Here is a 144,179-nt window from a genome sequence, read left to right as displayed (position 1 = left end):
GTCTGCTTGCATGTGGTTGTATGAAGTCAGGGATTAAATTGACCTCTGGTCAGTTTGATAACCTAAGATATACCCCTTTTCCCTTTACAACCCTTTGAAATCATTTACCCACTCTACTTGCAAAAAAGGCCTTGTAAAAATCCACCTTTACCCCTTATCCTAAGTTTGCTGTAATGCGCACTTCAACACAAAAAACACCAAATAAACCCAATTTTCCGTTTTTATCCAAAGTTTTTTTGCAAATGCGCACTTTTACAAAAAGGCATGGAAAAACCCATAAAACCCGCCAAAATCTAAAGGTTCCGCCTGGGCGCACATTTCTAGAAAAACTATAAAATATGCCCCGCCCGCTGCCATATTGTCCTGCCATCTTATTGACCCATCGAACGTCGAATCTGGGCTTTCCCATCTGACGGCCCATATCCATATCGAATCGACCCCGGCGACCGAACGTTACCTCCCGAGAAGTTGTCAAAGGGTGATGTCAGGCCTCCGCCACGCGTCGCCCCCAAATCTTATCGGGCCACCCTCTGACAATACCGCGACCGTATCTAGAGCGGTCCGAGAAAACCACTTACTGCTTATTGTTTACTGCTTATCCCGTCACGTCCTCGTCACCGCTACGGCGCGCCCACGTCATGCTACTCAGCGCTGTATCAGCGCCCGGCCCGCCACTGCTCCGACCTGTCCGCGACCTCACCAGTCCTCGTGGACCACTCACAGGCCACCACGTCACCCTTCCGTACCCGACCCCACCTGATGACGTCATGCTGACGTCATCCAGAAAAAGCACCAGTAACCCAAAAAGTCAATATTTTTGCCAAAAATGGTAGTTTTTGTCACTTTTGGAAAAAGAACTATTGCTCCGCTCTGCATGCATATTACGACCATTTCGTCGCCAACCTGCAAATTCACCTGCATTGGTCACCATTGCCAAAGCTTTACCAGGTATTTTTCCAAGTTTCCCCTCCGCACCTGGTTTCGTGCATAATTCACCAAAGCTAGCTTAGAAAGATCGAAAAACAGTGTGTTTGCCAGCAAATCCCCGGCGACCAGCATCCATTTTCAGTTGTAAGGTCGAAATTCACCTGCATAGTCTACATTTAGCCAAGTTGTCATAAACTTACAGTCAGTCCGTGTATTCGTGGACTTGAAACCTGAGCTGCACTAATTCATTGGGAAAACAGTGGTACTAGTCCCAGCAGTTGCTCATTTACCTCTCTTTGGAGCATTTTGATTGTTCTTGCCACAATTTACCCAGTTCTTTCCTTGCAAATTGCCTCACTCTTGCAGAATACCCCTCTGTGTTGCTTTGTCCAGTAGAGAAAATCCTTATACAAATCAGAGTCCTAATTAACCATGGAAACTCCAGTAGCATTAAATGTCCCACCTCTGAATGCCCCACACAGAGAGTTAGAGTGGAAGGCCCTGGGTGATACAGATTATCAGATGACAGAGGCATTCTCAATGAATTCCAAATTTAACATTCATATGCTAAATGAGTTAAAGGCTCAACACCTCAGTGGAGCTGATATTTTAGGGATTTGGGACTCCAATTTACCCATCTTTAACCTTCCTCAAGTCAATGTCCTTCCAGACTTGATCCATAGATGCTATGAAAACTATGATCCATGTCAAAGAGTTGTTCTTAGTTCCAGAGGTTCAGTCTTGTTCCATATCACCCCTGAGGCCATAAATGAGATGCTGCACTTTCACACTGCAAAGCCACTAACTCCTCTCTCTATGATGGACTTATTAAAGAAGGGGGGCAAGTTGTCCAGTGCCCAGGTCATCAAGATCAATCAGTTATTTATTCAGCCAAGCTCTGAAGCTGTGAGAACACCTCCTATTGGAAATCCATATCTCAATGACTTGGGTAAAATGATTGTGGACTTGATCAGTTATGTCCTGGGGTACAGGGGAGTTGAGGATGTTGATGACACCATTATGGCCATGTTGTCCATATTTTCCATGGAAAATTTTAGGGGCTAATGTTCGCCCAGTGGTCTAATTTTCCATGATTTTTCCAAAAAACGATTTGCCAATTTCCAATTTTTATAAAAGATGATTCGCCCAAATTTTAGAATATAAAATTATTTTACCTTAAAAATTGCCAACATTATATAGAGACCATATATAAAATCATTATAAATTTGAATAATTTTGCAAATATATCATTAAAAAATTTATAGTTTGCATAGTAGGGATTAGTGAGATTCGCCAATGTTTTTAAACTTCAAGAAAATTTTCCCCTGGAAAACCTCCTGCTGTGAATTATGATTATGCTACATACATTGCCAATAAGATTCATGAACAACTGATGAATCTAGAGAGGGAGAAGGTGTTCAGATACACCTCAAAAATCTATCATTTGTTCTTATTTTATCAACCTGATAGTTTCCCTATTCCTCTCAAGAAACTTGATGCCCAAGGAAACCCAAGGTCAGTAGTATTTTGGACTTCAGTTTTTCATCACACCTCCTGTTCACCATACATGTACTGTGAATTCATAGACCTTTTTATCCATCCAGCTATGACCTTGTTATTTGGTGTCCCCCCTCCCAGGTTGACCGATGAGATGCAAAGAATACTCCATCTCTCAAAGGCCTACAGCATTGGTGATTGGTACTTTTACCAACACCATACAGTAATCAGAATATATGGTTGTGAGTTGGACCCTTATAGGCTGCCAAGATATGTCCCTATGAGACTCTTTGCCTTGGAGTATTTCAGGCAATTTGGAAATGCAGACCTGGTCCATTTCCACAGTAAAAACAAGAAGGTGCAACTAAAGGTAAGGAACCAGCTAGGCCCATTTCTTTACAACAAAAGGGAGGAGGGATGGAAGGAAGCAGATAGGATCCTAGAGACCCTCCAATTAGAAACCAGTTTCCGCTGGGTACCTTATGACCCTAATCATTTCATTTCTCTCAGGAGGGTAAAACATAAACTGGGTGGCTATGCTCACATCAGATTGCCTCATATTGAAAAATATGCCAATTTACTAAGTTGGAAAGAGGGCACTCTAGAAGAGGCAATCACTAGAGAGAAAATGCTACAAAGAGAGGCAAAGAACATTTAGAAAGAGGCTGACTTGGAAACTTGTGGGCAGGTTTCCTCTTCCTATCAAAGGAAACTTGGAGCAGCTGCCTCATCTTCTACAGCCCAGCAGCAAGCAGCTAGAACTGTTCATCAGGTGTCAAGCAAGGGTAAAGAAAAGCAGATGGAGGAGGAACAACCACCTCCTATAGAAGAACAGCAAAAAGAAGAGCGGCCAATGCAGCAAGAAAAAACATTTGAGGCCCCAATATCCACTGGGCAACAGGCTCAAGAAACTGTACCTCCTAGGCAGGAAACGACAGTGGAGGCCTCAGTGCTCCAAACTCCTCATAATGAAGATAGAAACCGAAAGAGGGATAGGGAGCAGGAGACTCCCTTCGCCACATCCACAACTCAAGGAGAGAAAAGGCAAAGGATAAATCCCTTTTCTGAAGAAGAGATGCCCATCGGACAATCATTGGGCATGGGCCCACCAAGCATGGAGGCATCTGCCAGTTCCTTTCAGCAGGAACAAGAAAGAATAATCAGAGGAGAGATCAGCTCCTCAAGTCAGCAAAGGAGAGCTGAAACAGGCATCAAGCAACAATTCATTGAAATAAAAAAGAGAAATGAGCCACTCAGGCTCCAGATCTATAATCAGTTGCTTAAAATGGCCCCTACAAATCAGCAGAGGCTTATGTCAGCTTATGACATAAATGAGGGGAAAATGACCATGAGTCATTTCATGCCAACCATGCTGCAGCCACAGTCAGCTGCAGATTATATAAGGACCAACCTTGAGGTTCTTGCAAAAGACATCCACTCTATGGATCAAATAGAACTTCACAAGCAAACGGGTGAGATGGTGTATTCGACACTTGCAGATAAGACCTTCTTGGCACATAGGTTGGAAAATAGCCTGAACAATACAACCGCCCAACTTGAGTTGGAGAAGGCATCCTCTCAGGCCAAAGACAACAGGATAAGGTCTTTGGAGGATATAATCATAGAGCTTGGGCATGACCCAAAGGACCCTAAAGCTATAAAGGAGCTGCTAAAGATAAGAGATTCAGACATTGCAGCTCTAAGAAAGATGATAAAGATCCCAGAAACCTTTCACCCTCAAACAGAGGAGGTTGCCCAACAAAGAAAGGACCAGGATGTATCAACATTGCTCGTAGCACTGCATAAACAACTTGTCCAGAAAGAGGGAAAATTGGTAGAAGCAGAGGCTGCATTGCAGGTAGCCCTACAACAGAAAGAAGGAGGCCAAACAGTATAGCCCCCTCCACAAGTAATCAACCTTGAGGAACCCCCTCAAATTGTCACTCCCCATACAGTGCAAACAGTTGAGACAGCTCCATCAACATCAGCACCAGCACCAACATCAGAGCAGGCTCCAAGCCTTGACATGCAGAAGCTGATGAGTGAGATTCAAGCCCTGGAAGCCCAGATGGCAGAGATAAATGAAGCCAAGGAGAATTTAGCTAAGCTGAATGAAAAATATGACAAGTCTAAGCAAAATGTAGCTAAAAAAGGAAGAGAAATAAAGGCTCTCAAGGAGAAGATAAAGGAGCTGGAGAAAGAGCTCACCCTTGACAAGGTTGTAACTGAGGTCAGGACAGTTTTATGGGCCAACATTGGCCAATCAATAACAGATCAATGGCAGTATATAGAGACTATTCATGAGCAAATGGAGCTCATAGGCAAAGCACACAGGGAAGTCCAAAGAGCAAGATCATCTCTAGACAATATGCCTGAGATAGCCAATAGAATGATCAACGTTCTCAATAACCGCACAGGTCCTCAGCTGGCAGCAATAGGGATCCCCAATAGAACTGAAACCATCCTATTGATAAAGAGGGTCCTCACATTGAGAAGCCTGGTACAAACATTGGATAGAAGAAGCCAGGACATGCAAACAGAAGTAAACAAATTCATGGATAAGTTTGTAGCATTACAAAGCAGAGGCCTTCCTGGCTTACTGAACAGCGCAGGGAGGCTACTATCACATGAGAATTATGCCAAAAGGGTGAATACTTTTGCTACCAATCAGATCACTGCAGGATCAAGTACCCTAGAGGAAACAGGGCCAGCATCTGGGCAAAGTCTCTATGACAGAGTAGAGAACTTATTTTTTATTATGAATGAGATCAAACATTTGTTTGAAGTGCCTCCAAACTTCTACAAATATACAGAGGAAGATGAAACCTTAGATGCAATTTTGAGACATCAACTGCCTACACAGGAATGGTGGACCAAAATGATACAGTTGTTACTGTAAACAAGAGGCTTTTATCAAGTTTTTTCATCAAAAAATATAAGTCATCATGTTCAGAAAAATTTGATGCATTCAGTATGTCTGGAGAAGAATGGACTGAGCCAGCTCAACAAACCAATTCGGCCACTAAAGCAATACTGACAGCTACAGATGACAGGGCTGAGAAAGCTACAGCATGACAAAGCCATAAAGACACATCATTCAGCATTAATGCAGAACGCTCAACCGACTCAGTGGCCTCCAAAGGTCAAAAAGACTTCTGACAGAATTAAAGAGTATTCATTTTGTATTTAGAGCAGCAATAACTTCCTTATCTGCTATTTTGTAAAGTTGGTGAGCGTATTTATTTATCAAGTGACTCAGCGGTTCAGATATTTTTGTATAACCGATTGTATATATTCCCCCTCGCATAAGCTTGCAGGGGGTTGATTTTCTCTTCAGGAAATACTATGCTGTAAATGTTGAGAGTTTTAATACAATAAAGCTGATGGAATTTCCAAAGTTATGTGTTGTCTGATGCGTTTTGGTGTGCTTGCTGAAGGCTACAGGATTTCTGCTTATTTCATGGAACAATAAGTTTCTTTAACCTGTTCGTTATGTTTGTTATCTCCTTCATAATCCATTCATGTTCTGTGTTTCACAGTTTAATGGCAAAGAAAAAGAATAATTTCCGGATTTATTCATAGAATACCCTGAACTCAATCTAAGCTATTATGTATGTTTTCCTTAGTTATAGTTATAAGAGTGTGATTCTTAATTGCTGCACTTCCAAACTATACCTTTCACAGTGATTATCGTTCGGGAATTCAAACCTGCTCCTGGTCAATACATCTCTTTCTCACATCACCAACTTAGTGGAAATTTCTTAATTGCCTTCCACTGGTTAAACACACCTCATCATTACAATTTCAAGTTTGTCTCATGAAATATTTAAATGGCCCTACTGTTTCAACAATCCCACTCAAACACTTCAAACAACCTGTAATCACAGACTCCATTGCCCAATGGTCTAAAACTGTCTGAAGATATCACCTTAAGTACTGAAAGACATCATCCAACCAAAATTTTTAAACCAAACTGTCACTTCATATCTAGCCTAAGATTTTTAAGAACAAAGTTAAACAGTCAAAGAGAGAGCCCTCTCTGATTACAGGTTTGCTAGAACCTGTGATCCAAAGCTTGGTTAGTGGTTACCCCGGCCATATTCGCTCAGGAGTCAAAGGGAACAACCTGGGTGTTAACACATGGAACAATCCTGGGGTGGTTTTAATGCCTCCACCCCTGAGCCCAATACCGGCCCATCCTGAGAAATGGCTACCCAAGTTCAATCCAGAAGCAGGCATGTTAGCTGAAGAGCATATTAATAATTTCATGCTTTCTGTAATCTCAACGGAGTTACCAACGAGGATGCTGTCGTTCAGCTTTTTCCCTACACAATGCAAGGGACAGCCGGGTCATGGTATTTTTCATTACCTTCCGGGTCTATCACAAGTTGGGACATTTTTCAAAGTCAATTCCTTACCAAATTTGGTGATGACAGATCAACGGCGACGTTAATAAATGACCTATCCAATCTTAAAGCCGAAGCTAGAGAACCCATCAAAGATTTTAATTTACGGTTCAATAAAATCCTCAACAAAATTCCTACTGCTTCCCAGCCCGGCGAAGAAGTGAGATGTGAATGGTATATTACGGCCTTACCATCGAACTTGGCAATCTTTGTGGATAGGGCAAATAAGACAACCTTAGTTGAAAACTTGACAGAGGCGATAGCAGTAGAGAAATGCGTAGTATCCCTGGAAAAAAGATCTGCGATAGAGGAACGCAAATCTAAGAAAGTCTCCTACAAGGAAGACCCCAAGAAGAAACAATCGAAAGATCCTTTTGATTTGGAAGGATTACAAAAAGTGTTAAAAACCATGTCCAATGAGATGATTGACATAAAAAAACAAGTAGCAGAAACTTCTTCGAGAAAGCCCTACAGAGCTTTTAAAAGAAATCCTTCAATGGACGTGAAACCGCCCAACGCTATCTCAAATGTCGAATCTGAGGAAGAAGAGGAAGAAGAGAATACCACTGAAGGGCAGACTGATGATGAAGAAGTTGTGGAACTACAAGGAATGTGGGATTTCATCCTCCCACAAGAAGAAGATCAAGAAGCATTTCCGGTTAGTACACAAAGCAAAAATCAACTTGATCCTCCCCAAACTACCCCTAAGTAGAAAGGCGCAAGCCCTGCAACAAAAGATAAAGTCACAACAAAGAAAACAACCGCTAAAGCGACTTAATCTAGCCCAGTCCAATCAGATCAAACACCTCCATCAAGAACACTGATTGTGTCGGATGAAATGGAGTACAACATTATTGATGACATGAAAAAGACTAGGGCTAATATCACTCTTTATGAGTTGAGCAAATTGAAGCATCAACAGAAAATAATGATGAAAGAATTACATGCCGTGCCTACTACATCTTTGCCTACATCTGTAGCTTCCCACAACATGGGAAGACCTCCAACCAACACGATCAATAAGGTTGACCCAAATGACATCGCCTTGATTGGAGGAAGATCAAGGTCTCACACTCCCCCTTTTCTTATCACTTATGAAATTTTCAACAAAAACGTGCACAATTGTTTGGTAGATTCTGGTGCTTCAACAAATATTTTACCCAGATCAATATGTGCCAAGTTGAATGTTCAACCACAAAAATCTGCAGTGCACATAGTTCAGCTTAATCGATCCCAGGTCGAAGTGATTGGTGAACTTAATCAAGTGACCATAAGATTGTCGTCTAACTCGAAGGTATGTCAGGTTATTGACATTCTAGTAGCTGATATCCCTGAATTCTATGGCTTAATTCTTAGCAGGGATTGGTCCGAAAAACTCCATGGATACTTCTCAATCGACTGGTCGCACATGTGGTTACCCTACAATGGTAAACCGAATCAAATAAAGGTTGAACGAGAGTTACACCAGAAGTACATAGTGACGGAATTGGAGGGAGAAAATGAAGCAATAGCATACAACAGCAGTATCATAGGAAATTACTCGGTAGATTCTTTCCTCGGAAATTTAAATGCTCATACCTCACCTTACTTAGAAAATTCAGTTTTGTCCCAAGTCAAAAAATTTTCCCAAACTAATAATTCGAAGTGTGTTAATTTTTTAGATAACCCTGTAAATAAATCTTTGTTTTGGAAATTATATTTTGATGGCTCTAAATATGAGGGAGCAGGAGTAGGATGTGTTCTGATTAGCCCAGACGGAAATAAGACCATGCTTACGTGCAGACTTGAATTCGATTGCACAAACAATACAGCAGAATACGAGGCCTTGGTGCAAGGCCTATACAAAGCAATCAGGTTGAACGTTAAGTACCTTCAAGTCTTCGGAGACTCTAAGATTGTCGTCAAGCAGGTACGTAACACCATACATTGCCTATCAGGTCATTTGAAGCACTATCAATCTTTAGTACAAGATTTGACTGCACATTTCATAGCATTTAATATTTCATCAATCCCAAGACTCCAAAATGCGAGCGCAGACCTGTTAGCTAACGTAGCCTCTAGACTTATTCCCTTCGAAGATTTTAGTCCAGATAGATTCTCAATAGAATTAATCTTTAGACCATCCATCCCTGACAACATTACAAACTGGAGAGTATTCAATGATGATCCTGACATTGTAAATTTCCTCACTTCTGAAGGATCCTACTCAAATCAAATAATTGACGAAGACCATCATGATCACCAAATACAACAAAATAGCACTGATAATGCTATACCTAAATCGGTGGTTAAGTTAGAAGACTTATATGATTTGAAAAGTCAGTTTAAAAGTTCTACCAATTCTAAACTCTACAGTTCGACTTTGAACTACGAATTAGTAAACCTAGGAACCGATGAGAAACCACAAAACGTTAATCTAGGCCACGACCTAACCCCTGAAGAAAAATTAACGTATATCCGTCTTTTGAGACAATACAAAAATGTTTTTTCCTGGAATTACGATGAGTCGAGGACATGCGACACTTATATCATTCAACATACTATCCCTATGATTGACAATGAAAAACCTGTCCAACAGAAACTCAGAAAAATCCACCCCAATTTAGAAAATCAGATAAAAACTGAGCTAAATAAATTGTTGAGAGCCAGAATAATTTTCCCTGTTAGGCATTCCAAATGGGTCTCCAATATGGTACCCGTTAGAAAGAAAAATGGGGATATTATAATTTGTATCGATTTCCGGAATCTCAACAAAGCCTGTCAAAAAGATAATTTTCCCCTCCCACCTATGGAGCAGATATTACAGGCAATAGCAGGCTCAGAATTAATGTCTTTCTTAGATGGATTTTCAGGATACAATCAAGTGCTGGTACATCTCGATGATCAGTTAAAAACCACATTCCGAACTAAATGGGGCACATACGCATATCGGAAGATGCCATTTGGTTTGATCAATGCCGGCGCTACATTTCAGAGAGCCATGGACATCGCATTTAAAGGTTTAGTCAATAAATCTGTAGTGATTTACCTGGATGATATAACAGTGTACTCCAAGAAGCAAAGCGACCATCTCAAAGACTTGAAACAGATCTTTCAATGATGTTTAAGTTATGGGATTTCACTTAACCCAAAGAAATCTTTTTTCGCATTAAGTGAAGGAAAACTTCTAGGATTCATAGTGTCAAAATCTGGTATTCACATTGAACCTGACAGAATCAAAGAAATTTCTGAAATATCCATGCCTCATAACAAAAAATCCATGCAATCTTTCCTTGGTCAAATCAATTTTGTGAAGAGATTTGTCCTAGATTTCTCACGTATTGTTTCTCCTTTGCAAAATATGATGAAAAATAATTCAAATTTTAAATGGGGTCAAGATGAGCATGAAGCATTCAACTTGATCAAACAAGCCATCATTAACGCTCCATCTTTAGCGACCCCGAATTTTTCAGAATCTTTTATCTTATACACATTTGCCTCAGAAAAATGTTATGCCGCGATTCTAACTCAAGCAAATCAAGAGAAAACGGAAGCTCCAATCACATTTTTTAGCTCGAATTTACAAGGTGTTGAACTCAACTATTCAGACGTGGAGAAACAGGCATATGTTGTTTTCAAAGCGATCAAATATTTCAGACCTTTCTTACTTAAAGCCCATACTAAGGTCATAGTACCGTTTCTAGCGGTAAGAAACCTTCTGATACAGAAGGATGTGGGCGAAAAAAGAGCAAATTGAATCACTGCTTTACAAGAATACGATCTTGAGATCAAACCAGCAAACATTGTAAGAGGTCAAGGCTTCTGCAAAATGTTGGCTGGAGCATCGCAAATTCCTGAGGATTCATCTGAAGAGGTACATACGTATGAGGTAAGCCTAAACGATACAGAATCATTATATGCTGACACCATTTATTATCTTAAGAACGGGTATGCTCCATCACACCTGGATCACACCAAGAAAAGAGCTCTGAGGTTGAAAGCTAAACAATACCAGCTCATAAATGATGTTCTGTTTAAAAGGAATTACGATTCTGTGCTTCTTAGGTGTCTTGAGAAAACTGAAGCCGAAAAGGTTTTGCAGGAACTCCACGATGGACCAGCAGGCGGACACTATGCTGGAGATGCTACTGCACATAAAATCTAACGTGCAGGATATTATTGGCCCACGCTGTTCAAAGACTCCCACAGTCACGTGAGGAAATTCCAAGTCTGCCAGACTGCTGCAGGGAAACAAAAGAAACCGTCCATGCCACTACAACTGGTCAACATCGAGCAACCATTTAGTCAGTGGGGCTTGGACATAATAGGTGAGATCGTTCCTCAATCTTCTAAGCAGCATAGGTACATCCTCATGACAACAGATTATTTTACTAAATGGGTAGAAGCAGTTCCTCTCAAGACAGCTAATTCTGAAAACATTATTGAATTCATAGATCAATTTATAATCACTAGGTTTGGATTGCCAACAGCCTTAATGTTTGATAATGCTTCATACTTTTCTGAAAATACAATGACTGAGTTTGAACTTAAAAGAGGGTTCAAACTGAAATATTCGGCCAACTACTATCCGCAAGGTAATGGATTGGCTGAATCAACAAACAAAAACCTGATTAGGATTATTAAAAGAACAGTCGACCAAAACCAAAAGAATTGGCACAAAGCGTTGGTAAATGCTTTATGGGCAGATAGAATAACGAAGAAAGCTTCAATCGGCACTTCTCCCTTTAATTTAGTTTATGGGAAAGAAGTGGTTCTTCCAACTCACTTACTCATTCCCTCTTTGTCTTTAGTACAACACATCGATGAGGTATCTACCTCCTCCATACAACTAAGACAAATGGAAATAATTAGATTAGAAGAACGACGAGAACAAGATAAGAAAACCCATGCCCATCACCAAGCGCTGATAAAATCCTCTTTTGACTCAAGCATAATGACCAGAAAAAATTTTCAGATGGAAGATTTAGTTTTGAAATGGGATAAGGCTCATGAAGAAAAGGGAAAACATACGAAATTCCAAAAACTGTGGCTTGGTCCTTTTCAGATTGTAGAAGTCATAGGCCCATCGACGTTTATGTTGCAGGATTTAGCAGGTAGAAGAGATTCTTTGTCTGTTAATAGACAGATTCTTAAAATGTATTTTCCATAGAAGATCACTCTTTTATTTTTGTAGGATAGTTTTAGTTTTTATTTATTTTTCTCTTTCTTATAAATAAAACCGGTTGTAGATGGTCACTAAAAGTGTTCATGAAAAAGACACCAATTCTCCATCAGATTTTGAGCTTTTCGCTTGTACAAGTAGCAAAAATTTTCGAAAAATCTAATTTTTATTATTGACAGGTAGAGTTAACTTTAGCCTAGACATGATACTAGTTTCGACTTCAAAAAATTTGATGAAAGCAACCTTTGGTAAGAAATTGTTTTATATCAGCACAATGAAAGGTATCAATAATAAAATAAATATTCTCTGTAAAGCTGCTTTTTTCAAACTCTATTATTGTCGTCCAGAGCTTTCTTAAGGAAAAGCAATGACTTCCTCCCTGCTAAAGGAAATCGCAGCATTCAGAGGAACAATCCGAGAAAACACTGTATCTCAAAGAATAAGAGGTCTCATCACGAGCCGGCTTATCATGATCACAAATATTATAACTTGCTGACTTTGCCAATACTGTCTACCAAAACAGGGCAACGACTCAAGATTGTTGCAATCAAAAGACAAGGGGTCTCGTCACGAGCCAGCTTGTTCAACAAAAGTGTAAATCAAGTGAATGACTATGTCATAATTTGGCCACCAAACCAAGACATTGTTCTTTAGACAATAAAAAAGGAAAAAGTGTCAAAAAGGGCTTTTCCTCTGAAAAGTTGTAAATAACCTCAAGCAGGATAAAGGATCATTGCTGGGTAACAGGTAACTCTGTCGAGGCTATGGACGCTTGCGGGCAGCAGAGGCTCTACCTATGACAACTGAGCATATTTTAAAAGTCGGCACGCAGAGAAGACCTTATTTTATCTTTAAATACCAAGTAATGTCTAGTGTGAATACAAGAACTAAGCCTGAGGAAACAAGCGATTGGAATGTGAAAAGGTTGAGACGAAGTATCAGTGCTAGGATAAGGCGTAATATACTCTATCTGTCCATAACAAAATTTAGGCATATGAAAATTTTTCTGCTTCAGAAGTTAGAATTCAATAGAAAAATAGAGATAACTGGTTCTTCACAGTGAATCGCCATTGTTGTGGTCACCAACAACCCCCCCTCTTTGATTGATATTAGCAATAACACTAGGCAAATGGGGACCCTTAACAAAAATCCAAAAAACATTTTATCAAAATTTTTGTATTTTGACTCCCTAAAGCTATATCGCATCGCGAGAAGAGAGTGAGACGTTTTCCTATGCGCGTAATAAGCTGTGAAGAAGCGACGTGAAATTCATCGCATCGCTTATATTGTGAAGTTCTCTTAAATAAAAAGCTTCAGGAATCACCGACTGCCGATATGCGACGTCACATATCACAACATCGCATAAGCAGCACACAATGATTGGAGGATTAAGTGCGATCTGCGATATTGCGATTTGCGATTTGCGATCTGCGATGAATGCGATCATCAATTCCTGCGATGACATATCTTAAACGACGCAATCCTCGACACTACAATGCGAGTCGCAGAAATCACTCATCGCAAAATTTCCTCGACACAGCATTCAAGGAAAGCTATCTGCAGACCAAAATTGGGCACGCACCTTAAAAAGAAATTAATGATTGTAAGCCAAAATATCCGAGAAGGATTGTGTTGTGTTTTTCGAAGAGTCAGTTCATTATGAGTGTCATGATTATACATTCATTAGAGCTTAAAGCTTTCATGTCAATCTTTTCGTCATTACTCTTTTCCTTTGCGTAAACTATAAGACAGCAACTAATATAAATCAATGTGTAGGAAACATCTAAGGAAAAGGGGAAAGCGTCAATACTCGGAGAACAGAGAAGAGATGCCTTCGCAAACGGATGCCGCATGCAACAGGACCACTGATTCCAGAGTATCACTCAACAGATACTGATGGAAATAGACTATCCAAGACTCAGAGTCAAAGGCGCACAAAAGCATCATGTTTACAAAAGATCCTGAAGCTTAGACTGGGTAAAGCAAAAAGAAAAACGTTAAAGAGGGAAAACGCACCAAAAAAGCCTAGAACAAAGAACGGAAGCAGTTTTCAATACAGAAAATTGTTTAGAGAGCAAAGTCCCTAACTTGTTCAGTCATTCGCCAGGCCGGAAACCAAAATAGCAACAACACAATCAGTTTGAGAGAAATTTGGGTTATTACCAAGTATACACACAGCGAATACACCAAGCCAGAGGAAAATATCTTCCAGTTTGTCAGAAAGCGGTGCCAGCGCTTGTTATTTCTATTTTTGTAACTCAAACGAAAGGAGAAGACAAACAGCCGACTCTTCCCAAGTGAATGTTGCATTGCTTACAGCACTAAGGAGCAAATACAGAAACGGTTAGAAATTAGATTCAATTTTTAGAAATAAATTTGCTTTAGTAGAAGGGCGGTCATTTGAAACCGTGTCCTAAATTTATGTAATTAAGATTAATTAGTTAGTAGTATTTAAACCCTTCTCAGCCATTTGGAGAAGGGTCTGGAAATTTGTCAAAAAACTTGTCCTCAGAACATGCACTTTTGCACCCTCAGAGGGGGTTTTTGATGAATGGATGGATCGAGATTTATCAATGTTTGCATTTAATGTCTACTGCTGATGTTGCACTTCTGTACTCTTAGTAGATGTTAGAACAAGTAGAGATAAATCGTTATTGTTTGAAGCTTATGAGTGGAACCAGTCATAAATGGTACTTTTATCTCTTGACCAATTTCTGCTTATATTCTTAAAGTGATATGCAGTTTTCAGTTGTTTATATGTTAATGCATGAATGTGTGGGTTACCATTTGGCACTTCTGTACGGTGGAGTCATTTATTTGTGTTTAATATATGAATAAACTTATTATGTGATATGTTGTTCACAACTATTTTGCTTAACGTTTTATGCAGAATGGTTTATCTTAACTGATTTCTATTCTTATGATAGCGGAATGATCTTTATTACCAGTTATTGTTCGAAATCTCTTTAGATCGCATAATAGAAGAAATACACCCCGGGTTAGCGTAGATTAGATGTGTTGTTTTTTATTAGATTACAATAGCATAGAGTTAGTTTAGAAGTTTGATTAAATTAGATTAAAATACTCCTAGATCAGCACCATCCAACTCTACACACACACACCCCTTAGATTGGGAAACTGGTCCCATTATCCCCAGTCAGACCCACTATACCAAACGGATAAGGAGCTGCCAACCAAGGTCCGGACCGGGTGGGTATCCCCCTTGTTGTCGACCCGGTTTTCGGGGCTTCAACACCTTCCTAATCTTAGAGAGATCTCTCTCTTTTTTATTTAACTTTGTTTAGTTATTTGATTTTAGGTTAGTTATTGTTGTACTTGAGTTTTTATTTGAATTTGGGTGGTGGGATCACTTATTTAGATGAACAGAGGTTTTCCTTTACCATTGGGCTATGGGGTCAAATGCCAGACAAGCAAGACTAGATCAAGTTCTAAAAACAGTGTCTATAGGGAAAGATAGAGGAGTTAGTATAGATCTCAAAGGATTGTTGGTGAAATGGTTTCTAGTCGAATCCAGGGAGCAATTAAGGGTTCCTTAGACTGGATTATGAAGAGAAATGAAAGAGTTCAACCAGGATGGGGGAGAAATTAAGGGTTCTCAAATATGGATATCAAAGGAAAACATATAAATGATTAACTATGCAAAACAGAGTGTACTTAAACAAATTAATAGTTAAATTTCCGGTTAATTCATTCAAATTTAGAGAACATTTAAGTTTATGAAACACATAAGAAAGTAACAAAATCAGACAAAGAAGATACTTCACTGTAATAGCTCATCTCATGAATCATGTAATGCAATCTTTTTATTACTTGCTCTAGTCTATTGCCTTGAAAATTGGTACAATAACCCTTAGGTTTAAGATCGAAAGTAACTCTACAAATGTATAGTAATCCACACTCAATACTTCGAATTATGAAGTATTTATACAAAAAGTAATCTACAAAATATCCCAAACTGTCTTGGGAACTAATCTAGGAGAAAGAAATATCTTCATGTAAGAAGATAGAGACAACTATTGAGTTGTTGATTGTTGTCCCTGTTATTTAGGTTCTGTTGGCTTTAATCTTTCGCCTTTTAATCTACTTAGCTGTTTGGTTTTCATGATGGATGATCTATTCACTCTGATCTTTAAACTAATACACTTTCACCTGATACACTTTGACCTGGCTGAGCTGCCAATATCCTTTTACTATGCCCTTTTACTTTTTATTGTACATTTTATATCTTTACTGTGTATTTATACATTAAATCATTTAGTTTTCCCATGTTTCAGCATCTGGTAATTGGATATTGAGCATCTTCCTGTAGATCTCATCTGCCACTGTATATTTGGAAAAAGTATGTTTATTGACAAAAATATGTTTTACCTCATGCTAGAGATAAAACAAATTCTCAAAAGTTTGATATAATACTTTGCCAGTAGGTATGCCCTTCATGGATGAAGTATTCACCTAATCTCTGGCCACTTTTCAGATTTTTCTATTATAGTCCTCCTATGTCATCAGCCTATCGTTTATAACCAAGGGATTTGGTAAACCCTTTTGCCTCAAAATTTCAAACTTCACCATGAATCTGTCAATGGCCAATTGCATGGATTGGCACTTATCCTCTAGGTTCAACATCGAATTCCTCTTGGTGAGGACTCTTTTAACATCCAAAATTGTACATGTTCTGTTAAGTATCTCTGATTCCTGCAGCTCATACTTGTTCTTGGAGTTGAGCAAGTGAGTGATCCTTGTAGATTCCTTTGGCATGTCTCCAAGTTTTTCTTTGACTCTTTGAATGGCTTCTATAGCCTGCTTTATTAAATCAATCTGTTCAAAAATAAGTTGGATAGATGGCCAAATATCATTGACGTAGTCAATGATATTGGCTCACAGTTTCTCCTTAGCTTGACCTAGAGGTTCATTCAATTTCAGTTCCTTCTCCAGGCTTTTGATTCATTCATTCATCCTTGTAGACTTCTGCTATTCTTCTTTGTGCATGATTTCGGAAAGTTTGTAATCTATTTCCAGGCTGGTCACTTTTTCTTTAAGTTTGTTCATCTTAGTGGTCTGAATGGACATTTCTTCCATTTCTTTGACCAACCTATTTGCCTCATCACTCGTAGAACATGTTGCTGATGTAGTTGGTGTAGATACTAGCAGTGTTGTGGCCATTGGAGTTGTGGGAGCCAAGGACACTGCCAAAGTAGAAGGTACAATAGTGGTAATTGTTGGGATAACAGTTGTAGGGGCATCATCAAGACTAGCTTGCTTTAGCTAAATCAAGTTATCCAATTCTTTCTCCATCTCCTTTAACTGATCATTCAGTTGTAGCACTAGGTAGATCATCTCTTCATGATTGGTTTGGCTATGTAGGACCTCCTTTATTTGTGGGTGTTCTAGATGAGGTAGCTTAAGTTGTTTCTTGAGGGCTGCTATATCCTCATTATTTTTTTATCAATCTCTCAGTAGCCTTAATGTCACTTGGATCATGACCCATTTCAATGACCAAGTCCTCCAACAACTTGATATTGTTGTCTTTGGCCTATGAAGAGGCCTTCTCCAATTTACATTGGGTTGTTACATTATCTAGTGAATCCTTCAACTGTGTGCAGCCATGGCTTTTCCTGTAAGAGTGGAGTAAATCATCTCTCCAACCTGGTTGTGGAACTCTATGTGATCAATGGGATGAACATCCCTACCTAACACCTCAAAATCAGTCTTCTTATAGTTAGCCAAGTTCTTTGGTTGTTGAACAGTGGGATGCAAAAATGATGCCTGCATATTTCCTGCTTTGATGTCAAAGGCTAACATCAACCTGCTCTAGTTGGCAAGTGTATGTTTGAAGTATTGTGTGTAGGTCTCTCCCTTCAACTTCTCATTCCTCATATTTATTTCTTTGTACATGTCTTTGATGTCCTTTTCTCTATCAGCTGGCCTAACAAAGGAAGAAACCTCAACACTTTGTTGTCTCTCAATCATTTGAGTGTGAGAGGTTGATGGCTACTGTGTTTCACCTGAAGCAGTTGTGTCTTTGATCCTCTGCCCCATTTTTTTAATGTCAGTTATTTCCACTGATTTAATGTTCTCCTCCTATTCAGACACAAGATTCAATTTGGGCCTTTTTCTGAGTTCAAACAGCTCATCTATAGTCTCCATGGCAGAACTGGATGCCTCTTCCCTATTCCTGTTTGGATTCTTCTCTTCATTGGCTAGGGTCTGTAATACAGGATGAATATTCATTGGTTCCCATAGTTCTAGAACCTGCAACAAAGAACTTTGGTCAAATTTATTTTCTAGATGAATGAGTGTGTTCTCCACATCCACAACTATGTTATCCATATCAATCAATGTATTTTCTAACCACTTAGATTGGTTGGTAAATTGTTCAATGTCAGGCCTTGGGTGATGGATGTAAGGTCCCAATTTGACCCTGAGTCTTAGCTTGAGTATGACCCCATGAGGGTCATACTGCCACATGAAGCTATTGCTGAAATTCATCTCTTGTAGTATCTTGTCAGCCTCTGGTCCAGCCTCTCTGTTATTGCAAATGAATGGGCTCAATTGGTTTTTCATCTTAAACTGGGTCTTCTTCCTAACAGATAGGAAGTGGACCTCATCAGAGTTGATTATTTGTCTAAAATACTCGTGTGAATATCCTCATAGGGAGGTATTTGGGCAACTTATAAGGGGATAATTGGCAACCATAAACCATGATTTCAGTGTGGTTATGGTACAAGTACCAGTTTCCCACCTTAATGTTCTTACCCAACTGTAACAACCTCTTGATTTCTTGGCTGATTAGAGGTTGAGTGTTACTGGTCAACATGTTCATGACTGGGTAGAGAAATGAATATATGAAGTCTTTGTATGTAAATGTTGTGGAGCATTTCTAGATCAAGGGTGTCTAGAAGACAACTAATATCTCCTTTCCCTTAGTATCCAACTTTTGGATGCTTACAGGGAACTTGTCTGCTTGGTAATATAAAAACACGCGAAACAACATTGAAGAGTACTTGAAAACTCTTTCAGTGAGCAGTCTTGTGAATTGTTCATGCATCCTGTATACAATGAACTGAACATAATTGTACATGATAGGAGGCTTGCTTGGGGTAAATGGACAAGAAGGCCAGGATGACCTCATCCACATGCTCATTTATGGTATATCCTAGGATGAAAGAGAGAATGGTGATTATATGTCTGCCAGTTTCTAAAAAAATAGTGGCAGCATAGGGTGGGGTATCTGTGAGAGTATGTCGGTCTTCAACAATGAAAGTCTAGAAGATTTTCCTTATCTTAACCAGGTCTAGGGTGATATACAGGTCCAATAGGTCTCCAATGGATAGAGGGGCATGATTAGGGTTAGGATGGACTTGAAGCATTTGGTTGATGGACTCTAGTGTAAGGGTGAATAAGAGCTGCTAGTTTGGAGCAACAATAGCTCTTTGGCTAGGGATATAGCAGGCATGACAAAAATGTATGATATTAGGGAATGGGTGGATTTATGGGAATAGATATTTGGGTAAATTGGATTCCCAAAGGTGGATTCCATCTGCATGGTTTAGGAATCTATCCTTACTCTAGCAGTGGAGCTTCAGAAGGAAGGTTGCAGTAGCAATGTCTTTTATTTGGAAATCATTGTCTACTAGTGCCAAATGGACAATGTCCAAGTGAGGGGTTGACACAAGTCTCATGTCTAAAGAGGTCTGGGAAGCCATTTTTAGTGAGGCTTTGAAAACTATAGTGCAGTGAGAGGGTAATTTGCAGTTTAAAAAGGGTATTCAGGTGGAAATACTCTTCAATTTAGGGGAAAATTAATTAAATGCAATTAATTAATTTTTGAGTTAACTATACATTTTCAAATTGAGAGGGTCGTTCTAGTTCTTTCTCAAAATACTTAGAAATTGGTGGTTCAAGCTGCAAACTGGTTTTAATGGTGACTATAGATGGTACGGTGGCCTCAGTTGTGCATTGGATGCTTGAATTGGGCGTCTAGAGCTTGTTCAGGAGATAAACAATGGTCAATTTCGGTTGCATAGGCTCAAGGTGGCACAGGAAAGCTTGGGCGGCATTCACAGTGCAAACGGGCGAAACGAGTCGAAATGGGCTTCTCCAGCGTTTTAGCGAGCAACTGTTAGAATTTGGCACAAAATTCATAAATGAACAGTGGATGGTTTTGGCTTTGGAGGGGAGGCGGTTTTATGGATGATCGCATCGCTTTTGGTAGGCAAGCAGTATTTCCTTGAGAGCACGTGAGTTCACCTGGAGCTACCACATAGTAGAATCAGACCCGGGCAAAACCATGAATCTCATGTGCTCCCGTGTTGGTAAAGGTCGAAGAGGGAATGAGAGCGATATGGATGCACGTCATTTGATCTGGGGGTGGTAGATCTAACAGCTGTTGTGTAGTCAAGATGCATGGTGGGGCATCGAGGTCAGTATTTGCGAGGCCCGAGGGGTTAATTACAATAAATTGTAATTAATTAATGAATAAGGTGGGGATTCGAAATATAATGAGCAAGTTTCATGTGGGACCAGGGGTTAATGTAGCGGGGTTTGTTTAACTACACTTGGGTTGGTGGGTTAAAAATTTTATGTCGGGGAAATATAACTCGAGAAATTAATTAAATAATGCAGGGGGGATAAAAACTTAGGATAAGGGGTTTTGTGGGTTTTTGATGTAGAAATTAATAAGGGGGAGGTGATTTTTCCATGCGGAATGGGTTTGACACTAAGGAAAGGGGTTTCTAGGGAGGGAGATGACATTTTGAGAGTAATTACTAGGAAAATATGTGAAACCAAAGGATAAGGGTCAAAATGAGGGGAAAATGGTATTTTAATAAGAAATGAGGGGATAATGGGGAAATTAGTAAATAAGTATGTGGGGGGTGAAACGAAATGAGGCGAAGTTAATCAAGTAAGCTAGTGAACATCCTTTCACTCTCATTAATGCTCCTGCACACTAAAACATAGGATTTAAGCATGATAAATGTGCTTATTATTTAACTACCTTGTACATTTGCAACCTTTCTTCTACCTACCCTTTATTTACCCTAACATTTTTTCTTCACTTTATTGGGTGCATTTGAGCTAGCAGACCCTCTATTTCCTTTTCTTTTGACAAATAAACTATCTAATTCTAACCTTATAACTTCCAATGGCTCAGATTAAGCTTATGAACACATTTTTATTCTCTACTTAACTACTAATCTACCAAAGTTAAACAGTTTGGCTAGATCTTTATTCTCTATCTATAAACATGAAATTTAAAGCATTAATTAGTCAAGATTAAGCTATTTGACTATCATGCGTTGTGGCATTTATGACAAGTTGCACACAACCATTATTTTGCACATAAAAGTAAAAGCAATGGCACTTGAATTTATACACTTCCATGATCTGTTTTTTGTTTGGGGTTCATATTTTTCACCTTTTTTTTATCTTTTCTTTTTCTTTTTTGTCCTTTGATTTTTTTTTTAGAATATACCCTTTCTACATTTTTTAATTATTAATATGGAAAATATTTTGCATAAAGCAAAAGTATGTACAATATTACAAGACTAACCATAGCCAATTCAAAATTATAAATACTTTTATTATAGGACCCTAACAAAAACTTTTTTGCTTCAATTTTCCTACATCATAATTTCTTCTATCATCCACACCTGTCACATTGGTTTAACTATAAAATCAAGACCTATTGCATACTTTCACTTGGTACTAAAATCCTCAGGAAATAAGAAAATGTGAAAGTACATTCATAGAAAATATAGCCTACAATAAATTTCTTTACATCCAAATTTTAAATTTTATTTCACTCAATTTTTATTTTAAAATTACTTTTCTTCCCTTAAAAAAAGAAAAAAATATCAAATCACACTATGCTTCTTTATAACTTGACTCACCGTTACACTTATTCGCACTAAAATATCTAGTGCAAATGCAAAAACCAATGGAAAATACCTTGATATTTTTTCTCCCAAATACACAATACTCTAAGATAGCTTCGAAAATACCTTAATATTTTTTCTCCCAAATACACAATACTCTAAGATAGCTTTCCCTTCCCTACAATTTTAAATTAAAAAGAAACTAATTTTAATTTAGATAAATATTAACCCACATCGTTATCCAAAAAAAATCAATCAAACGTAGTAAATTAAATTTGGCCATTCTAAATCGTACAAAACCTCTAAATTTTGATAGCTTTCCCTTCCCTACAATTTTAAATTAAAAAGAAACTAATTTTAATTTAAATAAATATTAACCCACATCGTTATCCAAAAAAAAATCAATCAAACGTAGTAAATTAAATTTGGCCATTCTAAATCGTACAAAACCTCTAAATTTTGAGAATCAATGGATCAACAATAGAAGAGAACAGTGGACGGCTTCAACGACGGTTTCACATGAGATGAACTTCATGGATTATGTTTGTTATATCACTCATTAAGAATGCCACTGATTAAGATTATTTTTTAAAATGCCAATCTATAATGTATGTTTCACCCAGTGAGGCACTACTTTCCATTTCACTATTTAAAGGTTCTAGAAGATCCTATGTATGGCTAGTGCAACTTAATATCTAAATACCTCATTTTTTACACGGAATATATTCTTTTATACAATTTGATCATTCCTTATGAATACGAAAGCGGTGACCATTTACCGAGATAGTGAGAGGCTTCTATTTGCCAAAAGAAATTGAAGCGTGAAGTCCTGTGTTCTTCCTGCACTTGAAGAATATGGTGATGGAAGTAATAGAGATGTCAGGTCTCGAAGAACGAGAAGAAGAAAAGAGGTAGAAATTAAAGGCAGATTTGCCTAAAGAGCATGTTATCAAGGAAAGCAACACTGATAGCACGTCTGTTCGTGAAAATGATACAAATATCTCAATATTGAAACTCTTTAAATATGTTAATTTATTTGATCTCTGCCTTGTGGCATTGGGCACTGTTGGAACTATTTCAGATGGACTGAACATGCCTATCATGATGTTTATAATAAGTAGTTTGATAGACAAAATAGGAAAATTTAGTTCTGCATTCAACAGAGATTTCAGTCATACTGTCAACACGGTAATAATCATTTCCTTTACACAGAAAAACGTGTCGCAGTTCCCATATCGCATATTGAGTAATGTCTCGGTGTTGGTTAATTGTGCAGTATTCCTTACATCTGATGTATTTATCGATTGGTGTCTTTTTTGTTGCATTTTTTGGTTGGTATCATGCCTTCCTCCTCCTTTCACACTTTGCAATGTTGATGAGAAGGATTTTTTTTATGATATTACCTATGACTAATGCTTTTCTTCCCTTTTTCTCATCAGAGGCGTTCTGTTTGGCGGCGAAAGGCAGGCGTCTCAGATGTGCTTGAAATATTTGAAAGTCGTACTGAGGCAAGAAGAGGGATTCTTTGACACCCAAGGCACCACCACATAGGAAGTGGATACAAGCATTAAAAAATTTGGGCTGCTGCATTTCACCTGAAGCAGTTGTGTCTTTGATCCTCTGCCCCATTGTTTAAGTGTTAGTTATTCCACTGATTCAATGTTCTCCTCCTGTTCAGATATAGGATTCAATTTGGGCGTTTCTTTGTGCTTGGTTTAGCTTTTGTAATATTTGGGCTTCTAGGGGAGACATTTGCCTTATGTTCTAGGCAATACCTTCCCATGCTTTTCCTGTGAGGTTCTTTTGGCTTGAAATTGCTATGGTTTCTCTCCTTCCATATGGCCCATAGGGTGAATCGAAGGCTTAGGTTCCAAGCCCTATTTACTACCGGGCTTGAATAGATATGGGTTCACCATAATAGGATTGCTCCTTTGATATCGCTTTGGTCTCTCTACATCCTCTCAAAAACTCCTTGCATTTGTCTCCATCTTTGCTCTGCAAATGGGAAGTTGTTGAGGATATGTTCCATATCTACCCTGTTTTGGTGGCATAACCAATAGGAGGGCTCCTCGAAGCCTCTTTTTTGTAAATGATTCCAGGTCAATATGTGTCCTTTGCTGACCATCTAGAGGAAGTGGGTTACCTTTGGTCAACACCCACCTTTCGAGAACTTTTTCCATATGATGTCCTGTCCTTCCTATTCTTGTCGAGCTTGGATATCATAGGCTTCACTTATGGTGAAGGTTCCTTTGGTAGTGTAGCCCCATCTCAAAATGTTCGGGTCTTGACGGATCATTATCTTCCTTGTCCTTAGTTCTTTATCTATGTTGTCCCATTGATCTGTGTTAGCCGCCTATTTGCAGTCCTTTCTTATTTTCCATATTCTCCAAGTTTAATCACCCTGCTCTTCCTTCCAATACTGTTTCACCACCTACATATTGTTATCCCAGGTCTGCTGATATATTTCCTTGATTTCCTATGTTTCCACAAGTTTCCCTCTTTGCTGCCATGATTCCATCTAGAATCAAGTTATTTTGTCATTACAGACCTCCCAAAAGGCATGTTGTTGGATAAGGTGTCTATTCCGGGCCACCAAATTCCAAATCACAGAACCCTTAGGAGGGTCTTGATATGTGAGGATATCCTCAGTTCTCATAGGCATGTTATACTTACAAGTCCATATTTGTTTCCATAAATCAACTCCCCCACCCATCCTGTTGGAAACAATACTGAGAGGGGGGGTGAATCAATATTATGAAACCAATTATTTTTCATTTCACAATCAGATTTTCATACGCTACTTCAGTTATGGGAAACTGCATATATACGCTACTAGGTCTAAGGCAACCAAGGTATATCAATAAACTTATAATTCATTGAATGTTGATCTTTAATCAGTGCATCACAACTTCATTAACCATAAGAGCAGTGAACAAGTGCAGTAAAATAGAACAGATCATCACACACATGGACACAAGATATAAGGTGGAAACCCAATGTGGGTGAAAACTGCCTGTTGCAATTCGTCTCTATCTTCTTTTAATAAGAAACTTATTTTTACAATATTTCTTTACTGGTGCAGTCTTATACCAATACGCAGGCTTTTACCTGCAGAAGGCTACAACATTCTCTCGTTCTCCAGCTTCTCCTGGAAGGGAGCTACAACCCCCTTATCTCTTGTACTAGCTGATGTACTAATACGTAGGTGCTGTCCTACAGAAGGATACAACTTTCTCTTTACTTCCAAGGACCACGTTTCACAAATTTTTAGACTGGATCCATCAATAACAATAATCAAAATACATCAACATCAACCAATCTCCTTTTCTTCAATCAAAATTGAATCAAACAATTACTTCTTTGAATGTTGTAACCAGAATACATTAACAGAAACCAGATACCAATCCTGAACCCAGAACACTGCAGCAATAAACAGAGGTAGCTAAAACATATTTCATGAGATGTACGCTACTTCAAAATGTAGAACCTGCGTGCATACACTTATGTATTAAGGCCAACCTGCATATACATTGTTTTTGACTTACTGAACCAGCGTGTATACGTGCCTATTCTATGCCAAACCTGCATACAAATCTACAAAAGATAATTTACCCTTTTCACTTATTCAGACATCAATTATACCCAGATTATCATATTTATAGATCAAGTCATGCGCCAAATATAACAGATCAAAATCACATATAGATATTACTATTCAAGCCTTAAGATCTTGACCCAGCAATAGAACTTATCCTTCTTCTAGCGCTTAGGTTTCTCCTTGGTTCAGATCTAGCTATGCACCATAACCCAATTCTAGATCCTACTCTTCATAAGATATTCAATGCTTGAGTGAATGCCTTTGCCAAATGATCTCTTCACCCTTTTATAGTCTTAGGCCTTACTCAATACCATGGTCCAAAACCATAGAGAATCAATACCATGGACCCAATTCCTGGGTTCAACACTTTGGACGAGATACGATGGTCCAAAACCATAGGTTCAAATACCAAGAACTAAATACCATGGACCAAAAATAAGTTTTCCCACATGTACACGCTTTTCCTTGCATGAAAGTGCATGCATACGTATACGTGCCTTTTGATCGTCTAACCCACATTTATACACGACTTGGTTAAGAGGAACCTGCGTATATCTCTTTTTCTTTCATTCTGAGAGCCTAAACTGTGATCTGTCATTTGAGTGAGTTGCCATCAAGGACGACACTTGTGTCATAGCACCAAACTTGTGTCATAATACCAATAATCTCCCCCTTTGGACTTGATGGCAACCCCAAGTCACTCAAAGTCATTCTCCCCCTTTGTCATCAAGTGCAAAGGGTTATGCTCCCCCTGAGTACATGCTGAAATCTCTACTCTGTTGTGCTGTCTATGGTCCCCCTGACTATAGGCAAGGTCTGCAAGAAGATGTTATACAAGAAGAAACATGACTTTATACATCATAAATGACCTTCCATCACGAAAGACTCATACATTCATCCATCTCCCAACAAAGTGAAGATATACCAATATTGACTCATCCACCCAACCAAGTGGGGATACACCAAAAGTTTAGACATGATAAAACAAGAACATTACATCATCCATCCCAGGCATAGTGGGGAAACCAAAGTAGGCCATTACATGACCTTGATAAGAAAATAAATACATGACATAGAGACGAAATATCTACAACAAGACTATGATAGTCATCAACAACTATCATCAGTAGCATCTGTCAATCATCATTCAGACCAGCAACCATGTTCTCCTTCTGCACCTATTCCACCTGAAACCAAAAACACTGTGAACTTGAACCAAGATCTTCTAAGATAATGCCAACAATTCATTATTAGAACTATATATGCTCCCCCTGAACTTGTGCCAGATGGTCTCTGCCAGACCCATATCAAACTCTTTTCATCCTAAGCCTGGTGCACTGTTTGTCTTCAAACCAACATATATGTGACTGTATCCACAAAAACCGACGTATGTACGCAGATGCTCCACATGAAACTCACGTACAACCACTTTTCTCTAAAACAGATAAGTTTCAACAGCAAGATGATGCATCAACTACTCCCAGCTTCTGTCTGAGGTATTCAAATGTCTCCCTGGGCAATGGTTTGGTGAGTATATCAGCAACCTGTTCCTTGGAGGGAACATACTCCAATTTGACCTTTTTTTCAAGAACTTGTTCTCGAAGAAAATGATATTTGATAAGTATGTGCTTGGTCTTTGAATGCATGACAGGATTCTTTGAAATACTGATTTCACTTGTATTATCACATAAAATGGAGATAGGTGGAGTACAAGTGATTTGAAAGTCTTGCAAAGTTTGCATCATCCAAAGGAGTTGTGTGCAACAAGAAGCAGTAGCCACATATTTCGCTTCAGCTGTAGATAAAGAAATTGAACTTTGTTTCTTGCTGAACCAATATACTAATCTGTAACCCATAAAGAATGCACCACCACTAGTGATTTTTCTATCATCCATGCTTCCTACCCAATCTGCATCTGTATATGCATGAAGTGTGAGATCTGTATCTCTAGGATACCATAAGCCATAGTTTTTTGTTCCTTGAAGATATTTAAAAATCCTTTTAACCGCCTAAAGGTGTGCTTCTTTTGGATTTTCTTGGAATATTCCAACTATTCCCACTGCATGCATGATGTCTGGTCGGGTACCTGTCACTTAGAGCAGACTACCAATCATGGATCTATAGGTTGGTTGATGTACTGCTACTGAATCGTCATTTGCACTAAGGTTGCATCCTGTTACCATAGGGGTACATACTGGTTTCGAATCTTCCATGCCATATTTCTTCAAGATCTGCTTGAGGTACTTGGTTTCTGATAAAAAGATACCATCTTCATTTTGTTGGATTTGTAAACCAAGAAAATATGTCAGCTCACAAAGCAAGGGCATTTCAAATTCTTTCTGCATCACCAAAGCAAAGTTTTGACTCATGGCTTCTTCATTTCTACCAAAGATGATATCATCAACATACACAAGTATTAGCAATTTATCATTATCAATTTTTATATATATATTGCTATCTATTGATCCTTTTGAAAAACCTTGTTGATGGAGGTATTTGTCCAGATGATAATACCAAGCCCTTGGAGCCTGTTTAAGACCATAGAGTGCCTTATTAAGTCTGCATACAAGTTTTGGATCATTTCCCAGGATGAATCCATCTGGTTTCGCAATATACACTTCTTCTTCTAAGTCTCCATTTAAAAAGGTAGATTTCACATCCATTTGAAATACTTTGAAGTTTTGAAAGCTAGCAAAAGCAAGGAACATTCTTATGGCTTCAAGTCTGGAAACCGGTGCAAAAGTTTCTTCAAAGTCTATACCTTCTTGTTGAGCATACCCTTTACAAACAAGTCTGGCCTTGTTTCTAATAACATCCCCATTTTCATTCAACTTATTTTTGAATATCCATTTTGTCCCTATAACATTCTTATCATTTGGTCTTGGAACCAACTCCCAAGTGTTATTATTTTCAATCTGCTCAAGTTCTTCATTCATGGCCTTCACCCACCATCCATCTTTGCATGCTTCACATACATTTCGTGGTTCAGTGGAGGAGATAAATGCTAGATAACTTGAAGCTTCTAAAATAGTTCTTCTTGTTTGTACACCTGCGTCTTTCTGCCCCAAAATTTGAGTCTCTAGATGATTCTTCTGGACATATCTGGATTGAGTCTTTTCTTCTACCCTTATCTGTTCTTCTGGTGCCTCATATGTTTCTTCTTCATCATAAATCTGTTTTGATGTTGAAGGATAGTACTCATAATATTCAAAATCTTTAGATTTTACCTGCCTAAGATTGTTTCCTTCTTCATCAACCACTACATCAATACTTTCAACAATTTTTCCAACTATTTTATTGTAACACTTATATCCTTTGCTGTGGCGAGAGTAACCAAGGAGAATGCTTTCATCTGCTCTAGATTCAAACTTGCCAAGGTTTTCATCAGTCCTTTTGATGTAACATCTGCTTCCAAAAATTTTGAAGTATTTTACCGTAGGAGTCTTACCATACCAAAGTTCATGAGGAGTCTGAGTGTTGTTCACCCGGACTTTTGTCTTGTTGAGAATAGTAACAACACCAAATGCAGCTTCACCCCAGAAAGTTGCAGGAGTTCTAGACTCATCAAGCATAGCACGAGCCATTTGTTGAATCATTCTATTCATTCTTTCCATTACTCCATTTTGCTGAGAAGTCCTTGCAGTAGAGAATTCCCTTCTTATTCCATGTTCTTCACAAAAATCGAAAAAATCATCAGAGGTAAATTCCCCTCCTCGATTAGACCTGAGGCATTTCATTCTGCGATCTGATTTGTTTTCAACCAAGGCTTTGAATGCTTTGAACTTTTCAAAAGCTTCATCTTTATGCTTCAGAAGTCCTATCCAACACATCCTGGAAAAGTCATCAATGAACAATATGAAGTATTCTTCTCCTTAAGGTGACCTTTTCCTGGATGGACCACATACATCAGTATGGACAAGTTCAAGTGGCTTACTAGCTGATCCTTCCTTCTCAGGGAAATTAGTTCTGGTTTTCTTCCCAAACTGACATGATTTGCATATTGTATTGTCTAGAATTCTGATGTCAGGGAGATCACAAACTGCCTAATATTTGCATGCTTTCCTTATCTGAGAGAAGCTTAGATACCCCAATCTTTTGTGCCATAGCTAGTGTTCATCATTTTTTCTTAGATAGCATTGTTGTTGTCCTCCCTTGAGTATGTATAAATTATTTGGAGTTCTTATTCCTTTGATCATTGTTTCTCCTATATCAAGCTCCCGAAAAATACATCCATTTGATCGAAATATTACCTCATTTCCTTGATCACACATTTGACTGACACTCAATATATTAGGCTTTAGGCCATCAACATACATAACAGTTCCAGCTTTGACCTTTTCTTTCAAAATAATAGAACCTTTACCTTTTATGGGTGCAGGGGTGTCATTTCCAAATGAGACCTTCCTTTCCTTTTCTAAGACACTATATGACTAAAGTTTTTCTTTATCACCTATCATATGTTTCGAGCATCAACAGTCGATGTACCTGTGATTTTCCTGTCCTTCCGCATATAAGGCTATACCACATCTTTCTGGTTGCGGTTCTTTCTTTCTCCATGTTTTGGGACTCAAATTTAGCTTGCTCCTTCTGAGTTGTTTGCCGAAACCTACTCTTACATTCAAAACCTTCATGACCAAAGTTACAAATAGAACATTCTATTTCATTTTCAAGAGCAAAAAAGTTATTGTAGTTCCTTTTCATGATCCCAGTCACACTCCTTTGATTTCACACTTCTCTAGTCATGATGGTCTTGTAGGCAACACATTGAGCAGCTTTGTGTCCAAAGTTATGACAAGAGAAACATTGGCCATTGAAGAAATTCCTGCAATTATTAAACGTATTGTCCAGGTGATTGTAGTTTCCATAGGAAAATTGAGAGTGATTTACCTGCAGTTGGTTGTAACTTTTGTTCATCCTTTAAGTAGATTGACCTTGATTTACTTGGTGATCTTTGTTCATCCTTGAAGTAGATTGACCCTGATTTACCTGGTGATCTGCTTTATGCCTTTGCTGCCGATTGTCAACCTGTTCACTTCTCCTTGCTACATCTAGATAACTTTTGGAGGTGGATGGCTTCTGTGCTCGAGATGCTTCTTTAGAATATCCAAGACCTTTCTTGATTAGAGGAGAATGATGCACTTTGATAATCTCATCTAAAGTTTCAGATCCTTTAGCAAATCTAAGATTAAGAGCTTTTGTTTTCTCAATATCTTTTCCAAGTGCCACAATTTCACATTCTAACTTTTCATTATGTTTTTCCCTTTTAGCAAGTTGGAATTTCAGAGTATCTATGGTCATACTCTTTTCTTCTAAACAAATTTTAAGTTTAGAAATTTCTTCATAGAGATCATCTTCATCTATAGCATCCAAGAAGTCATCATCTTCAAAAGCCATCAAAAGTCTATAATCATTACATTGTTCATCTTCATCACTAATTGAAAATCCATCACTGTCTTCATGTGTATAATATCTTTTCTTACTTACATTCTATTTTCTGTTCCAAGTAACTGGTTCCTTACCTCTGTCAAGCTTATCTTTATGAGGACACTTGGCTGCATAGTGACTAACTCTTCCACAAGCAAAACATTTGAAAGGTAGCTTACCTCTGAATCTTCCAGAACCCCATTGAAGGTTCTTAACAAAGTTTGATTCTTCCTGTCCTTCTGAAATATTTCCTAACTCATTGTAATCTCCTTTTCCTGAAGCTTTGAATGTGGCTTCTCTTCTATCTGATGGTCCCCCTTTTCTCATTTCAAAAGCAGTTATGATTCCGTGCAGCTATGACATGGTAATGCTCTGTAGATTTTACTTTTCTTCTATGGTAGAAACTTTTGATTCAAACTTAGAAGACAAAGATCTGAGAAACTTTTCAACCAAAGTAACTTATTTTATCTCTTCACCCAAGTTTTTCATACGATTAACAATCTCATCTATACGTAAGAAATAATTAGCCACACTTTCATCATTATATTTTCATATTGAATTTTGAGAAATTGTAATTTTGCATGTTTTACCTGATCATCTCCTTCATAGCTTAGAACAATATTGTCCCATATTTCTTTTGTGGTTTTGAGTTGCATAACCTTGACGAATTCTGATTGAGATAAACTCCCTAATAGAGTATTGACAGCCTTTGCATTTGTTTCATACTACTTCTTACCATCCGTATCTATAGGAGTTGCTAATGGAAATTTGTATCCTGCTTCCACGATATCCCAAACTTCTGTACCAAGAGATTGAAGATAGGCTGTAATTCTTACCTCCCAATAGATGAAGTTGCTCCCATCAAAGATTGGTGGCCTAATAGATGCCTCTTTTTCGTAGTTGTTCATGATGATAGATCTTCCTTCAGGTGATCAAGCTTCTTCTGAAGGACCTGCTCTGATACCAATTGTTGGAAATAATACTAAGAGGGGGAGGTGAATCAGTATTATGAAATCAATTATTTTTCATTTCACAATCAGATTTGCATACGCTACTTTAGTTATGGGAAACTACGTATATACGCTACTGGGTCTAAGGCAACCAACGTATATCAGTAAACTTATGATTCATTAAATGTTGATCTTTAATGAGTGCATCAGAACTTTATTAATCATAAGAGCAGTAAACAGGTGCAGTAAAATAGAACAGATCATCACACACATGGACACAAAATATAAGGTGGAAACCCAATGTGGGTGAAAACCACCTTCTGCAATTCGTCTCTATCTTATTTTAATAAGAAACTTATTTTTACAATATTTCTGTACTGATGCAGTCTTATACCAGTACGCAGGCTTCTACCTACATAAGGCTACAACCTTCTCTCGTTCTCCAGCTTTTCCTGGAAGGGATCTACAACCCCCTTAGCTCTTGTACTGGGTAATGTACTATTACGTAGGTGCTGTCCTACAGAAGGCTACAACCTTCTCTTTACTTCCAAGGGCCACGTTTCATAAATTTTCAGACTAGATCCATTAATAAAAATAATCAAAATACATTTGCATCAACCAATCTCCTTTGCTTCAATCAAAACTGAATCAAACAATTACCTCTCTGAATGTTGTAACTAGAATAGATTAACAGAAACCATAAACCAATCCTGAACCCAGAACATTGCAGCAATAAACAGAGGTAGCTAAAACATATTTCATGAGACGTACGTTACTTCAATATGTAGAACCTATGTGCATATGCTTCTATATTAAGGCCAACCCGTGTATACGTTGTTTTTGACTTACTGAACCAGCATGTATACGTGCCTATTCTCTGACGAACCTGTGCACTGATCTACAAAATATAATTTATCGTTTTCACTTATTCAGACATCAGTTATACCCAGATTATCAGATTTATAGATCAAGTCATGCGCCAAATATAACAGATCAAAATCACATATAGATATTACTATTCAAGCCTTAAGATCTTGACCCAACAATAGAACTTGTCCTTCTTCTAGTGCTCAGGTTCCTCCTTGGTTCAGATCCAGCTATGCACCATAACCCAATTCTAGATCTTGCTCTTCATAAGATATTAAATGGTTGAGTGAATGCCTTTTCCAAATGATCTCTTTCCCCTTTTATAGTCTTAGGCCTTATTCAATACCATGGTCCAAAACCATAGAGAATCAATACCATGGACCCAATACCTGGGTTCGACACTTTGGACGAGATAACATGGTCCAAAACCATAGATTCAAATACCAAGGACTAAATACCATGGACCAAAAATAATTTTTCCCACATGTACGTGCTTTTCCTTGCATGAAAGTGCATGCATACGTATACGTGCCTTTTGATCGTCTAACCTGCGTGTATAAAAAACTTGGTTAAGAGGAACATGCATATATCTCTTTTTTTTTCATTCTGAGAGCTTGAACTATGATTTGTAATTTGAATGAGTTGCCATCAAGGACAACACCTATGTCATAGCGCCAAACCTGTCTCATAATGCCAACACATCCATCGCCACCACAGTTTGGCTCTCATGGTTTGGTTCAGGAGGTATGGATCTCTAAGACCTAATCTGCCTTCCTCTTTCCTCTTAACTAGACCCTGCCACAACACCAATGGCCATTTCCTGGTATGTTGGGCTCCTCCCCATAGGATTTTTTTTAAATTTCTACCATTTTGGTGCATGCTCCTATGGGGCCACCATTCTAGATAGTTGGTATATAGGAAGAACTGGAGAACTTCTTTGAGGAGAACTGTTCTGACCATAATATTTAGAGATCTAAAGGTCTAGAACTTGCATTTTCCTTGTAACTTTTGGAGTATGTTTTGCCAGTAGTTATTTCTTAGAGGGTTATCTGAGAGTGAAATACCTAGGTATTTGGATGGAAAGTTTCCAGTTCTAAAACCAGGGATTCTAGTGAGGTAGGCCTTAACATTTCCTTGAGTCTTGAAAAAGAAAATGTAGGATTTATCATTTATTGATCTTTGTTCTCGAAGCTTCCATGAAGGTGTTAAGGCTATCTCTTATGCTTTGGGCTTCCCTCACGGTGGCTTGATAAAAGAGCATAATGTCCTCCATGAATTGCTGGTGGGCGATAGGCATGTCATTTCCCCATATTCTTAGCCCTTGAATTTAGGAGGTGTTGACCTTCTGCTTTATATACCGGCCAAGCCCGTCTGCTGCTAGGATGAACAAGGGTGAGATTAGGTCCCCCTGTCTCAACCATTGGGATGGGTTGAAGGTCATTGTGGGGGTTCCATTTTGCAAGATGGAAAAGACCAAAGAGGATATCATGGCTAAGATTGAGTTGATCCATCTTTGTGCAAAGCCATAAGCTTTGAGAGTGCTCAAAATGTAGCCCTAGCTAAGTCTGTCATAAGCTTTGGATAGATCCAGTTTTATCATCATGCCCCAGAGCTTCTGGGACTTAAGGGAGTGGACTACATCTTAGGATGAAATGAAGCCATCGAGGATTTGACGACCTTCTACAAAGCCTATTTTTTAGGAGAAATGAGACTCGAAATAAGGGGTTTCAGGTTTTTTACAATTATATTGGCGATAATATTGTAGATGACATTACACATGCAAATTGGCTAAAACCCTTGAGGATCATCAGACTTAGCAGACTTAGGAATCAAAGAAATAAAAGTACAGTTGAGGCTTGGAAATACCATTTGATTACATCTTTGTTCCTCCATGACCTCCAAGATGTCCTGTCCTATGAATGGTCAGGTGGCTTGGTAGAGCTTAGCAGTGAATCCCTCTGGGCCAGGGGATTTATTCTTATGCATTCCTTTTACTATTTCTTCTACTTCTTCTTTGGAAATAGCTCGCATTAGGGCCATATTCTAGTCATTCTTTATCTACTTGGGGATGTGCTACTTGATTCTTTAGATGTCTTTCATTTTGTTGTCGACATTCTTCGTGAGCAGGTCTTTGAAATGGTTGACCAAAAGTTCTTCCATTTCAGCATGTTGTATTTTACGTTGTCCTTCTACATCTTTAATAGAGTAAATGCAGTTATGTTGTCGGTGATGCACCATAGCTTTATGGAAGAATCTCATGTTTCGTTCTCCTTCCCTCAACCACTGAACCCGTGATTTTTGCTTCCATAGGATTTCCTCTTGTTATCTTCTTTCCTCTATCTGATTGATAAGTAATCCTTCCTCTCACACCAGGTCTTCCGACCTTCCATCTTGTATCATTTTTTGTTGGACAACCACCATACGCTTATTGAGTTCAATTTGATATTTGAGGATATGTTTGAACTCCTCCTTATTCCACTTTCTGAACCTCTTTTTTAGTTATTTTAGGTTCAGCTAGAAGGTATGCATCCTATTTCTTCCCTGTTGGACACTTTGTGTCCACCATTCCTGCATGTGTTTTAGGATATCAGGGTCCCTGAGCTATAAAGATTCGAACCTAAGGGGCATGTTCTTGGGCCGATATTTTGGATCCACTTCCAGGCAGACTGGCCAATGGTCCGACCCCAGACATGGGAGTACCGATGCTTCTACGAAGATGTCTTTTCTCATCAATTGTTTTGAGATTAGGAATATTTCTAGGAAGCATGTTATTTGGTGCACGCCTACTCTTCTATTATTCCAGGTATGAATCCCATTGATTATGTCTATATCCATTAGACACAAATTTGTAATGGTTGCACTGAAGGCTTTCATATCTACATATTCTCTTCTCATTCCTCCATTTTTTCCCCCTAGGGTGGTGATCATATTGAAGTCCCCCCCCTACTACCCATAAATCATCTGTGTATAAATTTCTCAGGTCACTCAACTTTTGAAGAAAGGCTCCTCTTTCTCCTGGGAGATGCGGTCCATACACCCTTGACAGTAGATCCCATTCACTAGATCCTAGATTCTGAAATTTTCCTGTCAGAATTTGTGGTATACTTACCCAGTCTTTGAACAGAACTTCTGTCGGATTCCAGAGGATTTCCAATTCTCCTACACTCCCATTTGCATCCTGGGCCATGACTTGGTATTCCGGCTTCAAGTGTTCCATTATTTCTTTTAGCTTTCTTTCACTGATTTTAGTTTCTTATATTATCATAATGCTTGGCTTGTCCTTTTTTAGCCTCTCCTTAAGGTACCTCGGTTTGCCTCTGTTATTGAGTCCTCTAATGTTCCAAGTTATAATAATCATTTTAATAGTTTTATCAGTTGGTGGAAAACCTCTGACAATGGCACTACTCTCCCTGAGTTCACCAGTAATTCCCCTACCATTTGTATGGATTCATTCATCATTCTCCTGCCTCTTTTTTCCCCCCTTTTCCTTGTGTTCCTGTCTCTTTTCCTTGGCTGGCTTGGGCCCCTAAATGTTCAAGTTAGCTTATGATTGCTAGGCGCTACTTGTCTCTATATCGCTGGATGGTTTCTTTGTAGAGTTGTTTCTCATCTTCAGGGATGCATATTTCATCCAAATGTTTCCATTCTTGCAATAGACGCTTCATGACTTGTTCTTCTGCACTTACGTCATCTTTCTAGTTGTCAATCTCCATTAGGGTTTCCACCATTTGCATGTTGTCCTCTGGTCCTTCCTCGACATCAATCACCATTTCCTTCTTCTTTTTCGCCCCTTGTTCCTTTATCTTCCTAAATTTCTTTTGCCTGTGAATTGTCACTCATCTCTGTCCCTAGATCTTCTTCCTGTAAGACCGAAAAATAGTTTTGCAACCTTTTCTCCTTCTCTGCTGGTTTACTTTGTGGTTCTCGGCCTATCTCAGGGTCCTTTTCCTCCTTTGCACCTCTTTATACCCATCTCCTTGTAGGTTTTAACCCCATACAAGAATTACATGCATACGAATTCTAAAACACAGAAAATAAACAATGCGAGAGCATAACACATAAAACACATATACACAGAGATTTCCCCTGGATACCAAAACCAGGACTACCAGCTTGATTTTTCATTATATTCCTTTCACTGATACAATACATATTTATACATTCCGAAGCATCTGATACCATGGACCGAAAACCATCACGTTCAAAACCATGTGCAAAAATCATGCACAAAACCATAGGTGGGTCCGCGCAACCTAACATAGGGTCCAAAACCAAAATTTCCCGAGGCGTTACCCTGGACCCCATAGAGTCAGGTTATGGGGACCCCTCAAACCCCTTGTGAGCCCCCCTCTATCCTCCGAGTTAACTACGTGGGCTAGTCATGGAAAGAATATAACACGACCCAACACTCCTTCCACTTTTGCCATCGGGTCCCCATCCCTTTCCTCCACCGAGTGATTAACAATCTGGTTAAGGGGGAAGCTCAAAACAAGTAGCCATATTCATGGAATCTGCGGCACCAGAACGGGATGTGCTCATAGTCAATCAGTTGTGGCCGTACCTCATTTTGGTACTCCAGATCTATGTAATCATGGAGTGGTTCCATTATATTCATGTAGACTCAAAGTTTGGCGTAGGAGGTGTATCGGCCTTTCCTTGTCGAGTCTGCTACCTTTACAAAAGTTTTGATGCTTGTGTCAGAAATTCCTTCTTTTTTTGCATAGAATACCCCTGTGGCGCAGTGCCAGTAGTCAAACAATAGATTATATCTTCAAAGTGGCCATCAGCAATGTGCACTGCATACAACTAGGCATCCGAGAGTCCTTCTTCTAGATTTGTGGGTTCCTCACCCATCCCAATCTGGGATAAGTGGTCTGGACCCACATTCAGATGTCCTAGCTTTACAACAACCTCAAAATCATATATCTAAAACAACAACAACCATCGACAGATGCGCCCCCCCAACACAGGCTTATTCACTAGGTATTTTAGCGCAGAGTGATCAGTATACATCTTAAAATTTCCTCCAAGAAAATAGTGACGATACTTCTGGAGTGTGTACACCATCACCAATCCCTCTCGCTCAGTAGTAGAGTAATTTTTCTCGACTTTTTACAACCTTCGACTTGCAATCACAATCAGGTAGTCAACTCCCTTCGCACCTTCCTGAGTAAGTACTGCTCCTAATGTGATACACGACGCGTCGACATGCACATGGAACTCCACATCCCATTTTGGAAAGATCAAGATAGGGGCAGATGCCATTTTTTCCTTCAGTAATTCCAGGCTTTTGTTACATTCCTCATTCCAACAATATGTGGCATCCCTTTTTAACAATTGTTCCACTGCAGCCGTGATCTGGGAGTATCCTTTTATGAACTTATGATAGTACCCCATGTGTCCCAGCATTGCATGGTGCTTGCAGACCTAATATGACAACGATCTTTGCCGAATCCACCATCAGGCCTTGCCTACAAACTACGTGACCCAACAAGTTCCCGAAAGGAACAAGGAACATACACTTCTTTAGATTGAGCGCAATCTGGTGTCGACGGCAGGTATCCAGCATTAATTGTAAGCTCTCAGTATGTTTCTTAAATAGGCCAAAGATGGTCCAATCGTCCAGATAGACTTCCAAGAATTTATGTATAAATTCCTTGAATGCAGCTACCACAATGCAAGAAAATATTGCCGGCGCATTCTTCAGCCAAAATGGCATCACTATATACTAAAAGTAACCCCATTCTGTAGTAAATGTTGTATTTCTTCGATCCTCCGGCGTGATCTTGATCTGATGGTATCTAGAGAACCCGTCCGTAAAGGAATGCGTTTCCTGCCCACCACATTTTCTAAGACTTCATCGGTAAAAGGTGTGGGAAATGGATCGTTAACACAAGGATAATTGAGTTTCCGTAGATCCACGCAGATGCAGATCTCACCCTTCTGTTTCTTCTCCCGTACCACCATCGGACTTACCCAATCGGACTCCTCAATTGGGTCAATGATCCTAGCTACCAACGTCTTATCTAGTTCTTCTCATACTTTTTCTTTATATTTTGGATTCAATCGGTAAGGTCGCTGCTTCACTGGTTTCGTGTCAGGCTTCAAAGATATCTTCATCATTCCTAGTTCACCTCGAATCCCTTTCAGCTCCATAATCTTGGTAGGGAAGAGGCCTTGATACTCCCGGAGCAGCTCGACGACCTTTTCCACTGTAGTGTCATCCCAGTAATCTCCAAGTGTAGCATACTTTGGTTCGTCTTGTGTTCCGATATTCACTTGCTTCATTTTTAATGGCGCTGTGACATCTGGATCTTCTATTTCGGAGCCGTGAACTTCTCGACTTCCTTTAGATTCTGGTATATTGATGTTGCGTGGATCATCTTCGTCACCTTCCACTTTTACATTGTAATATTCTACGGCCCGTCGTAGCTGTCACGACTAGTCAGGTTGCACGAGTTCTTCTGCTTCTAGTGGCATCATGAAAATTGTGGTCTTGACTAGCTTTAATGCATCATCCAATGTATCCATCCATTGATCTTCAAAAAGAAATTTTGATAGAAACCCTTTGCGCAAGATATCCCACTCCCCTATGCCATGTCAGAGCTCTGTTTCAGTATACTAATTCCTTGGGATGACATCTAAGGTATGATAAAATAGGTGTACCCATTCTGGTTGCCGCTCTTCGCCATAGGCTTTGGTCCATTTGCTCAGATGTATGTGTGGATTTTCTCTTCCATCATATTTCTCCATTAGTTGGAGTGTTGGCTTCCCAAATCATATCTGCATCATGCACTTACAGCTTCAGCAATCTGTGAAAGTTCCTTCATGGGTACCCCACCATCACACCAATGTTGTGTGCAAGGCCCATTTGAGCACATCAAATCGTTGGTACTCTAGTACTGCACTCTCAAACTTCTCCAGGAATTCATTTACTATTGTGAGCCCGTCATACACCGGGAGCTCGCGATCCTGAGCTTTAATGCAGTACATGGATTTTTTTCAACATATTGCAACTTAACATAGTTGCCCCATTCATTCTATTCCGCCATTTCTCATCTTCTTCCTCTTAATCATCGGTGTATGGTTCCTCGTAACCCTGTGAAATTCTTCGTTCCTCCATTACCTTACCCTTTATTGGCCCTTTTGCAGCAATTTGGTATATGGAATCCAAGGCTTCGTCCTGCTCGTCATCACGCACAGGTTCCGTGTAGCAGGGTCCCTTGGTTGGATCTAGCAGAACAACTATGCGGTGCGACTTTTTCTCAAATATCATCTTCTTGTGCTTGAAATTAATAATCCCATTCATGTCGATGGCCCAGTCTATTCCCAAAAACACGGGGTACGGGCTTTCCTCATCCACTATCTCAATAACTTCGAAATCCATTTTAGTGCTTGCACCATCCATGTCTATGATGATTCCTTGCAGCCTACCCAGGGGCAAGATCTTCTGCTAATTTGCCATCTGTAATTGGATCAGAAACCATTGGAGTCGGGGCTTGCCTATACGCTCCCACATCTGCTTGGGTAAGACGTTTGCATCTACACTGAGGTCCAAAATGACATGATCCATCTCATAGTTACCAATCCATGCTGTTAACCGCATTTCTTGTCCGATCCACAACATATGTCTCCCTATTCGTTGGACTATGTGAGGTTCTCCCCATCCTACATATTTGTTAATTACCTCCTGCAATCCTTTCACTGCCCTATTATCGCAAAGTAACTTCATGCAAGTTTCTATGAAGGTTGTTAACATTGAGGGACCATTATATGGCTTAGAATGATCTCCTTCTAAGATTGCACTGCTCCTTAGTACCATATTTACCTTATGTTTTTCATTGCATGGTTCGGCCCTTATCATCTGGACATTCTGTGTCGTCGTAGGAGGTGCTGTCCTTTTTTTGTAACTCTGTGATAACAGCATACGACAATCTAATTGTTCGCAATAGGGACATGATACTTGAGTTAGATTTGTGCAATCCCACGAGTAGTGTCATGGTCCTCCACAATTGTAACAAATTAGCTGTCCTCGATCCCTTCCTAGTCCCATTCCGCCCCATCCTCCACCCCGTCCTTGGAATCCACCACGCACAATTGTTGCAACTGGATTTTGACCTCAGCTCGCAATTTGTATTCGGTAGGCAGATGCCTGATCCACCAACATTCGGCAATCTCTGTCCTCATGACCCATCGATCTACAAAAGTTGCAAAAGGGCTGCTGGGGGGTCTGATTGTATTTCAGCAACAGATGGTAATTATCCGTGTTGTGTTTTCCTCCTACTTGACAGATTGCGCACCAGAGCGGGGTGATCATGCTCAGCCCTTCCTGTGCCTCTGGTCGCAAAGGTGCTAGTCCCCCCGTGACCACCAGGTTTACCACGACTAGACAATGGTCTTTATCATGTCCCTGATCCCTACACTTGATGCACCAAACCTCTTCCTGAAGTTCCAGTGGCTAGTCTTGTTTTAACTTTTTTATTTCCAAACAAAAATTTTGGACCTGCGCTTGGATTTGCTAAACTCCTAACCCTCGGTCCTGTATCGGGGTTTTGTGCAACCGCATTGCTGCCTCCAGCACTTCTGCTTGGGTTGAGATCTTCTGCTATGATAAAGCTAATTTCATATATGGCATTAGTGATGTGATGAACCAAGCACAGTGTTGTGCATCCATCAGGGTCATGTTGGCTTCGCGAATAGTGCATTTTAACCTCTGATCCAGATCCCACGGGGTCTCACCAAGCATCATCGTGATTTCTTTGAATCCTATGATCAACTGCGACTCTGATTTTGGCCGGCTAACTCATTTTTTAACTCTGTGTAGATGTCCGCTATCCCCGCCATTGGGTTGATGCCCGAATACTTCATATACCATGTTAGCACTCGGTCCTGCAGTGTGCTAACTAAGACGGCTTTCTTGATATCATCATTCGTGATCTGTTGCGCATTCCGTACTGAATTCAATGCAAACCAAAACTTTTCTAGATCTTCATTTCCTGCTCCCTTTAATATTGGTAACTGGATGGCGCTCGCCATTACTACCATCCTGATCCTTCGTCGCTCTTTCCTCTAGACACCTCTTAGGCAGATCCCGATCCAGGAAACGGAACCATTTGTTGCCTTATATGGGCTTAACCCAGGTTCGGAAGAATTATTTAGCCAAACAAATCCCACATCTACCGGCCCTTTTGGTAACAGCCTACGAAGAGCAGACTGAGGTCTCACCCAAGGTAGCAGGAGAGGGTGTTGGAACAAAGTTTTCACACCCTGGGGATGTCTTGGATGTGGTTTGGGGCTCGCACGCTATTCTACAGCCTTGCGCTATGCTAGATCCGCGCAGATCGGAATACCCTTATCGTGTTTATTACAAATTGAATCACTTATCACTGGTTTGATCTAGTTAAAACAGTCTTTAAGCAAACATTTATTACTTTTGGTTACTTCGCGCATCAAGATTAATCCAATTCACATGTATTCCACCGTAGCGAATGCATAAATAATAACAGTTCATTTATCATAAAAGATTAAAGTCGCAACCAACACAGAATTTAGAAGAAACTTATCTTTATTATCAATCTTCAACAATACATCCAGATCCACCCTGTGCACTCAGCTGCAGGGGTCCACACACATAGCTGCAAACTTTCCAGGCCTTTTCACACATAGCTGCAGAGCCTCTACCTTCTACCCTACTCCCTCGACTCGGACTTACAGACACTTTCAAGCTATTGCCTTTAAGAACCCATTACATTATATCTTTCCAAAGAACTACTTTCCCTCATAGTGCCCCGCTCTATTTATACTTTCCCTTGGCCCGTGATCCCTCTACGAGCCGACTCTATTACTATTTCTTTACATTATTTTTAGGCGGACCACCCTTCGACTCAACCTATTATAGTTCGTGCTCCGCACTTTCCGCAGAGTCTTTTACCCTATTATTACCGAAACTTCCAGGCTTCGCACCCCATACTCGTTCCGCAGGGCTTGCACTACCCAACAATTGCATATGGAAAGGGCTCACAACCATTCATTTTTCTCCTATGCAAGTCTACTCCCATATAAGTGATCGTGCTCCTTAAAAAAAAATCACATTTTCATCTTGTGCATAAAACAGTAGAAATTAATGTGATTTCTTAAATGTAAAAACAAGTTGATAGGAAACTTTAAAGATTGATTTTGTGTTCATGATTATATATACATATATATGTGCATGATTATCATATATTTTTCTTTGTAAAAAAAATATATTACTGCATGTAGATTAAGATTGATTAGTAATACATTTTTATTGGTAAAGAATATATATTATTGCATGTAGAAAAATATTGATTATTATATATATACTTTGGTAAAGAAAACATATTACTGCATGTAGATAAATATTGTTATTATATATTTTTCTTGGTAGAGAAAATATATTACTACATGTGGATAAAGATTGTTATTACTATATATAGAAAAAATATTGTTATTATAAATATATTTGCAGCATTAAAAGATGAGTAACCTTTCTTTTCTTTATATAACATTGAATATGCCTTTTATGTAAGAAAATATAGGATGCATGCTCTTTTCTTAGAAAGGGATTTCATAGTCCTTTTCCTCGAAGTGAATATAGATTAAAGAGGGTAATTTGTGAAAAATTATCATGGGTAAAGAGTTCTTTTGAAAAAGAATACTTAGTTATGAGAAAATATAATAACCTATCCATAGATGAAATGCACGAAGATAATATAAGTCATAGGAATCTTCTTTGGAAAGAATATGTTTTTCTTCTGCGTGAAAGATAAGTTATTTTTGTTAATTCTTTTGCAAGAGTTTGCAAAAGTTACATGTTTGGGTGAGTAAAAAGGTAACTGATTTGTGTGCTGCATATTGGATAGTTTGATTTAATCACGGGGACTTCACGAGGAGAGAAATACCATACCACGTGCATTCATATTGAGGGATATATATTGACGGAACAATGACACAATATATTGAGCATATAATAGGGGGTAAAGGGTTTTTATATTGACATGTATAAAAAATGGAGCTCAAACTAAATGAAAAAATATAAAGGGGTCTAAAAAATGGATACCTACAATATCTAGTGAAAGTAGGGGTTTTCTTATTTCGGAAGGTATATTGGGTTTGTATTGGTAGGGGGTTAAATAATTTGATTTTTAGAGGTATTTTCCAATATGTAGTCAAATTAAGGGTATTGTTTATTATGCCACGAACACACGTGATATGCTAGAGGTTTATTGGGTGAAGCCCCCGTGGATTTAATTGCATGGTTTAATGCATAAAAGGTTACCATTATTATTATTACTTTAGTTCTTATGCCCAAAAGAAAGGTTGATTATTATACTTTCTTGAAAACAAATGCATGAGAAATTTGTTATGATACTTTCTTGGAAACAAATGCATAATAACTTTGTACATAAATGATAGAGAAACTATGTTGGCTTCTTGAAAATAACTATATGAAAAGAACACATATGAAGAAGCATAAAAACAATAATTGGTTACGTGCATGAAAATAGAACCATTGTATTAGATATTTTAAAGAGAAACATGTATTAGTGTGCTCAAACAATAAGTATTCTCGAAAGTAAAACAAGTAGCTTCTTGGAATAAATGTACTAGCTTTCCTTTGTAAAATACATATATCTGCATGCAAGAAATAATGACTAACACATTAGTTTTGGTTTAAATAAATGCATGTATTTGTCCATACAATATATTTTGAAATAGCTATATCATGGAAATTATGCTTTTCAAAAAGGGACTTACATTTGCATGCATGATAATAATCTTTATCTTGTTAGCTTTCCCTTAGAAGGGAACATCTACTGTATTGGAAAGATTACTTAGTTACATGCACAAAGAAGAAGTTGAGGGGCTAGCTCTCTTCGAATAAGTTTTTATCTAATTACAAGCATGAAAAACAAAGATAAGTTTCTAGTATCATTTAAGTGAAATGGATAGTTACAGTGGTTTCCTTTAGATATGATCATGTGCTGGTACGAGAATGATCATAGTAACGGGGTAATTATTTTGACATGCTTGATAACTATTTGTTTATACATGGACAATGTTTTTAGAATAAGCATGTTGTGATATTATATTTACATGTCATGTACGCACATGAAAAGATGTCAAAAGATCGCTTTTAATGAATGATTATTTCTCTTAAATAATTATTATTGGTTGATTAATACTTTATCTAATCATGTTACCAAATATTGTTGATGACAACAATGATAGGAAAGGATGGTGATTTGTGAAAAAGACAAATTATGTTTAACATTGTGGTAGATGAGACCTATTGGTCCATGCTGACAAGTACGAGTTGCAGGATGGTCCACTAATGGAACAATCATGCCACAAGAATGTAGAGAGTGGTGGTATGTCGGTAAATGGTTTCATGATAATTGTAATAGCTTTTAGCTAGGTATGTGGTATTTTAATGATATTTCATTACAATTTTTTATAACAATGTATGAGGGATTGACTCCCTTTATTCCATTGAGTGAGGGGTGAACAGCCTCAAGATTTTTTAATAATAAAATTAAATGTTTCCTAGTTTCCACCCTACAAGGTTTACAAGGTATATCGATGTTCAATCATGTGATTTCTCATTATGTTAGTTTGGTGATGTTGATAATGTCAAGTATGTGACTAATTAATGTGGTTAAAGGAATCATGAAATGGATGCAAGGTTCATTATACAGTTTATGTTAACATATTACAACAATGGTTGTTAATGGTTACGCAACTTACTATTCCTCTACCAAAGTTACTTTATGTACTAATGAACATTTTATTTAATGGTTAATAATGAATTTGGAATAGTGATTTCGATAATTACCTGTGGTAATTTGTGTAAAAAAATTCTAACTCCCTACATTTTCGTGTGAGGTTACTGGGGTATGTTACAAGTGGTATCAAAGCTAAAGGTTGCAGCACTCGTGCTTTCGGAAATTGTTAAGAGGAAAAGAAATTGAGGTATGTCACCAATGGCCATTAGCTCAGGTATGAGTCTAACAATGTACACATTGATGTATACAGTAGACTACTTTTGACATGATATGTGTGATTCATGTTTATAACCAAATTAAGGAGTAGTAAGTAATAAATTCTACTGCAAAACTATGTTCATGAAATTTAAATCTTGATGCAGATAAAAGAAAATAAAACCTTAATAAGACTCATGAAAGATATCGATCACTCGCTAAGGATAGTGACAATCAACTACCACCTTTTTCAAATATGGAAATATAAATGATACATTTAATGAACATGACTGAAGTTACAATGCACTATGCATTAAGATGGTTGGTAGTTGTGATTGGTTAGTGTTGCATGACTACCTAATAAAACTTATATGCATAATTGAATTTGATTTAAGCTTATTACAATTCGTAAACAAGTGATTATGGTAGTTACTTCATATATCGGTTTGTTGGTAACAATATACTATGGAAAATTGCAAATGTTTGGACAGTTTACTTAACTATAATTGACATTTACACATTAATGAATATTTGCATATACTTTTATTCATGAAAATGTTGTACACATGAAACTAAAATGATTTTTGAAAATGTACTTATTTATCACTAATTGTTGATGGGATTAAGTAGGGGTAGCTTAATGACAACAACAAAAAACTATGAATGTGAAATGGAAAGTAAAGTGTTGCAATGTGAATTGAAATCGTAAATGAAAAAGTATAATGTTATATGATATGCATGATTGTGTTATTTGGAAAATCATAATGCATACAACATGTATGACAATTATGTTTCTTGTCAATCTAGATATTGTGGACCCATGTTGAGGGTTAATTGTAAATGCGTGGTGTACATGAATGTTTCTTTTGTTAATGATAATGTGAATATGTTTCATTATGTAAAATATTTTGGGAAAGAGTGCTAAAAGAGAAATTTAACATGCCAGATAGTTATGGATAGTTGTGAAAGTCCATAAGGCCTTAGGTTGATGGCAGTTCCCTGCCTAGAGGGGTTGATAGAACTTACCTACCTACATCTCCTCTCCCTAGAGATAAGTGATCTCAGTAAGGGCAAAGCGTTGGCCAAGATGGTGAAGAGGGTAAAAATCCTGAGGCAACTCTGTTAATTTGGAGCCTGTTGGAAGAGGCCCAAAATTCCTCATAAACGAGAAGGAATAGGTAAGACACTGCAAAGAGGAATCCTATATTGGACACTATGTGGTCGTTGCAATTCTTGAGATGCTTTTCCAATGGAATTCCATACTAGACCTAGTATGGTCTATGTCAAATAATTGTTCGGATGTGAAAATGATTCAATCTGGTTCTGGAAACTAGTTCCCATGGCTTGGGAGGAGCATTCCTTTGCCCCTATGCTTCTCGTAGGAGAACAAATTAATTAATTAGTTATGTGTTGTATTGAAAATTAATTTTATATGTAATTATTTAAGATATGTTATGCATATCTTAACACGAGAGGAGCTTAGTGCTCAGTAAGGAGTTATTGGAATTTTAGTTCCTTTATTGTATTACCAATCTTGTCAACGTCTTAGTAGGGGCTAAGATAATTTTCACTTAGTGCAGTTAATGATTTTTTTATTATTATTAGAGAGCTAGGTGCTCTTTGGGTACTTTTATAAGTACTTGTGTGGATGTCTTTAGCGGTAGCTAAGAGAGTGTGCATGTGGTGAAGTGATTTATCATTTTGATGATTAGAGTGTTAGTGCTCTCTAAGTACTTGTAAAATTATTGTGCTTTAAATATCACCTAATATTTCATAATTTATTCATAGTTAAAAGTATTTAATTTTGATTGAAAATGTTGTGACTAATATGATTATGTTGAATTTGTTAGCCATATATTACAGGGTGCTTTCCATGGAGTGAGGATGCGTCATCAAACCATTCTTAGAGAACTTGAAAAAATGTGACCAGGATTTGCAAGAGTAATTGGTAAGTAATGGTAAGTTGATATAGATATTTTGTCTTGTATTTGACGAATTTGAATAATGGAATTGTTCATTTTGATGGGAGAGGATCTTGCTTTGATTTGTTTGGATTGTTATATAATGAGTAGAAATTAAGTCCTAGTGAGAGAAGAACATCGTGGATGATGTTCTCTTTAAGGGGGGAGTATGTAATATCTCTAGCTAGCTTACATTGCATAACTAATTATTAACATGAAAAAAACTCTCAATTTGTGATACCATGAGGTAGTTAGGGTTCGGTATGGTGAAACTACTGGAGAGTAACCATTTCTTTTACATGAAGGGATGATCTTGAGATAAGGAGAATAGGCGTATCATTCTTTTGCCTCTAACAATGGTTGCTATCATATGCCAAATCATGAAGAAGCAATGAAACTACTTCTTGAAAATTACCCTTTTATATTTTTATCTCACAATGAAACGGGGCTCGGAGGGGGAGGAATAATCATTTTTTAGAGGTTTGGGATAATATTTTCAGTCATTGAGGACGAGTTCCAATATTGTTTCATGAAGCTTCATTTCTAGTGGATATTGTAACACAGGACAAAGGAAATTTGTTCCTCGGCTGGATTCCACAGAGATTAGTGGCACTACATGGAAGGATTGTGATCATATATTTTTCTTGGTAAAGATAAAGATTGTGATTATATATTTTTGTTCGTAGAGAAAATGTAGTAATATTACTACATGTAGATAAAGATTGTTATTACTATACATAGAAAAATATTTTTATTATAAATATATTTGCAGCATTATAAGACGAGTAACCTTTCTTGTCTTTATATAACATTGAATATGCATTTTAGGTAAGTAAAGATAGGATGCATGCTCTTTTCTTAAAAAGGGATTTAGTAGTCATTTTCCTGGAAATAAATATAGATTAAAGAGGGTAATTTGTGAAATATTCTAATGGGTAAGAGAGTTCTCTTGAAAAAGAATAATTAGTTATGAGAAAATATAATAACCTATGCATAGATGTAATGCACGAAGATAATATAAATCATAGGAATATTCTTTGGAAAGAATATGTCTTTCTTCTTCTGCGTGAAAGATAAGTTATTTGTGTTAATTCTTTTGCAAGAGTTTGCAAAAGTGTTTTGGTGAGTAAAAAGGTAAAAGATTTGTGTGTTTCATATTGGATAGTTTGATTAATTGCATGGTTTAATGAATAAAAAGTTACCATTATTTTTATGTTAGTTCTTATGCCCAAAAGAAAGGTTGATTATGATACTTTCTTGAAAACAAATGCATGAGAAATTTGTTATGATACTTTCTTGGAAACAAATGCATAATAGTTGTGTACGTAAATGAAATAGAAACTATGTTGGGTTCTTGAAAATAACTATGCGAAAAGAACACATATGAAGAAGCACAAAAACAATAGTTGGTCAAGTTATTTGTGTTAATTTTTTTGCAAGACTTTGCAAAAGTTACATGTTTTGGTGAGTAAAAACGTAAATGATTTGTTTGTTTCATACTGGATAGTTTGATCTAATTTCATGGTTTAATGAATAAAAGGTTACAATTATTATTATGTTAGTTCTTATGCCAAAAATAAAGGTTGATTATGGTACTTCCTTGAAAAAAAATGCATGAGAAATTTGTTATGATACTTTCTTGGAAACAAATGCATAATAACTTTGTACATAAATGATAGAGAAACTATGTTGGGTTTTTGAAAATAACTATGTGAAAAGAACACATATGAAGAAGCATAGAAACAATAGTTGGTTACATGCATGGAAATATTACTATTGTATTAGATATTTTAAAGAGAAACATGTATTAGTGTTCCCAAAAGAATAAGTATTCTAGAAAGTAAAACAAGTAGTTTCTTGGAATAAATGTACTAGCTTTCCTTTGTAAAATACATATATCCACATGCAAGAAATGATGACTAACACATTAGTTCTGGTTTAGAGCAATTCATGTCTTTGTGCATACAATAGATTTTGAAATAGCTCTATCATGGAAAATATGCTTTTTGAAAAGGGACTTACATTTTCATGCATGATAATAATGTTTATCTTGTTAGCTTTCCCTTAGAAGGGAACATCTACTGTATTGGAAATATTACTTAGTTACATGCACAAATAAGGGGTTAAAGGGCTAGCTCTCTTCAAATAAGTTTTTATCTAATTACATGCATGAAAAACAAAGATAAGTTTCTAGTACATGCTTTAAGTGAAATGGATGGTTACACTAGTTTCCTTTGGATATGAACATGTGCAGGTACATGAATGATCATAGTAATGGGGTAATTATGATGATCATAGTAACGGGGTAATTATTTTGACATTCTTGATAATTATTTGTTTATACATGCACAATGTTGTTAGAATAAGCATGTTGTGATATTATATTTACATCTCATGTATGCACATGAATAGATGTTAAAAGATTGTTTTTAAAGAATGATTATTTCTTTTAAAGAATTATTATTGATTGATTAATACTTTATCTAAACATGTTACCAAAGATTGTTGACGACAACAATGATAGGAAAGGATGGTGATTTGTGCAAAAGACAAATTATGTTTAACATTGTGGAAGATAAGATCTATTGGTTGATGCTAATGAGTACGAGTTGTAGGATGGTCCACTAATGGAACAATCATGCCACAAGGATGTAGAGAGTGGTGGTATGTGGGTAAATCGTGTCATGATAATTGTAATAGCTGTTAGCTAGGTATGTGGTATTTTAATGATATTTCATTGTAATTTTTTTATAAAAATGGATAAGAGATAGACTCCCTTATAAGCCATTGAGTGAGGGGTGAACACCCTCATGATCGTTTAATAATAAAATTAAATGCTTCCTAGTTTTCACCATATGAGGTTTCCAGGGTATATTGGTTTTCAATGATGTGATTTCTCATTATGTTAGTTTGGTGATGTTGATTCCTTGCATAATGTGATATTGATAATTTCATGTATGTGATTAATTAATGTGGTTAAAGGAATCATGAAATGGATGCTAGGTTCATCATACAATTTGTGTTAACATATTACAACAATGGTTTGGGTACGCAACTTACTATTCCTCTACTAAAGTTACTTTATGTAGTAAAGAACATTTTATATAATGGTTAATGATGAATTTGAAATAGTTATTTGGATAATTACCTGTAGTAATTTGTGTAAAAAAAATTCTAACTCCCTGCATTTTCATGTGAGGTTACCAGGATATGTTACACTTTGTCATTCTAAAGGTTTAGTGACTTTCATGTGAGGTTACTGGGATATGTTACACATTGTCATTCCATAGGTTTAGTGACCTTGAGAAGGCTAGATACTTGTGAATTTCCTGATTAACCCTTGTTCAAATAATCTTAGGGCCACTGAAAGAGGTTGAATGGCATGAACTTCAATCTTTGGTATTTCATCTAGTTTTTAGACGAACCTAACAATCTTGGAATGTCGAAAGTGAGGGCTGCCAACAACCAAAGGATTAAAGCCAAAAATATATGGGGCTAATGAAGTACATGGAAGAGTAGACCATATAGATCCCAAAGCCATTAGGACTCAAAGACACAAGTTTCACAACCATTAGAATTCAAAGACACAACTAAAGATTCATTGAGTTATTGCGCCGAGAGGTGCTCTACAGCCCAATATGAGGGTATATCTCACATAAACAAGTATGAGGGTATATCTCATATAAACATGTAGACGTAAACTTAACATGTAAATGTAAATGTAAATGTATCTACAGCCCAATATGAGGGTATACCTCACATAAACATGTAAACGTAAACATTTAACATTTTCAATTTAATGTCGGTCCTATTTAGAAATCAATCTAATTATTATTATGTATAAACACATTATAAATTTAAAATATAAAGAGGTTTATGCACACTCAAAAAATATCTATTGTAAATAAATAAAAATATAAATAAGATAGTGGGATGGTAAATAAATAAAACCTCTTTTATACTTTTCCGAAGGTATGCTAAACAAATATAAATATAAATAAACTAGAGGTAAATTTAACTTGAAATATAAATGAATGCATTCTTGTGTGGGGGACACAAAGACTACACCTACCCCTGCAGCTTCCTTAGAGAAAGCTCCATCAAATAACATGTCCCAAATTTGTGGACTTTCTTCCTTTGTGATCTGGCAAACCGGTTTCCTAAGCCGCATGGAGGCCAACTGGGATTATTCAATCTGAAGAATACAAGCTCCAAAATCAGTGTTAACAACATAGATGGGATGATTAGTGGGATTCCTTTCATCACTGATGATATAAGCCAACTGAGATTTTCTGTATAATCTCCTACTCTCACCTCTAAAAAGTGGGACAGTAGCATAGGACAGATCATTCTGCAATGTTCCACCTAATCTCTTTATCCAAACTCTGGAAAGCAACATGCCAAACTTGGGGGGTACATCTACTACCACAATATACATCATCATGCTCTTCATGGGTAGCTGAGACAAGGTGATGGCTAGGTCCTTGATTAATCCCAAACATTTCACTTTTCTAGAGTCACAAGAAAACAAGTCATGATAAGACTTGGTAATGTCAAGACCCAACTCATCCATGACAACCTTGGGCATTATATTATGGCTGGCTCCTGTGTTCAGAAGGTAGTTGTGAAGGATTTTGTCATGAGTAGTCAAAGAGACACAAAATGATGGGGAGCTGTCATCACAATTTTCAATCATTGGGCTGAGAACAAAAGCTGGTTTGTCGTCTTGTAGATTTACATAGTCAGTGGAAGTTTGGATGGCTTTAGGCTCGAGGACCTCGAGGATAGATCTCTTGAAGGAATCATTCTTCACTAGTTCAATCAGAGGTATAGATATGCTTATCTTCTGCATTTCTGATTCAAAACTGAAAGGAGAAGGAGACTTGTCAAGGCCTCTTACCTCATGAGCTGGAGCTTTGAGGATGATGGGATCAACTGTCGGTCATTTCTGCTTATTAGCCCATTGTATTGCAAGGACAGTAGCTCTCTGAATAGGAGTTTCCTTGGAATTATTCACCTTCGACCTCAGATCATATATGTGTTGATCATCAGTTTGCAGAACAGCTCCACCATCCCACTTTTTGTTGATCTAGTCATTGAATAATGACTTTTCATAGGCAGCTAAGGTCAAAAAGGAGGCATTACCTTTGTCTTCCAGACAATGGATCTCATAATCTTCTTCAAACTACTCTTCTTCCATGACTACATTCTAGAAAGGGGTCTTCACCCTTTGGTCTTCATTGGCATCTTTTCTTCTTTGCAGAATCTGCAACTGCTCATTAGTTCTTCTATGTGGATTTGGATTTCTAGGAGTAAAGGTATTAGGGACTCTTCCTTTACCATGGTGCTTCTCAACCTTTAATTTGGATATTTCAGAGGCTAATGACTCTATCATCTTGTTCATTTTATCTATCTTGGGATCTAAAGATAAGGAATGTTTTCCCCTCTATTTCCTTCTATCAACATTCCCCTTGAGCTTCTCTACAACCATGATGTTTGATTCTACTTCCAAGGCTACATCGTGCATATCAGCCAAGGTAGCACATCGTATCTCCCTCAACAGTAGACAGAACTCAGAATCAGAGGCACTGGAATAGGTGAGTTTAACAAAGGTAGTGGTGGGTTTTACGTTAGCTGGTATCTTGTTGTAGATGCGATTAAACCTCTTATTAAAATCAGACAACAACTCACGATTTTCCCTCTTTAAGCTCCCAAACTCAGTGTGATAGTAGAGTATAACCTTCTTATCCCCCCAATTCTTTAGGAATGCATCATCTAAAGCCTCAATATCTACTCTAGACCTTGGGGTCAGTTCTCTGAACCAAATTCTAGCCTCACCATCTAGACTTTGGACAAAGACTCTCATCCATACATCAGCTTCACTAATGTCCAGGTTATCAGCATAGCCATAGAATGATTCAAGATGTTCCTCAGCTATAATACCTTCAGTACTAGTGAACTTAGGCATATACTTCTGATATTCTCCATTTGGGATGGCATTCAAAGGAGTGGGTAGTACTAGAGGTCCATACCTAGCAGCTATGATTCTTTCGATTTTGGTAGGTGCTTGTGGTGCTGCCATAGCTGTGGTGGCTATAAGGGTACTGGAAGTTTGAATGACAGAGGGTTAAGGAGTGACTGATAGGATGAAAGGAGTATGATGGATAGGAGGAGAGGCCTCCTTTGGGCTTACAATGAAAGAAGAACCTAAAGAATAAGGAGCTTTGTGAATCTCTGAGATTTTTTCTTCACTACTAGTATTAGATGCTACACTCTCAACATGTATTTATTCTATTACAGAATTTTCTTGAAGTGATATAGAATATTTTTTAGAGCTACCTGAGCCTAATGCTCCTTTCTGCAACGCCTTTCTATCTTTGATCATTTTTTCAGGGTCATGTACTGGGTCAACTCATGGCTTCTGAGGATTTCTCTGAGTATGCCTCACAAATTGAGCCAGAACTATGGATTGGAGTCGCCAAGAGGTTTGTCCTCTAGTAGAGTCACTAGATAGATGACTACAACCCAAATAGTGTCCAGACTTTGTCTATCATCAAAGCTAGATCTGTGTCGTCTCCCAGGGAAGTTGAGCTTCAATCTCCTCTCCCTGGCAACGGCGCCAATTATGTTAGTACTCCAGGAATCTCTCCTAGGTTGTAGCTCAAAGATTCCTGGTAACATATAAATCTTCAATATCATTCTCTAATCTATTGGAATGGATTGGGGTTTGTACCAAGTCAGGTGATTGTTTCAACTCTGTTTTCACTCAAGACATGCATGAACACCCTCAGCTTGATAAGGCTTTCGACCATTAATGCTCAATATTTTATAGATTCAATGAATAGATGGAGAATCCTGACTATACCAGTAGATACATACATAAACCCATATGAATGGCTAGCTACAGAAAGAAAATGAAGCTTGCAAATCTAATTTATCGATGCAGAGATAAGATGATAGTTATCTGGCATTAGACACAGAAGAAAACATGAATAACCTATTCAAGTGCAAGCTTAGAACAGAGGAGAAGATGGTTAATGAACATGTAATAGCAAAATAAGCTTGTATTACTGGAATGAAGATGAGACGCTGGGAGGAACGAAGTATCCACAGTCTCCAAAAGTTGAACCCTTATTGCTTCGAACTTTCAACCATTTATAGGCTTTTTACAATACTCTCAAACTCTCTGAGGCTTGAGATGTCTTAATCTATCCCCTCTGTCTTCTAACTACTTGATGCCATAACTAGACAAACATGAGCTCAGAGAGCTCTGTTTCTAATAAACACGATAAGAAAATTCTCGTAATTTCGCCACACTGTCAAGTGGTTCATTCGTGCCAGCGATGTTCCATGATAATTTCTGTTGGTTCAGCTGCATCATGCTATTGGTTTTTACTGTTTCGGTCATGCATTTTGTTATTTCAGTTCACTGTCTGACTATCAAAAAGACTGACAAAGCCAACAAATCTCCTCCCTGGGTGACTCGTGGGAAGTGGGGTATAGGGGCCGTTCGATCATGAGGAATGGGTGGAGGAGATCAATCGTCGGAGGCTTAAAGTTGTGGCGGGAGCAGAATAAATTTGAACCATCAGATCTTATATTGGTAGATCAAACGGCTATCGGGCAGAGGAGGTGCTCGAAGGATAACGACCAGGAGTGGTTTACTCAAGCGGAAATGGTTTATATCGGGCAATCATCGGGCGGTAAGTGGTAAAGGTCAAAGTCTGCCCGATTCCATTCATCGGGCACCACATAGTAGTGGAGGAGAGAGAGGAAACCGCTTTATCGAGAAGATATCCCTCTCTCTTGTTTTCCTGAGCAATATGTGTGATAGCCGTTAGATTTGGCAGAAATGATCTAACGGTGGTGATTGGTCGAAGCGGGTGAGCATATAACATTGGTTGGATGAAGTGTGGACCATCAGATTAGTGGAAAGATCGACAACGGGGGACACGAAGGTATGGGAACCTCTCCACAACAGTAGAATAGACCATTTCCCTCCTTTAGTCTTCAAAATAGCAGCACTGCACCTCAAGGCTAACACTGGCTCCTTCTAGGGATGAAAGCCTCCCTATGAGGTTTCAAGAACTGTAGACTACTGCCTTTCTAGTAACAACCAAAACAAACTTATCTCCTAGTGTTCAATTGGGCATGGAGTTTATTTGCATAGAAAACAAAAACTGAAAAAACCTATTACAATATTAAGGCCTTAACGCCTCATATGAAGTAAAGTTTCAAAAACCACCCATTGACTGGGCCATCAAAAACACCTTCCCCCTCCAAATTGTGCAGAATGAAAGTATTGTTCATTTGAACTTGAGCAATGAAAAATGGTCCCATCCATAAGGCATCAAATTTAACATGGTTTCCCTTCTTTTCCTTCAATGCATCCCATTTGAGAACCCAGTCACCAACCTGAAAACTGTCCATTTTTTCCTTTCTATCAAAGGTTTCTTTGATCTTCTTCTGATGAATTCTTGACTTCTCAACGAGTTTTTCTCTAATCTACTGTAATTCAACCAAGTTACTCATTCTCCTTGCCATGTCATTCCCTTCATCATCTTCTTCTTGCAAGAATTTGGCCACAGGGAGAATCAGTTGGATAGGAAAAACAACATTAGCACCATAAACCAGCTTAAATGGAGAATTTCCTATGGACTTCTTGTTGGCAACTCTGTCAGCCCATAGTGAAAACTTCAACTTGGAATCCCGGTTCTTTTTGTTTTCCTCCAACATTTTTTTTATTATCCTTACAAGACTCTTGTTCGATGATTCTGCCGGGCCATTTCCTTGAAGAAAATATGAGGTAGAATGCACCAATTTAATGCTCATGGATTCACACATTTCCACCAATTCTTTTGCCCTGAATGTTGTTGCATTGTCAGTGATTGGTTTGGTTGGGCAACCAAATCTAGTGAAAATATTCTCATTCAAGAACTTTATGATAACCTGATGATTAGCATTTTTAGTGGGTATAGCCTCAATCCATTTGGTGAAATAATCAGTGGTTACCAAGATCCATTTGTGATGGCCATTGGAATGCGGATTGATCTCACCTATGAAGTCCAAGCCCTATTGTTGGAAGGGACCATTGGCGTGTACTGGCTTTAAAGGTAGAGATTTTAGTTGTTGTCTTCCTACAAACCTTTGACATTTGTCACAAGACTTCACAAAAGAAAACACATCAGAGAACAGAGTAGGCCAATAAAACCTAGCTCTCAGGATCTTGTGGGTTGTGGTTTTCCAATAATGATGCCCTCCACAGATGCTAGAATAGAACTAGTACATGACTTCCACAGATTTTCCTTTGTCTAGACATCTCAAGAGGATCCCTGATGGGTCTCTCCAATAAACCAAGTTTTTTATTAATGCAGAATTTGGCTGATATGAGCTTAATGGCCTGGGCTTGACTTGAGCTATGCCCTCGAGGGACTTCTAGCTTTTGCCAAAAATGAACTACACTGAAATACCATTCACAGGTGGCTAGATTTTCAGCCAAAGACTGATTCTTCTCTTGCTCTTCTGCTGCTTCCTCTGTCCACTCACCGCCTGAATTTGAACCAACACAATTGATGTCTAACAAACTGTAATTTTCCTTAGCCATAATCTTAGCCAAGCCCTGGCCTTTGACAAGCTTGGTGGGCTTCACCTCTATGTTGAACTCTATGAATTTTGCAATCCATCTAGCTCTCTTTCTGTCAATATCTAGCTGAGTTAGGACCTCTTTTACTGAGGCTAAAGGTACATACGCAACCACTTTGGAATGCAGAATATAAATTTTGAATGATTTTAAAGATTTTATGAAAGCATAAGCTTGTTTTTCAATAAGGCCATACCTTAGTTCAGCATCCCCTAGAGTTTTGCTGAAAAAGGCCACAGGGTGCTCTACACCTTCATCATTTTTCTACAATAGAACTGCTGCAAGTGTATCATAAGAGGAAAAAGAGCAGATATAAAAGTTCCTGATATAATCTTGACTGATTAGAGTGGGAGCTTCCATGATAGCTTGTTTGATGGCTTCAAAAAAGCTTCTTACACCATTTTTCCATTTTATTTCTAATCCTTTCTTCAGCATGGAAGTGATGTGCTTCACTAGCTCTGCAAAGTTTGGAATAAACCTCCTGACAAAGTTAATCTTACCCAGGAAATATTGAATGTCCCTTTTTGACCTTAGGATGGACAATGTCTGAATTGCTTGAACTCTTGTTGGATCGATCTTCACACCTTCAGTAGAAACAATATGTCCGAGAAGTTTTCCTTCTTCTAGAGAAAACTGTGACTTCTTTGCGTTCACAGAAATTCCAAACCATCTGCACTTTACAAACACCTTCTTCAAATGTTGCAAATGGTCCTTGTGACTACTAGAAAATACTATTATGTCATCAAGGTAAATAAGGAAAAACTTTTCCTTCTCTCCCACAAAGGCTTCTCTCCCACAAAGGCTATGTCCATGGCCCTCTGAAAAGTAGCCCCAGCATTCATCAGTCCAAAAGGCATCTTGGAGTACATGAAAGTTTCCCAAGGAGTAGTGAAAGCGGTCTTTTCCTGATCTTCTGGATGTACAACAATATGATTGTAACCTAAAAAGCCATCTAAGAAAGACATGACTCTAGCCACTGAAACTTTTTGCAGCAAGTGTTCCATCTTAGCTAGAGGGTAGTTGTCTTTTTTAGATAATTTGTTTAGATTCCTAAATTCAACACAAAGCCTGATTTCTCCATTATTCTTTTTTACTACCACAAGGTTAGCTATCCATTTTGAATACCTTAGGGGAACTATGATCTTGGCATCCAACAGCTTCTTTATTTCCTTTTCAATCAAAGGCAATAAGAGAGGGATGATAGGTCTTAATTTCTGCTTAAAAGGGATGGTGTTCTTCCCCAATGGAATCTTATGTTGAATGATGTTGGTGTCATAGGTCCTAAGATCACTGTACTCCCAAGAAAAAAATATCAGCAAATTCTTTCATCAGGGTGCAATACTTGGCACTTTGGGTAGAAGACAAGTGAGTGGACAAATTTATGTACTTTGGATGGGCAGGACTCCTTACATTATGTCTATGAACTACAGACTCATTTTCTTTTTTGGCAGGCTTATAAGGTACATCATTATGATCAAAGAGCTTTTCTAGGGGCACCAATCCTTTGGGTATATGGTTACTAAGTTGCTGAACAATGCTATCCTGACCAATATCGTCCTTTAGCTTGGACTGGTTGCATTCTTCAATGGTTTCATTTTCTTGGTCAATGTGCATTTCAGAAAATTCATCAATGACTTGTAAAAAACTATTAATTTCATGATCATCTTCAAAAACTTTCCAGTATTTGACATTGTCAGGTAGAGATGGTCTATATTTCACCTGAACTTCATAAGTCAATTTAGGAGGCAAAGGAGGAATAAACATGCTAGCAGACACAACAAGGGAATCAGCAAGCTGGTTCTTCATTCTAGGGATGTAGGAAATGTTGAAACTATTAAAAGTACCCTTAAGATTCCATACCTCATCTGTGTATGCTTTCAGTAATGGATGCTTTGCTTGGAAATTTTTGTTCACCCGCTAAATGATAAGGTCTGCATCTCCAAACACCTTCAGACCTTTGATGCCCATTTCTTTAGCAGCGTCTAAGCCTAATAGTAAGGCTTCGTACTCTACTATGTTATCTGTGACCTAAAAAATTAACTTGAAAGATAAATGAATGCATTCTTGTGTGGGGGATGCAAGGACTACACCTACCCCTGCATCTTCCTTAGAGCAAGCTCCATCAAAGAACATGTCCCGAATTTGTGGGCCTTCTTCCTCTGTGATCTGGCAAACCAGTTTCCTAAGCTGCATGGAGGTCAACTAGGATTCTTCAATCTGAAGAATACAGGCTCCAAAATTAGTGTCGAAAACATAGACGGGATGATTAGTGGGATTCCTTTCATCACTGATGATATAAGCCAATTGAGCTTCTTTGTATAATCTCCTACTCTCACCTCCAAAAACTGGGATAGTAGCATAGGACAGATAATTTTGCAATGTTCCACCTAATCTCTTGATCCAACCTCTGGAAAGCAACATTCCAAACCTAGGGGATACATCTGCTACCACAATTTCCATCATCATTCTCTTCATGGGCAACTGAGACAAGGTGATGGCTAGGTCCTTGATTAATCCCAAACAATTCACCTTTCTAGAGTCAAAAGAAAACAAGTCATGATAAGGCTTGGTAATGTTAAGACCCAACTCATCCATGACAGCCTTGGGCATTAGATTATGGCTAGCTCCTATGTCCAGAAGGCAGTGGTGAAGGATTTTTTCATGAATAGTCAAAGAGACATATAATCATGGGGAGTTGTCATCACAATTTTCAATCATTGGGCTGAGAACAATAGCTGGTTTGTCATCTTGCAGATTTACATAATCAGTGGAGGCTTGGATGGCTTTAGACTCAAGGGTCTCAAGGATAGATCTCTTGAAGGATGCATTCTTCACTAGTTCAACCAAAGGTATAGGAATGCTTAGCTTCTAAATTTCTGATTCAAAACTTAAAGGAGAAGGAGACTTGCCAAGGCCTCTTACCTAGTGAGCTGGAGCTTTGAGGATGACGGGATCAACTGTCGGTCATTTCTTCTTATTACTTCACTACATTGTAGGGACAAAAGCTCTCTGAACATGAGTTTCCTTGGCATTATTCACCTTTGACCTCAGATCGTATCTGTGTTGATCATCAGTTTGCAGAATAGCTCCACCATCCCACTCTTGGTTATTCTGGTATAATGACTTTTCATAGGCAGCTAAGGTCAAAAAGGAGGCATTGCCTTTGTCTTCCAGACAGTGGATCTCACATCTTCTTCAAACTGCTCTTCTTCCATGTCTACATTCTGGAAAGGGGTCTTCACCCTTTGGTCTTCATTGGCATCTTTACTTCTTTGCAGAATCTGCAACTGCTCATTAGTTCTTCTATATGGATTTGGATTTCTAGGAGCAAAGGTATTAGGAACTCTTCCTTTCCCAGGGTACTGCTCATCCTTTAATTTGGATATTTTAGAGGCTAATTACTCTATCATCTTGGTCATTTTATCTATCTTGGGATCTGAATATGAGGAAGGTTCGCCCCTCTATCTCCTTCTATAAACATTCCCCTTGAGCTTCTCTGTAGCCATGATGTTTGATTCTACTTCCAAGGCTGCATCGTGCATATCATCCAAGGTAGCACATCATCTCTCCCTCAATAGTAGACAGAAGTAAGAATCAAAGGCACTGGCATAGGTGAGTTTAGCAGAGGTAGTGGTGGGTTTTACTTCAGCTAGTATCTTACTGTACATGCGGTTAAACCTCTTATTAAAATCAAATAACAACTCACCATTTTCCCTCTTTAGGTTCCAAAACTAGATGTGGTAGTAGAGTAGATCCTTCTTATCCCCCCAATGCTTTAGAAGTGCATCATCTAAAGCCTCAATATCTGCTATAGACCTTGGGGTCAGTTCTCTGAACCATTTTCTAGCCTCTCCATCTAGACTTTGGACAAAGACTCTCATCCATACATCAACTTCACTAGTGTCTAGGTTATCAGCATAGCTATAGAATGATTCAAGATGTTCCTCAGTTATAACACCTTGAGTCCTAGTGAACTTAGGCATATACTTCTGATATTCTCCAGTAGTCATGGCATTCAAGGAGTGGGCAATAATAGAGATCCACACATAGCATTTATGATTCTTTCAGTTTTGGTAGGTGCTTGTGGTGCTGCCATAGTTGTGGTGGCTATAAGGGTACTGGAAGTCTGAATGACAGAGGGTTGAGGAGTGACTGATAGGAATAAAGGGGTATGATGGATAGGAGGAGAGGCTTCCTTTGGGCTTACAATGAAAGAAGAACCTAAAGAATAAGGAGCTCTATGAATCTCTAAGATTTTTTCTTCACTACTAGTATTAGATGATACACTCTCAACATGTATATGTTCTATTATAGAATTTTCTTGAAGAGATATAGAATATTGTTTAGAGCTACCTGAACTTGATGCTCCTTTCTGCAACACCTTTCTTTCTTTGATGATTTTTCAGGGTCAAGTACTGGGTCAGCTCGTGGCTTCTAAGGATTCTCCGAGTATACCTCATAAACTGAGCCAGAACTATGGAGTGGAGTCATCAAGACGTTCGTCCTCCAGTAGAGTCGCCAGATAGATGACTACAACCCAAATAGTGTCCATAATTTCTCCCAAGGAAGCTGAGATTCAGTCTCCTCTCACCGACAACGGTGTCGATTATGTTAGCACTCCAATAAACTCTCCTAGGTTGTAGCTCGGAGATGCCTGGTAACATATAAATCTTCAATATTGTTCTCTGAACTATTGGAATGGATTGGGGTTTGGATCAAGTTAGATGACTGCTTCAATTCCGTTTTCACTCAAGACATGCATGAACACCCTCAACTTGAAAAGGCTTTCGACCACTAATGCTCAATAGTTTATAGATTCAATGAATAGATGGAGAATCCTGACTATACCAGCAGATACATACATAAACACATATGAATGGCTAGCTACAGAAAGAAAATGAAGCTTGCAAATCTAATTTATCAATGTAGAGATAAGATGACAGTTATTTGGCATTAGACAGAGAAGAAAACATGAATAACCTATTCAAGTGCAAGTTTAGAACAGAGGAGAAGATGGCGATTGAACATGTAATAGAAAAAGAAGCTTGTATTACTGGAATGAAGATGAGATGCTGGGAGGAACAAAGTATCCACATTCTCCAAAAGTTGAACCCTTATTCCTTCGAACTTTCAACCATTTATAAGCTTTTTACAATACTCTGAAACTATCTGAGGCTCGAGATGTCTTAATCTATTCCCTTTATTCTAACTACTTGATGCCATAACTAGACAAACATGAGCTTAGAGAGATCTGTTTCTAACAAACACGGTAAGCAAATTCTTGTAATTTTCCACGCTGTCAGGTGGTTCACTCCTGCCAATAATGTTCCATGAACATTTATGTTGGTTCGGTTGAATCATGTTGTTGTTTTTTCCCTTTTCGACCATGCATTCTATTATTTTAGTTCACTATTTGAGTGTCAAAAATACTGACAAAGCCAACAAATTTCCTCCCCGGGTGACTAGTGGGAAGTGGGGTACGAGGGGCATTGGATCGGGAGGAATGGGCGGAGGAGATCAATCGCCAGAGGCTTGAAGTCGTGGTGAGAGTGGAATAAGTCTGAGCCATCAGATCTTATATGGCTAGATTGAACGGCTATCGGGCAGAGGAGGTGCCCGAAGGATAATGCCCGGGAGCGGTTTACTCAAGCAGAAATTGTTTATATCGGGTGGTCATTGGGCGGTAAGTGGTAAAGGTTGGAGCCCACCCGATTCCATTCATCAAGCGCCATGTAGCAGCGGAGGAGAGAGAGGAACAAACTTTATCGGGTGGGTATCTCTCTCTGTTGTTTTCCCGAGAGATATGTGCAATAACTATTAGATCTGGCGGAAATGATCTAACGGTGTTAATTGGTCAGAGCAGGTGAGCGTATAACGTCGTTAGGATGAAGTGTTGACCATTAGATCAGTGGGAAGATTGACAGCGAGGGACACGAAGGTATGGGAACCTCTCCACGACAGTAGAATAGACCATTTCCGTCCTTTAGTCTTCAAAATAGTGGCACTGCACCTCAAATTATTGTTAAAATCATGCAAAAAAGCATTATTAACCATAATATTAATATTAATAAAAATAAATATTGCACATGGTATTGAGAACCAATGGTATTGACTAATGGTATTCACGTGAATGTAACCTAGTTAAAGGGGAATATTAAATGAGCATAGATCCATCTTTACTTTAGATCTACTAAGCCCTGAGAGGGATCAAATATCTTGATATGCCAACTAGCATAGAGTGAAAAATGATTTGATCCCTCTCGACTCCTAGTAGATCTAGAATAAAAATAAATTTATACTAATCTACTTATAACTCAAACAATACATGATGATTTTGGAAATTAATATATATTAATATTTTATATTTATTCAATAAAATTTTGTAAAATAACAAGTTATTATTTTTTAAACATATAAAACAAAAAATAAAAAAACAACACTACACATAAAAAATATTATCATCCAAATATATATATATATATATATATATATAGATATAATTTTATATTATAATTTAAATATACAATTAAATTTTGCTAAAAAACATATAAAATATAATATTGAAAATATGTCAACAAGGTTATTTTAAATAAAATATGAAATAACAAATTGTTCTCATACCAATGATTTATAATAGCCAATTCAGATTTCAGATCTTGGATGTTTCAAATATAAAATTTTCTATTACAAAAATTGAATTTTAATTTGTTTTCAATTTTATTTTTTCAAGGTAGGAAATGAATATTAAATAAAAAATAAACGGTTTTGAAATGCATGCACTACTTATCCCATCTCCTGACAGATTATCCTATCAAAAAGTATTAGTAGATCCTTTATTTATTATGAAAGTAAAAATAAAGGAGTAGTCTAACCAGGCGGAGGAATTGCCCGAAACCTTCGCCTGTCAGAAATTTTTTTGACTACGGCCATCGACATTTTTTACCCTCAAATCTCGATGTCCATTGCTCCCTAGAGGAATGTCTGGCAATTCGATGGGAGTCTGATGTGAATATCCAGAATTGACATGACATCTTTGTAGATGGTAATACATACATATAGCATGCATAAAGGATGATTGGCTTCTTTGTCAAACTTTCTGATGACCGTCAAAACAATCCCCAATACTGTCCACCTCACCATCCACGTTCACCCCAAACCATGCACACAATTAAAACATGGATAAACTGCCATTCGAAATTTAAATTTTGAATTTTCAAAATGTTGCGCATAGCTACATGAATTTTGAATTTGAATTTATAATTTTCAAAATGTCGCGAATAGCTACATGAACACGAGAGAGGCGGGATTTTTATGGCCTGGATTTTTTCAAACATAACTGCCATGTTTTAATGACTCAGCTGTCTCAATATCCATAAGCTTGCCTTCCCTCTTCGATATCGATGGAGAGCCAAAGTTTTAGAAGTGGTTGGGAGCAGGTTGATAACACTGTGGTAGGGTGAATCTCACCTATGTTTATTCAAATATAATTCCATTTTATGCATTAAAATAATCATTTACTTCTTTTCTATGGTTGAAATGCAAACATTGCAGGTTTCTCTTAAGTTCACAGAGCTAACACTCTGGGCTTAATCCTTTTCAAAGTTTCACAAATCTGTAGAGCCGATGAAGCACCTTGAAAAGATTGCCATATAATCATGAACAGTAGGAAGAATTTTGTCATCTTAGCTCCTTGAAATACTGAAATGAGATAACGGTCAAAATCCTTCAGAATACTCACAAACCTCCATCACATTAATTATTACTATGTTGTAATGGTTGTCAAATAACCATATTTATCGATGCACCTCGATCCCACAGAGTTGCAGTCAAGTGAGGGACGTCATAATTGAGAAGAATCAACCCATATTATTCCAACAAGGTTTATAATATCAAACATGGTCAACCGTGGTTGAATGTCACATTGTGACAAGGATTGTCTCACCATGAAAATAAATCATGTTTATTTTAGACATTGTAATGTTTATATTTGGTTCTACGAATGTTGGGTTTATAATATTAGTCCTTTGGGTTTAATATTATTCCCTTGGGTTCATAATCCCTTGGGTTTATTATTCCTTTTGGTTTATAATATCAATCATTGTAAACCATTGTCAATCATAGCCAAACATGGTCAACCATGGTTGAATGTCGTATTGTGACAAGAATTGTCTCACCATCAAAATAAACCATGTTTATTTTAGTGTTTGTAGTATTTATATTTGGGTCTACCAATGTTGGCTTTATAATATTAGTCCCATGCTTGAATGTCACATTTTGACAAAGATTGTCTCACCATGAAAATGAAGCATGTTTATTTTAGTGTTTGTAATATTTATATTTGGGTTTGCGAATATTGGGTTTATAATTTTAGTCCCTTGGGCTTAATATTGTTCCCTTGGGTTCATATTCCCTTGGTGTTTTAGTATTACTCCCTTCGGTTTACTATTCATTTGGGTTTATAATATCGAAATTTAGGTTTTTTATTCCCTTAGGTTTATAACATAAATCGTAGCCAAACATGGTCAACCATGTTTGAATTTTTCATTTTGACAAGGGTTGCCTCACCATCAAAATAAACTATGTTTATTTTAGTGTTTGTAGTATTGATATTTGCCTTTACTCGATGTGACGTTTATAATATTAGTCCCATGGGTTTAATATTATTCACTTGGCTTCATAATCCCTTGGGTTTTAGTATTTGACCCTTGGGTTTATTATTCATTTGTGTTTATAATATCAATTGGTTGGGTTTATTATTCCCTTTGGTTGATAATATAAATCATGGTAAACCATTGTCAATCATAGCCAAACATCATCAACCATGGTTGAATGTCGCATTGTGACAAGAATTGTCTCACCATCAAAATAAACCATGTTTATTTTAGTATTTTTAGTATTTATATTTGGATTTACCAATGTTAGTTTTATAATATTAGTCGCTTGGTTGAATGTCGCATTTTGACAAAATCTCTTTCTAGCTATAGGGAAATTGTGCTTAAGATAGTAATAAATATTATTTACTGTCACTTATTTGTCACTTAAATATATGTTGTGTCTTTAAATGAAGGACCTGGAAACTTGGTGTTTAACGCTTAGTACATGTATGAACAGAACATCTTAGACCATCGCAATTGCAATCGCAATCAGTCGCAATCGCAATCAGCCCTTTATTCACCCTTAATAATATTGGATTTATATATAAATCCTTTGTATCTGCGCTTTTGAAAATATAATATAAAATGTGCTTTTCCTACTTTTAATACTATTAGCACAACTGTCGAGGCATACCCCTCATCGCAATCAGATATATATATATATATATATATATATATATATATATATATATATATACATTATATCATTGATATGACAGACCCACCACAGTCATGAAGTGTAATACATAGGCTTTCAGGTCCGACTTACCAATATCGCAATCAACAATCATTTCTATTATAATCTCTTTATAATTTAAATATATAAAATGCGCAATCATAAAAAGGCTTTTCGACATGCCTAACGTAATGGGACTTACAAAAATAATGAATATACCTTTTGGGTCCAGTCCACGATTGCAAATCGCAATCGCTGATCATTGAATGCACCAACATACATATTCAATATTTTACGGAGCCGTCAGGCTATTAAAACATAACGTAAATATGTTTCAAGTCTGGCTTACCCATATCGCAATCGACAATCATTGAATGCACTAACATATGTATTAAATGCCTTACGAGCTCACCGGGCTTTTAAACATAACGTAAATGTGTTTCAGTTCCACCACCATTAATCGCAATCGACAATCTTTATATATGTACATACATATAACTGCGGACCCGCCGAGACTTTACAACAAAATATAAATGTGTTTCGGGTCCTCACTGCTCATCGCAATCGAGAATCACTGATTCCTGTAGTAATAACCTGCCCACTGCATTATTGCGATTGCAATTTATTTGCATTAGTAATATATATATATATATAAGGGGACCACTCCATATAACTTCTTATATTATGAGTTGATTTAATCCTTGCCTATATCGGGGCCGATTCTTTTACACCTCTTTCTTTTGCCATTTCAATGTTTAATAAACAATATACTTCATTTCCCTTAGACTCTTTGGATGTAAAGAAAATAAGAGAGCTTCATTAAGGATGAACACCTGCAATGACTTTTAGAGCTCCGCTAGTCATATAACTGATAAATAAACTTAAAACACAATATAAGCTACAACAATTCCTTTGGGTTTCTCATATTAATCGCTTGGGTTTATTATTCCCTTAGGTTTATAATATTGATCATGGCAAACCATTTTCAATCATATCCAACCATGCTTGAATGTCACATTATGACAAGGATTGTCTCACCATGAAAATAAATAATAATCCCTTGGGTTTATTATATCAATGCCTTGGGTTTATTATTCCCTTGGGTTATATTATTAGTACCTTTTGTTTAATAGTATTCCCTCTGGTTCATAATCCCTTGGGGTTTTAGTATTAATCCCTTGGGTTTATAATATCAATCGCTCATTAAGGATGAACCCCTGCAATGATTTTTAGACCTCCGCTAGTGATATAACTGATAAATAAACTTAAAACACAATATAAGCCACAACCATTCCTTTGGGTTTCTCATATTAATCCCTTGGGTTTATTATTTCCTTAGGTTTATAATATTGATCATGGTAAACCATTGTCAATCATAGCCAACCATGCTTGAATGTCACATTGTGACAAGGATTGTCTCACCATGAAAATAAATAATAATCCCTTGGGTTTATTGTTCCTTTGGGTTTATTATATTAATGCCTTGGGTTTATTATTCCCTTGGGTTTATATTATTAGTCCCTTTTGTTTAATAGTATTCCATTTGGTTCATAATCCCTTGGGGTTTTAGTATTAATCCCTTGGGTTTATAATATCAATCGCTTGGGTTTATTATTTGTGAGTCAAACATGGTTTATTATGATATCAACCATGGTCCAATATGGAATTGTCATAAGGATTATAAGGAATAATAATAATATTGATTATATAATAATAATAATAATAATATATTATTATAATATTATAATCAATTATTATTATTATTATTATTATGATACAATATAATGGTTATTATTTTTTTATAATTTTATATTATTAGATTATTTAAATAATATAATGATAATCTAATATTATTACCAGCTATTCTTATTACTAATTAATATATATCAGGAGTTCATATAATTATTATAATATTAATATAATATTTATACAGTTATATATATATATATATATATATATATATATATATATATATAATCTAGTTTTAAGTATTTATGTTGTTATTAATAGTTTTGTATAGTTATTTATATAGGTATTAATAATCTTAAATACTGATAATAATTAACCTTATGTATACAAACCCTAAAATAAATATTAAAAATACTAAAGCCTAATAATAATAATAATAATAATAATTGTTGTTGTTTATATTATTATAATAATATTGATTATATTATTATTATGAGTTATTCTTATTATTAATTAATATAAATTAGGAGTTTATATTATTATTATAATATTTATATAATAATATATAGAAATAATCTCGTTGTTAATATTTATATAGTTATTAATAATCCTAAATACTGATAATAGTTATATAGTTATATAGTTATTTATATACATCTTGAGTGGGCCTAATGGTTAAGTCATGTGTTTCCTCCTAAGAGGTCATAGGTTCAAAACCAGAGGGGTAGATTATTTATGCCTTCATAGACTTAGCAGTCAAATCGCTACACGGAGGTGGGTCCCTTGTCCCACAAACAAGGTGGTCTCATACACTAATTTGGTGTCTCGCTTGGTTGTGACTTTAAAAATGAATATTATTATTATTAATTAACCCTGTGTATACAAACCCTAAGATAAATATTAAAAATACTAAAGCCTAAGAATAAGAATAATAATAATAATAATAATTAATAATACTACTATTATTATGAGTTTATATTATTATAATAATATTAATATAAGAACCATAAATATGTAATTATATAAGAATATAGTTGCTATTATTTGTATAGTTATTAATTATCATAAATAATAAATAATTGGTCTTTATTGTTCTTATTATAGTAATATATTATAACAATATTGATTATATTATTATTATAATAATATAATATTATTATAATATTATAATCAAATATTATTATTATTATTATTATTATTATTATTATTATTATTATGATGATGATGATGGTTAACATCCACTGAGACCAAACTTTGGTCTATCGGACCTAAAGAAACAAATTATTTAGTTTGATTTAAGATTTTATTCATATGCTCAAAAAGCTTGGAGAGAAGCCTCCTAAGCTCACTATAATTTTGACATCGTAAAAAGCTAGGAAGGTGAGTATTGTGATAAGGATTATGAAACTGAGATCTAATATGGTTGTATGCGGGGCACTCTAAGAGGAAGTGGTTTTCATCCCCAATGTTCCTATTCTCACAGAGATGGCAGATCCTTTCCATCCATGGTGTTTTAGGAACTACACAACAACCTATTTCACTATGGAGCTCATGAGAGTTCGTTTTAATCTTCGCTATATTAATTTTATTCTTTGAGCTAGTTAAAACAGAGAGATACTTTTGATCTTCTAGGGTGGGGTTGATGACCTTCTTATAATAACTTCATTTTCTTTTAGTTGCTAAATCTTTCTCACACCACATTTTTCTTTGAACTTAGAAGTAACAATATTTTTAATGTTATTAATGTTTTGCAAAGCATCATTCTCGTTGATCTCCCAAAGGTTTAACCACGCCTTCGTGTCTTTATACCGCCCCCGCTTGAGCCTTAGGTGGTTTTGGCTGGAATTTAAAGCTAGCTTAGGAAGTCTATGATCTCCTATGTTATTGAGTTTGTGCTTGTACAATAGAAGCCTAATCACAGCTAGGCTCTCGATAGGGGAAAGACCTACTTCTATAAGGAGAATAGGATAGGGTGTATTGTTTTTAATTTTCAGGTTATATGTTATAAAACACTTCTGGATTTGCTCAATCTTTCTCCAAGATTCTCTGGAGATGCTACAACCCCAGACCTCACATCCATATAAGATAACAAGAGTTACTAAAGTTTCAAAGAGGAACTTATTTTTATCCCACATTACGAGGTTTTCCATTTTACAATTATTTTCAACACCAAAATAAGCTTTCCACTCCCCATTAATCCTTTTCTCAATGCTATATTTCCAGTTGAGCTTGTGATGAATATCAATTCCTAGGTACTTGTAAGAATACACTTCCTCCAAGTTATTGTTGTAATACATAAAATTAGCGTAAGTGTCCTTCTTGGATTTGATATTCATAACTTTTTTTTGTCAGTGTTAACAGTCATACCCATGGTAGAGCAGAAATCCTTAAGAAGCCTAAGTTGCTTATCAAGATCAGATGGGCACCTTGCGAGAAGAACAATATCGTCAGCATAGAGAAGAAGGATGATGACTATCCCAACTAAGATCGTGCCAGCACAACCTGCTTCCTCTAAATAGCCTTCAAGCTTGTCGATGTAAATAATAATACAATATAATTGTTATTATTTTTTTATAATTTTATATTATTAGATTATTTAAATAATATAATGATAATTTAATATTATTATGAGCTATTCTTATTATTAATTAATATATATGAGGAGTTTATATAACTATTATAATATTAATATAATATTTATATAGTAATATATATAAATGATCTCGTTGTTAATATTTATATATTATTAATAATCCTAAATACTGATAATAATTAACCCTATGTATACAAACCCTAAGATAAATATTAAAAATACTAAAGTCCAAGAAGAAAAAGAATAATAATAATAATAATAATTAATACTATTATTATTATGAGTTTATATTATTATAATAATATTAATATAATAATCATAAATATATAAGAATATAAGAATATAGTTGTTATTATTTGTATAGTTATTAATTATCATAAATAATAAATAACTAGCCTTTATTATTCTTATTATAATAAGATATTATAATAATATTGATTATATTATTACTATAATAATAATTATATTTGTATATTATTATAATAATATAATATTATTATAATATTATAATCAAATACAATTATTATTATTATTATTAGGTTATTTAAATAATATAATAATAATCTAATACTCTTATCCGCTATTCTTATTATTAATTAATATATACTAACAGTTTATATAATTATTATAATATTAATATAATATTTATACAATAATATATATAAATAATCTCGTTGTTAATATTTATATAGTTATTAATAATCCTAAATACCCATAATAATTATTAATGTGGTTGATATAGGCCTATCAGCATATATCAATCACATTGGAAAATGTGGTTGATATATACGCTTATCGACGTATATCAACCATATTGGTAAATACAGTTGTGCTAGTTATTACCATGTTGTAATGGTCGTCAAATAACCATATTTATCCGCTCTATGCACCTAGATCCCACAGAGTTGCGGTCAAGTGAGGGACATCATAACTGAGAATAATCAGCCCATATGGCTGTGGCCTTTTACTGCTATCGAACTTTGAGAGAAGGAATTCAGTGTTGTTGTTCTCCATAACTTTCTTGGTTTTTTTCTTCGATAGTCAACACGAATTTTCTCCTTCAACAATCGCAGAAAGAGAGGTTCCACATCATTCCATAGCGGGATCTTCCAAAGTTATAAGTCGCCTCCTAATTTTAGTATGACTCACTCCAAGTTTGTCTCAGTGATTATGATTTCTCAAGAATGAACTTTTATTCGCTCATAGTTTGCTGTAGATTTATATTTTAAGCTATAGAGTATAATGTTGTATTTTCATGTTTGTGAGAGTCTCGACCACAATTTACTTCAAAATTTACTACTTCAAAGTCACACTTATTGGCGAATAGTTTGTTGTAGATTTATATTTTAACTCATAGAGATATTTTTTTGTGTGAGATTAAAAATTCACTACCATAAATTCACTGTGGAGATGTGTAAGATTTTTTATTAGTAATTTCATGTAATACTTCTATGTAATGTAAAAAGGTTATTTAGAATTTGTATTAATTTAGTTAAAATTGAATAGCATTTTTAATATTCTTAAAAATAATTATTAAATTATTTTTCAATTAAATATGGGTTATTAATTTAATTTATTTATATTTTGAGGGAGTAAAATATTATTAATAATAAAACATCAAAAAATATTTAATATGGATTTTTTTTTAAATATTTTATATGTGATTGTGTATTTTTGAGGCGTTAATAAGAATATATCTTATGTGATTTTTCCATAAAGATGTTATTAATAATATTATGGATCACAAAAGTCTTAGCTCAAAAAAGAAAGATTATCATTACATATTTAATGAGATGTTTTGACTTTTTTTTTTTAATGGACAATTTTATATATATATATATATATATATATATTTATTTATTTCAATTTAAGGTTAATTATTTTTAATGTTTTAAAATTTTGAAAAAAATCAATACAAAATTCAAAGTTTCTATATTTTGATAAAATTAGTAGTGTGTAGTATCTTCACTCATATTTGATTTTTTTTTTAAATATAAATATTTACAAATAAGTAAAATTAAAATGTTATTAAATATCAATTAATTAAATCGTATTTGGTTTTTTTTTTCAAAATTATATTTTATAATAACAATGTTTGGCACAAACCATTTTTAACATTGTAAATTTTAATAATCTATATTTTAAAGTCATTAAAATAATATGAAAACCACTAATTTGCCAATATACACTGGAATATCCTCATCAAGTTACTCTTTCTCTTGAACCTGCCTGCTCTAGCTCTCTCTCTCCATGATTATCAAAATGATGAAATTCTCTTTCCCACCATGATGATCAAAACGATGCAATTCCCAATAATTCTTTGAAGTTGTATGTGTGTCAGGTGCCTTGCAGCATACACCTGCATTTAGGAAGCTTTCCTTTTTATTATTAATTTAAAGGCAACAATTTTTTTGAATATATATATATATATATATATAAGAGGATATAATGAGAATTTAATAAGAATTTATTTCATGATAGTATAAAAATGCTTATTTGCGATTTTAATTTTTATTTCAAAAAAGCATATGAAAGTTTTATATTAGAATACAAAACAATTCTATAAAATTTTAAATAAACATTAATTTTTATGATTTACATTAATTTTTATTTCGAAAAATAATAAAAGTTTATATATGTTATATAAAATTTAAGGAATTAGCTTCATTTATTATTTTTATTATTGTATGGTTAGAAGTTTTACGTTTGTGATGGTTTGATTCAATTTTTTTTGGGATAAGTTGTATTTGTTTACATTTTCTATTTTTTTTTTTTTTGGGATAAGTTGTATTTGTTTACATTTTTTATTTTTTTAGGAATCTTATTTAGAAATATAGGGAACTATTTTTTAAGTTTCTCAGTAAAGTTGTCTTTAAACATATATTATCATTATTTGGATAACAAAGATAAAGAAATTGAAATTATCAAAACACATACAACATTAGAGACATAATTGATTAAACTAAAAGGTGTAATGCATAGTTTATGAAAGAATCCTATGTATAAATTATTACTCCAAACTGAAGAAGAGAACACATAATAAAAGAGAATGGTAACTTAAAAAATGACTTTAATAATAGGAAAGTAAGTACGAAACTTTGTGTGAGGTGTTGGAGTAAGATGAGAGAAGAAGAGGTGCAAATATAAATAATTTGTCCTTCATGAAAATTGAATTTTCCTTCATGAAAATTGATGAATGCACGAATCAAGATCTTCCCTTTGAAGGAATGAATCCATGAGCGAATGGATTCCCCACTTTATTTAGAATTTTTTCTTTCCAACCTCCCACTATTGCAGGTATACTAGTTGTGTGGATGTGCACCTGAATAGTACAACTACCTTGCCAATGTAGTCCACCATACTTTAACTTTTGTCCTCTTTATTTTGTACATTTTTCCAAACTTTTGTCAACTTCCCATGATTGGCATTAATAACCAACTTCCTCCAACTTCCAAGGAAATCATCCTCCTCAAGTTTTGGAATTTGTGTCCCAATATCTTAGCCAATTTGAAGTTAACAAAAATAGATGCATTATTTACAACATGCGAATTTTCCAAGGGATGTCACACATTCAAAGTATTATTTGATAATTTTATAGGATTGTAGCAAATATTTCATTCAAGCATCTTGTTCAAGTAACTATAAACCAATTTCATCAACACGAAGGCATTTCAGAGTTCTTCATCGCACAATGTCCAATCTAGGTGGGGGTGATAGACATGTATTCTAGAACTCTTGATCTATCTATTATGTATTTGCATTCTTAAAATGGGAGTCAACATGCTTAGGAGTAGCTTGTAAATTGTCACATTGTTTAACAAGAGATTGAACCACAAGAACATCTTCATCAAGAATTTGTTTGCCAATCATCTTCTAATTTCATCTACACAATAATAAACTCCAATCAATTTCATCATCATCTGATAATCCTAAAAAACATTCTAATGGAATATTCATTAAAGGTTCATCTATTGTGTTATAAGTTGGATTATCCTTTCCTAAAAGTTTGCATATTGCTATTGTAGAAAATCTTGTAGATTCACAAGCTCAACTAATGTACTAAAGCACTGGACAAGAATATACTTCTACTTTTAACCAGTGGAAGATAATATATTGATGAAAACAATATGAACAAGAAGAAGCTAAATTAATGGCACATAACACAATATGTATGTGGCGAAAAGCACTCCTCAAAACTCGTAACATCCCCAATTTTGTGAGCATGGGAGTCACAAAGGAATTTTTCCCAATTTTAGTAATATTAATTAAAAGGGGGCAAATATTATTGGAGAAAGGTGGCTAGTATCATTTTATCAGAGAATAGCAGCAAATTATTATTTTATTAAATGGTGGTAAAAGTGACTTAGTGGAAAATGACCCCCACAAATAAAATAATATTAAAAAAGAGTCTAGAGGCATGAAGATAAATTATAAAAGGAGGATGGACTCATTTTGTGGATTATCTATGGCCATTTTACAATTTCAACATTACTTCTCTTGAGCTGCTTAGAGAAGACAACCATGTTGTTCAGCACAGGGGATTTCCGAGTGGAAATTCCACCTCTACCTTCGGTGAACATCGAGTGTCATCCTAGGCGAGTAAGGAGTCCATCTTAGGGCTTCTCTAAGAGCTACATTGCAGACCATTTCCAACTGGAGCATGCTTCTCTTAGGGTGTAGAAGAAAATTTGAAGAGGCTAAGAGAAGGTGGAAAATAGTGGAGTATTGGCCAGAGAATTTGCAGAGATTTATCCATAGGGAGGGTGAGTTTTTCCTTGGTGATTTGCAGGGCTAAGAGTGCTACATTTTGGAGGGCCAAAATTACCATTTAGGGGTTTCTGGACAACTACTGCGCAGATATTTTGACAAGGAGATTTGGATAGTTCGGGCTAAGGATAAATAAAGAGGCTTGGAGGAGTGATTTGCAGGGGTTGGAGGAGATTTTTCCAGTAATTGTTTGGCCTTCTACAACATAATTATTTCTACAAGGTGTTTTTCTAGCTAGTTAGAACGATACACATTTATTAGGGTCACCAGGGCACATTGGATTTAGCCCAAACCCTTTTAGTTTTTTTGTGTGTTTATTGAGAGGAGTCTCCAGCTAATTTTATAGAAATTTTTGGGCAATATTCAGGCATGAAAACCTAATTCTTATAGCAGGGTGAATTGGTAGTTAGCTGGGGAATCTGCTTCACTTGGTGGGCTCAGTTTTGGCTTGGAGTTGGGCCAAACCATTTCTGGGGTTTTGGAGGAGAGTCCATGGCTAAAATTTCAAGGTGATTCATGCTTTCTTCAGGGCAGAATCCTCAGTTTCATTCCAAAAAAATAGCAGTAATTTTCTGTGTAGTACACAATACCAGTTTGGGCCAGAATTTCCTCCAGATCATAGTTGTACTACATGGGGTTTGCATAACTTGCATAGCAAGCCCAAGTTCCAAAACTTCAACTCATTTTATGTACTCTTTAATAATAAAATTAATAAAATGGCTCAGATTGTGTTGCTGGACATTTCGGTGTTTTAATTATTGTGTATGAGTTCTAATTTCTTTATTGTTCTTAGTCCATCACTTGGTATTATTTGTTAAATTCCAATTAAGAATATTACAATGATATCAGAGCATGATCTTGGCTAGTTTTGGGGGATCTAGCAAGTTCATGGAGGATTTGGCCATGCATTCACAATGACTGGTGAATTTATGGGCACTCTAATGACACCGAAAGGGAATAGTACACAAGGGATCATATAGGAGCTTATGAGGGAGAACCGATTGTTGAGGAGGAAAAACCAACAAGTCCTAGAGAGGATACAACAAATGATACAAAACCAGCAATGAAGCCAAGCATTTGCAAGCACACCCCAGCAGTACAACACCCATATGTATGGCTAATTTGGTTCTCCTACCATGCCTCATTTTATGGATGAACTAGAGAAGGAGAACCCTAGGTCAAGGATAGTATCATCATGTAGAGGAGCGCAGTTAGAGGGTGAGACTAATGGGAGTTTTTTTTGGTGGAGACCGGGATTTAGATGTCACAAGCCTAAGGAGGAGGTTGAGCATGAGGGTGTGTAGGATGGCGAGGAGCACATCGATATACCCAGTGTGGTAGAGGAGTCACCATTATTGGAGACCTCTTTGATAGCACCGGTTGACACCTTGGTGGAGAGAGTAGATCCTACACCCTCAAAGCCATATGTTGATGAGGTTTCATCCCTAGATGAGGTGCTAGGAGACATAGAGGTACCTAGAACTATGACTGAGTTCCTTGACCATGGCCACCTACAACATCATGGAGAACACATAGAGGGACGTGAGCTAGTCATGGAGGGGAGATTTGTGACCCATATAGAGCCCATGGTGGAGGAGGATGAGCAGTCATATTTTGGGCCAACCACCGATTTAGAGACTACAGATGTAGAAACCATCACTAGAGCCACAATAACTCCATATAGTTGCTCTCTTTGGGCTTATATAGACTGGACTTGCAACATTGATAGGCTACCTCTACATAGTAGAGAGGGGGATACCAAAATACCTGGACATATTTTATCTATTGACCAGGTCAGTGTGAAGAGGCGACATGAGCTGCACATGGAGCAACATTCACAGGATGGGGGACTAGTTTCGTGTATGGTTGTTCATGCATTCGATCCCTCTCTCGGGGTTAGATGGAGAGAGATATTGAGTTGGTATCCGGTGGAGCTAGTTAGGAGGTTAGATGCATCCATGGCCACAATTCAGAAGAGGCTATGGATTACCGGAGCAGCTAGAGGGCCAGACTGTTGTTGGGATCCAGGTGGGATTATCCATCACATCATGGAGTCGGTTAGTGATGGTCGTAGTTGCATGATGAACTCGGTGGTTGAGTGCATACATCGTATCATATCCCCTACAGAGTTCTTCAAAACACTAGTGACAACATGGATTGACAGGAGACCAGGTAGATTTCATGAGTTGTCATGGCATGTTGGGCGTACATGTTTTTGTAGGACTATTAGCCTGCTCTAGAAGGAGTTGGTAGGAGGAGGTGGCATCGACAAGCCACCAGAAAAGGTATTCTATGGAGATGGTTCTGTGTCACTGGTATATTGGACACATGAGCCACTAAGGATAGGATCAATAGTGTTATTCATGTTAGCGTGTGAGGAGTTAGGCCGCTTAGGCCTATCTGGGATGATGAGGAGATACAACTCACATCATGGACGGCTTACCAGCAGAGTGGTAGTAGCAATAGTGACCCTGACGGGATGCAGGATGATGCCTATGGACTCAATATTAGACCTTGATATCCAGGGGTGTATGTGGGTATATAGCAGTGCATAACAATATGTGAAGGAGAACGAAGGTGTGCAGTGGTGTACAGCGGTGTGCATGGTTGCATCATGGTGTAGGAGGAGCAGTTCACATCTTAATTCATTCCCTCATAGAGTGACGGACCCCGGTATTGTTTGTAGTGACAGTTTGGTCAACAGAGAGAGAGAGAGAGAGAGAGCTTGTTTGAGCATTGCTTGGGGACAAGCAAATTTTGGCAGGGAAGACTGTAATATCCCCAATTTTGTGAGCATGGGAGTCACAAAGGAATTTTGCCCAATTTTAGTAATATTAATTAAAAGGGGGCAAATATTATTGCAGAAAGGTGGCTAGTATCACTTTATCAAAGAATAGTGACAAATTATTATTTTATTAAATGGCGAAAAAAGTGACTTAGTGGAAAATGACCCCCATCAATAAAATAATATTAAAAAAGGAGGCTAGAGGCATGAGGAGGAATTATAAAAGGAGGATGGACTCATTTTGTGGATTATCTTTGGTCATTTTACAATTTCGACATTACTTCTCTTGAGCTGCTTGGCGAAGAAAACCATGTTATTCAGAACAAGGGATTTCCAAGCAAAAATTCCACCTCTACCTTCGGTGAACTTCGAGTGTCACCCTAGGGGAGTAAGGAGTCCATATTAGGGCTTCTCTAGGAGCTAAACTGTAGACCACTTTCAGCTAGAGCATGCTTCTCTTAGGGTGTAGAAGGAAATTCGAAGAGGCTAAGAGAAGGTGGCAAATGGTGGAGTTTTCGCCGGTGATTTTGTAGAGATTTATCCATAGGGAGGGAAAGTTTTTCCTTGATGATTTGTAAGGCTGAGAGTGTTGCATTTTGGAGGGCCAAATTTATCATTTCAAGGGTTCCTGGACAGCTACTACGTAGACATTTTGACAGGGAGATTTGGAGAGTTCGGGTTAAGGATAAATAAAGAGGCTTGGAGGAGTAATTTGTAGGGGTTGGAGGAGATTTTTCTAGTAATTGATTGGCCTTCTACAATAGAATTATTTTTACATGGGTTTTTCCCAACTAGTTAGAGCCATACACATTTATTGGGATCACCGGGGCACATAATATTTAGCCCAAACCCTTTCTTGGTTTTTGTGTGTTTATTTGAGAGGAGTCTGCAACTAATTTTATAGAAATTTTTGGGCAATATTCAGCCCTAAAATAATCATTCTTATAGCAGGGTGAATTGGTAGATAGCCAGGGAATTTGCATCACTTGGTGAGTTCAATTTTGGCTTGGATTTGGGCCAAACCATTTTTGGGTATTTCTCGGGTTTTGGAGAGGAGTCCATGGCTACAATTTCAAGGTGATCTGAGCATTCTTGAGGGCAAAATATTCGATTCCATTCCAACAGTAGTAGCAACAATTTTCTGGGTAGTGCATAGTACCAATTTGGGCCAATATTTCCTCCAGATCATAGTTGTACTATATGGGGTTTGCATAACTTGCATAGCAAGCCCAGTTTCCAAAACTTCAACTCATTTTATGTACTCTTTTATCATAAAATTAATAAAATGGCTCACATTGTGTTGTTGGACATTTTGGTGTTTTAATTATTGTGTATGAGTTCTAGTTTATTTATTGTTATTAGTTTATTGCTTGGTATTAGCTGTTAAATTCCAATTAGGAATATTACAAAACCCCACTATTTATATTGCATATGTCATAAATATGAGTGAATATACAAAGCTTGTTCTCACTAGAACAATTACACACAAGTATGCTCAACTCTCTCAGCTCACAAGCAAGCTCTTGGCCAATTCTTAGCCAATTTTGCAACTCTCCAAGCCACTAATCTATTGCTTAATTCCTAGGATGAATAACCTATATTTAAAGGGAATACATGCTTCCAAAATTGTGCAATCCAAACTTAGGATCAATCTTTGATGCATGCATGATATTTACACTCCAGTAGATAATACAACTCATAGTACATTGTCCCTACACTCTAGTCTCAACTAGGTCTTTCTCAAAATAGACATGCATGAGTTTCTGATGAGGGAACCTTTAGTTAATTAGAGTGACACTTGTGGATGCACTAGTGAAGCAACTGACCTTAACTATCTATTATTTCCTCAAACAGTTTGGAACCAATTTAGCTCAACTTAACTTAGTAAACTAAGTGATCTAATTTCCAACTCAATTTAAAGTCATATTGGACCCCTAAAACTTAGGGAGAACATATACATGACTACAGAAATACTTCCAGCTCGAAATTCCAAAGTTGATTAGGTTAATTAAATTTAATTAACTGTTTACAAATTGTTATGATAATAGAATTCGATTTTAATTCTAAGTTTAATTCAAGGAAAAATTAAACTAGAATTTCTTGTTGCCATTTCTCAACAGCTATACCTACTGTGGAATTTCCTCTTGGTTCAATGATATTTTCTATGGGTTATTTTTTCCTTGATGAATTTATTTTCTAATAATAATGGTTCCCCATGGTTCAATGGATTGTAATGGCAATGACACAACAAATTTATTCCAATCACAAATAAAGATATAAATTATCTTCCAATTACAAAAAATATCTTACAATTACACAAGAAGATGTATTGTCTTCCAATCTTAGGAAAAAGGACAAAAAAAGTTTCCCAACTTAACAAGATAAAAGTTTCCTTCCAGTGATGCCAAAAGACATAAATTCATTTTGCATTCCTCAACAAGACAGTATTTGTCTTCAAATTACTCAAGTTTCCTTATAATTACATAAATTTGTCTTTTAGTTACACAATAAGACAAAAAATTGATTACTAATAACACAAGTGAATAGAAATAATCTTTCCAATTACACAAAAGCATATACAATTTTTTAACATATTCTCTCCTCTTCTATGCTTGTTCAGTAATTTTTGTTTTGAAGTCATGTGAGTATCAAACACATGGGGAGAAATACTAGCAAAATAAGCATATATCCTTTCTTAGGAATGAACATGCATTCTAAATAATGTGCACATGTTTTCAATACTATGCATATCTCCTTGGTTCTAACATCCAAAACATTAAATTCCATATATACCTTCCTCTCCCAACTTTTCACGATTGGTTGTTCATGGCATGACCATGCACACATAATAGAACATGTGTGCTTTCATGGCATTAGTTTTCTCCCTTCTCTCCCATTGCTCCTCCTTCCTTCTCTCTCTCTCACCTCCATCTTTTTCTCTATCTCCATCCCTCTATCTTTTTTCTCTCACTCTCTCTCTCCCTCTCTCACTCTCTCTCTCCCTCTCTCACTCTCTCTCTCCCCCCTATCACTTTCAATGATTTTATCTCTCTTCTTCCAATACTTTATCTCTATCTAGATATTCCTCTTCTTTCTCAATCTCCCTCTAAGTCGAGCATGATGAACTTCCATGGCATTTTACTCTTAGAGGATTTCACTCACATGTCATTTTTCTCCTCTTAACTCTCTACTTTCTACCATGTTCTTTTTGGTTTTGATGTCATATGGCCAATGTGTTGCACATGAACTCACCATGAGATCATTTGGTTTCCTTGTCATGGGAATGTGGCTCTCTCCTTAGAATTCCTCTATTTTGTTGTGCAATTGTTCACACTAAGGCTCAAAACCCTACGGGATGTTGAATTTTGTAGCTATGGTCAACCTTCATAATATTCTATTTTCCTTATTATATTCAAATATGAATTGTATTTGCAAAAGAAAAAAATTATAAAGCATGTTCTTCATGTTTACAAGAAAAAAGAAATGATTTATTTGGATGCTCTTTAAGAGCAGGTAAATGAAAATTTTAAATTTGTATTTTTGCATCTAAAAAGACCAATTCAGCCCTCTAACACCCCTCTAAGGATCAAGTTGGCCTGCCCAAGGATCGTGCCCTTCGCATGGATGAACAACTATAAATAGAACCTATTTTCTCTCCAAAATAAGCAACTTCAGATCACATATACCTTTGAGGCTTATGCAAAGATCTGAGGCTAATAAAAATAATTTTGGGAAGATATATCTCTTTGTGGGATGTGAGTTCTGAGGCATGAATTTTTTTGTGGAATGTAGGGTCTAAGGTTGTAAGAGTTTGAGTTTTGAAGTTGTAAGAATACAAGTTCTAAGGCTATGATAGATTGCAAGTATGAGCTTGTGATAGAGTGCAAGTCTGAGGCAAATGTATCTTTGTAACAATGCATGTCTGAGGCACATAAACCTTTGTGGAATGGTGCAGATATGCGACACACTCTTTGTTGCATCATCTGAACTTAGAGGCACATATATAGGTATTTTTTATGCCCCATTTGCGTGTCTCATATCTGTGGCATATCTCTATTTGAGTGTAGATTTACAGGACCTCTTTCATAGCTTATTTATGTAATATATCTTTGAGATATAGTACACATTTTGAGGTTGATCTTTGAGACATAATGTGAGTTCTAAAGAAGGCTTGGAGAATGTTTTCTTAACCTTGTGGAAGATCTTCTTCCGACATAATAGTGGAGGGTTGAGTTAGTTTTTGGAGTTTAGTTGAATTTGACGCATCTCTTGTTACAATAATTCTCTAAGGAAAAGGTTGTGTCAGTTTTCCCATGGTAAAACTTTGTGTTCTTTGTGTAGTTTTCTCTTTAAGATTTTGCTTGCTATATGGTTTCTTTCTTCTGTGTAATTATTGAATGATGGAATTAATGTATAAGAATGTGAAAAAATTATTAACATCAAAGACAATTGCTACTAGGGAAGACTCATAGAAAAATAACATGAGAGACCATTTGGTTTCCCTTTCATGGGAAGGCAGTTTCCATGGTTTTGATGTCCAAAATTTTATCCATAACATAGACATTTCAATTTCTTCAAGTTTGTATTTTATGTACATTTTTGATAATATACAAAAAAATTGATTTGCCTAAAAAATTAATTATAAAAATGAAAAATTTCTTAAAATATTTCCATCTCCTATTTGTCTGTGGTAGTCTTAATAAATTTGTAAATATAAATTCATGTATTTAAGGAATAAGTGAACATTATAGTAAATAGTTTTTTTAACAATAAATTTGTTAATATAAATTAGTGTATTTAAGGAATTAATGAACATTATAGTAAATAATTTTTTTAACAATAAATTTGATAAATATATAATAATTTTTAAATAAAAAAGATTTATCATTATGTAAAGTATTTATATACCATGAAATAATATTTTTAGAATTTCATTTAATCTGAACAAAAATAAATTTGTTACAGTTTTAAATAAATCTATATATTTAATTCAAGAACATCCCAATGGAATACATATCAATATAAAATTAATAAAATATCCAACAATATTAATAATAATCAATTAATTAACATCTTAAAATTTTATATTTTATAATTATATGTTTTTTTAACTTATTCAACATGAACCTCGCTATGATAACCTTCTAGTAATAACTAGCTCTCATTTTTCAATATGCATTCTAAATGTTCTTAAATTATATGAATTCAATAGTGGAGTTATAATATATAGTAACTCAATTATTCTTAAAAATATATATATATATCATATTTTGGTTATAAATTTAATATGAAAATTTAATTTAATTAGGTAATAAATAAAGTTAAATATTTTATAAATTTGAATTTTTGTAATTTTGTCATTATTTTAATTTGGTCATATTATTTATATCAAAATTATAACTTCAGATTTAATAAAGGATATTTTTAGTATAGAAGTAGATTTCCCTATACCAGGTTAATTTTTGATATCTTTAATTCTATTAATTTAAAATGATTAATGTTGGATTTCATTTTGTAATAACTAATATTTCTTCACATTGTTTTGAGAGACCATAAAAGAGAAAAAATTTAGTTTATAATATTTATAAGAGCTTCTCAAGCAGCATTGTTTATAAAGGAATTTAGCGAAAATGAAAGCTTAAGGATCAAGACTTAGCATAAAGCAAGAAATATTAAATATTGAAAGTATTCCAACATACTCTCATGCTTACATCATTTAACAATCTTTACATATCACAACGATATTATGATTTTCAACAACGTGGTAATCATAATAATCATGTAATCATATAATAAGTTAGTAGGTTAGAATGACACAAAAAAACAACCCAAAAATCCCATAAAAGTAACAAAAAGATAAGGTTGAAGATTATAGATGGAGATGTGCAATTAAGACACATTGTTCCAACATCTATCAAGGTGCCATGTGGTATAATGATATTTCGATCATTGAGGGGAAGTCACATGGTGAACACATGGGATATATGTTTTTCATTCAATTCCTTTCACTTCTCCACATCATAACATTGTATTGCTTGGAACAATTTGTTTTAAGGTATATTTTATAGTAAAATATTTTCTAAGTTTACACCACAATAACATCAGCACTAGTCATCACTAGTAGGCTAAATGGGAGTGATAATATATTATATCTTATTGTTGGAGTAATAAACAACTAGCTATGTTAAATAATTTTTCTTCAATAGTAGCATTTAGAATTCAAGCTAGACTTTAGTTCTTATGCATATCTTTTTAAAACTTGGAAACTTATTTTCATAATTACATGTTTTTAAATTAATTGGATTGTCTTTAAATTTGAATGTTTGCTAGTCTTTCACTTTTGATATGAAGTTGAAGGGGAGAAAATTTAATTGAACAATTGAGGAGTTGCAAGATCTTGAGTATACTCTTTACAATCAATTCATAACATTCAAATGCATAATTATTTGGGATAATACAGTTGTTTTGTTGGTAACATTTAAATACAAAATAAATAGGTAAAGTAATATATTTGCCAATAACTTAGATAACTTAATATCCTATTCTATCACAAAGTGTAATTAATAAACATTAAGTAGAATGTAATATCCATTTAAAATTTATATACTCACAATACAAATAGAATAAGATATTTTTACCTTTCTTATTTTGAAAAAACTTCAAAATTATGTTTAAACATATTAGTGTTAGTAATTTTAAATTATTAATTTTTTCAATGTTAAAAATAGTTTGGTTCAAACATTTTAATGATCAAAAATTAATTTCTAGAAAAACTTAAAAACACAAATTTGTTTAATTAATCAATATTTAATAACTTTTTGAATTCACTTATCTGTAAATATTTATATTTTTAAAAAATAAATAAATATTTATATTTTAAAATATAAATCTACATGCCAATGGTTGTGACTTTAAAGTAGTAAATTTTTAAGTAAATTGTGGTCAAGACTCTCACAAACATGAAAATACAACATTGTACTCTATAGATTAAAATATAAATCTACAGCAAACAAAAGTTCATTCTTGAGAAATCATAATGGCCGAGACAAACTTGGATTGAGTCGTTCTAAAATTAGGAGCCGACTTATAACTTTGGAAGATCCCGCTATGGAATGATGTGGAACCTCACAAACATGAAAATACAACATTGTACTCTATAGATTAAAATATAAATCTACAGCAAACAAAAGTTCATTCTTGAGAAATCATAATGGCCGAGACAAACTTGGATTGAGTCGTTCTAAAATTAGGAGCCGACTTATAACTTTGGAAGATCCCGCTATGGAATGATGTGGAACCTCTCTTTCTGTGATTGTTGAAGCAGAAAATTTGTGTTGACTGTTGAAGCAGAAAAACCATGAAAGTTATGGAGAACAACAATGCCGACTTCCTCCTCTCAACGTCTGATAGCAGTAAAAGGCCACGGTCATATGGGCTGATTCTTCTCAATTATGGCATCCCTCACTTGACTGCAACTCTGTGGGATCAAGGTGCGTAGAGAGGATAAATATGGTTATTTGACAACCATTACAACATAGTAATAATTAATGTTGTGGAGGTTTGTGAGTATTCCAAATGATTTTGACAGTTATCTCATTTCAGTAATTCAAGGAGCTAAGATGAAAAAATTCTTCCTACCATTCATGATTATATGGCAACCTTTTCAAGGTGCTTCATCGGCTCTGTGGATTTGGGAAACTTTGAAGGATTAAGCAGATTTTGGAAACTTTGAAAAGGATTAAGCCCAGAGTGTTAGCTCTGTGAACTTAAGAGAAACCTGCAATGTTTACATTTCAACCATAAAAAAGACATAAATAATTATTTTCATGCACAAAATGGAATTAAATTTGAAAAAGAAAAATAAACATACCTGAGATTCACCCTGCCATAGTGTTATCAACCTGCTCCCGGCCACTTCTAAAACTTAGGCTCTCCATCGGTATCGAATAGGGAAGGCAAGCTTATGGATATTGAGACAGTCGAGCCATTGAAACATGGCTGTTATGTTTGAAAAAATCCAGGCCATAAAATCCTGCCTCTCCCGTGTTCATGTAGCTATGCGCATCAGTTTAAAAATTCAAAATCATGTAGCTATGCGCAGCATTTTGAAAATTCAAAATTTAAATTTCGAATTGTAGTTGATCCATGCTTTAATTGCGTGCATGGTTTGGGTTGACCGTGGATGGCCAGGTGGATAGTATCGAGGTTTGTTTTGACGGTCATCAGAAAGTTTGGCAAAGAAGTTGACCATCCTTCATACATGCTATACGTATGTATTACCATCTACAAAGATGTCAGGTTAATTCTGGACAATCACAACAGACTCCAATTGAATTGCCAGACATTCCTACACGGAGTGACAGACATCGAGGTTTGAGGGAAAAAATGCCGATGGCTAGATTTAGAAAATTTTCCAACCGATGGAGGTTCTGGGCAATTCCTTCGCCTAGTTAAACTACTCCAAAAATAAAAATTAGTTAAACATAAAAAATAAAAAACACGACCTCACAAAATTATATATATTATTTTTTGCTTCTACGTTTCCTATCAATTATTATAATGTGAAGTTGAATCTTGTTGTTACTCGTGAAGCATGGTTGAGAAAGATACACTCGACAACATAACGATCATGCTGAAAGATACATGTATATGATTGCTCAAGTTGGCATAGGTGCCTCTTGGCATGAAAATATATGTTACCTTATTTTGATATCTTCTAGATGCATCTTAGTTTTAGTTTGTATGGTTATAGCATTTTTCATGTAATATCTTTTGGGTAGATTTTTTAATCAATGTTTTTTTAATATTAGTGATGTGATTATATTTTTGTAACATTGGGTTATATTAAATTTTATTATTTTGCTGGGTTTTTATTTCAAATTCATAAATCTAGGTGACTTTCAGTTTTCAGTTTAAGGTTTTTTTCTTTTTCCAGTCTTTTAATGTTGTTTACTAGATTTCTAACCTTAGATCTATCAATTTTCTAACTTCCGTAAGTTTTCTGATATTTTGTGAAGATCACAAGAACCAACTGCGACAGAGACAACAAATTTTTCTGAGACTTGTCGACCGGGAATCAAGGAGTAGAAATCACACTTTTCTCCCCAAAAAGTGCGATCTGGAGGTCTAAAGCACACCTTTCAACCCAAAAAGTTTGATCCTCCTTAAATGAGGTTAGTACTTGCGATTTTTAGGGTTTCCTGGATTTTTTCAGATCTATTTTTTGGATTTGCCGAGAGTTGTCTACTAGGTTGGTTGACCACTATCCTATCCTGCTTCCGCCTTGATCTACTATGATTTACCCGTCGAAGTGGAATTTAGCCCCTTAGGGCTTCTAGTACGCTTTCACCTTTATAAGAAGAGTTTAGCTGAGTAAGAAGTCTGAGTTTCTGCAGCACTTTCAGCCATATTTTCCAGATTTGTACCCTTCTGTTTCATATTTTCAAAGATAGGTTGTTTCCATCCAAAGTTTCATCTTAAACCTTGTTTGGTCATTTTCCTTAAGGTCCCATTGGTTGCCCTAAGTTTTTCATCCATCTCCCTATCTTTTTGCAATGATTTTCCTCTCTAATTTTTTACTATAGCTGCACCAATTTCCAATAGCCTAGTGTCATTTGAACCTAGTCACACCAACACTTAGATCTCTTGACATTTTAAGTGTGTTTTCAGTTGATTTCACCACCAACCACCACAGTGTTTGCACACCCAATTTGTGTGGGTTTTAATTAATTCATTTGATGTTCATTTTCTGTTTTCAATTCATCTTATTTTCAGCAATCTTTTTTCTTTTTCCAAACATGATCTGGGCTTAATTAATAAACACACAAGCAAACCTTAAGTGAAGGGCGCTTGGTTTACACTACCAAGCCAAGACTTAACATAATTAATTTACCTCCCCAGACAAAGACAAAGGCATATTGTTGATTTCCCTTAATTTATGTGTCACTTGTGTCTTACCATCATTACACCACCAAGGCGTTTGTCGTAGAGACTCTTAGGCCTTCATCCCCAGTTTCCGCTTGGTCATATTACTCCTCGCCATAGGGTTCGAGTTCATAGTCCCCCAAGTCGCCATACCAACTCTTCTTTTGTTTCATATGATTCCTCATCTGATTCTGAGCCTCCTTCACCACATATCATCACCATCTTTGGACCCAAAGTTGGTGCAAGAACACAACCTAGTGCTAGCTCCAATTCTACTCTGGTGGTCACATCTAGCAGAACCACCTCAGGAACCGTTCCAACATCCCCCATGCTCCCTTTTATGGCTGGGTTAAGTCTCCCGAATTTTAGCCAGTTGATAAATGACCCTATACACCACAATGCTGGTTCGCCTGCTATGGCGACTAAGCTTCCCTCCAACATCCCAAAGTTTGAGGGTAATTTTGGAGAAGACCCCACCAATCACGTTCACTCCTTCCATATGTGGTGTTCATCCAATTCCATTGCTGATGACTCCATTCGTCTTCAGCTGTTCCAACGCACACTCACTGGAGATGCTGCAAAATGGTATGTAGACCAGCCCATCACCTCTCATTCCATTTTCGTGATACTTCCTAAAGTGTTCCTCTCATATTTTCGGTTACCTCTCTGATAGGACACTGGTATGAAGCTCTTGACCTCATTCTGCCAAAAATCCACCACTCGTCTTTCTGATCATGTTCAGGAGTGGTGTAGAAGGAGGAGCACATGTCGTGCCCCACCCTTCGGAGCCTGTGTCTATCTTGATTGGTTTCTTAGGTGACTTTTATCACCCATTGGCAAAGATTTCGCATCCCATTTTCCTCAGACAGAGGAAGAATCTCTCCAAACCGCTTTGAGATATGTCTATACTGTCATTTCAGACCTCCCTCATCCTGGAGGTGCCAATGCACTAGGACATCTCACGCCGCTGATGGTATCGTTGGAATCCTTTCACATCCTTTACCATATACTCAACAAACTTATGGTTATTCGTAGGGGGGCACCAGTTCCTCCAACATTTATACCCCTCCTGCTAGCAACATCTTTTCAGGGCCAACCAATGCTCAACCTATCTACTAAACCATTTCTCCTCCCTATGCATAGTTGAGTGCTCCAACCCCTTAGCGCAGTAGCCTCCCATGCATCCTCAGCCCCAGTAGCCATCCTCCCCTCACGGTCAAGTGTTTGCGTATCAGAGTGTGACCAATCCCCAAAATTCAAAGAAAAAGAATAAGGGGAAAGGTAACAAGGGTAACTAGGGTAATCAAGGTAATCAACCTAGTGAACTCCAAGGGAACCAACCTAACACCAATAGCTAGCAATAGGGCAGCTAGCCCAAGCAGAACAAGGCTATTCATATGAACAAGACTTGTGCATGTTGTGGTGTACATGGCCATTATACATATGAGTGTCCTCTCTTACCCCAAATGCGTTAAATGTGGGAAGCTCAAGCAACTTCTAGAGGTCAACCGCCCATGCTGTAATCACCTCAAAATCCTGCACCATCTCAATCGACAGTGCTTACAAATACTTTCCCTCAGTAAGGATTTGTTGCTTCTCAACCTCAGCCAGGTCAAGCAACCCATCCCCCCCAACCTTCTGGTCCTGGTGACTACCAGATCCTTATGATGAATTCTGATGAGGTTAATCCCTTCAATACCAACCTGCAAAGTCAGTTGCGTCAATATGACAATCCATTGACTTTGTTCATCATTGATTACAAAACCAAAGAATCTACTGAGCCTCTTACGACACAAAATAGGTTGTTACAAATCCCTCAGCCTAAATTTGAGGCAATTCCTAAGCTACTAAAGGGACCATTACATCGTAATGTGACTTCTAACTGAGCTTCCCATACCTACAGTATAGTAGAAGACTTGGTATAATCATCTGCTGCCATGTCGATGCTGGAAGTACACCAGTCAAGCCCATCTCAAAAGAAAGCTCTACTAACTTCTTTGGGTGTAGTAGATCCTTCCGATGATCGTTTGATTGTCTTCTTAGTTGATACATTAGAACATTCCCCATTACCTTCATCTTTTGCTTTCCAAATACCAGTGTGATTCCATAATGCCATCATCTCCCAATACATTATTGATGAAGATTCATCCACCTATGTGATGTCTACTGTCATTTGCAAACAACTTAATTCACTGGAGCTATCCCCATACACCATCACTTTGCGTGCTTTGGACGGTCATTCCTCCCAGCCTCTCAGCATGTATCGCAATTTTCCAGTGACTCTTGTGGGCAAGATTGTCCATGTAGACATTGAGGTTATTCATGCCCCTTTAGATTACAACATTCCATTGGGTCGTAGTTACACATATTCCATGTTAGTCATCGCATCTATGGTTTTCCTCAAGATGTGTTTCCCCCATGAAGGGAAGATCACCACTATCAATCAATTAACATACTACGAGCCGACATTCGTCACCTCCCCTGAGTCCATTATCTCATCAATGTTAGATAAGGAGTCTTCAACTCTTATCATCGGTGTCTCACCCAGAGTCTACAAAGATTCCTCATTGTTGGGTGCTCTCCCTAGTCCTCCCCCTCTCATCTCTAAGACTAACTCCTTGCGTGTTTGCATGTTACATGCATCATGGGTTCCTCTCAAGTAGTCTGGTACATCCGATCAATAAACAACTTCTCAACACCTTTTTATTTCCATCTAAACAGAGCCATCCGAATCCACCACCCCAAGACCTCCTCTATTTCTGGGTGCCTCTCCCATGTTCCCACCAGGAACTGTTCCTCCAGGTCTCAACCATCCAAGAACTATTCCACCGGGAAATTACCCTACAGGAAAGATACCTTTCTTGTTTCCTCCTCCAAGAATCTTTTATGTCCCTATCATGGCTTCGTTGGTCCTCCCCAACATGACTTTGGGGATCCAAGTATGGTACATTCATCCCCTAACAAGCACTCCTCCTGGTCAGCTAAGACCTTATCATGCTTTGACCTCGATTCAACCGGTCCCTACAACCCCTGTCGTTTCTCTAGTTCCATCATAATCTCAACAAGAACCTACTCCTATTACGAAAGCATACGGACAAGGGGGAAAAGCCAAGAGGAAAGAACCTGAGGACAAGGCCCCCTAAGCTCCTCCACCCCCCAAGGCCACAAATCCGTCACTGCCATGCGCTTTGTGTAAAGTTGTTGGGCATGCCACCAATAATTGTCTTGAAACCCCTCATATTAAACATTTGGTTCATGAGACATTCCCTGAGTCAAATATCACTAAAGTTCATGTTAACTTATCAGGTCCAGCCAAGAAACTCAGAACATTACGCACAAATCACGCTTGTGCCTTGTGCAATCATCATGGTCACTATTCCCATTGTTTCCCTCGTCTCTATGAATTTCTCGAATACGAGACCACTCATAGTGGATCACCTACTCCTCTACCTGTGGATTCTAGTACCACTAGTAAACCAGAATAGGGGGGAATCTGGTCCTACCATCGTGATCCCTCCCCCCGATGTCAAGATGATGGACTCCATGGGCCATATCCTTACCTGTCTTAATCCTTGAGTTCCTCGCGGGAAAACCTTTCTGAGGTTTCTATGTGCACTTCTATCGAACCTATTTCGACAGAATCCTAGGTCTCAACATTCATAGATCCTCCATCTACTAGCTCGTCATTTAGCATTCCAAATGATGCGTATGTGAACCTTCTTTCTCGGGTTAATGCACCATACAGTCGTTGCATCATGTAGTCATTCTTCCTCCCATCCACCCATCTTCCATTCTCATAGGGACATCATGGAAGCCACGACTACCCCTAATAATCCTTGGGACGATATGCACCGTCGTACATACTTCCTTCCATATTTGGAATCCACCACTCTAAATATATCCATAACGCCCATAACATACTGGGGGGCACATAGGACCCTACATCTCCTTATCATCCTTTGGAGGATCTTGTGCCAAGCTAGGCTGAGATGCTTGAATCTCTTTTTCAAGCACTTGGAACATAATGCCTCTCCACAAACTCCTCTTGCTCAGGGGCATCATTCCCACCTTTTCATACCAGATTAGTCCCGTCCATAACATATGTTCGCGAGTAGTATCCCATGCTTGGGGGCATGATGGTCTTCCCCTGATCATCTTCTCAATTGATTAACATAAATCTTGGCTTAGATCCCATTAGACCTAGGTATGGTCGATTATCCTCGTATTCCTTAGATAGTTTGTCCTACCGGCCTCTCCGGCGAGCCATATGCACATCGCATATTGTAGACATTTGATAACGTATCTTCAAATATTCTACTCTATATCCAAATAATCCCATGTTTGACTTGGTGGGTGAGGATGATTCTAGACCTCCTCTAGTAGTTCATTCATGTTTTCCTCTTCCCTTAATTGTTCCCCAGGAACCATCGTTCCAAGAAGCATTAAGGCCATCTTGAAACAAGTAAGGCCACTTGCCTGAAAGTCGTAGACCCTGATCTTGATGGTCAGTTTGTCTGCTACTATCTCCACAAGATTTAGGGCATTTTCCTCCTCTCCAAATTCACCACAGCTCACTTAGCAAATGAATTCGAATTGGAGGGAAAACATCCTTTTATAGAAAAACCCACAATTTTTTTGTCGCCCCTTGGGACCAATCCAAAGCTTAGTTTGACGAACTGTTAGCACCATTAGAAAGCTCTCATAGAGTATTATAATGGGTCTTTCTCACTTCTTAATGATTTGACACTTCACCAGGGAGCCATTTTTCCAAGAAGGGTCACTTTATCGCATCTCAAAATCGAATTTATTCATATGCGACACTTGTACTTTGGGGACCACCTTCCCTTGGCTCTTTTCGTCTCACATGTCGATTTTCATCATGAGTAACCATCATTTACTCATGCTTTCATGCTCCCGACTGGGCCTCTTCTATTTGGGAGTATCATCGAGTCACCCTTGTTTAGAGCATCCGCGATGAGTCACCTTTGCATCCATGGAGTCTATTTCACATCCCATTATGGCATGTCACAGTATTTTATCAATCTTTGCATATCATTCATCATGTGCTTCCCATTTTGGCCTACAGTCATACTGTCCCCCATCCCCTCCAGAGTTGAGTCAGTGGCTGCTAGGTCAACCATGCAGTTTATGCTCTGACAAAAGAATTCATTTGTTTGTCCCTCGGTCTGATTTTCTCCAATGTCCCTGGTGTCAGTCCATCAGCCACATCACTATTTTCCCTCGTGCCATAGTTGAGGATCCTCATTGCCTCACCTATTACGGGTCCTATTCTCTCGACATTGGCTCATTTATTCCAAAAGAATGACCTAGAGGGCGGTGTATCTTGGTTCCAACTTCCATTCTTGTTCGGTGCCTGAGATCGAGCAAATGGACTCATTATTTCCCTTTGACTTGGTTTTTTCATGCTCCTGATTCATACACGTATGGTCCAGTGATGCAGCAGATTGTACCATCGATTTCCGGGTGTGTTTGAGATGTTTATAAACTAGAGGTATGGTAAATAGATAAAACATATTTTTATATTTACTCCATAAACCTCTTTATATTTACGAAGACTCAAAAAAGAGGTTTTATTTAGGTGAAGTCTATGGGTCAAATGCCATTTTAATACCATAAGCTAAATACCATATTTATAAAAGAGGTATGGTAAAGTAATAAAAATATAAATAAATGAGAGGTATGGTAAATAAATAAAATATTTTTTGTATATTTACACCATAATTCACTTTATATTTACGAACACTCAAAAAAGATGTTTTATTTAGGTGAAGCCTATGGGCCAAATACCATGGGCCAAATTATTGTTAATACCATGCAAGAAACATTATTAACCCTAATATTAATATTAATAAAAATAAAGATGGCATATGGTATTGACCCATGGTACTGAGAACCAATGGTATTGACTCATGGTATTCACATGAATGTAGTCTATTTAAAGGGGGAATTAAACCAGCATAGATCCATCTTTACTTTGGATCTACTAAGCACTCAGAGGGATCAAATATCTTGATATGCCAACTAGCATAGAGTGAAAAAAAAATTGATCCCTCTCGGCTCTTCGTAGATCCAGAATAAAGATAGATTTATGTTGATCTACTTATAATTCAAACAATACATGATAATTTTGGAAATCAATATATATTAATATTTTATATTTATTCAATAAAATTTTAGAAAATAATAACTTACTATTTTATAATTATTATGAATCAGGGAATTCTTAATTCTAAAACTTAGTATTTTTAAACGTATAGAATAAAATAAAAGAACAACACCAGAAATAAAAATTGTTATTATAATTTTAATATTAATAAAAAATTATAATTTTATATTATAATTTAAATATACAATTAAATTTTGCGAAAAACATATAAAATATAATATTGTAAATATGTCAACAAGATTATTTTAAATAAAATATTAAATAAAAAATTGTTCTCTCACCAATGATTTATAATAGCGAATTCGGATTTCAGATGTTTGATGTTTTGAATATAAAATTTCGTATTACAAAAATTAAAATTTTAATTTGTTTTCAATTTTATTTTTTCAGGATATAAAAGGAATATTAAAGAAAAAATAAACGGTTTTGAAATGCGTGAACTACGGATCCCATCTCCTGAAAGATTCTCCTATCAGAAAGTAATAGCAGATCCTTTCTTTATTATGAAAGGAAAAATATAAAACACGATCTCACAAAATTATATATAATTTGCCAAAATAAAATTCCTAATCCGATCTCTTTCATAGAGTTATTTTTCCTATCAATTATTATAATGTGGAATTGAATCTTGCTGTTAATCGAGAAGCATGGTTGAGAAAGATACACTCCACACCATAACCGTCAAGCTCAAGTTGGGATAGGTGCCTCTTGGTATGAAAATATATATTAATCTATTTTGATACCCTCTAGATGCATCTTAGCTTTGTTTTATATGGTTATAGCATCTTTCTTTGTAATATCTTTTGGCTAGACTTTTTAATCGATATACTATAATTGTTTTTTAATGGTCTTATTTTAATATTAGTGATGTATTTAAATTCTTGTAATGTTGGGTTATACTAAATTTTATTACGTGATATATTTGTTTGTTTTATAAATACAATTTTTAGATTTGAATGAAGTAAGAAACTAATGAATCATTATGCTTATGCTTTTCGAGGGGGATATTTGATTAGGGAGGAAAATATGGAAAGGGGTGGAAAAAATTTATTTTTGTTCAAATAAATATTCCAAGAAATTTCTAGCAAAGGATTGTGAAGATGAAGGGTCAAGGTGCAATCATCAAAATAAGAAGGATAAACCATTGATGGGTTAATTAATTCTTATTTCCTCTTTAGCTTTCCTCTTATACTCTCTCACCTAGAAATTTGATTTGGCAAGAGAAATGGTGGTCAAATCCATTGTCACTCACTGCAAAATTTGTCTTCAACTAACCAAAATACAAAAGAATAGAAGAGTTTTCAGCCATATCTCAAGCCAAAGAAGCCCTCAAAGCTAAATTGAGCCCCCTCCAATGGATAGTGCACGGAATTATCTTTCCAATGGTATATCGAACCCCTCAAATGGACTCCAGAATCAAAAGTTAGAGTAGATTGAAGTTACCCTTGAAAAACGAGAAGACAAGGAAAAAATGCCTATGGGTAAAATATTGGGTCCCGGCATATCGGCGATTCCACAATATCGGAAGTCCCAGCATATCAACGATCCGGGATATTGGAGGTTCAAGGCATCAGAGAATTAAGAGATTGGCGCATCACAATAGGCGATCAAGCAAGTGACAACCTTTTAAAGTTGTGATATCGCATAAAGTTATGATTGCGATTAAAATCATCGAGGTTTGTGCCTTTAATGTAAAGTGTCAAGGAGGACCTAATGCAAATTAATAAAGGATTTCCTTGCAAAACCAGGGCAGGACTGGGCCTCTTATCTCTCCTCCAACGGGATGCTCTAATGTGAATCCTGCTCTGGTACCATGTATAAATTATGATGTAGATTTCGAATTTATCATGAAGTGTTACTCAAAATCACAAGACACTCTGTGAAAGATAATTCACAAACATGCAATAAGACAAAACACACATCCACACAAAAATTTTTCCTTGAGAAAGCAATCTGCTAAAAACCCTAATGTCTGCTTGCATTAATGTGATGAATAGAGATGTATTACAATTTATTTGATCAACTTAGCACAACGTGAAAGTGAATAACCCATCTATCTTCTCATTGAGAAGCTCTAACCCAGTCTTAGATAATTTATGCCTCTGCTTGAGCCCCTATTTCCTTGTGTAATTCCTTGAGAAATTAGGCCACTATTATTTACGAATTTCTGCAAAATGGATTTCACAATTCCCAATGTTGATCTTCTGACTACATGCAACAACTATACACTCGAGAATAGTCTACAACTGATGTTACATTACCTTGGAATCTCCACCACGATGAGGAAACTCGAATTATTTGCATGCACTAGCTATTTTGGGTTGATTGATTAGTTAACTAGATGATCACTAAGTTTGACTGAAGTCCCAGTGCACAACTAACCTTCCACTATTTCCTCCAATAGTTGGAATTAGTTTAAATGAAAACAACATGAGATAACTGACCTCGATTTCTACAAGTTAGCAATAACACATGCTTAACTGAACTCTAACTCCTCCAACTTGAATTTATTGAGTAAATTGAGTGACGCAAGCCATGTAACACAAGTTAACTACCTCCAAGTTGTCTACTGATGTGGAAATTCAAATTTTCTCAATTTAATCAAGGAAAAATCAAATTGAGAATATCTTGATGCATTTTTCAACAATTCTCATTTGATCGGTAACTATGTTTCTATTCCAATTTATTCTCATTGAAAATGGGGGATTCTTCCTAAAGTGGAGGTTCCACCACTTCATAAATATAGGATGGATCTCACAATCAAATTTGATTTATACTTACCTATTTTAAGGAATATTATCATTTTTTCTTTTGGGGTTGAGCAGATAGTATATGAAGTTCTTGAAGAAATTATGTCACCTCACTTTCATCCTTCATTGGTTCATACCCCTAATCCCATATTTTATGGTGGTGTTAAAGATTTATCCTGATCCTTTTGGTCTAGTGGTATCTAGCAAGAGTTTTTTGTTGATGGTGTATAATACATGAATAAAAGTAGTGTGTCAATCCCTAATTTCATTGGAGGTTCCCTTGAGAAAACTTATATTACATTCTCTAGTACCAAAGGTCCCATCTCCACCATGCCTACATCATCTATTTTTTCATATTTTCAAACTAACCCATGAATGTTATTTCCAACATTTTGTACATAAAGTAAGTACCTCCACAACATCAACAATGATCCCTACATCCACATCTAGTGAAGGATCTTGTTCCACTATGAGTAGTATACTCATGTTTGTTAAGAGTTTTATTCACTATTCTAAATCCCCTAATATTAAATTATCAACCAAGGATCGTAGTCTTTGAGTCACACTGCGTATTACTTCAAATTTGGAGTTAAGTACAAAGTATTTGATTTTATTTCTAAAAATGTTGAAGTGAAGAAGCCTATTTACCCTAATTGTATTTTATTCAAACCTTTTAATGATAATCTATCTACTCAAAACAATCTAACACAAACATTATTGAGCACACAATTTTTTCCTATAAATAATAGAGATTCTATTTACAATGAACCACACTGTCTATTAACCTAAAGAACTCACCCACTAACATTTAAAGGACTCAGTTACCAAACCTCACTTCTTACTGGTCACTATATTTAAGCAAATGAGAAATCACTTGTTTAAGCCAAGAAATTGTAACTACAAAGTGCTTGCTACATGTTACCCTTATAACTCAAAGCTTAAAAACTAAACCAAACAAATCATTCTTCGAAACACTAACTTTCTTGACAATGAAATCGCGCTAACACACTAATTACGAAATGCTTATAAAATACTTACAAACTTAAAATCATGTAAAATAAAAGAAAAATGCAATTAACACACTGTGATGCTAATCAAAACAAAAAATCCTATTCTAATTAAAAACATGAACACTAGACCTAAATCCCGGGTCACACGGATCTACTACTTTTGAATTGATAAGAAAAATGCATACCTTTATTCATTTACACACTAACAAAATTCAACGCAAATGCTATTTTGATCAAACTCATGAAAATTGAATCTTAAATTAACATTGATGCATACAAAACTTCAATTCCAATTCAACCTTTCCCTCACTGTATTGTATTTGCAATCAAAGGAATGTGAAACTAGATATATCTAAGCATTCATATGCAAACATGACACTATACGGTTCAGAAGCATGAAGAGTATAAACTTAAATTCTTTCCAAGGTTTTAGTTGTAAACTCAAATTAACAATGCTTCATAAACGCTTTTGTATGGCAGGATTTCACAAAGGAAATAGTGACATGCCAAAATCATTACCCAACAAGACCTTGATTGGCTTATGTCAAATGAGAAATGAGATTTACTTCTGTCAATTCAGATGTACGACACCACAATATGAATTTAAGTACAAAATTGATCTATTAATCCAAAAACCTGATCAATAATTCTTCACGCAAGGTTTCCACTACAAACTAGTTAAACCAATACAGTCCTAAGATCTAAACTAATTGTAAGACTTGTTTCCAGCGGTGGTGGGCCCTTGCCACTCCTGGAGCAAGTTATATTAACTCAATGAGAATAACATTTAAAGCATAACCATCATACTGACAAGAAAGCTCAACGCTAGAGCTGAATTTAGGTTAAAGTTCAAATGTCAATACAAATGTCATACTTTAGTCTCCTTGATAGAGTATTCCTTACAAAATTGATCAATAGTTTTTCATTGCTACCTAAATACCAAACACATCGGGCCTTAAAAGGACAATCGATGAAGACTAAACTTAACTAGTTACTCTATACATAGAAAACAGTTCTAATATAAAACTATTATGAGCCATATGATATCCTTCTTGTGATCGATCCTTAGTTGGGTTGCGCCCTGTTTTGGAAAACCGCTCTCCATCTTAGGCATGAAGAGTTATGTATCTGATAACCCAAGATATCATTTGAACCGTTGACTGTTGTATTAAGTACAGAATCATGGAGATTCTTTGAACATCGACTACTTAGTTGAGTACAGAATCACAAAACAGATTTAGGTACAGAATGGTGAACAACACTTTGGGTGATGAGGTGTCTATCTCCATGTGTATTTATCCAGATGTTGAAATTCCAACTACCTGTCAACAAAATTTCAATTCTACAAGTCTAAGTGATATCTAGTTAGAAATAAACCAATAAGCATGATCTTATGAATCAACCTAAACTTAATCAAAAACAATAAAAATAATTCTAAGTATTTTTACCTCCAGTCACAAAATGTCAGGGTTTTGTTAGTGAAGGTGCAATACAAAAAGGTAAAAGGGGAGTAATATGTAGGTAAAACGAGTAAATACATGGGTGCATATGGGTACAAAGGTGGGATCAATCATACCCCCATGCCTAAACAAATGCATTCCCTTATGCATCACCAAAAAGACAAAATTGGAGGAATCGATACTTCAAATTCCTTCTCCTTTAACTAAAACCTCCAAGCCACGACTAGCTGTTACTGAAGACTTTTGAAAATGTAGGGCCAACTTCTAAACATTATGTTTTCTAGAAGGTTTTAGTCGAGCCAACTTCCAATGGATCAGTTGTTTGTTCTTCTCGATTAATGCATACTTTTGTGATATTAGAGAAAGATTGGTTTCCTGGTACTGATTATTTACATCTCGTACATAATGAAAAAGAACATTATACTTGTTTGCCTACTCTCGCAGTTTCATGTTCTTCTTCCGTAGCTTAGCCACAAGCAATTGCAAATATTCTTCATTAATAGCAGGGGTTGCTTGAACTAGTGCAGTAGACTGCTGGGAAGTGCTCCCACCTCGAATTAGGTCAGTGGTATTTTTATCAGGGTTAGAGCCCTGTTTCTTATTACTAGTACCCCCACTGAGTGGGTGTTGAGGTGGGGATCTGTTTACAAATATTGATCAATTTCCTATGGAATACTTTCTTCAAACAGAGGGGCTTTCATTTCTTCATTCCTCAGACCATGCTCTCAAGTGTCTGAATCAGAAGAGGATGGAACATTGATGGGTTCCACACTTTGGTTATCTGAGATAGGCAACCCTTGTTTACTCATACCCCTCATGCGACATTGACATCGGAGAGCGATCGGGGTTTCTTTTGGGTGCAAGGGAGGAAGTAGTAATTGGTTTTAAATAGGTTTGAAAGAGATTTTATTTCTGTTTGAGGGTGGCTTTGACTATCTCAGAGTGTATTTTAGTGGCTTTGGGAACAGGGCCTTTAGCTTCTCGAAGAGATTCTTTCCGCTCGCCTGCCTGCCTGCGTTTGACTAGCAAGTTCTTCATTATGCCCAGGTTTGTGTTTCTGGTCCTTTTTCCCTTTCCTCTTCTTTCCTTTCCTTGACTTTGGGGCTCCTTTCTTATCCGAGACACTGGAACATAGTATTACTTCTCAAGGTTTTTTTGTGAGGTTCCCTTCCGCAGGAAAGGTAGACTCTGTTGTTGCACTAGGGTTAGGTTTAGAGGTCTAAGGAGTCTAATCCTTCAAGCTTGAATGCTTTGACATAGGGCTAATGATTCATTGTCGACCCTTAATCTGTGTTTCTTCCCCCATAAAATTCTCAATTATGAAGTCCTCCCAGAACTTCCGCCTTTTGCTCAACTCTGCTACTATTATCATCTTAATCAAACTATGGTGATATGTGGCGGTTTCAGGGTTTTTACTGTCAAATTGAGCCGCTCTGGCCATTTTATGCAAACTTTGATGTAAAAAGTAGGGAAAATCAATTCCTCTATTCTCATAGAAGTGTAACAGTAATCTAATGTGATAAAGGAAGACAGTAGCATACCTTCCCTTACATGTAATGAACCTTTGTAATATTGTGACCAATGGATACCATTTTTCCTCCAAACAACTGTGTAACACTCCTCTGGACAAACTTAATGTCTGGTATGCAGGCTTGAGAAATTTTGTACAGTCTATTACATCAAAGTGTCCTCCTTTGAAGAATAGGTCTCCCGTAGGAGACAACCCCATCGCCTTACTGATGAATCCCTCGGTAACTTTAAATTTCAAATTCCCTACTTCCACAGTTTCTCCGTTGAAGATCTATAAGAAGGCTAAGGTTGCCTTATGATTATATCCCTGGAATTTTCTGAGAAACCACATCCATCCTTTGTCTTCCAAAAATTCCCCGTAGTCTTCATATTTCAAATTTCTAGAAAATTGTACAAAGGTGGGCTCGTGCCTGTCAGCCCCCATGCCAAAATGAATACATGCCTCAAGGATTTCTCTTGCTACATAATTAAATATCATAGCCAACTTATCAATACCCTGAGTAGAGAAATAACACACTAATCCTTCGGCCCTGTGAAATTTATGAAAGAACCTGTTTCAAATGCAGGACTGATGGCCTGCAGATGCATGAAATGATGAGTCAGTACCCAAAAATCGCCGTACATTGAGGGGATGGTTGGCGGTGAAGGGAACGAGCATTGGTTGTCATGATGGCCAATAGCTTATCATGATTCTAAATGATAGGTAAATAATCATGGAAAAGGTAAATATCGATTGGCCCATGTTAATATAATTAGGGGAGAAGTGATGGTAAAGAGAAATTGTTCAGCATAGTAAAAGATGGTATGATAATGGTAAGGAGTGGAGATAAATTATTACATAGCTTATAATTAGATGTCTCTAATTTAGTCTAAGTAAATAAATAATCACATGCCTTGGTTCTAACTCATAATGAATTTAGATCACGAAGACAAGAATAATCTTGTTGATCTTGATTTTAATCAAAACATAGCAGCAATTAAGAGCAGTTGTTGATGAGGTAAATCCCCTCTACGGATAGAGGCGATCCCTACTAGCCCAGCAAGGGTCTAGCAACAATCAAACAATGCTGCTATGCATGTTCCTAATTACAATTAAACAAGAGGTAAAGAGCACCTACTTGGATTCCAGCGCTGTCGTTTGACGAAGAGATGTTGCCTTCGCTCCTTCGCTTTGGCTGGTCACAATCCTTCGCGATCTCCGCGAATAGATACCTGCACACACGAAGAGGAAACAAACACAAGCGTGAAATCTAGTAAAAGAAACCATACATCAGTCAGAAAAGATGTAATTCACATTTAACCATTGCAAGTACAAATGAGAATGGAACAATAATAGCAGTCATCTATTATTAATCAGAATAGAGAAGAGTACAACCAAATGTTCTGACGTCGGTAACCTTCTCAGGAGGGGCCAGTCAACATGTATCTCAAGCATTCACCTTTGAGGATGATTCTCCCAAGACAAACAACTCTCTCTCACATACAAGCAACACAAAACAACCTTCCCTAAGCAATCAATCACTTCCACACCTAGCACACCAAATACCTATAGTAGCAGCAATCTGAGCACTATAAGCTCTATACAATCCAAGCTATGTCTAACTAGCTGCTCATGGTAATGGTGAAAGTATATGTAGGAGAAGGAGCCTCCTAAAAGGGTGGAAGGATGAGCTTATCTTCAAGGGAAGTGGTTGCAAAGGGTCGAACAGACATGCCAGAGAAGGGAGTCGACATTCACAAAGCTAACAACCAAACCTGGAGTTATCTGGAAGGCTGGTTGTTTGAACAAATTCGCCCAAACTGGATCAGCGCGGATTATGAGGAAACTGACGCGATGTCGCCGCGTCCACATAACTAGGACAGTCATGTCAGCGCGGAAGAACACGGGAAAGGCGCGCTGGTGACCAGCGCGGAAAAGTGATGTCCTTTCGAGCTGGCAGCGCGCGGGATACACTATGGAGCGCCAATCATCGCGGGTATTTTTCAAACAGACGCGCTGATGAACAAAACTTTAGGAAAATGGGTTTTTGGGCCAGTTCAGAAGGCATGAAGCTTAGTGATTGGCACAGCAGGGTGACTGACAGGAAGGCAGTGACAAATTACTGTGTAATAGATGCCCCCTAAAGCATGAAGACCGAGAGAGTGGGAGGGGTGAAATGCTTTACAACACACGCCGAACTGGAACATCACCAGGAAGGACCGAAATATCTCTGATAATCAAGTACATGCAGTCGAGGCATGGGCACAGCCATCCAAAAGACATGCGAAAAGGTCTGTGGAATGGACGCAGCCACCCAGCTAAAGAGACCATAATAATGATAAGGTATGGTCGCAGCCATCCATGAAGACTCAGGTATGGGCGCAGCCATCCATCAATGATTCATGTAATGATCATCCACAAAATCGCAACCTGGACCATAAACAGACAGGGATCCAGGGTCTTGCGCTCCGTCCCGATCCGAACAAAGTACAAGTTCAAGCATGTGAATACATGGGTTGAAGTCGAACATGCATGAACATCGTCTGATTACCAGTCAATGATGAAAACTGTTAACAGACGCGAGAGGTACCACCAATAATGACAATGGCCCTCAAGGTACGATAGGTACAATCCGCGGCATGTGAATCAATGAGCTGGTGTCGAACACCCACGGAAACATTCGATCGGAGGCCAATGATGTAAACCTCGCGTCGAACACGAAGAACCTGCCATTAGGGCATGCAGGCTCTAAGGCACCTGAAGGGAGTCTCTAAGTCACCTTCCCGGATAATGAGCTGAAGTCGACAGGAAGTGACCTTGATCGAAGGTGGGCCATAATGATTCCCACATCATCGACGCGAGACAGAGGAAAAAAATGATTTGTGTGAGATAGCAGATGAGGTTGTATTATTGCAGAGGTCAACTTCTCTTGAACATATCGGCGGCACTGTAGCGGGTTTGGCAGTATTTGACATCAAATGACCAGAGGGTATAGTAATGATGGCAATGGGCAGATGAGAGGTCGAATAAGATAACCCAAACCCACGGAGGCCAGTGAAAAACAAGATGAGATGGTCCCACCCAGACACGAAGCAGAAGAGTGCCATGTTCAAGAGCGACATACTGCCGACACGACTATGATTACAGTTCCATTTTCCCCACCATTTCTGGCAGGTACCCCGGTTATTTTTGGATGACAAGCTTGACGGGGATAGCATATGCTCGAAGAGTGTCATTTTGACAATATCCGATGTCATCAAGTGTTTAACGAGCCTGACAAAGGAAAAACTCGGCGTCTTTTCTTGTTTAGAGAGCCTGAAAAGATAGCAGAAAAGAAGACTCCAGGGGGGTCCTTTTTCGTACAGTTGTGTCTCTCAAGCCCGAAAAAAGTATAAAACAATGCTCGAAAGAACCGCCCGACCATTATGATCGAGGAGTACTTTTCGTAAATAGTGCTTTTGACCCGAAAAAGTAAAAAAGCGGTCGAAAACACGTCGTTTTAGGGCCAATAACGAGTGCGAAACGACAAACACCCGGCAATCTTTTTAAGTTACACGGTCAGAAAAAGAGCTTAAAATGACCGCCTCTCATTCCCTTTAACGAGCTGAAAGGAGGCTCGGCCATCTTTTCTTGTTTTATGTCGGAAAAGAGCTCAAAGACGACATTGTTGGGACCAAGTGATTTTAGGACCATGATGATTTTCACCTTTTATTTGAACCTGCACAAGAGCACTACCCGCACAAATCCATTCGGTATGTGTAAAAAAAACATATTAAAACATGCATTTGATAAATTTAGGGCTAAATTTATGGCAAAAGATGGTAGAAACCCAAAAATATGGATATTTATTAGTTTTTACTATAAATAGGGGGGGTGAAAGATCATTTTTACCATTTTACCATTTTAGGACGTGAAGGACGTGGAGAAGCCAGAAAGTTGACGGATTGATTTCCAGCCCATACGGACACCATTTCGCGAGCCGCTTCTTCCAGGTAGGTTCTCCTCTCCTCGCCCTGCATTTTGATTATATTTGGCAGAATTTTAGCGGTTGAATTTGCCCAATCGGGCGAATTCTTGGTGCATGGATGCACTCTCGGTCAGCGCGGATATCCCACGCGGGTCCGCGCTGGCCGAATTGGGACAAAACGTGACCAACTTCGGGTCAGCGCGGAAAACCCGTGTTCTTCCGCGCTGACCTCGAAAAATAACGAAGGGCTGCCACGACCAGCGCGGAAAGAATTTTTTGTTTCAATTTGAACGTGAAAAATCCTATGCCAGCACTTCTAATTTCTTTTCATGGTTTGTGCAGGACGTAATGGCTTTCCAATGGCAGGAAAGAGTGCACGATGTCGAAGATATTGCTGCTTGGGCCAATGTGGATTGCTGCAATGCCATGCGGGCCTGCGGTTTTATGAAATTTTTCCTCACACCTCGCCTAAGAGCTCAGCATGATCTTCTCAAGCTACTGATCAGGGCATGGAACCCGGTGGATATGAAATTCACTATCCGGGGCCAGGATATCGAATTTGACCACATGGATATCTTCTTTTTGACTGGGTTGTCACGCCGGGGTGCGAGGCCCATCATAGAGGGACAGCGACCTGGCGGCGGTCCTCTAGATGATCTCATGGCTCGAGTATGCCCGGAGGCTGAGAAGACGAGGAGTGGGAAAGTAGCAATCCCCACAGTGGGAAACATAGTCCTTCGCACCATCCTGTTCATGGTGACCCGGGCAGCGGGAAGCATGGCCAACCACGAGGCTTCAAAGACCCACCTCATGCTAGCTCTTGATTGCCTTGAGCCTACAGTGTTTGATTGGTGCACAACAGTGACCAACAACATGAAAAGGCAGTTGAGCAACTGTCGTCGCGGGGAGACGAAACAGTTCGGCTACGGGTCTATCCTGGTCCCGCTCATCCTAGAGCGAGTGCCAGCCATGCGGCTGCAGACGATGGCCGTGGATGCTCCTAGGGATCCTCGGGAGACGAGGGCCACACGATGGGCTCGCATCATGCCACGCGGAGGTGGCGGCCGGCCACATGCCTGGGGGACATTCTTCTGGGACTGGCTAGATCAGCAGGTTGTCTTCGTGGAGGACTGGCCATACGCGGGTATGGATTTCCGCAATGACCCTGATATGGTGCTGCCCCCAGGGGAACAGTGGGATGATGCAGGTATAACCCTTGACTTTTTGAGTTTTGTAATGTTTTTGAATTTTTCATGTACATGTCCTAATAAATGTCATGGTATGCAGATGCGGGGCCCACTAGACCGATTGGCCTGGCTGCCACGGCATGGAGAGAAGGACAGGGGGCCGGGGCTTTGGCCTTAGTCCCTCCAGGGGTTGACACATCAGAGACTGTGGCTCGCAACCTTGAGGGGTTGCTGGAGGGAGTGCCTGACTACCAGGGGGTCGAAGAGGTCCCCTTACAGCATCAGATCCATACAGTGGGGGTGGAACCCAGGGTGCACCATCTTCTGAGGCGGGTAGCACGAGCAGCTGTGTACTACAGAGAGCATCATCCAGCTGAATAGTCAACTAGGTTTTATTTCCACTGTTGTTTTGAGACATATGACTCAGATGTACTGAGATTTTGGACATGCACACTTATTTTTGAGTGTCTCAGTGCGCCACACGATATATATATATATATACATACCGGTTTTTGGATGGATCATTGTTACATGTGATAATGTTTTGTTTGTGTTATGCAATTGTTCAGTACAACTGTGATCTTATGTATGAATTTGCGCGACACATGACCCATGTATTTTATATTTTTAAACAAGCTCAAAGGCACACACATGCACACTATGCTTGAAATGATTTATTTACATATGCTTTACTCTATTATGCTTTCTATGTCTTCTTGTATGATGTTATCTGTTCCGCAAATGTCTGTCTAACACATGATTTGCCAATGCATCAGTCAATGTGTTTAATCGTCTCGGAATATGCTGATATGTAATATAATCAAAGTTCCGTTCCAAAAATCTTACACGTAGGTACAACCTTAGTATGTGTTGGTCTCTGACGGAATATCGCCCGTTAAGTTGATGGACGACCAACTGGGAGTCCAGGTTCACCACTAATTCTCGGATGTCAAGGTCAACCGCTTTGGCAAGTAATTCAATTACAGCACTGTATTCGGCAACATTGTTAGTGGTACGACCTAGGCAGACACCCTGAAGGTCTAACAATTCTCCGTGAGGATCGTAGATCACCCACGCCGCAGATGACAAATTGCAAGTGCTGCGGCAGGCGCCATCAGCGAAACCAACATAGGGTGCACTAGACATCTGCACAAGAAAAAGAGAGCACAATAAGAGGCAAAACACGCTTTCACACCAAGGCAAAAACGAAAACATGCACAACACACAAAACACACGTATATACAAAGTGAGTGCGCGAAGTTATGCATAATACTTCTTCAGATACAGCCCGTTGCGGGGCTTGTCAAGAGGATTTCCTTCATAATCAATCAACTCGTATGCGCCCTTTTGTAAAACTCTTTTCACGATGTAGGGACCTAACCACATAGATTCGAGTTTCCCTGCACCCAGCTTATCCTTAGCTTGATCGTAGAGCAGTACTAAATCTCCCTCAACAAAGGAACGAGGATGAATATTCTGGTCAAAGTGAGCCTTGACTCTCTTCTTCTGCGCTTCGATAGCCAGAGAAGCCAGACGACGAGTCTCGTCTAATCGTTCTAGGTAAAGAAGCCGTTCCTCCACCGGAGTGGTGTTGGGGAGTAACTCGACAGCTAATTTTAATGAAGGAATCTCGCATTCAACGGGAAGGGTAGCCTCTAGTCCATAAACCAATTGGAAAGGAGTGAAACCGGTGGCATCCTTCACAGAAGTCCGGTAGGCCCACAAGGCTGGGAAAAGCATAAGGTGCCAGTTAGACTTGTGCATATTGACGGTGCGCTGAAGCATAGTGATCAAAACTTTGTTCACGGCTTCAACTTGACCGTTAGATTGTGGATAGTACGGTGACGAACTATCTTGGCGCAAGCCTAGTTGGGTCGTCAGCTCCGTCATCATATGATTTCGGAAATGCTTTCCATGATCTGTAACGATAGCCTGAGGGACTCCGAAACGAGTAATAACATGATTGAATAAAAACTGCGCCGCTGTGTGACCGTCTTCGTTCAATGTAGGCATCGCTTCGGCCCATTTGGTGAAATAATCCACAGCAACGATAATGTACCCATGCCCCCCGGCCGAACGAGGGTTACAGGATGTATAATCGATGCCCCATTTGGAAAATGGACCTACGGTTACAACAGGGTGCAGTGGTGCAACAGGTGTATGCATCTTCCGGTGGTAAACCTGGCATTCGTGACATGCACGTACAGCAAGGATGCAATCCTTGAAGATGGAAGGCCAGAAATAACCAGCACGGAGGATCTTCTGGGCGGTAGCATATCCGGACATATGGCCGCCACAAGCGCCGGAGTGGCAGTCATTCAAGACTCGCTCAGCCTCCTCGAGAGTTAAGCACCGGCGAAGAACAGAATCGACGCCGAGGCGGTACAGGGTATCGCCCAAGATACGATATGGTTGAGCTTGGTGACGAATTCGTCGTCGAGCATCTTTCGATACATTGGGACGGAACGAAGACGTTTGTAAATATACGATAATATCCCCGTACCACGGGTCGAGGGTGCTGATGAGAAACAAAGTTTCATCCGGAATATGCTCCTCTGAGCGGGATGGTGCAGAGTGAGATGGTAAAGAACAGAGCAGTTCAGCAAAGACCAGAGATTTCTTAGACTTGGCTGCAGTGAATTCCAAGTCGAACTCTTGGAGGATTACAATCCACTTCGAGTATTTGCCCCCCAGCAGCTGACGTGACAAAATGTAGGTCATGGGGTTGCAATCAGAGATCACGGTCGTTGTGCACAACAGGATATAATGACAGAATCGTTGGATGGCACAGACAGCTGCCAATGCCAACTTTTCAACATATGCGTAGCGAGTTTCGGTATCCAGAAGGTTGTGGCTAAGATAATAGATAACATGCTCGATGCCAGCATCATCGTCTTGCACTAGAACCATACCGATGGTGGTGTCAGCGGCAGCTAAATAGAGAATGTAGTCGCGGTGATAGTTCGGAGGTCTTAGGAGCGGAGCTGAGACAAGAAGGTCTTTAAGGCGCTCAAAAGACTCCTGGGCGATGGCATCCCAACGAAAGGGTGTGTCTCGCTTTAATAACCGCGTGAAGCCTTTAGCCACCTCAGCATAATTCGGGGTAAATCGTCTGAGAAAATTAGCTTTCCCTTGCAAGCTCTATAACTGTTGGAGAGAGGCAGGGGGAGGAAGATTCAAAATGGCCTCGACCTTAAGGGGATCTGGACGGATACCCTCCCGGGAGACGATGAACCCGAGCAGTCGGCCAGATTCTACGCAGAAGACACACTTATGCGGATTGAGTCGAATACGGTAGTGTCGACAGCGGAGAAAGATTTCGCGTAAATGAGATGGATGGTCTTGACGTTTAGCTGAATGAGCTGGTAGGTCATCCAGGTAAGGTTGTACGATGTGTTGGATATCATGAAAAGCATACGACATCGCACGCTGGAAAGTGGCACCGGCATTTTTAAGACCGAAAGGTAGCTTCTTGTAAGCGAAGGTGCCCCAAGGACAGATGAAAGCAGTCTTGTGCTGGTCTGCGGGGGCTATGTTGATCTGGTTGTAACCAGAGAAGCCGTCCATAAATGAATAAATTTCGCTTCCTGCGCAATCGTCGATAAGCTGATCAATAAAAGGCGTAGGAAAGTTATCTTTTGGACAGGCGCGATTGATGTCGCGATAGTCAACACAAACCCGAATAGTACCCTGTTTTTTATTCACAGGGACTATATTAGATACCCATTCCGTGAGAGGAATGGCATAGATGAAACCAGCTCGAAGGAATTTTTCAACTTCGGCCTTGATGGCTGCAGCCTTTCGAGGGTGCACTGGGCGTAAACGCTGACGGACAGGCTTGGCGCCAGGATAAGTAGGGATTTCGTGCTCCACGATACTGGGATCAATGCCGGGCATTTCCTCGTAAGACCATGTGAAAACGTCACGGAATTCACGAAATAAATCGGTATAAAGTTGAATTTCCTCAGGAGTGCATGTGACTCCAATGTAAATATTCTCGACAACCCCTGTTTTGACAGAGATGTCGATAGCTAGAGTTTGCGTAATGTTACCCATGTTTCCTTCCGAAGACACTTGATACAACTGAACAGGCGTTTGGAGAGGGATAGATGGGGCACATGAAGCAAACCGCTCGAGACATGTGGCCATTTCCGAATGAGGAGGGAGAAACGAAGAGCGATGGTGGTAATCTGACCAAGGGAGCTCCTCGGGAGACATAGTCTCGATGATAGCCTCGTCGGAGGGGAATGATTCCTTCAGGGGATCCGAAGTGGTCTCTTCTCCCAACCAAGGGAAGCGGTCATATGAATCGGGAATGCTGCTTGGAAAAGCAGGTTCAGGAGGTGGAGCCGATGCAGCGACTATCTCGATGTAGTTGAGCTCGGCGGGACTCAACGGCATCATCTCGCCCCAAGAGTCTTCCTGATTCAAGGGAGGGAGAACCCATGGATTGGAACGCATTGCGATCATGTTAACGGAGGCGAGATTTGGAGGTGGGAGGGGAAAGACTCCCATCAGGGAGGGATCTTTAAATAATCCAGCACCCACACTCACTAGCGATTTGGAGGTATGCTCTACGAATGGCACATTCCCTTCAGAAGAGGAAGCGAAAAAGGACAGCTGGTCCACTGTGACGATTTTCCCTTGATGGGGAAAACGAACGACATGGAACAAAGAGGAGGCCACGGCTTGCATGGCATATGTCCAGCTTCGTCCAAGGAGGAGGTTGTAAGTGAGATTAGCGTCAACGACTTCAACCTCGACTTCTACCGTTTTCCCTTCTAAAGGGATAGGCAATCGCGGGAGGATACCATATGGACGAGATTCTCTTCCATCGAAAGCCTCTAGGGTGGTAGGAGACTGGCTCAGAGCAGGAGAACCAATAGCTTTCCAACAAGCAACCGACATAATGTAGGTTGAGGCACCTTCATCAATGACCGTACGATGAATCGTTTTGCCATTGATGAGAACCTGTATAAGGAAGGCCACCTAATGAGGCAATCTCTGCGTGAAACCCTCGAGATCAAAAGAGATTAAATCCGAATCTGCCGGGTCTATGCCACCAATCGATGATAGCAGGGACTTCCTCTGGGAGGGGCAGCTCTGGAGGACTTCTAATGCGGACATAGCAGACGGAGCTTGAGCTAAGTCCTCAACAATGCTATAATGCTGTGCAGAGTGAGCATTGGGGTTATAAGATGACTTCCTGAGTACACCTTTGGGAGGGGGTCGGGGGATCGTCTCGGTGCTGGGCCGTTCGATGTGAAGGGGACCAGAACTGGACGGAGGAGCGCTGGAGGGAACTTCCGGCTCCTTCCCGGCTGAAGATGGATAATCTTTCGCTCGAGTTGTAACATGGATGGGGATGGTTCCAGCCATGAACACCTGAGAACCGAACGAGGAAGAGGATTGAGAAGGATCTGCCACCTGATGCGTCTGCTGGGACGGGAAAGGCTCTTTAAGCACGGCAGGGGACCCTGGAGCACCTTTCAAAAGCCAACTAACCTCGGACCGCCTGGGGCAATCCTTGGTGTAGTGATCCTCCTCGCAAATGAGACAAGGATACTTAGGCTTCCGTTTGGCTCCTTCCTCGGAGGGAGGTTTAGGAGGGTTCTGCTTAGGCTGTCCAGATTTATCTTTGGCCTTCCCTTTCTTTTTTCCTTTCGAGGATTTGTCTGCCGCGGTGGACTGAACGGCATTTACCTCGGAGGTATTCCCAGGAATAGATTGGCTCTGAGAAGCATTCTCGTTAGAGGCATTTTGTTTCTGCTTCCCAGGGTTCGCGGCCGATTTCTTAGATGATGAATTTACGGAACCAATGACTCCATCAACAGAAGGCTTTGGTGGAGCTTTGGGTTGTCCGGGCCTCGGGGCATCTGGCAAATACTCATACAAAGTACCTGACTGAGAATACACTAAGTCAAGGTATTGAGCTCGCGCGATTGCTTGCTCCTCAGTTACACACGCCCCCATTGCGATATCTTTGGCAATTTTAGGGACAAAGGACGTGGTAAACCAGTCGGTCAGGAGTTGATCAGGGATCCAAAATTTAATCAAGCGACGGCGCCTTCTCCATTCATGTATATGATCGGAGATGTGCGTCGCCGTATCCTGTTTTAGAGACGTGAGAAGATGGGTCCCAGTCTCGTACCGAATGGGTAACTGAAAATGAGTTAAAAAGGCCATAGCCAACGAGTTAAAATCTGAAAACATGCCGCGATTGAGTTCGATGTACCATTTAGCAGCTGAACCAGTGAGAGTCCTCTGGAAGAGGCGAAGTCGGATAGAATCATCAAGCCATGAGTTAGATGAGCACCAAAGGTGATAAGTCATTACATGGGCCTGAGGATCCTCTCCGGCTTTGCCATCGAATTTTGGACAGTCACCTGGTATTTTGGTTGGAACCGGTGGCCAATATGGATTATGCAAGATAGGGTCATTTGTTAACTTGGACACATCAGGTAGTTCCAACGTTGCCAAAAATGGTAGCTGCGGGTTGAAGGACATCTGTGGCTGCGGATTCGAGGCGATATTAGGGTTCCACCCAGATTGGGGTTGCCCCCACGAACTTTGTCCGGACGGGCCCGGCCCAAAAGGACCCGGCGCGTAGGAATTTTGTCCCGATGGACCTGGTCCAAAAGGACCTGGCGCATAGGGAGTTTGTCCGTAGGAGTTTTGTCCGTATGGATTTTGGCCGTATGCGGACGGCTGTCCCTGTATCTGCCCCCCAGCTCCCCATGTATTAGGAGCTTGCCCCACAGGTTGACCATATTGATAATTTTGGTAAGGAGTGACCTGTGGTTGCTGATAATTTTGATAAGGAGCATACTGATTTTGCCCCTGGGGCTGCTGGTAGCCAGATGACTGCTGGGTCCCATACGGAGCCTGGTAGGCAGGCTGTGTTTGGTACGAGGGTTGATAACCTGTTTGAGTTTGAGGCCCAGAGTAATGTCCTTGAACCGGCTGGGGTTGAACCATATGTCCCGAAGGTTGACTTGGTCGGATTCGAGATGGACCTGGTTGGCCAGCAGGGTAGCCTTGCTGGGCACCAGGTTGTCCATGTGCCACCAAGGGTTGTCTTTGCGGAACGGATGGTCGAATTGGCTGGATAGCTGGTTGACGTCGAGGTTGGCCAGCTTGTCCAGGTTGACGATGAGGGTGGACAACGGGTTGATTTGGCTGTATAGACGGTTGGCCCGTTTGTCCCCCAGCGTGAACAGATTGAGAGGAGGGCTAGTCTTGCTGTATGGCAGGCTACCCTCCTTGGTGTATGGGCTGAGCAGAGGGTTGGCCTTGCTGTATAGCAGGTTGCCCCCCTTGCCCAGAAGGATTCGTGATTTGAGGGGTAGGTTGGCCCTGTTGAACATAGGGTTGTCCACTCTGCCCAGGGAATTGACCAGACTGGGCGGTAGGTTGGCCCTGTTGAACATAGGGTTGTCCACCCTGCCCAAGAGGATACCCTTGCTGGACCACTAGTTGATTTGGAGGATTGTAAACTGAGCCAGTTTGTCCAGAGGGGTACCCTTGCTGGAAACCGAGTTGGCCTTGTTGGAAAGAAGGTTGCTCTGGTTGTCCAGTAGGTTGATTTTGATATGGATATGGCGGACCTCCAATGCCCATGGGTTGTTCCTGGTAAGGTTGACCTTGAGGGCACCCAGATTGTCCTGGGTCAGGCGGGCCATAAAGTAGTTGCCCCTGGGGGGTTTGCACGTAAAGTGGCTGGCCTTGATTGGGTGGTCCTATGGGCTGCCTGGGAGGATCCCGGTTCCCCTTGAACATATGAGTAGCATGATCGTACGTGACATTCAAGGGTTCCTCGTTTTCTTCGAAAGGGCGATGAGGAAGACCTGAGATGCTCTCAAGGAACTCACCGTTTTCATCATAGTAAAAGAAGGGACCTTCGTAATCTGGGTCCGTTATGGGTTCCCCAAAAGCATCATATGGTCCTGATCCTGGAATTCCACCAACAAAGGAACCAGCTTGAGGGTTTTCAGACGAGGAGACCGGTACAGCACTGACGACCGGAGTCGAACGTTCTATGCAGACAGTAGGTTGAGTGGGAACTGAGGTGACGGGCGTGTTAAGCCCTGTTGTAAGGGGTGTACTAAGGGGCTGCGAAACAAAAGGCCCAGTGGAGGCAACAAGACTAGGATCCCATATAGTTGTAGAAGTCGTTCTAGCGGTGTTGGAGAGGTAAATCCCCTCTACGGATAGAGGCGATCCCTACTAGCCCAGCAAGGGTCTAGCAACAATCAATCAATGCTACTCTGCAAGCTCCTAATTGCAATTAAACAAAGTAGGTAAAAGACACCTACTTGGATTCCAACGCTCTTGTTTGACGAAGAGATGCCACACTCGCTCCTTTGCTCTGGCCGGTCACGATCCTCCACTATCCTCGTGGTTGGACACCTGCACACACAAAGAGAAGACAAACACAAGCATGAAATCTAATAAAAGCAACCATACATCAGTCAGAAAGGATGTAATTCACATTTAACCATTGCATAGACAAATGAGAATGGAACTATAACAGTAGTCATCTATTATTAATCAATAATCAGAGAAAGATACAACCATTGTTCTGACGCTGAGTCCTTCTCGAGAGGGTCCAGCCAGCAAGTCTCATAAGCATTCACCCAAGAAGTGGATCTCCCAAATCAAGTAACTCTCTCTCACACAAAGCTCTAAGACTTCATAACCTTTCTCTAGCTCTCTAGCAATCCACACTCTAGCACACCATACTATCTACTAGCAGCACACAAAACTATGAATTCCTTAGTGTCAAAGTCTATTCCCCAAAGTGAGAACTAGCTGCTGATAGTAATGGTGGAAGAATATATAGGAGAAGGAGTCTCCATGGAGGGTGGAAGGATAAGCTCATCTCCAAGAAAGGTGGCCCATAAGACGAACAGACATGCCATAGAAGGGAGGGCGACACTCACAAGGCCAACAACCAGGTCTGGAGTCATCTGGAAGGTTGGCTGTTAGAACAAATTCGCCCAAACAGGATCAGCGCGGATTATAAAGGAACTGTCGCGCTGACGTCGCACCTCAATAACTGAGAAGGCCATGTCAGCGCGACTCAATACAAGGCAAGACGTGCTGGCTCATGAAATTCGATCAGCGCGGAAAACAAGTGTACTTCCGCGCTGGCAGCGCATTTGGTCTGTTATGGAGCGCCCATCAGCGCGGTTATTTGGACAAAAGTCGCGCTGATAGCAAAAACTTTGGCAAAGTGGGTTATTTGGCCAGTTTAGAGAGCATGAGCATGATAAATTTGATTTCATGACACAGTAGGGATACTGACTGGATGACAGTGACAAATTGCTGTGTAACAGATGCCCCCTAAAGCATGAAGCCCGAGAGAGTGGGAGGGGTGAAATGCTTTACAAAACTGCCGAACTGAAACACCACCAGGAAGGGCCTGCACGTATGTACAACTGATAGCTTGATTACATGTAGTCTAGGCATGGGCGCAGCCATCCAAAAGACATATGAAGAAAGGTCTGTGGTATGGACGTAGCCACCCAGCTGAAGAGACCATGATGATAACAAGGTATGGTCGCAGCCATCCTAAAAGACTCAAGTATGGTCGCAGCCATCCATCAACGAGTCATGTAATATCGATCCACAAAAATCACAGCCTGGCCCACAACAGACTAGAACCAGGGTCTTGCGCTCCATCCCAATCCGAACAAAGTACAAGTTCAAGCACGTGAATACATGAGTTGAAGTCGAACATGCATGAACATCGTCTGATTACCAGTCAATGATGAAAACTGTTAACAGACGCGAGAGGGGCCACCAATAATGACAATGGTCCTCAAGGTACTATAGGTACAATCCACGGCATGCGAATCAATGAGTTGGCGTCGAACACCCGCGGAATCATCTGATCAGAGGCCAATGATGAAAACCTCGCGTCGAACACGAAGAACCTGCCATTGAGGCATGCAGGCTCTAAGGCACCTGGAAGGGGCCTCTAAGTCACCGTCCTGGATAATGAGCTGAAGTCGACAGGAGGCAACCTTGATCGAAGGTGGGCCATAATGTTTCCCACATCATCGACGCGAGACAAAGGAAGATTAGTGTGACGAATCAGAAGTATGTGAGGCGTCAAGGGTAGGTTGTAACTCTGCAGAGGTCAACTTCTCTTGAACATATCAGCGGCACATTGACGGACTTGGCAGTATTTGACATCAAATGAAGAGAGGTCATGGTGACAAAGAAACTGAGCAGATGAGAGGTCAAATAGGATATCCCAAACCCACGGAGGCCAGTGAAAAACAAGATGAGATGGTCCCACCTAGACACGAAGCAGAGGAGTGCCATGTTCAAGAGCGACATACTGCCGACACGACTGTGATTACAGTTCCATTTTCCCCACCATTTCTGGCAGGTACCCCGGTTATTTTTGGATGACAAGCTTGACGGGGATAGCATATGCTTGAAGAGTGTCATTTCGACAATGTCCGATGTCATCAAGTGTTTAACGAGCCTGACAAAGGAAAATCTCGGCGTCTTTTCTTGTTTATAGAGTCTGAAAAGACAGCGGAAAAGGAGACTCCAGGGGGGGCCTTTTTCGTACAGTTGTGTCTCTCGAGCCCGAAAAAGTATAAAACTATGCTCGAAAGAACCGCCCGATCATTACGATCGAGGAGTACTTTTCATGAGTAGTGATATCGATCTGAAAAAGTAAAAAAGTAATCGGTATCACGTCGTTTCGTAACAATTAACGAACCGGAAACGACAAGGGTCCGACAATCTTTTCGTTTTTACACGGTCGGAAAAGGGTTTAAAGACGACCGCCTCTTTTTTACTTTTAACGAGTCAAGAGGGATAACTCGGCAATCTTTCCATCTTTAAACGGTCAGAAAAGAGCTGAAAGCAGACCTCCATTTTTATTCTCTTTAACGAGTCAAAAAGGGAAAAATACTCGGCAATCTTTTCATATTTTACGAGTTAGAAAAGAGCTTAAAGGCGACTCGTCCTAGAGGAACGAGTGGTATAAAAGGTAGCAACTGGTTCCGGCAATGGTGGAACTGCTCAAAACATGTAATGGTCAAGAGGCTGGCTAACAAAACCACTCATAACTGCGGTCCCTCAGGAAATGTAAAACAACCAAGTGAAAGCATATGATCGGCCAAAGAGATGGTAGCAATGGAATGAAACAACCAAGGCTCATCTAGCAGAATTTAGCGGATAAACATGGCAATCACGAGATGTAAATCAGGTATGGGTTCATTTTTACACAAGCTTGAACCATGAAGAACTTTGCTTGGATTCGGTTTCATTTTTACACAAGCTTGAAACGAAAAACTATGCTTGTTATGAGTTCGCATGCCCCCAGCATAATAATGCAAATCGACGTACATGCCCCCCAAGCTTCATTGCATTCAACAAAGTGGATGGAATGAAGGTTCACTCTCGAGATCGATGAAAGACTCGACTTGTATTTTACGAGATCTTAATCAAAAGACTTGATTTGGAAAGGGAGGTGTTTCATTTTTTAACGAGGTTGACACAGTAAAAGAACTATCCTCATAACCCTTGTTTCATTTTTTAACGAGCTTGACACAAGATCAGGAATTATGCTCCGACACCTAGTTGCATTTTTTAAGGAGCTTGACATAGGAAAGTGAACTATGCTCCACCAGACCTGGTTTCATTTTTTAAGGAGCTTGACACCGGAAAGGAACTATGCTCCATCCAGACTTCATCATAATGAACGGGAAGTGGAGGCCCCCAAGAAAGTGGCTCCGGAGGGAAGGCCGACATCTTGGAAATCAGGACCTAATGCCCCCAGGACACTATGCACGATGGTGTCATTACTGGATACAGGCACGGGGTGGGTGGCCACGTAGTTGATTTGCGGCGAGGAAAATGCAACTTGTGGCTGAAAGCCAGGAGGGAAGGACGAGTGCACCGGAGGGGCTTGTGGACGAACGAACGATAATTGATCGAACGTCACAATTCTTCCATCGTGTGGAAAGAAAACCACACGGAAAAGTGAAGAAACAAGGGCTCCCATGGCATACACAAAGTCACGACCAAGGAGAAGACTGAAGTCTAAAGAACCTTGGGTAACTGAGATGTCTATATAGACAGTCTTGCCCCCCAAAGTAATAGGAAACTTCGGGAGGATCCCTAATGGCTGACTCGTCTCTCCGTCAAATGCGGTGAGATGCGGTGCGACGGGTACAAGCGATGGGGAACCCAAAGCTCGCCAAGTAGTAACGGGCATGAGACTAACCGATGCTCCTTCGTCTAACACAGTGCCAGGCAGCGCCTTATTGCAAGCATAGGCGGTGACCCAGAAAGGCACATGGGACGGAAGGGGAGGGGCAGTCAGACGACTCCAATCAAAGGAGATGACCGAACTACTTGGTGGGGGAACCATATGGTTGCCCCCCTGCTCGGAAAGAACCGAATCTAAATTCTCCGGAGAGGTTTTAGGAGAACCTTTATCAAGCTCAGGAGAATCTGAGGAGACGAGAAGAACATGAGAATTTTGCGCTTCCGAAACAGAGGGGTTGAGAGGAGGTGAACTCGAATCAACACCCTTTCCGACCAACGGCGGGTCTGGAACAGACTGGGAACAGCCAGGTTCGGGAAGAGGGGCCTGGACAAAAGGGGAATCTGAAGCGATCTCTTTGTCAACAGGGGTGCGATCTACAGCTGTGGAAAGACGTTGATAGCCAGCGGGAAATGGATTCGGAGGAGCAGCAAGACTTTCCAACACAGCAGAGGCTTTATCCATGAGGGGACAAAGGTGAAGGGGATGTTTGCCTTCACAAAGTCGACAGGGGATTCGAAACGTCCCTTCCTCCTTACCATTCCCAACTGATGAGGTAGCATCGCCATGATCACCAGTGGACGATGAAGGGCGGGCCGGATCGTGAGACCAAACTTCTAATACCCTGGGAATGCCAGGACAATCACGAAGCAGATGGTCCTCCCTGCATAATCGACAAGGAAACTTAACCTTCTGCGGAGGAGCAGAAGGTGACCCGACTTCAGGTGTACTGGAGTGGATAGCTGGACTCGAGAGGGGGACTTTGTGCGTAGGCTCTCCCTTAGGGGACTTCTTCTTCTTGGTCTTCCTCTTCTTCTTCTTAGCCACCTGGTTACTCACATCGAGAATTTCACTAGGCGAAGTACAAGAGGACGACGTAGAAGTAGGTGTCGAAGGGGAGAGATCCACCTTAGGATCAACATGATGTTGTTCAGGTGGAGGGACTGATGGACTAACAGCCGATACGGTAGGGACCAAAGAGGTTGAAAACAACCACACAGGCAACCCGACAGTTAACCCTGGAAGGGATAATGTTGCCATATAAGGAGCACCAACATTCCCGAGAGGAGGGAAATGACCAGGATTCCCATCAGGAGGGGAACTTGGGTTGGTGAACCCCGGAAAAGTTGCCATTGAGAAATAAAGCGAAACCTACTCAAGCTAGCGCACACAAGATCTAACCAGGAAATGTTATCGAGGCCGAATAAACTTTTAAGACACAGGAACCAAACTTGACCTTTTCATGTTTCAAGAGTCGAGAAAAGGACGAAAAGATGACTCCAGTCGCCTTCAAATGTTTAATGAGCACGAAGTGACAAGATGCTCACAGGCACCTTTTCGTTTAAGGAGTCCGAAAAGGATCAAAAGTGACTGCTCTGGAGATTCTAGGTAAAAGGTGTGCCAGACTTTTCGCAAAACCACAGAATACTTTTTAGGGTACGGGTGGTCAATCTTCGTGAATGCTGTGTTCACTGCATTGCGAATCATAAGGCAGCAGACTCGGCTTCCTATGGATCAAGGATAAAAGCCTAGTGGGGTCTCCCTATATACGCGACGGTACGTGGGAGCGCAGTCCGTGTTAGACCACTATCGAGTCACAGAAGGAGGAATCACCCAACCTAATGTGAAACAACAGTGACTATGTTTAAAGACGCCGGAACACGTCTCTAACCTAGACCTCTAGATATTTGTGTTTAGTTCCAATGCGTTTTTATATTCATTCGGTTCATTTTATAGTTGGTCTTGAGTTTAAGTTTCGATTTCAGGTCCTATCATATGTTCTCTCACAATTACCTAGATGCAAACTACATGCCAAAGAGAATCATTTTGTTCGATGAATCCTAGCTATGGAAGAGTAAAGAGATTTCAATCAAACAAAACGAACACAAGCAAACAAGCAACCTAATGCAACTAAAGCGAAGAAAGGAAATTTTTCTTTTGAAGATGCAAATCAATGAAATGTTCTTTTCCTTTTCAATTTTCAAAAGCAAAGCTACCAGTTTGATTTTCTTTCAGTGACACAAAGCATCTAAAATAATTTGGAGGAACCGGAACACCAAGTAAACTACTTAATGAAAGCACGCAAAGTTCCCAAAACATTCAACCAAAGCTTCCAAATCAAAGGAAAACAAAGGTCTGCACGAGCTATGTAATCTAAGCTCTGTAAGACAAGCAAGGATTGCAAGCAAGGAGGAAGCGAAAAGAAACCACTTGGAAACACAATCCAAAGCACTCCAACAATCACTGAACAAGTGCATGAACAGATCTGAACTTGGTTGGTCGAACAAACAAACAAGCTTCCTACGGTAGGCTTGACACACACGCGACCTCTAGATGTCCTAGAGTTAGAGCGCGAAATCAATAGAAAAAGGCAAACACCCGAAGGACGAAAGTCACAACCAGTCAACTAGAGACACAACACAATCCAGCAATCGCAAAAGTGATGGTGGGAACATGAACCAAGCAGCGAAAGCAAAGAGGGAAGGTATTTGCAAACTCAAAACCGAGCAAAATGAAACCCTATGAGGCTAAGCTTCGTAATCAAACAGTTCAAAGTTCAGACAGTGAAAAACAAGTCATTAGACAGGTGGAGAGAAGAAGGGAAAGTCACAGCAAGAGGTTCAGGAGGCCGATTTGGTCAAAAATGAGTTTTTCAGGCTCAGCGCGGGTAGCCTTCAGCAACTCGGCGCTGACAGGGGGAGACCTTCAGCAACTTTGCGACGTCAGCGCGGAAGGACAGGGAAAAAGCGCGCTGTCTCAAAGAAACGAGGTCAGCGCGGATATAAAGCACACAGACGCGATGACCGAAATCACAAAGAAGAGGGGGCGCGATGTCAGCGCGGAAGGACACGAATAAAGCGCGCTGCCCCTGAAAACGAGGTCAGCGCGGCTGTTAGACGTACAGGCGCGATGAAGAGAAAACCAAAGAACAGAGTCGCGATGTCAGCGCGACTGTTCCGAAATAAAACGCGCTGAGAGCAAAAAACAAGGAAAGCCAAAATAAAAACTTCCCAAACCAAAGGCAGGAGCTTTTCAATAATAAAAATGCTTCCCAGAAACGCCCAGAAAATTCATAAGCAAAAAGACAATCCCAAAAACTCGAAAAGAGGTCAATCAAAGCCAAACACAAAAGTGGACTCAAGAGACAAAAATGCTGATCCCCAGCGGAGTCGCCAAATTGTTGGAGAGGTAAATCCCCTCTACGCATAGAGGCGATCCCTACTAGCCCAGCAAGGGTCTAGCAACAATCAATCAATGCTACTCTGCAAGCTCCTAATTGAAATTAAACAAAGTAGGTAAAAGACACCTACTTGGATTCCAACGCTCTTGTTTGACGAAGAGATGCCACACTCGCTCCTTTGCTCTGGCCGGTCACGATCCTCCACTATCCTCGTGGTTGGACACCTGCACACACAAAGAGAAGACAAACACAAGCGTGAAATCTAATAAAAGCAACCATACATCAGTCAGAAAGGATGTAATTCACATTTAACCATTGCATAGACAAATGAGAATGGAACTATAACAGTAGTCATCTATTATTAATCAATAATCAGAGAAAGATACAACCATTGTTCTGACGCTGAGTCCTTCTCGAGAGGTTCCAGCCAGCAAGTCTCATAAGCATTCACCCAAGAAGTGGATCTCCCAAATCAAGTAACTCTCTCTCACACAAAGCTCTAAGACTTCATAACCTTTCTCTAGCTCTCTAGCAATCCACACTCTAGCACACCATACTATCTACTAGCAGCACACAAAACTATGAATTCCTTAGTGTCAAAGTCTATTCCCCCAAAGTGAGAACTAGCTGCTGATAGTAATGGTGGAAGAATATATAGGAGAAGGAGTCTCCATGGAGGGTGGAAGGATAAGCTCATCTCCAAGAAAGGTGGCCCATAAGACGAACAGACATGCCATAGAAGGGAGGGCGACACTCACAAGGCCAACAACCAGGTCTGGAGTCATCTGGAAGGTTGGTTGTTAGAACAAATTCGCCCAAACAGGATCAGCGCGGATTATAAAGGAACTGTCGCGCTGACGTCGCACCTCAATAACTGAGAAGGCCATGTCAGCGCGACTCAATACAAGGCAAGACGCGCTGGCTCATGAAATTCGATCAGCGCGGAAAACAAGTGTACTTCCGCGCTGGCAGCGCATTTGGTCTGTTATGGAGCGCCCATCAGCGCGGTTATTTGGACAAAAGTCACGCTGATAGCAAAAACTTTGGCAAAGTGGGTTATTTGGCCAGTTTAGAGAGCATGAGCATGATAAATTTGATTTCATGACACAGTAGGGATACTGACTGGATGACAGTGACAAATTGCTGTGTAACAAGCGGCATACCTATCCCTCACTGATTGATATCGTGGAGGGAGGGGAGAAGAAGCCGGGATCGGGGTCTCGATGTCTGTGACCACGGGTGTCTCACCGGTGCTGGAAGCTGTCTCATCCATGCGGGAAGAAGACATTGGAGACGACATACCGAGAGGGGTACGAGGGGTACGGTGGGTATAATCGGGCTCCCAGATGGGATTCCAATCCTCTATGTAATCTTCGTCGCCTGGGGTACGTACGTTGATAGGCTGGATACTCGGAACAATGGGAAGAGTACGGCTTACAACTGGTACCTCTGGAGCAACAGAGGATGGAGAACCTTGATCACTTAGACCGGGAGTTGATGGGTCAGCCAGGATGACCAGACCCCTTAGGAAACCTAAAAGAAACTAACGATAAAACCCTACTCAAAACTATCGCACACAAGATCTAAAATAGGTGATGTTATCGTGGCCAAATTAATTTTAAGACACAAGAACCAAACTTGACCTTTTCATGTTTCAGGAGTCGAGAAAAGGACGAAAAGATGACTCCAGTCTCCTTCGAATGTTTAATGAGCACGAAGTGACAAGACGCTCACAGGCACCTTTTCGTTTAGGGAGTCTGAAAAGGATCAAAAGTGACTGCTCTGGAACTCTAGGTAGAGGGTGTGCCAAACTTTTCGCAAAACCACAGAATACTTTTTAGGGTACGGGTGGTCGATCTTCGTGAATGCTGTGTTCACTGCATTGCGAATCGTAGGGCGGCCGACTCGGCTTCCTATGGATAAAGGATAAAAGCCTAGTGGGGTCTCCCTATATACACGACGGTACGTGGGAGCGCAGTCCGTGTTAGACCACTATCGAGTCACAGAAGGAGGAATCACCCAACCTAATGTGAAACAACAGTGACTATGTTTAAAGACGCCGGAACACGTCTCTAACCTAGACCTCTGGATATTTGCGCTTAGTTCCAATGCGTTTTTAGATTCATTTGGTTCATTTTACAGTTGATCTTGAGATTAAGTTTCGATTTCAAGCTCTATCGTATGTTCGCTCACAATTACCTAGATGCAATCTATATGCCAAAAAATTCCGTTTTGTTTGATGAATTCTAGCTACGAGAGGGCAAGGAATTTTTAATCAAACAAAACAAGTACAAGCAAACAAGCAACTTAATGCAACTAAAGCGAGGAAAGGAAACTTTTTCTTTTTGAAGATGCAATTCAATGAAATGTTTTTTCCCTTTTCAATTTTTTAAAGCAAAGCTACTCGTTTGATTTCTTTTCAATGACACAAAGCATCTAAATGAATTTGGAGGAACCGGAACACCAAGTAAACTACTTAATGAAAGCACACAAAGTTCCCGAAACACTCAACCAAAGCTTCCAAATCAAAGGAAAACAAAGTTCCGCACGAGCTATATGATCTAAGCTCTTGCAAGACAAGCAAGGACTGCAAGCAAGGAGGAAGCGAAAAGAAACCACTCAGAAACACAATCCAAAACACTCCAACAATCACTGAACGAGTGCGAAAACAAATCTAAAATCAGCTGGTCAAACAAGCAAACAAGATTCCTACGGCAGGCTTGACACACACACGACCTCTAGATGTCCTAGGGCTAGAGTGCGAGATCAATAGAGAAAAGCGAACACCCGAAGGACGAGAGCCACAACCAGTCAATTAGAGACTCAACACAATCCGGCAATTACAAAAGTAATGATGGAAACATGAACCAAGCAGCGAAAGCCAAAGGGAAGGTATTTGCAAACTTAAGAACTGAGCAAAAACGGAACCCTATGGAACCAAGCTCCGCAATCAAGCAGTTCAGAGTTCAGACAATGAAAAACAAGTCATCAGACAGGTGGAGAGAAGAAGGGAAAGTCACAGCAAGAGGTTCAGGAGGCCAATTTGGTCAAAAATGAATTTTACAGGATCAGCGCGGGTAGCCTTCAGCAACTCGGCGCTGACAGGGGGAGGCCTGTAGCAACTTTGCGACGTCAACACGGAATGACAGAGATAAAGCGCGCTGTCTCAGAAAAACGAGGTCAGCGCGGAAAGAGAGCACACAGACGCGATGACAAAAACCACAAAGAAGCGGGGCCGCGATTCCAGCGCGGAAGGACACGAATAAAGCGCGCTGTCTCTGAAAACGAGGTCAGCGCGACTGTTAGACGTACAGGCGCGATGGATAGAAAACCAACGAACAGGGTCGCGATGTCAGCGCGGCTGTTCGGAATTAAAACGCGCTGAGAGCAAAAACAAGCAAGGCCAAAAATAAAAACTCCCCAAACCAAAGGCAAGAGCCTTTTAACAATAAAAATGCTTCCCAGAAATACCCAGAAAGTTCATAAGCAAAGAGACAATCCCAAAAACTCGAAAAGAGATCAATCAAAGTCAAACACAAAAGTGGACTCAAGAGACAAAAAGGCTGATCCCGAGCGGAGTCGCCAAATTGTTGATGAGGTAAATCCCCTCTACAGATAGAGGCGATCCCTACTAGCCCAGCAAGGGTCTAGCAACAATCAAACAATGCTGCTATGCATGTTCCTAATTACAATTAAACAAGAGGTAAAGAGCACCTACTTGGATTCCAGCGTTGTCGTTTGACGAAGAGATGTTGCCTTCGCTCCTTTGCTTTGGCTGGTCACAATCCTCCGCGATCTCCGCGAATAGATACCTGCACACACGAAGAGGAAACAAACGCAAGCGTGAAATCTAGTAAAAGCAACCATACATCAGTCAGAAAAGATGTAATTCACATTTAACCATTGCAAGTACAAATGAGAATGGAACAATAATAGCAGTCATCTATTATTAATCAGAATAGAGAAGAGTACAACCAAATGTTCTGACGTCGGTAACCTTCTCAGGAGGGGCCAGTCAGCATGTATCTCAAGCATTCACCTTTGAGGATGATTCTCCCAAGACAAACAACTCTCTCTCACATACAAGCAACACAAAACAACCTTCCCTAAGCAATCAATCACTTCCACACCTAGCACACCAAATACCTATAGTAGCAGCAATCTGAGCACTATAAGCTCTATACAATCCAAGCTATGTCTAACTAGCTGCTCATGGTAATGGTGAAAGTATATGTAGGAGAAGGAGCCTCCTAAAAGGGTGGAAGGATGAGCTTATCTTCAAGGGAAGTGGTTGCAAAGGGTCGAACAGACATGCCAGAGAAGGGAGTCGACATTCACAAAGCTAACAACCAAACCTGGAGTTATCTGGAAGGCTGGTTGTTTGAACAAATTCGCCCAAACTGGATCAGCGCGGATTATGAGGAAACTGACGCGATGTCGCCGCGTCCACATAACTAGGACAGTCATGTCAGCGCGAAAGAACACGGGAAAGGCGCGCTGGCGACCAGCGCGGAAAAGTGATGTCCTTCCGAGATGGCAGTGCGCGGGATACACTATGGAGCGCCAGTCATCGCGGGTATTTTTCAAACAGACGCGCTGATGAACAAAACTTTAGGAAAATGGGTTTTTGGGCCAGTTCAGAAGGCATGAAGCTTAGTGATTGGCACAACAGGGTGACTGACAGGAAGGCAGTGACAAATTACTGTGTAACAACAGTTATGAAATATTTTTCCCTCAAATCCATGTTTGTCTCTGAATATTTAAATTCAGCCTTTTCCCTTAAAATTTCACATTCTAAAACTTCATAATTTATAGCAATACCTAGTTAAGTACAAAATCCTCCTGAACTGCATTTGGAAACAATGCTTCTTTTCTGGAATATTTTCATACCGCTGATTGTAAACTTTGTCTTTAAATCATCATGCAGATCTTGAAATATCATCCCATGGATTTTGACCAGGCCTGGGATGATTTTTTCCTGGGGCATTTCACATTTAGAGAGTCTGAAATGTCCCACAAAAGACTCCAAGGTTGTTATTTTTTGTACTTATTCTACTGAGTCCGGAAAATAGTAATTATATGCTCACTAGATTCATAACTACCGCCACCTTATTAGTTTAATGAGCTTGAAGTAGCCATTTTCTCGAGGAATTTATTTTTAGAGAGTCTGAATAACTCAGAGTAGACTCCCAGGGGTTTCTTTTCCATAAATATTCCGTTGAGCCCAGAAAAGAATAATCTTTTACTCAATGGATCTTTGAAGTACTATTGTTCCATTTAGTTTTTACGAGCTTGGATCAATTTCTTCTCGAAACTTCCAATTTTTGAGACTCTGAAATGTTCGAAGAAGACTCCAAAAGATCCTTTTCCATAATTAATCTGTCAAGTCTTGTTAAAGGAATAAACTTACCCAAGACAAATTTCTCCTTTATTCTACATGAGATGTGAGGAGAACACCTATAAATATGGAAAATATGTCAGCTCGCTATTTATTTATACTATATACATATATATACATAAATATAAAAAAAAAAATTGAAGGGCTGACAGAAGCCAAGTCCTTTTTAGAACTAATTCCATCTCTGGATCTTTCATCACTTGCTGTAAAAATTCCTGGCGAGAAAGTGGTCGGTGGTTTAACTTGAGTTGATGGCCATTTACCACGAATGAGGTTTGATCAGCATCAATAGTTTTGATTTGGATAGAGCCATTATCGAATACTTCTTCCACTTCATAGGATCCTAACCACCTAGTTGAAAATTTCCCTTTGAAGTGTTTGAATTTACTGTCATAAAGCAGTGCCCAGTCCCCAGGGTGAAAGACCTTTTTCTTGATAAATTTATCATGCCATCGATCCCTCTGATCTTGAACTAGCATAGTTCACTAAAATGCATCCTATCTGATCTCATCCAACTCATATTGTTGCATCAGTATTTTCTCTTGAGCCTCATTTAAATTCATTACTAATTGAGCAGTAGTTTGAAATGTTTTTACCTGAAATTCGATAGGAAGAAACACTTGTTTTCTATACACATTCATAAGGAGTGTGGCTTGTCACATTCCTCCAAGTGATACGATAAGCCCACAAAGCTTCAAGTAATCTGTTAGCCCAATCTCCATGGTGGAGCTGAATGGTCTTAGTAATAATAGATTCTAAGACTTTGTTTGTAGATTCTACCTGTCCTTTTGCTTGGGGGTGGTATGGGGTGGATTTCCAATGCTTAATCTGGTATTCTCTAGTGATGGCCTTCACTAATTTAGATTTCAATTGTGTGCCTTGGTCAATGAAAATCTCTCTAGGCACTCCAAATCTAGTGAAGATGTCTTCAAAGAGGAAATCCAACACTTCTTTCTCAGAAGCTGAATATAAATCCTTCGCCTCTACCCATTTCATTACATAATCATTGCAAACCAACATATATCTCTTTTTCCTAGACAAGGGAGAGATGGGTCCCACAAAATCTAATGCCCACTTCTCAAAGGGCTCTATGGATATATTTGCCTAGAGAGGTATATGATATAAAGGAATTGGCCTCCTCATTCTCTGAAAAGCATCACAACTATATATTGACTTTTTAGCATCTTTGAAAAGTGTTGGCAAATAGTATCCTGCTTGTAGGATTTTATGAGTTGTTAGTTTATCTACAAAGTTCCCTCCATAGGATTCACTATGAAAAGAATTAAAAACATCACACATCTCATCTTCCTGCACACACTGCCTCATGATCAAATTAGGTCCAATGCGAAATAAATCTCCCTCTATCCAAGAATAATTGGCACTTCATTGTATGATATTGTGTTTTTCCCTAGTGGATAGATTTTGTGTCAGCTTCCCTAACACCAAGTAGTTAGCTATGTTGGCAAACCAAGGAGTAAAATTTGATATTGAAAACAAATCTTCATCAGGAAAATCATCGGGAATTGGTGCTGAGGCCCTGTCCTAAGAAATGTTCATTCATGATAAAAAGTCGACAGCCAAATTATCTCTCCCCAGCCTGTCAATCATAGTAATGCTAAATTATTGCAATAAAAGCAACCATATAGTAATTCTTCCATTATAAATAGGTTTATTCATAATAAATATAATGGTTGAATGATCTGTATGAACAAAGGTCTCATAACCAGTCATATAGTGTCCAAACTTGCTAATGGCATGTACAACTACTAGTAATTCTTTTTTCAGTGATTGTATAATTTAATTTAGCACGGGAAAGATTCTTGCTAATGAAATAAATAGCATAAGGAAATTTATCCTCCCTTTGTCCCAACAATTCTCTAAGGGAAGTGTTTGATGTATCTATGCAAATATGAAATTGAAGGGACCAATTTGGCCATCTTAATACCAGATCAGTAGTCAATTTATCCTTCAGTTCCTGAAAAGAATTTTGACAGTCAGTATCCCGTATAAAATAAACATCTTAAGTAAGAAAGTTCAACAAGGGTGCCGCAATGTTTGTAAAAATTTCAATAAATATTATATAGTACCCTGCTTGTACCAAAAATCTTCTTACCTATTTCTGTGATGTAGGGATTTAAATATGTGAGATTACCTCTATTTTCGCAGGGTCAACTTTTATCCCTTTGAATGATACACGACATCCCAAAACAATTCCCTTAGTCTACATCATTTTACATTTAACACTACTAAGGGATACATGAGCTTCTTAACATCGAATCAATACCTTTTCCAAATTTTCTAGAGCTTGAGAAAAATCATCTCCACATACTGTGAAGTCATCTGTGTAGACTTCTATACAGTCATGTATTATGTCAGAAAAGATGGCCAAAACAGCCCATTGAAAGGTCATTGGGGCATTGCACAAGAAAAAAGGAAGCACTTGATAAGCATAGGTACCCCATGGGCAGGTAAAGGTAGTCTTCTCTTGGTCATCTGGGGCTATTTGAATTTGGTTGTAACCACCATACCCATCTAGAAAAGGGGAGTATTTTTTCTCTCATAGTGTGTGAAGCACTTGGTCAATGAATGGTAAGGGAAAATAATCCTGCAAGGTGGCCTTGTTCAATTTTCTATAGCCAACATAGATTCGCCATTTACCATTTTTATTTGGGACCACCACTAGAGGTGATATCCATTTACTGTCAGAAATGGGATAATGAATTGGGATAAAAGCTTCTGCAACTCATCGTTAACAAATTCTTTTAATGCTCAATTCATACACTTGTGAGGCTTCCTAATAGGTCTCATTTCATCATTTGTATAAATATGGTGGGTGCATGTGTCTAGATGAATACCTTTCATTTACATGTAGTCCCAAGCAAATGCTCCATATTGTTATTGAAGCATATTCGATACTTTCTTTTTCTCTTCTATACTCAATTTGGTGCCAATGTACATCGTATTTCCATAACCGATTTCAATAGGTTCAATAGTTATTTCGCTGCTATCTTCTAATTATTCCATAGTGAATGTTGCAAATACAGCTGGATGACAAATTTCCTAAAACTCATTGTTGAAAACATGTTGATAGCCATTAAAAGAAACAAGGTAGTTAATGCAAGTAATACCAAACAAAAAATGTTGTAAAACATGTTCTTCTATGTGATTGTGAAGTCCTCTAGATTGTTCTAAAGTTAATAGAGGAAACATACAATCCTCTTCTCCATAAGGATTTTCTAACCAAAAAGGTACTTTAGTATCCATTTGGGCAGGTGGAAAGATAGTTAATGTCTGATTTTGTACCCCATTGGAAATAATCATTTCCCCATGCCTACAGCTAATGACACCATCAACGATGGCCAACCATGGTCACCCTAAAACTAATGGATTTCGAGGTCTAGAGGGTTTTGGGGAAATCACAATAAAATCAATGGGATATTGCTAGGAAGCTATGGTCACCACTATATCTTCTAGGATTCCCACCGTTTAACAATAGATTTGTCTGCTAATTTGAGCACTATGGGGGTAGGACTAACTCCTTGCAGTTGTAAGAATATCATAGTGAGAATTGTCATGGCATTAATAGCTACCCCAAATCTACAAGAGTTTACGATAAAAGTGTGCCATTAATTTCTATTGTTACCACGACGTTTCCCGGATCACTGTATTTTAATGGTAAATAAGATATCATTTCTATTATTTGACTTACCACTTTAACGTTCTGATTTTTATTCTTCTTTATCCCTAGTTTTTTGATACAAAGGTCCTTGATGATTTTGGTATGAATGAGAATGTCCTTTATATCTTGTAACAGAGGTATCTTTATGCAAACATTCCTTAGTTCCATCTCCAAATCATATTCTATAGGGGTCTCTGTTTTCTTAACAAGTAACCTTTCCGGGTAAGGAGGTTCTTTTAGTTCTTCTTGTTCGTCATTTTTTTTATTTTCTGTTTGGTGAATTTTGTCCTCATATTTTTCTTAAGTGTCCTCCTCTTGAGTTATCACAACTGACTTTTCCCTATTGACTTTTTTCCCTGATCTTAATTGAATTTCATTCACAGGGATAGTAGTAATAACATAGGTAGTAATTTCATTCACGGTGGCAGTAGTCATTTGATCCTAGTCACACTGACACTCAGATCTCTTGACATTTTTAGTGTGTTTTCAGTTGATTTCGCCACCGACCACCATAGTGTTTGCAAACCCAGTTTGTGTGGGGTTCAGTTAATTCATTTGATGTTCATTTCTTGTTTTCAATTTCAACTTATTTTCAACAATCTTTTTTCTTCTTTCAAACACGATCTAGGCTTAATTAATAAACACACTTGCACACACAAGCAAACCTTAAGTGAAGGGCGCTTGGTTTACACTGCCAAGCCAAGACTTAACATAATTAATTTATCTCCCTGGATAGAGACAAAGGCATATTGTTGATTTCCCTTCACCATTTCCATGTCACTTGTGTCTTACCATCATTGCACCACCAATGCGTTTGTCACAGAGACTCTTAGGCCTTCATCCCCAGTTTCCGCTTGAGGATATTACTCCTCCCTATAGGTTTCGAGTTCATAGTCCCACGAGTCCCCATACCAACTCTTCTTCTGGTTCATATGATTCCTCATCTGATTTCGAGCCTCCTTTATTACATATCATCACCATGTTTGGACCCAAAGTTGGTGCAGGAACCCAACCTGGTGTTGACTCTGGTTCTAGCAGAACTGCCTCAGGAACCGTTCTGACATCCCCCATGCTCCCTTTTATGGTTGGGTTAAGTCTCCCAAATTTTAGCCAGTTGATAAATGACCCTATACACCACAATGCTAGTGGGCTTGCTATGGCGACTGAGCTTCCCTCCGACATCCCAAAGTTTGAGGGTAATTCTGGAGAGGACCCCACCAATCACGTCACTCCTTCCATATGTGGTGTTCATCCAATTCCATCGTCGATGACTCCATTCCTCTTTGGCTATTCCAATGCACACTCACTGGAGATGCTGCAAAATGGTATGTAGACCAGCCCGTTGCCTCTCATTCCATTTTCATGATACTTGCTAAAGCGTTCCTCTCATATTTTCAGTTATCTCTCCGATATGACACTGGTACGGAGCTCTTGAACTCATTCCACCAGTCCTCCACCACTGGTCTTTCCGTTCATGTTCAGGAGTGGTGTAGAAGGAGGAGCACATGTCGTGCCCCACCCTTCGAAGCCCATGTCTATCTCGATTGGTTTCTTAGGGGCCTTTTATCACCCATTGGCAAAGATTTTGCATCCCATTTTCCTCAAACACAAGAAGAATCTCTCCAAACCGCTCTGAGATATGACCTAATTTATGTGCAATCTGGTTATGTCTATACCATCATTTCAGACCTCCCCCATCCTAGAGGTACCAATGCATCGAGGGCATCTCACACCGCTGATGGTATCATTGGAAGCCTTTCACATCCTTCACCATATACTCAACAAACTTATGGTTATCCATGGGGGGGCACCAGTTCCTCCAACATTTATGCCCCTCCTACTAGCAACATGTTTTCAGGGCCAGCCAATGCTCAACCTATCTACTAAACCATTTCTCCTCCCTATGCACAGTCGAGCACTCCAACCCCTTAGCGTAGTAGCCTCCCATGCATCCTCAGCCCCAGCAACCACCTCCCCCTCAGGGTCAAGTGTTTGCGTAGCAGAGTGCGACCAATCCCCAAAATTCAAAGAAAAAGATAAGGGGAAAGGTAACAAAGGTAACTAGGGTAATCAAGGTAATCAACCTAGTGAACTCCAAGGGAACCAACCTAACACCAACAACCAACAATAGGGCAGTTAGCCCAAGTAGAACAAGGCTATTCATACGAACAAGACTTGTGCATGTTGTGGTGTACATCACCATTATACACATGAGTGTCCTCTCTTACCCTAGATGCATCAAATGTGGGAAGCTCAAGCAGCTTCCAGAGGTCAACTGCCCATCCCACAATCGCCTCAGAATCCTACACCATCTCAATCGACAGTTCTTACAAATCCTTTCCCTCAGTAAGTATTTATTTCTACTCAACCTCAGCCAGGTCAAGCAACACATCCCCCCAACCTTCTGGTCCTGGTGACTACCAGATCCTTATGATGAATTTTGATGAGGTTAATCCCTCCGATACCAACCTGCAAACTAAGTCACATCAATATGACAATCCATTGACTTTGTCCGTCACTGAGTCCAAAACCAAAGCATCTACTGAGCCTCTTACAACACGAAATAGCCTGTTACAGATCCCTCACTTGAGGAAATTCCCAAGATACCAAAGGGACCATTACGGTGTAATGTGACTTCTAACCGAGTTTCCCATACATACAGTATAGTAGATGACGTGGCACAATCACCTGTTGCCATGTCGATGCTGAAAGTACACTAGTTGTGCCCATCTCAAAAGAAAGCTCTACTAACTTCTTTGGGTGTAGTATATCCTTCCAACGATCTTTTAATTGTCTTCTCAGTTGATACATTAGAACATCCCCCATTACCTTCATTTGTTGCTTTCCAGATACCAGTCTAAGTCCATAATGCCATCATATCCCAATACATTATTGATGAAGGTGCATCCACCTATGTGATGTTTGCTACCATTTGGAAACAACTTAATTCACCGGAGTTGTCCCCAAACACCATCACTTTGTGTGCTTCGAACGGTCACTCCTCCCAGCCTCTCGGCATGTCTCACAATTTTCCAGTGACTCTTGTGGGCAAGACTGTCCATGTAGACATTAAGGTTATTGATGCCCCTTTAGATTACAACATTCTATTGGGTCATAGTTACACATATTCCATGTTAGTCATCGCATCTGTGGTTTTCCTCAAGATGTGTTTCCCCCATGAAGGGAAGATCGCCACTATCGTTCAGTTGACATGCTACGAGCCGACATCCATCACCTCCCCTGAGTCCATTATCTCATCAATGTCAGATAAGGAATCTTCAACTCTTATCACTGATGTTTCACCCGGAGTCTACAAATATTCCTCATTGTCAAGTGCTTTCCCTAGTCCTCCCCCTCTCATCTCTGAGCCTAACTCTTTGCGTGTTTGTATGTTACAAGCATCATGGGTTGCTCCCAAGTAGTTTCGTACATCCAATCAACAACCAACTACTCAGCACCCTATTATTTCCATCTCAACCGAGCCATCTGGATCCACTCTCCCATGACCTCCTTCATTTGTGGGTGCCTCTCCCATGTTCCCATAAGGAACTATTCCTCTAGGTCTCAACCATCCAGAAACTCTTTCGCCAATAAATTACCCTACAGGCCATATACCTTTCTTGTTTCCTCCTTTGGGAATATTTTATGTCCCTATCATGGCTTCATTGGTCCTCCATAACATGACTTTACGGATCACAATATGGTACATTCATCCCCCGAAAATCACTCTGCCTAGTCAGTTAAGACCTTATCATGCTTTGACCTCAGTTCAACCAGTCCCTACAGCCCCTATCATTGCTCCAGTTCCATCGCAATCGCAATAAGAACCCACTCCCGTTGCAAACGCATCTGGATAGGGGGGGAATGCCGAGAGGAAAGAACATGAGGACAAGGTCCCCCATGCTCCTCCATCCCCCAAGGCCCCAAATCTGTCACCTATGTGCGCTTTGTGTAAAGTTGTTGGGCATGCCACCAATAATTGTCCTGAACTCCCTCATATTAAATCTTTGGTTCGCGAAACGTTCACTGAGTCAAATATCCCTGAAGTTCATGTTAACTTATCGATTCCAGCCAAGAAACTCAAAACATCACACACAAATCACGCTTGTGCCTTGTGCGATCATCATGGTCACTATTCCCATTGTTTTGCTCATCTCGATGAATTTCGCGATTGCCTTGAGGTGCTTCATGAATACGAGACCACTCGTAGTGGATCACCTACTCCTCTACCCATGGATTTTGATACCACTAGTAAACTAGAACAGGGGGTAATCTAGTCCCACCATCGTGATCCCTCCCACCTATGTCGAGATGATGGACTCCATGGGCCATATCCTTACTTGTCGTCATCCTTGAGTTCCTCACAGGCAAACCTTTCTGAGGTTTCTACGCGCGCTTCTATCGAACCTCTTTCGATAGAATCCCAGGTCTCAACATTCGTAGATCCTCCATCTACTAGCTCATCGTTTACCATTCCATATGATGTGTATGTGAACCTTCTTTCTCAGGTTGATGCACCAAGTATAGTCACCACATCATGTAGTCAATATTCCTCCCGTCCGCCCATCTTCCATTCTCATAGGGACATCATGGAAGCCATGACTACCCATGATTATCCTTGGGAAGTGATGAGCCCCGAATTGGGTAACTTATTGGGCTCATTTTGCCTAATTGTCCTTTTTCAATCCTCCATTTTTCATAGATTATGCATGTTTTTCTAGTATGTTTATGTTATTTGAATGAATAAGGGTGGTCACTCTACCAAGGAGGCTAATACGTGGTCATTTAAGGTTTTTTGGACAAATTTTGGAGCAAAACCAAGAAATTATGGCCCAGGTGACAGCCAAGCTTGAGGTGAGGATTTGTAGGGAGGTTGTCTGTGGCATTGAATGGCCCTTCCTTGAAATCTCCACCCTCAACTCCGAGCTCAACAGGGCACCAAAATGAGTTCTAAAGGAAGCCAAGCAGCTTTGGGAAGAGTGACTGTTTACTAGCAGTTGGAACAACCGAGTCCCTTGAATTTAGGAAGGCTGCTAGCCCCCCTCGTATTGTATAAATAGGAAGGCCTCAATCTTCGTAGTTTACTTTTGGAACTGTTGGTATTTGCACTATAGTGCTATCCTTTTTCAGCTCGTTTTTCTTAGATAATGCTGCATAACTTTCTTGTGATGATTATTTTTGAGTAATGAGAAGCAGCTTTACTTGGCATTAGATCTGAGTTCTTTATAGGAGCCTGCATCTCCTGGGGTTGGGCCCAACCTGAGTTCTAAGGCCTCCTTTATTTATTGCTATTTGTTCTTTATGTATTTGCAAAATCATTTCTATTAAGTAGATTAAATATTGTTGATTAACTAGGTCACTGTTAATGGTTAGAAAGACTTTTGATGTTCAGATTGAGTCGATAGGTTGTTAACAAGGAAAAGATTCAAAAAAGGGCCATCAAACACCTCTGATTTCACCTCTCCCTCAGTGGGATCAGGGTGACCTTGCTGCCCAAAAAAACACTGACTTTGCTTTGCCATGCAATCACTAGTGTTTGATTTTCATTTGTAGAAGTTGGTTACATGTTCATATTTTTGCTTGGTTAGTTGCATAAGTTAGTATACATGGTTTCATTGCAGTTTAAACTTATGTTCATTTTCTTTACTATCAGCTAGATCAGATTAGGTCAACATAACTAGGTCTTTGATTTTACAAGTCTTCGTTTGTTCAGTTTGAAAAAACACTTGCAGAGCACCTGTACTGCTTCTCTACCTGCCCATACTCCATCAACCCATCTGCTCCATCCCTCAACTTAGCTTCTTGCCTTATGTTTGCCATTTGCTCATATAACCCTAGTTTTTGTGCAAAATTGCTTCAGTCCTCCTTGAACAAATCCAGCCATCTACATCTGTCCTCAACTCCATCCACCAAGTCCTGGACCACCTCCATCCCTTATCCCACCTTCATACCCACTCCTTCATCTTTCTCCCTCCATCCATTCTCCAAAATCCCATTTCTGAACATCTTGTAGAAAAATTACAGACATCCTGTAGAAAATCATAGACATCTTGTAGAACCCCTGCAGACTTCCTGTAGAAGCTCACGAATGAGGTTTCTTGATAGCCAAACTCTGTGAAACTCTCTGGAAGCGTGTTAGGGACCCCTTAGGCCCTCTCTGAACCTTCCTGACCTCATCCAAGCATTTCCTCTCGCCAATCCACCTCTGCACAATCAAAACAGTCAAATCGCATGCATGATAATTCTGGCAACTTATTCAAAAATACAAAAAGATGTTTTCTTTCATATGTTACTGTAGAAGCCGCTTAGATACATGTATTTACCTTCCTAGAAGTCAATGGCAATTCTTTCAGTAGCTTGCATCCTCTTTCTTGCATCGGTAAGGATAGCTGGTAAAATTAAGGTTTGCTAGGGTTTACGTTTCCTTTCAGCTTTCCAGTTTCTTTCTGCAATTAGATCAACCTTCTTTGAGTTAGCTTTCATCCATCAGTTAAAAATCTTCTTCTCAGAGCTCATAGAAGTTGGCTTAATCTCCTAGCAGACTTGTGCCAGCTGACCAAGTGATAACTGCAACAAGAGCTAATACTTGTGCATATAGCACCGTCGCTTCCAAGTTTGCTACGAACTACCGGGTTGATAAAAGTAAAGAAGGGAGTCCCGGGAGTTGTAGCATTATTGCTGCAATACTGGAGCTCACCACTCTTTGGCTAACGGATCGGCCTGGACACCTCACCCCCGCGCCATGAATTGCGCCATAATTCAAAATCGTTCGACCAGAGCACTCACATTAACCACTGTCATTTACTCCTGCAACCGGTTTTCAGCAACGTATGCGTCCTCCTCCTCTGCAGTTCGTTAGCCCGAGCTTCTCAGCCCGTTTCAAACTCCTCCCGTATCCCAGGCTTGCTTAGAAGCGCCGTGACGTCCTCCAGAAGCCGGCAAATCTCTCTACAGGAAGGAGCTCTACAGGAAGCACAGCGTAGCCTCCTGGAGCAGAGAAACCCAGATCTTCTGCGTCAGAATTGGAGTTTCGAAGAGAGGTAGGCTCGAAAAACGCCATACCCATGCGTGATATTTCGAAAGGTGGTAAATTAAACTGTTTGGAATAGGAGAATTAAAACAAGTCTGCCTGTGGGTCAAGAATCGTGGTTTGCCTCTGTGATACATGGGATTCTTTTCAGTTGGTTCTGCGTCACATTCTCCTCCACGGTTCCTGTTAACAAATTCCTCCTATAAAAACGATAAACCACTGTAAGGGCTGACCTGTGCATAAAGAATATGACTTGTATGTGATTGGTGTGAAAATTAAGTTCTGCACTCTGTCTGTGAGAGCCTAATTTCCTTTTGACAGTCGAGTTTTGGGCATCAGCAACATTATAACCAGGGAATTGGTGAAAAGGGAGATACAAACATCTGAGAAACCCTGTCTTGAGAATCAAAGGAGGAAACCATACACAGGATTCCCCTTCTGATCAGAACACAAGCCAAAACAGAGCATTTTCACCATGCCAGGAGTGTTTATTAGAAAGGAACCCTCAGATTCTAGGAAATTGCGAGAAAACCCCGAGGTGGTAGACCTATTTACCCGTGCCAATTGGATGACCTTCTGTGACAAGATTCAAGGTCACGATGATGAGGTAATAGAAGAATTCCTAATGTCTCTGCAGCCTAAATCCAAGATAATGGCCACTGTAAATTTCACAGGATTGACCTTAAAGCTTACCCCATAACTCATTAGTCGAGTCACTGATCTACCATTGGGGATACCCTGGAGAAAAGAGGAGAGGGCATTGGGCCAAAAAGCCAAAAAGGAATTCTTCCTACCAGAGGAACAATTTTTCAGAGGATAAAAATGGGGTCCGGAGAGCCATCCTACATCCATTTTGGAGCGGTCAGCCTTCAGATCATGAAATACATTACCTGTGAGGGCCGGTTTAGTATTGTATATGGTTATCACTTCCGGTTGCTAACTGAACTCAGGCATAAGATGGATTTACCCACAGAACAAAAGTTAAGCAACCCATATTTCCTCCTACAATCATTAATGGAGTGTGGGACAAAAATGAAGGAAGGGACAACGAACCAGATGGCTCATCATGGGCTTATCAAGCTTCTAGTAGAAGATGCCCTCCATACCTATACTGTCCCTCTCTCCTGGGAGATTTTCCGCAATATGTCCAAGAATGATGATATCCGGATTCTGGCCGAGGAACTCACTTCATCCAGCAGTGAGGAAAGGGAGCACATTGAGGCAGAAAAGGAAGCCAAGGGTAAGGAACCCCAGGACAGACCACCACAGAAAGAGCAAAAAGAGAAACAAGAGAAAGGCCCAGCTGCTGAGCCCAAAACTGTGGGTGGAATAAAGGCACAAACGCCAAGGGAGAAACGGTTGCAAATCAGGGCAGAAAGGACTGAAAAAGTCCAAGCAAGTGAGGGCACATCCAAGGAAACCACAGCAAAATTGAAGGAGAAGGCACCCCCAGCCAAGCAGGCCAAAACAGTGAAAACTATTTCTATAAGAAGCCCGAAAACCGTTTCTACAGGAAGACAGAAAATAGTCAGCACAGGACATTCTACAGGAAGTCTGAAGACAGAGCAATAGAGGGAAAAATCGCCGGAAATTTTAGCTAGGGAGGCAGAAACTGTGCTGACCACCCTAAGCACATCTCCCAAGCAGAAGGGGAAGCGAAAGAGGGAGCCTCCCCTGTATTTTAAGGCAAGAAGGAGTGTGAGGATTAAGACTGGCAGACCCTAGCCACCATCAAAAGAACCAATCACAATTGTAGACACCCCTACCACACAAAAGGAGAGGTCCCCCTCCAAGGCATCCATCACTTATGAACGGGGAAGCCCGAAGACATCCACCTGGAGAGAAAGAATGAAAATGTTGGACATAAAGGCCTCTCTATACGATCCTGAGACTATTCTATAGGAAACACTGGCTAGATTGAAGGAGCCCGAAGCAATGGAAGGTGAGGCGGCTAAATCACCACAGGAGGAAGAAAGAGTGGAGAACATTGTGGAACCTAGCCGCCAGCCCAGTTTGGGCTCCTACTATAAATTCTTAGAGGCCGGAAAGATCATTCCTCAAAAATTCACAGTGCCACTTTTCCTTGCACTAGAAGAAGAGAGGGTGAGGACCCACACTTGGATGAAAATCAAGTCCAAGGGTGTGGCGGATATAGGTCCTCTGGAGGAACAACTCAAAGAGGCAAGAAGGGAATTGGCTATGGTACTACATGTGGAGAGCAGCCAGTGGGTCAAGCTACAGGAAGAAAATGAGTTGCTTAGACAGCAACTACAATTACAGGGACAGAGGAAGGAAGACAGGCCTCATATCTTGGGAGAACAATAGCAACAGGAGGAGCCCACAACAGCCAAAGATACCCCTGATGAACAGCAGAGAAAGGAAGGGGTGCAGACTGAAATTGAGACACTGAATCGACAGCTACAGGAAAAAGAGTTGGAGACATAGTCTCTGAAATAGCAGGTACAAGAAAAGGAGGCCCAACTAGCCTGCATGGCCAGCTAGGCAGTGGAGGCTCTGCAGTGTAGGCTGCCTGCCAAATCCTATGCCCTATACCTCAAGGATCAGTGGTTACAGTTTCAGATCAATACCTTGGCCCAAAGGGGCATCACCCCATTCCAAAATTATCATCAGTTTGCAGCTCTATGTGGCAGTGGTTCATCTAAGGATAGGGCCAAATTATCAGAGTTCTACTTGCACAACTTCACCCTTCCAAACATGAACGCATGGGATCCCAACACGGTGATAGGAGATGTCCAGCTTATGGCCATGGCCTCTTGGATGAGCCATGAGGAGAAGAGAGCAGCAGAGGTCCATAATATCATAGGCAGAGAGCTCAGTGAGCCACTAATGATCAGAGCAGAGCCGGATGACCCCTCAGCAGTGATAAGCACCCAACAGCACTTGGCCAAAAGTCCTCAGGATCTACCAGAATACATTCAGCAACAGGCTCAAGCCATTGCCCACTTTGAGGACATGGAGAGACTATTGGGAGAAAACTGTCTGCATGCCTGCACAAGGCAGTGGAACACACTGCCTCACAGCCTGAAGATAAAAGAATACCACTCTCCCACCAGGATGAGGGAAGCATTGTCAAGGGTACCTCTCTACAAACAGTTGATGCAGAATTTGTAGGCCAATTGGATTGGCTTGAAATTCAGTCCTCCTTTACTTTTGGGAATGCTAGAAGGAGTGAAGGAAGAGGAGGAAGGTAGACAATGGGAGGAAGTGGAAAGGAAGGCAGGATTCCATAACCGGGAAGAGGATATCACTGCAGAGGCCTAGGACGTGAGGGAGGCAATCAAAGCCATAAAGGATGATGAGCTGGACTAGTTGCTCAGAGGATGAGCAACCCATTTAGCAGGGGGGTGATGATGAGCCTCGAATTGGGTAACTTATTGGGCTCATTTTGCCTAATTGTTCTTGTTCAATCCTCCATTTTTCATAGATTATGCATGTTTTTCTAGTATGTTTATGTTATTTTAACGAATAAGGGTGGTCACTCTACCAAGGAGGCTAATACGTGGTCATTTCAGGTTTTTTGGATAAATTTTGGAGCAAAACCAAGCAATTCTGGCCCAGGTGACAGCCAAGCTTGAGGTGAGGATTCGTAGGGAGGTTGTCTGTGGCATTAAATGGCCCTTCCTTGAAATCTCCACCCTCAACTCCGAGCTCAACAAGCCACCAAAACAAGTTCTAATGGCAGCCAAGCAGCTTTTGGAAGAGTGACTGTTTAGTAGCAGTTGGAACAGCCGAGTCCCTTGAATTTAGGAGGGCTGCTAGCCCCCCTCGTATTGTATAAATAGGAAGGCCTCAGCCTTCGTAGTTTACTTTTGGAACTGTTGGTATTTGCACTATAGTGTTGTCCTTTTTCAGCTCGTTTTTCTTAGCTAATGCTGTATAACTTTCTTGTGATGATTATTTTTGAGTAATGGGAAGCAGCTTTACTTGGCATCAGATCTGAGTTCTTTATAGGAGCCTGCAGCTCTTGGGGTTGGGCCCAACCCGAGTGCTAAGGCCTCCTTTATGTATTGCTATTTGTTCTTTATGTATTTTCAAAATCATTTCTGTTAAGTAGATTAAATCTTGCTGATTAACTAGGTCACTGTTAATGGTTAGAAAGACTTTTGATGTTCAGATTGAGTCGATAGGTTGTTAACAGGGAAAAGCTTCAAAAAAGGGCCATCAAACACCTCTGATTTCACCTCTCCCTCAGTGGGATCAGGAGCTAGGATCAGGGTGACCTTGCTGCCCACAAAAACACTGACTTTGCTTTGCCATGCAATCACTAGTGTTTGATTTTCATATGTAGAAGTTGGTTACATGTTCAAATTTTTGCTTGCTTAGTTGCATAAGTTAGTATACATGGTTTCATTGCAGTTTAAACTTCTGTTAATTTTCTTTACTGTCAGCTAGATCAGATTAGGTCAACGTAACTAGGTCTTTGATTTTACAAGTCTTCGTTGGTTCAGTTGGAAAAACAACTTGCAGAGCACCTGTACTGCTTCTCTACCTGCCCATACTCCATCAACCCATCTGCTCCATCCCTCAACTCAGCTTCTTGCCTTACGTTTGCCATTTGCTCATATAACCCTAGTTTTTGTGCAACATTGCTTCAGTCCTCCTTGAACAAATCCAGCCATCTACATCTGTCCTCAACTCCATCCACCAAGTCCTGGACCACCTCCAACCCTTATCCTACCTCCATACCCACTCCTTCATCTTTCTCCCTCCATCCATCCTCCAAAATCCCATTTCTGAACATCCTGTAGAAAAATTACAGACATCCTGTAGAAAATCACAGACATCCTGTAGAACCCCGGCAGACTTCCTGTAGAAGCTCACGAATGAGGTTTCTTTATAGCCAAACTCTATGAAACTCTCTGGAAGGGTGTAAGGGACCCCTTAGGCCCTCTCTAAACCTTCCCGACCTCCTCCAAGCATTTCCTCTCGCCAATCCACCTCTGCACAGTCAAAACAATCAAATCGCATGCATGATAATTCTGGCAACTTATTCAAAAATACAAAAAGATTTTTTTTTCAGATGTTACTGTAGAAGCCACTTAGATACATGTATTTACCTTCCTAGAAGTCAATGGCAATTCTTTCAGTAGCTTGCATCCTCTTTCTTGCATCGGTAGGGATAGCTGGTAAAATTAGGGTTTGCTAGGGTTTACGTTTCCTTTCATCTTTCCAGTTTCTTTCTACAATTAGATCAGCCTTCTTTGAGTTAGCTTTCATCCATGAGTTAAAAAGCTTCTTCTCAGAGCTCATAGAAGTTGGCTTAAGCTCCTAGCGGACTTGTGCCAGCTGACTAAGTGACAGCTGCGGCAAGAGCTAGTACTTGTGCATATAGCACCGTCACTTCAAAGTTTGTTATTAACTACCGGGTTGATAAAAGTAAAGAAGGGAGTCCCAGGAGTTGCAACATTATTGCTGCAATACTGGAGCTCACCAGGAAGATATGCACCATCGTGCATACTTCCTTCCATATTTGGAATCCACCACTCTAAATGTATCCGTAACGCCCATAGCATACTGGGGGGCACATAGGACCCTACATCTCCTTATCATCCTTTGGAGGATCTTGTGCCAAGTTGGGCCGAGATGCTTGAATCCCTTTTTCGAGCACTCGGAACACAATGCCACTCAACAAACTCCTCCTGCTAGGGGGCATCATTCCGACCTTTGCATACCAGATCAGTCCCCTCCATCACATATGTTTGCGGTTAGTATCCCATGCTTGGGTGCATGATGGTCTTCGCCTAGTCATCTTCTCAATTGATTAACATAAGTCTCGGCCTAGATCCCACTGGACCTAGGTATGGTCGATTATCCTCGTATTCCTTCGATAGTTTGTCTTACCAGCCTCTCCGGTGAGCCATATGCACATTGCATATCGTAAACGTTTGATACCATATCTTCAAATATTCTACTCTATGTCCAAATAGTCCCCATGTTTGACTTAGTGGTTGAGGATGATTCTAGACCTCCTCTAGTAGTTCATTCTCGTTTTCCTCTTCCCTTAATTGTTCGCCGGGAACCATCGTTCCAAGAAGCATTAAGGCCATCCTTAGACAAGTAAGGCCACTTGCCTAAAAGTCATAGACCC

This window comes from Pinus tabuliformis, chromosome 1_2, assembly GCF_031772625.1.
Source record: "Pinus tabuliformis cultivar Carrire ecotype Pingquan chromosome 1_2, CPIR1, whole genome shotgun sequence".
Taxonomy (NCBI): Eukaryota; Viridiplantae; Streptophyta; class Pinopsida; order Pinales; family Pinaceae; genus Pinus; species Pinus tabuliformis.
Note: the sequence above shows the minus strand (reverse complement) of the source record.